The 116,970-nt window shown below is 49.7% G+C and overlaps 1 protein-coding gene across 7 annotated transcripts; it reads right to left on the bottom strand.

The window, feature by feature from the left end:
• Positions 1 to 642: 642 nt before the first annotated feature.
• IQSEC3 (IQ motif and Sec7 domain ArfGEF 3) lies at positions 643 to 101,595 on the bottom strand. 7 transcript variants are annotated; one of them, XR_013993964.1, is made up of 15 exons: positions 100,939 to 101,595; positions 70,155 to 70,238; positions 49,550 to 49,829; positions 37,689 to 38,764; positions 35,568 to 35,729; positions 21,527 to 21,649; positions 20,871 to 21,037; positions 16,416 to 16,555; positions 15,117 to 15,242; positions 12,792 to 12,891; positions 12,474 to 12,635; positions 9,676 to 9,768; positions 7,685 to 7,734; positions 6,566 to 7,598; positions 4,090 to 4,228 (listed from the first exon to the last, which is right to left on the bottom strand). XR_013993964.1 is itself a non-coding variant. In XM_081058795.1 (15 exons), the coding sequence occupies exons 1-14, from the start codon at positions 101,484 to 101,486 to the stop codon at positions 7,524 to 7,526; spliced, it is 3,186 nt and encodes a 1,061-aa protein (XP_080914921.1). In that variant the 5' UTR covers positions 101,487 to 101,595; the 3' UTR covers positions 4,109 to 4,228; positions 7,519 to 7,523. The 7 variants fall into 7 exon arrangements, 5 of the variants coding, with proteins under 5 accessions (XP_080914919.1, XP_080914923.1, XP_080914920.1 ...); XM_081058795.1 differs by having other exon boundaries at positions 4,109 to 4,228; positions 7,519 to 7,598; XM_081058793.1 differs by lacking the exon at positions 6,566 to 7,598 and having other exon boundaries at positions 643 to 4,228.
• Between the last annotated feature and the right edge of the window lie 15,375 nt (positions 101,596 to 116,970).

The following is a 116,970-nucleotide window of genomic DNA, read 5'->3' as shown; positions in this document are numbered from 1 at the left end:
TCCCCCAATCTTTTCCCCTGAGTCTGACTCCCCCTGCATGGCAGGACGAGTACACCCCAGGGATTGTCAAATCAGACCTTGTGATTACAAGGTAGGGCTTCAGGAGCTGATGTCTGGGGAAAATAACCTGAGGCAGATGATCAAACACGGTCAGTGGGACCCAGGCCCCGCAACACACCCTCGCTCTCCATTACAGAAAGTCAAGCAGGGCAGAGGGGACTCTAGCCCATCGCCTCTCACTGTGCTGGGTGCACACTGGCACGGTGCTTCCCCTCCAAAGCTGCCCCTGGTCTCCATTGTAACCTGCTCTCTCCATTGGCTCAGTGTGAGTGTGTGTGTGAATGTGCGTGTCTGGGAACTCCTTGGCCCTGCACCCCCAGCTGGGACCCACTGCCCACCCATCAGATGTACCCAAGCCTCCTTTCATATAAGACAGCACTTCCTAGTCCCATCACATGGTGGCTCAGAAGTACCTTACCCTGGGAGAAGGGATGACGTCACCACGGCCAGAGAAGAGCAGCCTGGCTGCCCAGCTGCCCCTTAACGACCCCAGTGCTGAAGGCATTGGAATGTCCTCTTGCTTCAGATTTAAGGTGGGCCCTCCCTCTTGGAGAACAAAAGACACACAACCGACAGTTTGCTCAAGTGACATATTTCAATATAATCTCTAAAACTATGAATTGAACAGATAAAATACCTCTGGGCTATTTTGTTACAAAATATTTGCCATTTGGCTTAGTTGCTGGGTGCAGCCACCCTGCTCTTCCCTAGAGAGGTTTCTCTCCAGCAGAGTGAAGGGCTGTATGCAGGGAGGAAGGGTGCAGCAAGAAGGTATGTACAGCAGAACAGCAGGGACAGACAAATAGATGGTTATCAGGGAAGCCTATCGGCTACAAAGAGACATTCTGGCAGGCTATGGGGAACAGGTGGGATGGGGTTAAGGATTTTAGGGTCCAGGGCCCAGGGCTAACAAATGTGTGTGCCTTTGGACACAGGCAGGCTTCTAGGTCAAGCTGCCCAGGCAGAGCCTCGCCCCAGATCTAGAGGTGGGACTTGCCCCGAAGTGGGTGGGAAAGCTCATTTCATCTCCACTCCTGATTCTGGAGCTGGAGCTAAATGGATAAAATTGAGAGAGAGGCACAGGTCCCCCAAAATAAGGCCTCGAGAGTAGACAGAGTGAGGCCATGTTGGGGTAATTGGAGGCTGTGTCCGGGGATGCAGTCAACACTGCACTGCCCCTCAGCCTTGGGAGAGCAGAAGGGCCTGTGAGCATCTCCAGCTGGACCCTCTGCAAGGACTGGAGGGCAGGAGGCTGGTCCTAGTTCTCTGAGGGTTAGGCTCTGGGGATGGTGACAGAGGGGGTCTCAAGCTTAGCTTGCTTGCTGATCAGGAGAGGGAGGGTGCAGACACCAGGAACGCTTGCTTCCCTGACAGTGATGGGGGCCAGCTGCGCCCCGCCCCAGGCCACGCACAGCTCAGGCTTGCCCTGTGTTCTACAAGCACAGGCTGGTCTGCACCCTAGGCCAGGGCTCCCAGAGCTGACAGTGGGGCCCAGGGCAGCCACCGCAGCAGCCGGGGGTAAACCCCACGACCCGAGCATCTGAGTCTTCAGGGAGAGGTTCCGCGTGCCAGCCCTAAGACCTCTGCTGGTCCCCATCTGGGAGGTCAGGGCTGCAGCAGAGGTGGGGGGAGGGGCCAGGATTGCTGTGCCCATTGACACGGGTGGGGGGCACTGTGTCAGCTAGAAGAATGATGTGAGCAGGTGACAAGGCCTGCTGGTTGGGACTGTGCCCCTTCCTCACCATCCCCTGGCATTCATGGTCCCCACCCCATAAACATGTTTAGCGACCTCACAACGTCTCTTCCTTCGTAACTCATACTCCCTGATGCCCATCTGTAACTTCCACTCTGTTTCCAGCCCCCCTCATTCACTCCCATTCCCACCACTCTGCTCCTGCTGCCCCGCTGTCACTCTTCGGGGGCAATCCATGCCCTGGCCAAGGGCATCAGAGGTGTCTGACTTTGTGCAACCATCTGTCATCCACTCAGGTCCAAAAAGCTTGGATTGGCATGTCCTTGTCACAGAAGACACACAGGAGAGGAAATAAGAAAAAGCAGGTCGGCTGGGGAGCCACAGGGGAGGAGACTGTAAATTGGTCACAAGTTATGGAAACCGGGCTGACAAAGACAGGGCCAGAAATAAACTCACTGGGTGACATCATAATGACGTCTGGTGACCACACACAAATGGACAAAACTAGGTCATCTGGAAGCTCTGAGAGCGGGAGAAGCATCGGGGCCTCCTGGCTAGTCCACGGGACTGCAGTGGGGTGTGGGTCGAGGAGAGGCAAATCACTTTAGATTCGGCCCACATCCACTCCCAGCTCTTGGGACGCTTTGATAACAGGCTCCCAGTAGGAGGGGGTGTCTCCCTGAAGGACAGCAATGGGCCGATGGCCCAGGACCGGTCCAGGCTGGCTTGTACATGACCGGGGGCCTGGTACCTCCGGAGGCCTTTGACGGGGCTGCATAGGCTCCGTGGCGTCACAGGAAGGCTGACTCCAATTCTGCTTGGCCCCGTAGGTCAGCGAGCCCCACTTTGCTCTCCTTTGCCATTTTAAGGGCGGAGGGACTCTTTGAGCAGCTCCTGGCAGGTCTGGTGCCTCCCTAAGGAGGCGGGTGGGGGCGATTTAAAGGCTGAGAGGGAGTTTGGGATGACAGGAAGGGAAATGCAAGTGCCTGTGGAGTACCCGCGTCTCCGCCCACTCCTGCATCCAAACCCCTCATGGAGGCCACGGAAGGCATGCAAAGAGCCCTGTCCCAGTCCCAAGTCTATGTCCACAGAGCGTACCAGGTGGCATTTACCCCTGGGCAGACCATGGCCCCTTCTCCCTATTTCCACTTCCACAGTGGGAGAAGTTAACCCGGTTCTCACATGTGTTTGTTCACGGCCGGTGCACTTTATGTTGGCTGGGTATTATTTGGGGCTAGGGAACTAAAATTCCAGGAAGGTGCATTTTATAGATATATGACCTCATGATTCCACAGCCTTGTTGAATTGAACTAAAGAAGCTGAGAGTGGTCTGCCTTTTCTCCTCTCTCTCTCACAACTTTCCTGGAGTCTGGGCAGCCCTGGGCTTCTCTGAGAAAGAGAAGGCCCTGGGAAGAGGGGGAGGACATGGTCAGGACAGCCAACATCCTTAGGGACAGACAAGCAGCCTCTCGAGACTGCCAACATTGGGGCGGGGGCAGGGGCAGCAGAGAAAGCCCCACTCCTCACACTCCCATCCACTAGTCCCTCCAGGGATCCAGGGTGCCCCTCCTCTACCTAGTGCAGCCCCTAAAGCTGAGCAGGGAGCCCAGCCACCTTCTGTCCAGTGCTCAGGCACTAGCTCCCAGCCCCTCGCGCCACCCTTCCGGCCTGAGGCCTGGGGCCCAACAGACTTGACCCAGAAGCTGGGTAGGCCCTCAGCTCCTGATCTCTCAGTCCACGGTCCATGTGGTGAGTGGTGGCAGGAAGACGAGGAGGTCTGGTTGTGCCTGGCTGTGTAGGGCCCAGGACAGTGCGGTGGTGTCTCCAGATTTGGGGGCAAGGTGCTCAACTAAATAAGGGAAGCATGGTCGGGTGAGGGAAACCCAGGTGCCAGGGACTGGGGTTCTCGTCCCAAAACGACAGTGAAGGTGACCAGGAACGCAGCGTGCCAGGGTGTGAGGAGCAGCGAAGGGGCGCTGGGTGCAGTCCAGGGACCCTGATGACAGCCCTCCTGGGACAGCAGCATGGGGGCAGAGTCTACACCAGGCTCCTGGAGCCGCTGGAGTAGCGGCGCCTGTGCAGCAGGGAGCCGGGTGGACAGTACTGGTGAGGGTGGTTGTAGGGGGGCGGGGGTGGGGGCAGCGGGGGCTGGTGGATGACCTTGACTGGGGAGCCTGGGCCACCCAGGGGTGTGGAGCCGCAGGAGTCGGAGGAGGAGGAGGCGTAGCACGAGAGAGCCTGGCTTAGCAGGGGCTCCATGCGTGCCAAGCAGGGCTTGTCCAGGACAATGACCTTGACAATTTGCTGGCACTGCACCAGGGTCCCCGGGGGTGTGGGTGGCGGTGGCGGCAACGGCGGCGGGGGCTGCTCTCTCAGAGGGCTAGGCTGCGGGTCTGGCAGTGGCGCCGGAGGTCCCCTCTCGGCCCCCAGCCCGGAGTTGTGCTGGGACGTTTGAAGCCTGTTGTGAATTGACACCTAGTTTAGAAACAGCCAAAGAAGCATGAAATGTTACAAGACTAATTCCCAGCTACTAGGACTGGCTACCCTGACCCTCCCTGTGCCCATTAGGGGCGCTCAGCCCTCTCCTTCACCCACTCCCCATCTCTCCACCCGGAGAAAAATGGTTGCTGACAGAGGTTCTGACTCCGGGTACAGTCAAGAGACTGGCGTGTTCCCCCAGCGGCCGCGAGCAGCCTCAGCTCATCTGTGAGAGGGGCCGTTGGACCAGATGACCGTCAGGGTCTGCATAGCTCTGCACTCTGACTTCATGGGCCTGCTGGGTGGTTTTGGGCCATGGGAAACTTCTCCCCACCTTCCTCTCTCCTGGCCTTGGAACTTGAAAATCAGGGTCTTTGCTCCCTCCCCGCCTCCCAGGGGTGACTCGAGGACAAAGGGAGGACACAGGACCTGTCCCAGCAGCCCCTCTCCTCCCCTGGCTTTGTTAGAGGGGAAGCCTCATTGTTACCATTGACCTCAGGAAGGCACCCAAACTCCAGGATGCCAGGGACACTGGAGGGGTGACGCAGACCTACCCCATCCTCTCAGATTCCCCAAGGCCACGACCACACATTCAGGAGCAGTCCAGAGAGCCAAGGCCAGAGTCAGGTCCCCAGCTGCCTTTCTGGCCCAACCTGGGTCCTGACTAAATTTGTTCTGCTGCAGGAACGGTACCCAGAAAGGACTCTAATCTTTATCCCTAGGTGGGGCATGAGGAGGGGCCCCCTCCCTCTGACTGTGGAGGTCACTGTGGACCAGTCTAGCCTCCTCTTGCTGGCAGAGGAGGCGTAAGAAATGGGTGGAAGGGAGGCTAAAGGATCCTGGAAGGAGAGGGGTTTAACTTCTCACCCCAGGCTCCCGGGCTGTAGATGTGTGGTGTGTCACTGCCACAAGCTCCTTTGGACGCCTGAGCCCTCTGGGGGGTGGCCCTTCTCTCTGAGGATGTTTCCTACTTTCCTTGGTACCACAACCCAGGCCCAGCTGCTCAGAGTGTGGGGGTGGGGACCCAGGCTACAGGGAGGGGACCTTATCCTCAGGCCTAGAGCAGGATGGCCCAGCCCAAAACCATCTCCGAGCTTTAAACCAGCAGATCCTAACCCTATCTGTTGGCAGAAGGTGCAATTGCAGGGACTCCCCCCCATTCCCAGGTCTGTGCACTCCCAGGGGGCTGCTTCCCTCTCCACAGCTCCCCAAGCCCCCTTCTTTCTCTTCTCTTCAATATTCACAAGGCCCCTGTGCCATGCTCAGCTTGCTACAAGCTTTGCTCTTCATTCTCAACCTCCAGCCTTGGCAGCACTGAGATTCCCCCAAACTAATGACGGAGCCCCTAGGCCCCTCACTGCCTTGCCAAGACACAGGGCAGGCTGAGAGCATGGTTGGGGCCCACCTTCCTCCTGGGGAGCCCTCTGTGGTCCTCATTCAGGCAGAAGGCCTCTGTCCATCGCTGCTGGAAGGGACCGGCTCCTTTCCCCACTTGCTTGTATTCTGAGTTATTCCCCAGGAGAAAAGTGGCTGAGAGCAGCCATGGGCTTGTGTCCCTGCTGCTCTCTCTCCCCAGACACTACAGCTGCCCCTCTGTAGGCAGACGCCCAGCTGCCCCAGGTCAGACTCACTGAGCCTCCTCCCTCCTCCTTCCAGCTGCCCTCCCACGTGGCCCACAGCTCCTGGTTTCATCCTGCTCCTCCTCTTCACCTCCTGCTTTCTGATTCCACCTCTACTGTCTCACCTCAGCCTGATCACTTATCCTTAATAGTATGTGAAAAGCAGGAAATGACAGCAAAACATTCTCTCATTCTGACCCCCTTCTCACCTCCCTGCTGATGAGAGAAAGGAGAGAGAGAGAGAGAGAGAGAGAGAGAGAGAGAGAGAGAGAGAGAGAGAGAGAGAGAGACTGACGATGGAACATGAGTAGCAGGTCAGAACAGCTCAGAGAAGATGGAGAAGCACCTACCACAGGGGCCCCGGCACAGCAACGACAGAATGACAGAGAGAGGGCAGAGGACAAGAGAGCTGGGGGTTCAGCTGAGAGGCCAGGGCAGGGAGGCTGCCCTCTGTGCAGGGGAGCGGAGGCTGGCGGGGCCCTGGGGCTAGCTGGGAGTGGCAGCCTTGCAGATAGCCACATGGCCCTCTGGGCAGGGTGGGAGGGGAGAACGGGCCATCAGATTGCTTGTCCTCCCTATGCAGGTCAGGCTAAGGCAAGGGCAGGGCTGGCAGAACCAATGGGAAGGCTGGTAATTGTGTGTTTATCTGCAAGGCTAGAGAATGGGCAGCTGCAGGAAGATGGGGAGAGGAGAGGGCAGGGGATGGAATACCCACCCTGGGGGCTTGTCAGCTGCTGGGGCAGGAAGCTCCTCCGTGTAAAGGTGCCTCCTCCAGACACAGGTGTGTGGGGGGTGGGGGACCACGTAGAGAGAGAAGGAACTGGGCTCCCCTGGGGTATCCTGGGGCTTCCCCCAGTTTAGGCTGGTGGGCAGGGCTCCTCCCTCAGACTTCTAAGTGGAGGCTCCTCCAGCTTGGAGAGGGGTTGGGAAAGGAGGTGTCTGTGTGAGCAGCTAGTGATTCCTGGAGGCCTGGCAGAAAAGGAGTGAGGGGCTCATTGGGGTTCAAGCGGAGCCAGTGCAGGAGGACTGGCGCCCAGCAAGGCTTGCAGGGGCAACTGCATGTCTCTCAGGTGAAACTTTTGGGGCCTGAGAAGGACTGGCTGCTGCTGTTACTCCCCCAGTCTCTTCCTACATGGCTTGAGGACGGCTGCCCTTCCTCCAACATGCACAGTCTTCAGATAGATAAGCTCATCCCCCAGAAAAACCCTAAGATAACGCAATCCTACTCTTTCTCATTTTCAGCTGCACACATCCCTACCCCATGGCCAGCTTTCCAGATGGACCAGCTCTTGCAGGGAGAAGCTCCACCTTCCCAGCTGCCCCCACTCTCAAGTCTCCACCTTCCCTAAGAGGCACCTGGGAGGGCAGCGTCCATCCTGGAAGGTGACTCTACGGAGGGGGTCCAGGCTCCCTCTGGAGGGTGGGAGGCCTTGAGGGAGAGGGAATACTGGGTTCTCTGATCTAGCAGGTTTTAGGGGATCTGTGAGCAGTGTGCGGAGGACGTGAGTTTGGGGGGGTGTGGGAGGGATCGCAGTGGAGGCACCTGGGCTCCATCTGCAGGCGGTAGTCTGGGTCCTGGGCCTTGGAGGGCAATCAGCTGGGGCCAGCCAGCCTGGGGGGCGGGAGAAAGTGCTGCAGTTTAATTAGGCGTTGGGACCATGGCATTACCCATGCTAGCAGTAACTTTTAATTGTATCTCTTGAAATTGGTAAAGTGGTGAGTCGGGCTGGGGAGGCATTGATTAATACCTGAGAAGAGAAACAACAGAGATGGTGAGAAGAAGGACAAGCGGGGGCACAGAATCACTCACCTGGGCAACCAGGCCTCCACTTACCTCCACCGTGCTCTCTGCAGGCCTCTCCCCCAGGGCAGCTTCCCTTTTGGCTTTGAATGCAAAGAGCACAGAACTCATTCTCCACCCGTCTCAATACAAACCCCTGCCCCCCCGCCACACCCCCAAACTGAGCATGCCTGCAATTATAGGGTGTGGGTAGTAAGACTCACTCCTGACTGAGATGCACCTCCCCGGGGAGAGTGGACTGGCATTTGGAGCCCAATTCCTCCACTTAATAGCTGTGTGACTTTGGGCAAGATGTTAGACCTCTCTGGGCCTCCACAGAGCAGATCTCTGACATTCCTCCTGATATGGGCTTTCTTGAGTCTAATTCACCCACAGTCAAAGCCTTCCCGACGTGGCCTGTGCAAGTTGGTTATGAGCTGGCATTGGTTCTCAGCTCCCAGAAACACAAGGAAGGCTCTCCTGGTCATAGCACTGCATTAATCAGTCTCCTTCAAATACAGGCTCCTTGAGGGAGGGGCCATGTTTCTTTTTTTGTTCCCATCCCTGCTGCTTAGCTGACTAGTGAGGATTCGGTGAGCTGAGACCCGTACGGCACTCACCACAGGGTCTGGCACTCACCAGAGCTGATAATGGCTCTGTAATTGCTACAAGGGTGTTCTGGCTGGACAGGCTCAGCACCGGGGACCCTTTGGACCCCCAGGGACAGGTTGATGACTTTTTCTGGCTCCATCACTCCCTGCCCAGCATGCTTCCCGGGGCTCCTCTGATTTCTCACATCCCCCGGGATGTGGGGGTGCCAATTCCCAAGCTGTGCTCATCCTTCTGCTTTCAGTAGCACAGGAGGGAGGTGTGCCACGTTTGGGACCGAGAAGCACCCCATATGGAGGCACCTGATAGACAGGCCTCAGAGACACACATCCTGGTCTGACCAAGGGCTGCGGCTGAAAAGGGGCAGGTTGGGGAGCAGGCTGTGTGGTGGGCTGTGAGGGAATCAGTCACAGCTGAGACTCGGCTCTGGAGTTTAAACAGCTGCGAAAACAAGCAGCGACCCACGTGCTGTGACCTGATAGAAATGAAGGGACCCGCTGAAAATCAGGCAGGAGGGAGAATTAGGAATGCCTGATGGTTTGTCAGACCCATTCACGGGAGATGACGTCACAGTGAGAATCTCCACCCAGCTAAAAGAGCCCTAAGTCGTGCTTGGAAAATGAATCCCATCTCCCAGTTGGTCTGACCCATCCTGTGATGCTGTCTGTTACAGCATCATGGCATCCTGGCCGCCACTGAGGCTTGTGGACCAGCATGAAACCCGCTGGAGTTTCTCAGCTCAAAGCTGTCTTTGTGGACCCTGGCTTTCCAGGGCTTAGCAGGGGGCACAGAGCAGGTACTCGGTCAATGTTCAATGTAAGAATAAAGGCCTGAGTGAATGAATGAGTGCACAGTGCTAGGCTTTTGTTGGGATGGGATTTAATTCTCATGCCACCTCTCCTTCAAATTCTTTTTCATTTGGGCCCGGTGGAGTGAAGGTGGAGGTGAGTCCTCCTGTGCTCCCTGCAGGGAGGGGTAAGGGGAGAACAAGGAGAAGGGAGGTAGCCGGCTGTCAGTAGGAGGAAGCAAGCGAGTCTAGAGAAAGTGGCTAAGGGGGTACAAAGCCTGAAGCTGGATTCATTCATGGGGAGTGAAGAGTTCAGTCACCCCCAGTGAGCCCGCAGTCTTCTGAGAGCCCAGGTGTGGGAGGATAGGAGACATCCGCCTTGGGCCAGGTGATTAGGACTCCGCCTGGCTGTTTCACGTGGACCCTGCCTGAGTGCAGTCTCTCCGATTCCTCCTCACTCCCACTCCTAAGGCCCTGTGAGATTAAGCCTGGAGCCCCTCAGCAGGAAGAGACGGCCATAGAAATGAGCACTTCCCTCACCAGAATCTCCTAGGAACCCCAGCCCAGGGGCGGCGAGTGACTTCCACGTGGCCCGGGCACTGGCCATTCAGGCCTGGGGTCTGGAACTCAAAGCAGAGCCCAGGCTCACCTGTAGGGGATCCCTGCTTCGACTGTGGGTCCACTGGGGCTCCTCCGGACTTGAAGGAGAGCGTCTTTGCTCCCTGCTGTTTCTCCAGCTCCCCTAGGGAATGGAGAGGCTTATGAACAGGGAGAAACCCTAACCACCACACAGAGGGGAAGAAGAAATGAGGGGACAAGGAGAGTAGGAAGAGGACAAATCCCTAACACATGCTACAAAACATGGGCCTCAGCGTCTGGCACCCCACTTCACGGCAAGTTAAATGCCCTCTAGCGTCTCCATTTCTTCATCTGTCCGTGGGGATGACAGTACCTGCTTGAATGTCAGAGAGGCAATAGAAGAGGTTAAGAAGAAGACGATAGGCTGTGTGGATTTGAATCCTGGTTCTGATATTTCCTAGCTGCATAGCTTTAGGCAAGTTAGTTAACTTCTCCCTGTCTCACTGGAGGGGCAGCAGCGACCACTTCAGTGTCATTAAAAGGATTACATGAGGAAATACATTAAGGCACGTAGAACAAAGCCTGGTTGTGGCAAGTGCTCAATAAATAGTAGCTTTTAGGACAATACGCGAGAAGCACTTGGCTCAGCAGACCTTAGCAGTGGCTGGAGACAGCTAGCCTGCCCACCATGCTTCCCCCACGACTGAGCCACCCTAGCCCGCTGCGCTTCCTGGGGTTTTTAGAGGTCTCCCCAGGAGGAGACCCCAAATGCCCGGGGGCCTGCTGGTGCCGCACAGCCTGCATGGCAGGGCAGCTGTCTTGGGACTCCACTTGAAATTCTCTCACTAGACTGCAAACCCGTTCCTTCTTGTTCTTCTCTCAGTGCTACTAGAGAACTGCCAGTTACCATCCTTGGAGATTTGACGGGCATTATTAAATCACTCCTTCAGCTTCTCTCTTCCAGGAGACATAATTCAAGTTCCTTTTATTGAAGCAACTCTCCTGGGTCCCATTTTCTGTCTCTCTGCTTGTCTACAATCCAGGGATACCAGCCTGCAAACCCCTAAACCAAAACAATTTGTCCTGATTTGCCTGGACCACACCATCGATCAATACGAAGTATTTTTTGCTGAACTGAGAGTCGTCTCTCTCCCTGCAGAGGGGCTCTCTTGGCTTTGGAGGAATCAGTATCGTAGTGATAGGCAGGGAGGCCAACGAGCCTGGGAGCAGAACTTGTTTTGTCACTGTGAACGTGGACAACTTCCTTAGGCTCTGTTAGACTGTTTCCTTATTTGTAAAATGAGGACACTACTATTCACCTCTGTGGCAAGAATTACCGTGTTTCCCCCAAAATAAGACCAGGTCTTATATGAAGGTTTACTCCAAAAGACTTATTAGAGCTGACGGTCCAGCTAGGTCTTATTTTCAGGGAAATACGGTACCTCTCCATCTGAAGAATAAGAGCCAGATGTGAGCCTCTCTCCCAGCTCTCCTGCCCTCTAAACAGAAGGAGAGGACATAAACCCTTGCACATACAGATTATGGCAAGATCGACCCCTTTGTACTTTGGGGAGAGATATGATGTGCTGTTCCCTGGCTGATGGGGGAAAAGGTGCCTCTTCCAGCAATGCTGGTGCCCATTGGCCCACTCTGGCTCCCCAGGGCTGTGTGGAGCCATCTGTGACATTTTGACAATGAGAGAAGTGAAGCCATTTCCGGGTGTCCCCTTGAGAATGTTCCAAGTCAACAGCTGAGGTGGCATCTCTAAGTATCCAGCCCAGCCCTTGCAAAGACTCTGTTTGTTATACTGCTGAACTCAGGTAGGCCAACAGAGTACAGAAAGGGAATTTACACACTCCTCCACCCAAACAGTTACCTGCTTTATACTCTGTTCTGGTGGGTATTTGTTTTAACCTGACTTAGTTGTTTTCTTAGGAAACTATCAACAAAACCTCTTCTCTCACTATCCACTATCCAGAGCAGAAAGGCCATGAACCTGGATATCAGACTTACATGCAAATTCCAGCTCCTCTCCTTCTGAGCTGCATGACTTTGGACACACCCCGTAACTTCTCTGAGTCTTATCTGTCAAATGGGGATGAATGGACCTACTTTGCAGCACCACTGTTAGGATCAGTGGAATATAAACAAACTGCCTGGTACATAGTAGGTGACCCAAGACGTTGATTAAAAAGCACCACTCAGTCACGCTGGACCCTTGCTCAGAAACTCCCACTGCCTTTCCTGTTGACTAATGGATTTATGTGAATTGGGAACTCCTTTTCCACTAAGTGGCCAGATGGGGAAGACCTGAAGTTGATTTTTATTTTTTGTTTTACTTTCTGAATCCATCCTTATTTGTTTGTCTTAAAGGCTATCTGAAGCCATTGCACTGCTTAAACAGTAGGAGCTTGCAAATGGGCCTAGGCTGCAGGTCACCACTGCTCTTTTCTTAAACCAAAAAGCAACCAGTAACCACTAGACGTATCAAAATGCCTGAATTGGAACAATCCAGCATGAAGGCATTGCTCAGAGGAACAGAAAGCCAACTCTAAGATAAGGGATAGTCAGAAAATCAGTCCGGGCTCTTCAAAAAGACATTATGAAAAATAAAGTGTGTGTGGCGGGGAGGGGACGATTCAAGATTAAAGAGATGAAAGATATGAAATAAATTGTGAAGAAACATGAAGAGCAGGGCACCCCCATGGGGCCGTGATGGTTTGGATGGCAGGAGGGTCCTTGGCTCACCTCACACTCACCCCAAAGTGGGGGAAGGAGTCACAGTCATGTCTGTCTGCCAGCCACTGGCGGGCAGCTGGCCCATCCCTGCCCACCACCTCACGACCCTGGGAAGCCCCGTGTCCTTACACTCTATCCGGATCTGCTCCAGCTCGGTCACTTCGGCAATGGACTCCTTCAGGTCTTCCACAAACTTCTGCATCTCGTCCGAGCCCAGGGCACAGAAATGCAACACCTGCTTCTTCTCGGAGCCCGACAGCGGGGTCACCAGGGTGATGCCATGAGAGTAATCTGGAAACCAGGCCCCAGGCCCACGGGCCATGAGAAGCAGCGGGTGAGGCATGAGGCTGGAGCCCGCCCAGCGTGCTTGCCCCCTCTACCTTCCTACAATCCTCGGCTTCCTTCTGACCACCCCCTGCCATGTCTCTGGGGCCCACTGAGGCTTACATTCATTCTCAAAGAGGTGGAACTGCATGCCCAGCAGGCCAACCGACTTGCAGAAGGTGTATGTGGAGGAGCTCTTCTTCTTCGGGCAAAGTTTGAGAATCTGTCCAAGAGGGAGATAGAGACGCACTGATGGGTATTCACGTGCATGTGCACACCTGGATGTGTGAACTCCCAGAGATAATCACGCACACAGCAAACACACACGCAGATACATGCACACTTACACACTTATGACACATGCCACACACACATATAAACACCCACTGTATCATTTTTTTCCCCACTGCATAAAACCCTCCAATGGCAACTCCCACAGCACTTAGAAGAAGCCAATCCACACTTCCTGACTCCCCTGATCTGGTCCCTGCCTTACTATGGCTTATGCTCAAGCCACGCGTCCCTCCTTTCTGTAGATTGAACAAGGTAGGCTCAGTCCACCGCAGGCCCTTTGCACATGCTTTTCCCTTTCTGCAACTCTCCCTGCAGCTTTTTTCATGGCGGGATTACTCTCATTACTTAGATCGTAACTCAGATGCTACCTTCTGAGAGATTCCTTCCTTGACCATTCTATTTAAAAACAAACAAAAACAAAGTAAACAAAAACGTCCACCGTAACTCCAGTCACTCTCTATCCTATCACCCTGTTTTATTGTCTTCATAGCGTCTTCCTCTCAGTATATTATCTTGTTTATCTTGTTAATTCTTTTTTTTTTAAATCTCCCTCCCCTACTACAATGAAAGCTCCATCAGCCAGTTGCTCAATACACAAATATTTCTTCAGCACCTTCTATGAGCTGGACTCTGAGGGTACAGGAGAATGGGAGACAGAGAGAGCCCTGCCCTCAGGGTGCTTGTGCTACAGTGGAGGAAGACCACCAGAGTCAATGAAACAAAATGAGGGAAAAAAAGTGAAGAAATTGATAAATAAACAAATAAGGTAATTTCAGAAACTGAGAAGTGTTTTGAAGAAAATGAAATAGGGTAAGGATTAGACAGCGACTGGGCAGCCTTCCTTCCTAGGTGGACAGGGAGGGTGTTTGAATTGAGGCCTGGATGAAGAGGGGGAGGCAGTGGGGCAAAAGTGGGGGTGGGGGGAGGAGTGTTTAAGCAGAAGGAGCAGCAAGAGCAAAGGCCTGAGCTGGAAGGAGCAGCTCTGGGGCAAGGTGCCAGAGCAACACGGAGAGGAGCCAGGGGCTGAGGTCGGAGGTCCTGCAGGCCCCTAGGAGGGGGCGGGCCTTCCTTCTCCTGCACGGGAAGCCAGGGTAGGGTCTGAAGCCTGGCAGGCAGGCCTGATTCGCACTCTAGAAGGATCACTCCCGGCTCTGCGGAAGATGGCCCTCAGTGCGGGCTCGATAGATTTGGGATAATTTTAGAGATAGTGCCAATATGACTCATGGATAGAGAAGGTGTGGGGTACAAAGGAAGGACAGAAACCAGATCCTGTTCACCACTGTTTCCCAGGACTTAGAACATTGCCTGGCACACAGTGGATACTCATTAAACATGTGTGGAATGGATACCTGTTTTCAAGAGCAAAGAGTGAGTACCACACAGGTGTGCTACATGCATGCACGCACACGCACCCCTCCCCCCCGACCCCCAGTATCCTCCCAGGCCAGGGGACAGCGCCTGCTCTGCTCAGGCCCACGGAGCCCCATCCCCAGCTGCGGGATGTTGAGTGCATCCCTGTGCCCTCCCTGCCCCGTGTTCCCATGACATGGGAGGACGATCTGGGGTTTCCCTGTTTCCCCGAAAGTAAGACCTCGCCGGACCATCAGCTCTAATGCATCTTTTGGAGCAAAAATTAATATAAGACCCGGTATTATATATGTGTGTGTATATATATATATATATATATATATATATATATATATATATATATATAAATAAAATATTATTATATTATATTATTATGTTATATTATGTTATGATATGACATGATATTATATTGACCCGGTCTTATAGTAAAATAAGACCAGGTCTTATATTAATTTTTGCTCTAAGAAATACTTTAGAGCTGATTGTCCGGCTAGGTCTTGTTTTCGGGGAAGCACGGTAGTTCATTTCCACCACGACTGTGGAGCCATGGACCGATCACTTACCCTCTCTGTGCCTCAGTTTCATGACTTACTAAGTAAGAATGACCCTCCCCGCCTGAGCTGCCTCACGCCCCATGATGTGAAAGTCCCATGAAAACGGTAAATCACCCACTAAGTACACAGCATTTGGTGTGAAATCTGGGAGGGCCCTCCCGTCCCTTGTCGGGGTCTCTGCTAAGGCTGAGCAGGGCAGCAGGTGCCCCCCCCCCCCGGCCAGCCCGCTCACCACCAGCAGGTCGTTGAAGAGGAACACCTCCCTCTGGTGTGCGGCCTGCTTCTGCAGCTTGTTCACGTCCGTCACCTCAAAGAGCCGGCTGCAGCAGACCAGGCGACGATGGGGCACTGACAGCACCTGGATAGAGGCATGTGTCAGCAGGAAGTGCCCCGCGCTCACGCCGGCCGCCTCGCCCCACAGCACCCATTTCCCGGAAGAGCAGGCAGCTGCCCGGGGCTCTGGCTCAGGGCCTGAACTTGACCCTAAACCTCCTCTCTCTTCATTGGCGCTCTGGCCGCTTCATCATGCTTCTCAGGGAGCAAGGCTCGGGGAGGAGGGCTCATTATGCTGGAGTAAATGAGGAGATAAAGGGATGGGAGATGGTTGATAAGCACTTTCAGACAGTTCACGTCCAGTCACTGTCAATCTGTTTCCCTCCAAGACCTTCTTGAGGGCAACCCACATCCCAGGCACGGTCTGCAGGATGTCACCCTGACCTTTCTCCATGACACACCTAAACACAAGTATGCAAGAGGGAGGGGACCACAGGAACACCTCAACTCTGCTCCAGGGTGTAAAACAATCTACTCCGCTGGTATCTGCAAACCAGACAGAGGCTGGAACCTCAGCAATTCAAGCTCTGGGCAGAAAAAGGTTTTCCCTGCGCAGGCTGGGCCGACCAGCCAGTGCACAGCCTCAGGAGGTCCCCAAGCTGTCCCTGTGTCAGCAACCCAGGGAGGAGGAAATGGAGACAGCTTCATAAAGAGCCTCTGCCGGCCTACCGGTAGAGCAGTACACTATAGAGAACGATCCCTTGAAAAATCACTGCAGTCTTGAACACACTGCCTGCGACACAGGCAACACTAAGTGTGCCCTAATGTTTGAGACACCACCGTCTAGAGCCCACTTTAACCCACTTCCTGTCTTCTATTCAGGGGGACTCTCCAGGAATGGCAGCATGCGTCCCACGTGAAATAAGCCTCCCCATCTGGCCAGATGCTTCAACCCTGGAGCACTGGGCCGTCTTTCCTGACGTCTCACCTCAGTCTCTCCTGCTGCTGGAGCTGGGAGCAAGAGGCAATGAGGCAAGTAGGCAAGGGAGAAAAAGAGGGTGCAGTGTCCGACACAAAGTAGGAACTCAGTAACTATTAAGTGCACAGGTACTGAAAAAATGTTTTTGAAAGACAAGGAGGACAATGGGAGATAGCAGGAAAAGAGAAATGAAAGGAGATGGGATATGGGGGTGCTTAGCAGCCACAGGAGAGGAAGTGACACCCACAGAGTGAGTACTGTTCTGCAGTGGGCACTTACTGTCTTCATGCCGACGATGGACTTCTCCACCTTGGTGACGTACGTGACGTGGTCCTCATTGGACTTGAGCTCCTTCTGCTGTATCCTTTCATAGATACCTACCACCAGCTCCCTAGGGATGTCAGCGCCATCATCCACACCTAGAGTGTGGGAAGGGAGGTGAGGAAGGTGGAGGAAGAAGGTGTTAGAGGCCTGGAGCCAGAAAGGGGAAGCCCCCTCTCAGACTGATGGTCCTCAGTGGCCTCAATTTTGCCTCAAAAAGAGTGGCCTCAATTTTGCCCTATCCCTGTTCCAAAGCCTTCAATGGCTGGCTCTCCATATCCATTAAATTACGGGCAAACTCCTTAGCCAGACACAAGACCCACTATCATATGGCCCCATCACACATTTCAGCCTCATCTCCTGCTGTCCCATGACCAGAACCTCCACTCCCACCTCCCAGGCCTTTTTCCTCATCTCCAAATACAGCCTCCACGTTCCTGCTGCATGCCTGTACTTCTTCAGTTCTCTAGCCCTCCATTTAGTGGTCTGACCTGCCATCCCCCACCCCACCATGAGAGCATCTTGAAGTCCAATATTCTATCTTGTTCTCTTTCGGGTCTGCCCCTTCTTAGCCCTTCCAGTAGGGAGCATGGTGCTCAGTGATTGGTTGTTGAATGGCTGACAAGAGTCTCCCCTCACTGGGAGCATGGGGGTGTTAGATGTGGAGTGAAGAGGAGCCGGGCTGTCCTCTGTGGCAATGCAGGTAAGGAGACCCTCTACCCATCTCCTACTTCATAGTAAGGAAAAAACTCTGGTAACAAAAATTACTATCAGGAAATATACCAACACGAAAACAAATTTCTTTGGAAGCAGTAACAGAGGTCATTAAAATTTTCTACTTTTTCTAAATCTTTTTTTAATGACTACAAGCTTTGATAAGAGGGGAAAAATGGAAAATAAAACAACTTTGGCAAATGTCCTCAAAGGAGTTTTCCTAACGACTGAGAGGACATTCACCTTTTATAAGCAACCCTGTTTCTTCCACATCTATACTTGGTTCTTAAAGGTGGGGAAATGAGTGATGCAGCAGCCCTGGGGGCCTTAAAGAAATCAGGCTGGGGGCAAAATAAAGCAGGGATCAAGACTGAATATTCAGAGGCTCCCAGGTAAAGATGGCAGGTTGCATGCCTGCTCTTTCTGAATATCCTGGTAAAAAGGAGTTTTTCAAAGAAGCTACACCCACAAAGACAAAGAGAACAGGGGAAGAGGCAATGGCACCATTGGGCCTGGAAAGTGGATGAATGAGTGTATGATTAACAAAGCTGAGAAAGTATACAGTGAAACCAACAGAGAGGTTGAAGCCACTCAATCCACCACAGAAACACCAAAGGGCTCTGGAATGGGAATCACGTAAAGTGGAGGTGAGGGTGGGCTAGAAACAAGAAAATAGGTTGAAAAACAGTCTAGAAAGCATTTAAATCTCTCTATCTCTTCTTCCATTCTAGTAGAACATTGAGGGTTAATCCTCTGGAAGGGATGAACCAGGAATTCTGGGCTGGGACCCCCCAAGCCCAGCCAAAGGTGGGAGTCTGGGCTGAAAATTGAGAGATGGAGCTATGTCTACATATTAAGAGACCCCTCTTAATCCTGCTTACCCACAAAGATCTCAGAATGTTGGCAGCCAGACTTATATCCTCTGGGCAACAGATTGGACATTTCTCTTCTGGGGAAAATATCTAAAGATATTGTAGTAGGGGTTCCTCAATGAAACAGCTCAACTAAACTCTTTGAGAAAGCTTACCTGTCAAGAAGTCCTATCCATACTCAGAGTTTTTAATCAACTGTTTAGTGGCTCACTCTGAAATGTGAATGAACAACCAAGTTTGAGCAACTACATATGAAAAGTCTATAACATAAAAGAGAAAGAACTATGGAAAAACAGAAAAAAGAAACCAGAAGAAATAGAGGCAAGCAGAAGAAACTAAAACAAACAAATGAAAACACATTAATATCTTCAGAGATGTATAAGAAGATATTGCATCTACAAAACGAGACTAAAATGCTATAAAAGAAGAACTTTTAGAGAACAAAAAAAGGATTACTGAAAATGAAAAGTATGACAACAGAAACGAAAAACTTAGTAGGAGACTTGAATGATAAAGCTGAGGGATATCTTCAAGAAAGTCAACAAGAAGACAAAGATGGCAGATATTAAACAATAAAAATTAGAGGATCAAACTAGGAGATCTAACATCTGAATAATAGGAGTTTCAGAAAGAGAGTACAGAGAAAATGGAGAGGAAAAATGAACAAATACAATATTTAGAAAACTTCCCTTGTGTTTTTAGACTGAAGGACCTACCTAGGGCCAAGCACAATAGATGAGAAAAGAACCACAGCAAGACACATCATCACAAAAATTCAGAACACAAAGGACAAGAGAAGAATCTATAAATTTTCAGAGAGAGCAAGAAAAAAATAATAGCAAAAGGTCGGGAACTGGAATGACAGAGCATTCTTGAGCATTGTCAGCTAAAAGACAATGCCTTCACAGTTCTGAGTTGAATGTCTCCAATCTAGAATTCTGTTTCCAGCCAAACTCCCAATCAAGAGTGATGATAGAAAAAGACACATTTAGACACACAAGGTGTACCTTTTCTCTGGGAAAAGGAAGTCTACAGTTTCTCTCTTAAAGAGGAAGCTATGAAATCTAAGAAACAGGAATGTAACAGGAGCAAGGTGGAGGAGCGCCCCGGATGCTGGTGGAGGGAGATACCAGGATGACAGCTGTGTGTCTGTCCATATCAGAGCAGAACTAGAAACAGCTCCAAGAAGAGGAACTCACAGAATACCTCCTGGGGCTCGATGTGTTGGGAGGAACTTGACACAGAGTGGAGAGTTTGCAGATGAATTAATGGCGGGTACATAGAGCTAAGCAGATGGACAAAGAACACAAGTATTCATTCCAAGGAAAATAGAAATAGAAAAGATCTGTCATCATTCTATACTTTAAGACTCAGCTTTGGATTGTGTTTACCTAGTCTTATAACATAAACACTGAGGTCACAGAAACGGTGCTAGACTGAGAGAATGGGGCTGCAACACAGTTTTAGTGGGGATGGGTTGGGGAAGATGGATGAGCGTTAAACCCTTATATTCCATACGGGGAATTGCTATGGTGTGAATGTCTGTGTCCCTGCCAAATTCATATGTTGAAATCCTAATGCTCAAAGGTATTAGGAAGTAGGACTTGTAGAAGATGCTTAAGTCATAAAGGTGGAGTTCTCATGAACGGGATTAGTGCATTTATGAAAGAGACCCCACCGAGTTCCCTCACCCTTTCCACCATGTGAGGGCACAGCAAGAAGGTGTTAGCTAGAACCAAGAAGTGGGCTCTCACCAGACTCCAAATCCGCCTTGATCTTGGACTTGCAGCCTCCAAAATTGTGAGAAACATGTGTCTATTATTTTAGAAGCTACCCAGGCTGTGGTATTTTGTTATAGCAGCCCGAACACACTAAGACAGAAATTAATAGAGATAATACTTAAAATTTTTTAAAGGAACAAGTAGCCGTGTATGAAAGAAACTCAAGATGGGCACGACTAAGCAATGTGATGGAAGCCCGGAAGAGTTGTAACTGCTGGGCAGGGGTATTGAATGGCACAGAACACGAGTGAATGTCCTGAGGTGATGGACATGGTCTATATGTCCATCTATATGGGTGTGATTACACAGGCGCATACGAATATAAACATTCATCAAGCTCTCAGATTTATACACCGTATGTATAGATACAGTATGGATTTTTGTACCAGTAAAAAAAAGGAATAGGAAAAAGAAGAAGCATGTTATTTAGTGATATAGAGGAAACTCAAGAAAGAGAAAAAAAGTTGAAGTGGTTGCCTCTAAGGGAGGAAAGTGGTGAGAAGAGCAGGGACTAATATTTTTGTAGTAAGCCTTGTAGAATTATTTGACTGTATTAAATTATGTTCATGCCTAACTTTCATTTTTAAAGTGCTAAAAAAGAAAAAAAATTGAGCGCACATCACAGCCTGATAGTTTTCTTTGATCCCTGCCAGGTGGTGCCCTGTATTAGTTAGACAAGGATGCCACAAGTTAAATGCAAGGCTGACTTACATGGACACAAGACCTACAAGCTCTCATGAGTTGTGGAGCGGGAAGGGCTGGTACCACGCAGGCAGCAGCTTTGGTGCCAGGGGCCTAGTGGTCAACCAGTGGAGGACGTTCCACGGAGAGTGAGGGCATTGCCGAAGGGCCCTTGCCGCTTGGTGCAGGGCCGTGGCGGTGGCTCCTGGAAACTCCCCAGATGCCTGGCGTGCAAGCACCTTTCCCAGGCTGCTATGCATGACCAGTGCCCTTGGCTGCTGGGCTGACAATCTACGATCGGGCTCAGACTCACAGAAGTCACACTGAACAGACCGGGCCGTGCCCACCTGCCCCCGCCTCCTCACCTCGCAGGTTTCGGATGAAGTCCTCCAGCATCATCTTCCGGTCAGGCTTAATATTGGGGCTGTACATGTCAGTGTTGAGGAGGATGATGGCGAAGGCCAGGATGAAGATGGTGTCGGGGTTGTGGAACTGCTGCACCACCTCGGGGTTGCACATGCAGTAGCGCTGGCTGTGGGCACACAGAGCCGAGGCTGAGGCCCCTCCCACCCTGCCAGTTCCCGCAATGGGGGAGTGGGGGGAGGTGTCCCTGCTCTCTGCAGGCTGTGGGTCCAGGGAGGTTCCCCTCGCACCCTGATCTGCCCGCGCCTGGTCCTCTTCCTCACTGAGGGGACAGGGCAGGTGTCACATACCCATGCTCCAGCCTTGCACACATGCTCCATAAAACTCTACTCGTTGGTGGGGTGAGATGCATGCAGACCACCTGAGGGCCCAGTGCTGCTCCAGCCTGGAGAGCTCCAGGGGTCCTGTCCCTTTTCTTTCCTTTCCTCCTTTCTATGCAGCCCAGCCCACCCTCCCGCCTCCCCAGGAGGGCTTATCCCAGCCCGACAAAGCCTCCAGCATCTCTGTTCCCCAGGCCCAACAGCAGCTCTGCCTCCCCCATGCCCTACATATGTGTTTGGAGGGGTGTTTGAAGGAAGGGGTCAGAAGGGCGTCCTACCTGAAGGCCTCTATGAGTCGCTCCACCTTCTGGGCTTCCCCCTGTACGCGGATGTGTGCCTGGAACTTGCGCAGGGCCTCATCGAGCTCCATGCTGGAGAAATCCATCTCGTCCACCACGCAGCTGAGGGTGGCGGAGGAGGGTCAGGAGAGGCCGGCCCCTAAGCTTCTCCCAATTCACTGGGGCTGAGAGCAAGGGGCAGCCCACGCTGGGTGAAGGCCCACCCTGCTGGGCTGGGGTCGGAACTTTTAGTCCTTGGGACCAACTAGGAGGGGACTACCTCCCCCCACCCCAGGCTTTACTCACCCCCCAGGGGTCTCCCTTTAACAACCTAGGAGACCATTTCTCACACCTCTCCTCTAACACAAAGGCTGTGAGGCAGACGGCTGATGTCTCCGTAAGAACCCAGGTCCAGAGATGCTGGCTGGTTTCCCAAGGCCACAGAGCTGGGAGGAGGCTGAACTTCCAAAGCCCAATTCTTTCTTCCAGCCTCAAAGCCTCTCAGAGTCAAACAAAGGTTTAAGATGTGCATAAATACAACTTACTCTTCTGTCCTTTCAGAGACCTGTTAGGAGCCTGCATGTTTCCCTAGCTTCCCTTTCCTGGTCAAATTTTGGTGTCTAGGATGGCCTCCCGCACAACCCTCCCAGTTCTGCTGTAGATTCCCAGGTCCTTCATTCGCAGCCAAGGATTCCCAGCTCTCAGGGGAAGCTGTGGCCATGGAGAGGAAATGACAAATCGGCTTAACATGGGAGGGGACAGTGTGAAAAACACGGCCAGATTCTAGGCCTGGGCCAACCACTGAATCACTTGTGACTGGCTCACTTGTGCTTGGAGCCTCATTTTCCTTTTCTGAGAAGGAAGGTCAGAGTCCTGCTCTCCGAGGGCTCTTCTGCCCCTGAAATGCCACCTCTAACCCTCGAGAGTTTGCCTCTGAACGTCCCCTTTCAGTGTGTGAGGGGAGAAAGTGGGGGGCACATACCAATCACCCGCACTGGGCAGCCCCACTCATCTGGCTTGGTCTGCTCCTGGGGGCCCACCCTTCCACCGGGTCTGGGGCCAGGACCCTTCCAGCCCCCACCTCATCCTGTCTTACCCTACGTTGGGATGACTGTTCCCCAGGATTGTGAGCAGTAAAGCAGAAATGTAGGCCCAGCAAAGCCGCAGACCTAATTCTCCCTGAGAACTGCAGAAGCTCACATGTGCCAACAAGGCTGTCAGGGCTGATTCCTTCCTTTCTGCACCCATGCTCTATTCCAGTCACCTCTCTCCTGGTCATTTCAGACCCAGCCCCTCACTGCCACATGGGGTGGAGCAGCCCCCTCTCCACTCCTACAGCTCCTGGAGACTGCCACAGCATGATGGCCCCTAGGCAGCACTGGCCTGTTCACTGCCAGCGCACGGAAGGCACAGCCCAACCTGTGGCTCAGGGCCCAGCACACCAAGGGACTTAGGAAACATTTGCTGAGTGGCTGCCTGAGCAGAGGGATGAGCCCTGAGCAGGCCCCACTTCTGCCATCCTGCCAGCTCCTGTGCAGAGATCTCAACTCAACCCTGGCTCTGTTGGCAATTTTTAGGAGAAAGCAAGGGGAGACGCCCACATGGTGGTGGTCTTGGGCCTGGTCTTCTGCCTCCCCCACTCCTTTTAGGGAGACCAAGGGGCAGAGAGCATCACTGAGAACTCCTGGAGAGGGAAGGAGTCCCTTTCCTGGAAGGGGCTCTGCTTCCCCTACTCTCCAAGGCAGGGAGGGTGAGCATCATCAGGCTGGGAGCCTGTCCTGGGCTCGGTCACACCCAGCCTTCTCTCAGGATAAGACAGTGAGTGGGTGAGTGGCCTGGCCTGAAGGGGGCAGCAAGAATGTAGCCCAAGCATGAGAACTGGCAATGTCAGGGTCTGAGCATTTGAGACGGACAGCTGGGTTGTAGGGCTCTCAGGTCCAGCCTGATGTTTTGGCAGTTCCTGTCACCTTCTCCCTGATCCCCTCCCCAGTGGATCCTGAGCTCTGAGAGCAGCATCTCGGGGCCCACACCTGCATGTCCCTGTCCCCGGAGTTATGTATCCAGCACGACTGAGCCACACAGGGACACTGTCCGTCTGGAGGAGTAAACCAGTACCGTCATTCTGGAGCCGGGGAGATTGGAGTGGGGGAGGGCACAGAGACACACAGACAGTGAGAGACAGAGGACACAGAGAGTCACATGAGACAGAGAAGACAAGGAGAGACAAAAAGAGGGAAAGAGAGGTAAGAAGGCAAAGACAAGAAGAGAGAGAGAGATCGACAAAAGTGGGGCGGGGCGAGGGTGAGGAGAGAAACAAGGAGGAGGAGGAGAATATGAAGACGAAGGTGAGAGGCAATGAGGGAGGACACCCGCAAAGACTAGAAAGCGTGGGCCTGGGCATGGAGACACATTGCAGCCTCTCACCCCAGGGTCTCCCACCCTAACTCCTGCAAGGCCAACGGGGAGGGCAATGGACCCCAGTCTGGCCAACCCTGACCAAGAGGCCTGCCTCCCTGGTGGACCCCAGAGTGGCTCCTGGGTCCTCTGGTCTGGCGTCCAGCTGCCCCCCAGGGAGTTGCCCCTATGGTCTAACTACTCCCTCCTGGCCCCCACCCTCTTCCTGCAGGGCCCGGAGGTCCTGGCACCCTGCGCCCCTCACCGGTGTCCCTCCCAGAGCCTCTGTGCATGTACCCTCTGCCCCAGTGCTCTAGACTAGGCCTCGGTCCACAATGAGGGGGGTGGGAGCCCGGAGGCCCGGGCACTGTGGGGAGACGACAGGAGGAGGCGGGGCAGCAGCTGGGCGAGGGGGGAGCTGCTCGGCCAAGCACAATGGCCTAGTTTCCAGCCTTTCACTCAGGTGACATGCAGCCCGCTCACTCGCTCACTCGGGCTGCGGATAAAAGCTCCAGTAATGAGCCCAGAGCCTGAGAGTCGAGGACTGGGACGAGAGATGCAGCCAGGTGGAAATGCCGGCCCACAGGCTGGGGAGAGCTGGATAAGTCAGTCCCGACCACGGGATTGGGGAGGGCTTCAGGGGAGGACACCTGGGTCGTGGGGCAGGAAAGTCTACGTCTCACATCTGTGTGGACCCCGCAGAAGAGGTGCAAGAAAGCTTGTTAAAATGTGGACCCCCAAGCCCACCCCAGATCTCCCGACTAGAATACCCGGAGGCGAGGCCCGGAAATCGGCATTCTTCACAAGCTCTCGAGGTGATGCTAGAAACTTGAAAACCAATGGCGGAGCTGAGCACAAGGGTAGGAGGGTATCAGCCCACGTGCAGGCTTTTTAAATGTGACTCCAGCAACTCATGAGCCACCCGGGCAGCAGCTTATGGGGACACATGTGTCTCCGTCAGCTCCCAAGGGCTGCTTTTGTGGTGGAGGTGGTGAGGCAGGGACGGATGGAGGTACAGACAAGTGCAGTCTCTCACCCCCTCACCCACAATTTCATGGCTTCCTCCCTGCAACTGCCACCTTGGGGCAACAGTGTGTGATGGGGCAGCTGACATCCTGGGGTTCTCAGATCCTACAGGAATAAAATCTCACTGTTTTCTGCAGAACCCCCAGATGGAACGGAAGAAACGGTGCTGAATGGTGGCAAGGCACTAGTACCCCTAGGAGACAAATCTCTTCCTCTCTGTAGAGTTGGGGTGGGCCAGGTGACCCCTCAGGACTTCCCTGACCTCGACAGTCTTTGACAAGGGCCCTGAAGCAGAGAAGGCCCGCAGCCAGTCTCTAAAGGCTCTTAGATGGCTTCTCAGATGGCAAGAGACCAAGCATGATTCCTGGCTGGCTTCAAAGCACAGCTCACGATGACTGCCTTCCCCCACGCCTCCCAGAGAACCATCATGTGCCTTCCTGGTGGGGCCTGTGCCTGCTGGGGCAGGTGGCGGGGCCGAGGCTGTGTTCTCTAAGAAGCCTGCTCTGGTGGGACCTCACCTCAGGGGTCTCTGTCATCCTGGAATCACCTACAATCATTGCTGCCTCCCCACAGCACAATTTTTTCCTACCCTTTAAGTATAAACTTAGGTCTACACCTTGACCTCTTCTATCTCTCCTCTCCTCTCACCCTTGCCCGTTGCTTCTCTTACTTTGTAGTATCTAGCAGCACTTAAAATTTAAAGCACTTAAAAGCAAATCCTTCTTTGCTACCCTGGAATCTTTGTGGGGAGCAGATTGCCGACAGTTTTCCAAATCCATCCAGAGGCCTCCACTCAGGACAACCAACAATCATCTCTCCTTTTTGATTATCTTGAAGGTGGAAAAAACATCACGTTTTTGGGTGGTATTTTCTGGTGTATAATCTCCCCATTTTACAGAAGGCAAAACTGAGACCACAAAGGGCTCCCTCCATGTTCCCACAACTAGGAAGAGCAGGTTTTCGGCTTCCTACTCATGAGGCCTCTTCCCCACTCTGGGCCCTCTCCACTTCACTGTGTGTGGGGGGCTCTAACACCGGTGGGGAAGCTCCTTCTGTACTCTCATTTCCTGATATTGTTCTTACTGCCTTAGTAAGTGTGCAGTGACTTGATCTTCTCAATCCTGGGTGATATTAACCATTATCATGTTATTTTTAAATTACAGATGAGGAAACTGAAGCTCACAAGAGAGCTCCCCCTGCAGGGGGGCTGCATACATCACATCCCTTGGGGGAATCATATCTCCCCCTCCCTGTGGCTGGTGCTAACTTGTGTCTCCCTGGGATGGGAGAGACATGTTAGCATCTTACCCGATGCCTGATGGGAGTTTGTAAGGGTCCAAGGGGGGGGCAAGTGAACACAATCATAGAGTCATGTGTGAGGGGCCGTTTCGCTGTCAGCAGTCCGCAAGAGGCTGTGTGCCTACCCGCAGTTTCAAAGCTGGCCTGGGCACACTGAGCCCACAGCAGGGGACCAAACCCGACCTCCTGCCTCCCCCTTTCTGGCCTGCCTGCCTGTCCTTCCTTCCTTCCTCCCGCCACCCTCCCTTCTTTCTTTCCAACAAACATGAATCGAATGCGTCCTGTGTGCAAGACGTACGCTAAGGACCTGGTACAAGTGTAAACAACAAAACACAGACCTTGTCCTGATGAGAGAGATAAACATTAAACACAGGGTTAAAAATAATTATTTCATTTTCATTGTGAAGAGTCCTATGTAGGCAAAGGACAGGGTTCCATGAGAGGACAAAGGAGATTTTACATTGATGTGTTTAGAAAGGCCTCTTTGGGGATGTGACATTTGAGCTGAGGCTTGAAAGATGAGTAGGGGCTGACCAAGGGAAGAGTTGGGGTGGGGGAGAGCTTTCAGGCCCGGTGGAGGAGGGGGGAGCACATGCCAAGGTCCTGTGGTAGGAAAGAACTTTCAAGGACCCAGAAAGGGTCGATGAGGCTGCAATGCAGAGAGTAAAGGGGGAGAATGGAGAATGGCGGGCTGTGGGGCTAAGCAGGTGGGCAGGGCCTAGACCAGTCAGAGCTCTGTGACTTTGTCCTGAACACGGTGGGAGACAACAGAAAGGTTCCATCGGAGGACTGATATGATCCAGTTTGTTTTAAGAAAGCGCCTCTGGCTGTTGGGGAGAGAGCGAGTGGAAAAAGGAGGGCAGGGCACAAGAATGAAGAAGGGCCCAGTTAGAATGCTCCTGCAGAGGTCCAAGTTAGAGCGGATGGGCCCGGGCTAAGGCGGCAGCCGTGGACACACGCCGAACAGACAATCTGGATACAACTCGGGGGGAGGAACGATGAGACTAGGTGATGGAGGGGACGTGGGAAGCGAGTCTCCGAGCTCTGACCTGGGCACCTGGGGGCCTGGTGCTCGTTTATTAAGATGGGACGATATGGAGTGGACACGGATGCTGGAGGAGAGGAAAGATTTCAGTTTTGGACACACTGAGTGTGAGATGTCCTTTCATATGATATCGATTTTTCCCTCTCTACTCAATTATTCTCATTAGCACCTAAATTCTTGTCATTTCTATTTTTCAAACTAAAACCCTGCTTTGACCCTTCTTTGCTTTCTAGTAACTACCTCTTTTCTCTGTTCGTCTTTATAGCCAAACTTCTAGAAGGCATTCCTAGCAGGCTGTCTCTGCTTTCTCAATCCCATTCACTTTTCCACCCGCTCCAGCCAAGTATCTACTCCCAGCGTGCCATTAACACTTGTCTTGTCAAGGTCACCACTGGCCACCACGTTGCCAAGTCCAAGGGCACCAGCTCCTGTCCTCATCCCACCGGCCTCCTGGCAGCATCGACACGGTTAATCACTCGCTTCTTAAAACACTCCTCTTGCTTCCACCGCACCATCTTCCCCTAGGTTACTCTTTCTTCTCTGCAGGTGCCCCTCCGCCATCATGGGCCTCCTTCTCTTCTTCCTCCTCTACTTGACCTCTAACGTAGGGCTGGCCACGAGGCCCCCTTCTCCCTCTTTTCTCTAGGTGGCCTCAGCCATTCCAATGGCTCTAAAGTCTGACTGCATGCTGACAACTCTTGCGAGTATCTCTTACGATGAGTTCACCCTTATTAATTTAGTATACGTCACTAACTAGTTAATTTTCTTTTTGGTTGAGCTGATGGTGTGGCTGAGTGTGGAGCGCTCATGTAAACTATTGTTCGATTGGAACTCAGCCAGCCCTTCTGGGTTCTGCCTGCTGAATTCATCTGGGCGCTCCAGTCTGAATGTGGGTCCTGGGCAACATTCACATGAACACAGGTTGTGCTCGCATCTCTGGCAGAGAAGCCAGGTTGCATATAGTTTATGTTTTACCTGGTATTTAATATTTTAACTTGTCCTCAGTAAATACCTGACACTGTCTGGTTTGAGGAATTCTTCAGATTAAATGTCCCCAAGCCCAGCATCTCTTCCCCCACAAAACTGAAAATATATGCATGTTTATTTAGTATAATTTGCACAAATTACTGTACTGGGCCTGAAACACAAACATATTCCCATGCAAAGACTGAGTGTTCTGAATTCTCAGCAGCTCAGGAGGCTGTGCACTGTGATCTGGCCCCGTTCTCCTCCCCGCAGGGCCACCAGGCGCTGAGGCTTCTCCTCGCCTCTGGGCTCCATGGACTCTACCCTCCCTGGGGCCACTGCTGAGATTTAGCGCCTCATTTCTCTACGATGTGACTGCAGTAGCCTCCTATCCAGCCTCCCTGCCTCCAAATCATCCTCTAGGACAATCCTTCTAGGACACCCACCCATTTGGTCCTGTCCCTCACTCCTCTGCTTATATTCTTTCCAGAGCTTCCCACATCCCTTGTAGGAACTCGAATGCCTTGGCAAAGCGAGCCAGGCCCTATGAGCCTCCCAGGTCTCCTGCGCCTTCGGCACACTGCTTCCCCGCCTGCAGGCTCCCTAACACACCTCCACACCTTTGTATATGCTGTCCTTTCTTCTTGCCCCCCAACCCCAACCTTGTAGGTCTCTGCTGAGTTACCAGTGTCTCCAGGAGTCTTCCTCGCCCTCCACTGAACCCTGGGCATGCGTTCTATGTACCACAGCGGTTGTCTCCCATGTCCTAACGTTTACGGGTCTGTCTTCCCGTGAGGCTATGTGCTCCCTCAGAAGAGGCAGTTCTTCTAATCTCTGCATCCCTGGTGTATATATGAATTCAATAAACATCTGTAGGATGCATGAATGAGTGAGAGACCAGCTGAGTGAATGAATGAAACCTTAAGCAATGTGGTCAGCGGGGGAAGGAGCCCAGGGGCCCGCGCCTTTGGAAGCTCTCTGCCCGGCAGCCCCGGACGCTGGGCCTGCCTGCCTGTGCTGCAGGATCATCTGGCACTGACCCCGAGACCTGGACAAGCTGCTGGGGAAACAGCCCTGGGGATTCCAGACCACGAGCAGGCAGGATGGAGTGCACATGCCTCCTCTTCCTTCATCGGCATATGCAAGTGAGCAGTGAGGAGATCTGGGCAAACTGGGGCTGATTAGACAGCCGCCAGCCCAGCATGTCTGGACCTGCCTCAGCGGGTGCCGCTGATGGGCGAGTGAGTCCTCAGCGGTGTGGTGTGGCTTCTGCTCAGGCTTCCCGCTTTTCTGTGGGTGTCTGCAGGGGCTGCAGCAAGTACCGCACTAGGGCACTAGGGCGGGGAACACATCTCACAGGCGTCCCCTGCATCTGTATAAACAGCTACAATGTTGCATAAAATAGCTTAGCACCGATCTGTACTTGGAATCAGTTTGTGCCACAGGGAGATCAAAATGATCTGTGATCAAAATGAATTTCGTCATCTCAACTTTTCTTTCTTTCTTTCTTTCTTTTTTTTTTTTTTTGATAGCAAGACAGTGTCTAGCAGAGCTGAAACTAGGTAATGATAGCTGCAGGGATTTCTAATTGGCCAGAAGGGACAGTGGAGATCGAGAAGCTGCAGGCCAAGGTCGGAAGAGGTGGGACACAGCAGACGTGGGGCTTGTACTCCGCGCAGAGTCTGAGCCCAGGTTTCAGGATGCGGGGGGGGGGGGGGGGGGGAATGAAACTGCCCACTGCTGCGGAGTGTAGAAACCCTGGTTTTATTTCTGCAGTTCTTGGCTCATACAATTCAATTAAAAATATCCCCATCCGCCAGAGTTATTTTTGTTAGTTGGAACTCATAACGTGCCCAACAAAGGTCAAGGCTTTCTGGAAAAGTGCAATATGGCTAAGAGACTAGAGCAGAAGGAAGCTGACGCAGTAGGGGCTGGCAGTTCCTGGCGATGACGAGGAGAAAGAAAATCTCGTTAGAGAGGGCCTCAGAAGGGATGCCTGCCAGTCATATTGTGAGGGTGAAAAAACCGAGAGAACTAAGTGTAAACTCCCCACACACATTAGAAGTCACGTGGGTGCCTGAGACGGCTTGCCTTTTGCTGGACCTCGCAGCACCCCTACTTGCCAATGGGTCTCAAACGTGAGCAGGTATCAGGCTCTCCTGGCAGGTTTATGAACACACAAAGTGCTGCCCCCGGAGTTTCTGATTTAGTGGGTCTGGGTTGGAGTCTGAGAATTGATATTGCCAGCAAGTTTCCAGGTGCTGCTGCTGTTCTGTGGACCACATTTAGAGAACCACTGCTTTATGCCAGCAGTGGGTGGAATGAGGAGGAGTCAGGCCTTTGGTGTCAGACGCCCTTGGGTTTGACTCTTGTTTCTAGCATTTAGCTGTGTGTGTGTGTGCGCGTGTGTGTGTGTGTGTTGGTGGGGCGGGTGGTTGGGGATGGGGGAAGAGCACTGGAGAGGTAAGAGGTCTAGGCCATAAAACCCCAAGACATCATTTCAGAAGAGACCCTCTCCTTCCATTCCGCTGGGTAGAGGCAGTGTCAAGTTTTCAGGTCAGTGGAAACAACCACAAGTCCCTATTCCTTCTGCCCTGGGCCTCTTCCCACCTCCCTCCAGACCCCAAAGCCAGCTCTCTTCTTCCTGTGGAATTCCCCAAGAGTAAGGTAACTGTTCTGGGGTTACACATGGCCCAACGGGCAGGATATTCGCAAATAATTTCCACCTAGTGATGAAAGGCCAGAGCCTTCCAGCCTGTTGAGCTTGAAAATCTGCCTGCATTTCTGAATGTCCTCTAAGAACAAATCTGCTACACTCTGGCCAACACATTTCTACGGAAATGAAGTAACAAAAGCTGACTAAAATGCCAAACTCTCATACCTACCAAAGAACGGAGTAGACACAGAGAGAAGGAACACCTAGGAAACTTTCTCCTGGCAGCTCAAACCAAAAGCTGCCCTTCGTGCATTTCTGTGGAAATGACAAATACCAATGCACTCCATGTAGAAATCCATACTGGAAAAGATCACTCAGGCCAGGAAAGAGACCGCTCACAGCCAGCATGGAACAGTTCCCCATCCACTGGCTTTCACACCTGCTGAAGCGAACATTTCAGAAAGGAAATAGAGCAGAGCCAAATTTCCCAGCCATGCGAAAATCGAGAGGGAGAAGCTTCCAGCGCCCAAGGACCCTAATCCTAGCTGTGTCCAGCTCCTGGGCCAGGCTGGCCACTGCCCTTCTCTCCTCAGCACCGAGAAGACTTCCTGAGAGCACAGCCAGCCCCCGAACAGCTCCCTTCTTTCCCCAGAAGCCCAGAAGTTCTTGTTTTCTGGGGAGGAGACTCAATCTCAAACCTGACCTGAAGAGTCTGAGGTTTCCCTGTGTTGTGGGCAGGGAGGGGTGGTGGTGTATCTAATGCCTTGTGCTTTCAAGGAGGGAAGATAATAATAGAAATAGCTAACAGTTTTAAAGAACTTCCGGTTCATCAGGTGCTGAGTTAAGCACTTTATATATATTTCAAAATTTTAATTCATATGAGGTAGGTACTATTATCCCCATTTGACAAATGAGGAAACTGAGGCTGGTTTCTCTTTAAACAAACAAACACTCTTTCCAGGTAAACACAAATGGACATGGCCCTTTGAGCTCAGAATGCCTTCTATTATTATTTGAATAAATCCTGGTTGAACACATTCCTTCTTGGGATGCGTCTTCTACGGAAGTAGGACACAAATGGATGGAGAGGTCAGCTTCTAAGGGACCGAGGAGCTGATGCTGGAGGCAAATGTCACCGCATCTGTGATGCTCGTAGCTCAGCCCTGAGGCGGATTCTGCTGGGCCCCTCTTCCTGTCCCCCATGGCACAAGAGCTGGGGGTGCAGGGGTCCCACCCTTTCCCCTTCCAGAGGCTTTCAGCCTCCCCCCTTCCTGTCTGGCTTCTTCTTGGAGAGCACTGCGGCTTGCGTTGTCTCAGTCTCCGAGGGGATGGGTGAATTATGTCCTTTTATTCAGCACACAGCTTTGTACAGAATGGATGCGACTTGCTGAATGTGACAGGCGGGGGCGGGGGAGCCATGTAGCACCCCAGTGAAGCCTTCCAGGGCAAAATGGCCCCGGGGGACTTAGCTATTGTGTACTTTCTCTGGTGGGAGTAAGGAAGAGGCAGAGGATCCTGAAAGGTTCCAGGACGGTTGGCTTGAGTGACAGGGCCACGTCAAGCTCCCAGCATCTGGCTCCCCTGCTAGTGCCTGCCTCTTCCCGCTTCTCCATCTTTGTTCTCCGGGCACTTTGCAGAGACAAACCAGGAGGTCAGCAAACTGAGGGCTTGGGGAAGGAAGGCTCCTTTCTGTGGACCTGTCATGTGCAGAGGCCGAATGTGCCAGGACCTCGGAGCCCAGGACCTGTGCGGCGACAGAATAAAGCACGAGGGACCAAGGCTTTCACTGCGGCGGCATCAGGGCTCAGCTCTGTACTCGGCCCCAAAGCCACAATGCCCGCGGGGGCTTCCTCGGCTCCTTGCCTCCCTTTCCATGCTTCCCCATCGTTTTCCCCCAGTTGACAGCTGGGTCTGTAAGTTCCCTGAGACCACAAGCCATGCCTATTCGTCCCCCACATTCCACAGACACACACAGGATGGCCAGTGCAGCCCATTCCAAACACATGGTAGGCAGTCAGTGTTTACTGAATGAATGATAAATGGTCACCTTGTTCCCGCATGAGCTCAGGAGCCTCAGCACTGCCCTGGAGCCTGAGGGGATGATCTGGCAGGATGACGAAGCATGGCCTCCACATTTAGGGCAAATGATTCTGCACGATGCCAGTGAGCTACAAATCCCTCAGGAATGGGAAAGGTGACAGATTCACAGGAGCTGGAAGGACGTCGGAGATCACACAGCCCAACCCTCTTGCTTTACAGATGAGGAAACCAAGGCCTAGAGAAGTGACTCGCAAAAGCTACACAGCATGTTAGGAGCAGAGCCAGGCTCAGAGGTGGGCCCTTTCTCTCAGGTCCAGCCATTTCTCCTCTCCCACCTGGCTGCCTCATGCCAGGCCTGCCCCTGCCTCAGGCGCTAGCCATTTCCCCAACCTCGCTCCCTTTTCAGCACAGGCTGTGGCTGGTCTGAGCCTCCAGCCCACACATCAGTCTCCCAGGGAGGATGGCAATTAGTTTTCATTGTGTAGCTCAGCACGACCTGGGCTGGAGAAAGACCGTGTGTTCCCAGCACTTCCAGCCACTGTGGGCCTGGCAGGTTAGGATTCCAGGGCCAGGTGGCACAGGGACTGGGGAGGCAGAAGAGAACAGAGCAGACAGTCACCCCTGTCCCCAGAGCACAGAAACAAAGCAGGGTCACCCAGGGGGTGTGGAGCAGTCTGAAAGAATGAAGCCACAGGGCACAGCATTTCCACTCACCCTCCTAAGAACAGAAGGGGGACAAAGCCAATGAAAAAGCCAGAGAAGGGAACCAGACGAAGGAAAAACGGAAAGGAAGGAGCCTGGAAAACTTGATCTTTCTCCTCTTTCTACCCATTCCTCAGGGCACCCTGCACAGCAGGGGTGGTGGGAAAGGGAAAGGGGAGCCAGAGGCAGAGGGAGAAGAAAGGAGGGTGAAAGGGAAATACTGCACATTTATCTGTTTAGAGCGTCCCAACCACCAGTTCTGGGAGGGACAGCACATTGTCCAAAGCCACCAAGAGGCAGAGGCAGGAACTGGGTTCTGCCAACCAAGGGCCATCTGGGGGTTTCAAGTTCCCTCAGATGCTCCAAACCCCTACTCTTTTTTTTTTTTTGGAAAAGGGGAAATGAATTTAGTGATTTCTTACAATGTATCAAACATTGTGAAAGGTCTAATTTAATTCCTAAAACAACTCTGTTTAAATAGCACTAATCCTTCATTACAGAGAACAAAACAAGCTGAGAGGGAATTTAAGCAATTTGCCCAGGCATTGTATAGCTGGCAAGGAGAGAAACCAGGCTTATAACTTGCTCCCTGGAATATTAAGATAAACTTGGGTTCCGAACCAGGTAGGACCCTACTCTTTCGATTGTACTTGGTTAGGAATGTAACAGGGATTCCGGAGGGCAACTGGTCCAGCCCTCATAATCTAATATCTCCACTCTATAGTCATGGAAATGCAGGCAAAGACACCAAGACCGCTCCTTCAATGAAGCCAGGTCTCTGAGCTCCCACTCCAGGGACATCGACAACCTTGCCAGTCAGGCAGGGTGACTCCCACGCGTCCATACTCTTGATCAGGAGCCCTCTGCCCCTCCGTAGCAGGTCCTTGCTGCTCCAAAAGCAAGGACAAAAAGGAGAGGTTCTCCCAGGACCTCTGGGGAAACACTTCTGCTGACCAGATCCAAAGAGACAGAGGGGAGAGAAGTGGGGGTGGTTCCCTGCAGAGTGGAGACCTTCAAGAAGGACTGAGCCTGGGGGGGGGGGCCAAGACGAGGAGAGAAGGCACATCAGGGGAGTGGCGGGGCCTGGGGCAGACCTCCTGGGGCCTAACTCCCTCTTTGCCAGGGAGGGGTAGCTCCAAGGCCCTGTTCCTCACCCCGAGTGAGTGAGTGACGAGTGAGTGACTTGAGTGACGAGTGACGCCACCCCTGCCCTGCGGCTCCAGATGGGGAGTGAGTGTGAAGATTCTCGCCTGTCCACACTGTCAAAGCTGAGCCGCAGCAAAGGCAGCCCTCTCACCCCACCCCCCATCTATTAGACTTTAAAACAATTGTCTTCGACTGTTGTGATGTTGGTGGTCATCCTATCTTGGTGGAATCATAGTATTTTCTTGCTTTAAAATCCCTCAGTCTAACACCTTTTTTCTGCCTCATGTTTGCCACCACCAATATGAAAAAGAGCCCGGGGGCCGGGCAAAGAGGCAGACTGACGCTTGTGGGCGTTTTGGGGGCCGGGAAGGTGGCAGGGAGAGGGTGGGCTGAGGGACCTGTTCACCAAGAGGAGATGGCCCCAGCACTGACACGCTCCGCTGAGAGCCGAAGAGAGGGAGGCCTTTTTGTCTCCCTTGACTATTCCTGTACCAGGGAACTCAATAAATAAATGACCTTCCCTGGGAAACAGAGGCTGGTCAGGATGAGGTGATTAGCTAAAGGCCATGGGGTTTCTGGTTCCTGGGGCCAATTAGGAAGCGGCTAGGGCTGGAGTGAGGCTTTCTGGGAAATGGCCAAGACTTCCCAGGTCCCGCTCCTATCCCAGCTCCTAGGACTCCTAGGAGATCCTGGGCAGGTGAGTTGTGATGGAGGGAGAAGGAGGGGGGCTTAGAGGAGGAGGGGAGCCTGGAGGGTGGAGTACTCACTCCAGCACGTCGCGGTTGAACTGCTTCTTGCTGTTGCCCAGGAACTCGCCAATCATCTGCCGGCTGAGGCCCTTACGCTGGAGCAGGAAATGGGCCACTCCAATGGGGGTGTCGGGGATGAAGCCACGTGAGATTAGGAACTGGATGCCCTTGTCCGGGTTTCTGGGGATGGGGCGGGGGTGGGAAAAAGGAGTAGAGAGTGAGCCAAGGCCATCCACGACTTCTTTCCTCCCCTTCTTCCAGACCGTGGAATCCATAAAAGTGTGTGGAGGTCTTTGAAATGAATTCCCAGGAAATGCCAGGATTCCTTCTGTTGCAGAGGGGTTCCCCACCAGAAGCACCTCTCATCAGAGCCTCACTCTCCTGAACCTCCCCACACAGGAGTGAAGATAGTGTGGAGTCAGAAGAGGGAAAGGGAGGTCCGTCCAAGCAAAGTGAATTCCAGAGCAAGTGAAGAGGTGTCCCTTCTCTCTTCCTGCCTCATTCCCTCTGGATCTTACCCTGAGGTTCCCAAGGCCTGCCAAGAGTTACCCCAGGTCCTTTCTGCCTGCATCCTATTCTCTATATGCAGTACCGCCCCCCGAATCTGGAGAGGAGGAGATTAGAAAACAGAGGTGAGATCTCGCCCACACCCCTTCTTTCCTGTCGACGGTGGACACACGAGAATCCTGCTCTCCAGCATTTACTTTCTCAGGCTTGACTCTCTGTGTGTGGGTGCTGTGTCTTAAGGCAAATGCACTCACAGTGTGGTTAGCAAATTCAGGCTGCTCCCTGAACTGTTTCTTACTGGTCCATGAGAAGATAAGTACAGAAATAGAGGGTAAGCATTTGGGACCTTTTATAGCAGTTTGACATTTTCAGGACAGCTAAGCATGTGATTGTTTTGCTAGCAGTTCATTTTTATTGTGTTTCCCAAAAGCATTGGCCCACAATGTATTGGGTAAAAACCCAAACTTGTCCTTCACTAAAGACAGTTTGAGAACCACTGTCTTGAGGGATCGCAGTGTCTGTGGGAACATCTGTGTGCATAGCAGAGTGAGGCCATGCATGTGTGGGGTGGGGCTGTGCTCACCAGGATGGTGGCCTGATGTAGGAGAAAGGGCAACGGATTGGGAGTCAGACAAATCTGGCTTCATCCACGGCTGCTGTTTACTAGCTGTCCCACAGTTGGCAACTCCCCTTTCTTGTGTGAGCCTGTTTCCTTTTCTGTAAAACAGCGTAATGATGCTATCTCTAATATCGTCGGGAAGATTGTGGATGCTTGATGAACAGTGGCTTTTCTTTCTAGGATATAAGCTTCTTGAGACCAGAGGACGTGTCTTAGGCATCTCTGTCGCCGCAGTGCCTGGCACTCATGCATGTGGGTGGGAGGGATGCTGTGCTTCCTGGCTGAGAGCTATGAAGAAAGGGGTGAGTGAGGGTGCAGATCAGCACCTGGTATACTTGAAATTTCTGTGGGAGGGGCACGTGTGTGCCCTGTACTTGCCCCTGGCTGTATACATTCGGATTGCAAGGGGAGGTCCGGTTGGGGACTCTGTGAGCTCTGGGCTCTGGCAGCCTTTCCTTTCTCTCCTTCACTTCCCCTATTCTCTTTGTGCTCCGCCTCTGCTTGCTCCACACTCTCTCCCTGTCTCCTTCTTCCCTCTTTGTCCCACCTGTACTTTCCACCTGTACTCCTTACACAGGTCTCTTCTCTTCTCCCCCACCCCGTCCCTCATCCACTTTCCCTCATTTCTCCTTGGCTCACGGTCTGTTTCTCGTCTTCATCAACCCCACGAGATTGCTGTGTTGCCCTGACTTCATATCCTTTTGCTCGCTCTTCATACTACCTGTACTATTATGCACTTGATGGTGTATTTTCTCTCACTTTTCAAACCCTAGCTTCATGTTAAGCAGTCACAGGGGTGCAAGCATGGGTTTGGCATGTTATTTTGTCACTCATCCCTCTTAAAATAAATTAACAGTTAAAACTAAAATGTGTACTGGTACGCAGTGTGTCCAGGAGCTGGCACAGCACGGCGGCCGCCGGGGGGACGCCGGGTTGATGGTGCCGCCTCTCCTTCCCCCTCCGAGCCCTCCCGGGGGCAGCACCGCTCCAGCTCGGGGCCCGCGCCCACTTACATGTTGAAGAGGTTGAGCCCAATGCGGTAGAGGCGTTTGCGCAGGGTGTCGGTGGAGAGCGTGGGCGACCTGCAGCCGGCGGGGTTCTCGCAGTGGTAGCGCGGCAGGCTCAGGATCATGGCCTGCAGCGCCTCCTTGGAGGCCGAGGCCGGCCCGTCGGAGCCCGACTTGGCGGACCTGGTGGACGTGCTGCTGCCGCTCAGCGGCTCCGCGGTGTCGCCGGCCTCGGCCCCGGCCTCCTCCTCGGCCTGTGCGGCCCCGGCCGCCTGCACCGCCGCCTCCGCGGCCCCCGGCGGGCTGGCGCGCGGGGCCCCGCCGGCCTCGGCCTCCGCGCACGTGGTCTCCGCGGGCGCGCGCCCCTGGCGGGCGGCGGGGGCCCCCGCAGCGTCCGGGCCCCGGGCGGCATCCTGCTCGGCGTGGCCCGCCGCCGACGGAGCGGGGGGCTGGCATGTCTGTGCCCCCAGGCGGTTGGCCACCGACAGCGCCGTGGCGGAGGAGACGGAGATGTTCTGGTTGGCGATCTGCACGGTGACGTCCCGGAAAGCCATCATGAGGGTGCTGCTGGCGGCGGCCTGCGCGGCGTCCTCCCCCGGCCGCGGGCGGGCCCCGTCCGGCGCGCGCACGCCGGCCTCCAGGCCCCGCGGCCCCGCGCCCGCCTGCAGCGCCTGCTGGATCTGGTAGGCGCCGCTCTCCTGCAGGGAGCACATGGTCTGGAGGCTCCAGGAGCTGAGCGCGTCGTCGATGGACTTGGCGAGGGACTGCACCTGCTCGGTGAAGGAGTCCTCCAGCTCGGTGAGCGTGCCCGCCACGGCGGGCGGCAGGGCGGGCGAGCGCGCCGGCGGGAGGCCCAGGAGGCCGCAGCCCTCCGCCAGCGCCTTCTCGGCCGCCAGGCCCTCGGCCGCGGGCGCGCGCGCCTTGCGCAGCGAGATCCGCCGCGGCAGGCGGCTCTCCAGCAGGGAGTTGCGGATCTTCTCGAAGTTCTTGCTGAGCTGGTACTGGCGGAAGGCGGTTTGGATGGTGCAGGCGGCGCGCCGGGACACCAAGTGGCCCCCGTACTTGTGTTCTAGCATTTCAATCTGCAACAAGGACACAGAGGAGGAAGAGGGAAGTTAGGGAAGGGGTTGTACTGCCCTTACAAAAAAAAAAACCCACAAAAACAAAAACAGTGCTGGTGGCTGTCCCATCAGTGCAGGGAGCCACCTGGCTAAACTTTGCAGGAATGCACAGTGTGTGGGGGGGTGGGGGGGCACGAGGCGCTCAGGTCTGAAAACTAGCCAGGACATAGCAGGTCCTTGGCAAGACCCCTAGAAGTGTGGGATGTAGGATTGGAGGTGAGGCCCCAGGCCGGGGAGCGAGGGGTTGCTGATGGTGGGCAGATATTGCTGGTTTCGTGGTGATTTGAAAATGTTCCTATCAGAGATGCATACGGAAGTACTAATGGGTGAAATGCATGATATCTTGAATTTGTATTAAAATACTCCATCAAAAAACGTGGAAGGTTTCAATGAAAATGTTAATAAAAATTGTTGGAGCTGGGTGATGCTTTTAAGACAGTTTATTACACTCGTCTTTCTACTTTTGTGTATATTTAAAAATAAAAAAAATTAAACCGAAATGCTTTAAAAAAGAAAAGTTGCTACTACTCCTGTTCACCTGCTTTCCCTCTCGGCGTTCATGTCAGTGCATCGGGGAGATCCCTGCCACCAGGGGCATCATGAGAATTGGGGTTGAGGTTTGATGGGCTCTGTGTTCCCAGTATCCAGCCCAAGGGCTGCTAAATGGTAGGCGCTCAATAAATGTGAATTTAACAAAAAACGTGGATGGATGGGTGGATGGATGGATGATGGATGGCTGTTTCAAGAGTGGGAATCCCTTCCGGTTACCGTGCTGGACAATTCAAGTCACCTTTGTTGTCAACAATGGGAGCTGTACAGCCAGGGCACAGCTTGGCGGGGCTGAATGGTGCTGGCGTGCTGCCTCATCAGGGAGATCTGAAGCCAGGAAAATGTCTGGCATGGCACCAGGTTGTCTTCAAGGCCTCTACTCACCTCCTCTCAGCTCTGTCCGGTGTCTACGGTCCTTTCTCCCCCTCAGGTTACTACGCTTTTACTTTTTTCTCTCTTATCTGAACCTCTCGGGAAAGGACTAGAAAGATATTCCTCCTGAAATGTGAATGGCCAATAACATTTAACCATGCCCCTTTCTGGAGATTTTTTTCATTTAAATAAGGGACAAATCTTGTGCTAAGGGGATAGACAAACAATAGCATTGTGGGCTCTGCTCAGTCCTTGGGGAAGTTTGGAATGTGAGAAAGCATTCCTGAAATTATGTCCTATTCACAGCCATGCACTCCATTTACACATGGTGTCATTTCTGAACTAAGAATCAGGATAAGTGGGCTGAGATAAACAACTAAAGGCAAGAACATCATCCCTCCCCTGTTCCCCTAGGGTCATGGGTGGGAATGGGGTACAGACAGGAAGGCCAAATTTCATTCTTAAATAGAACGAACCCATCTGCCCACTTCCTGTTCCACTTGTCCCACCAGGGACTGCAGCTGGAGTGACTGCCTCCTCACAACCCCAGCAATTCCCTCCCTGTGGGTGCCCCACAGCTGGACCAGCAGAGGCACACTCCTAGCCCAGGAGACCTCAGAGCAACAATCCCTGGTAAATCAAACGTCATCTTCAATCCTGACTTCAGTTCTCCTAGTCTCACCATTCAGTACCCTTCCCCATCTTCACACCTTGTGGCATTATGCTGTCTCTCTCCCCACATCCAACCCTCCTCTCTGAAGGTAGCTGGAAAATTTATTCATATTAAGGTTTGGATGGCCCAAATGGCTTCCTACATGACTCCTCCCAAAAGCATTTGCATTTCACAAGGTACAAGGTCTTAAGCAGAAGGCAGGAAGCTCTCCCAGTCTGCACGGTCATCGTGTTGCAGGGGCCTGCAAGCTGCTCTGAGAAAACCATACCAAGTGTGTCACGTATCTCTTGCTGCCTAGCAAGTTACCACAAACTTAGCCGCTTACAGCAACACCCATTCATGCCCTCACAGTTCTGTAGGTCAGTAGTCTGCACACAGTTCTCTCCTTGGGGTCTCACCAGGCTAAAATCAAGGTGGCAATCTCACAAAAGGCTTGGGGTCCTCTTCCAAGCACACTGCTGTTGGCAGAATTCAGTTCCTTGAGATTGTAAGACTGAGGGCCTCAGTTTCTAGAAGCTGCCTGCTGTTCTCAGCCACATGGCCCTCTTCACAACGGGGTAGTTTGGCCCCTCAAGGCCACCAGGAGAATGTCTCTCAGATGCTTGACCTTCTTCTAAAGGGTTCACCTGATCAGGTCAGGCCATCCAGGATGACCTCCTTTTTGATGAACTCAGAGTCAACTGATTGGTAACCTAATCATAGGAGTGACCTCTCTTCATATTCTCTAGTCCTGCCTGAGTGGGAGGGGGTGTTAAGCAGGATGTATACACAAAGGCGCAGGAATCTCGGGAGCCCTCTTAGAATTCCGCCACCGTACCAACTGGACAGTCGCCTACCGGGTCTTTGTCTAGGTATGGGCTCATGTACCCAGGAGCTCCAGAGAAACACCTGCCTTCCAGGCATTCTGCTTCTGCTTTTGTGGAAATCATGCCAGAAGGCAGAGAGCACTGTAGCTCAGGCGTTCTCCCTGCGGAACTCTGGAGGGGTCCCCAGGCCTGACATGGAGATGGGCCATGGCTTAGGCGGGAAAATCCTCCAAGGGGAAGTGTAGAGTGAGGGGAACTAAACAGTTAACGTCCTCCTTCTCTCTCAATTTCTGTTTCCCTCTTACCCCTCCCCAAACACCATGAGAAACTGACATCAGGCAGGAATTCATACCTTGTTTCTACCTGGCCTAGTCATACTTCTAGGGAAGCCCCAGGCCCGAGAACATTCTTTTCAGGTTGTGAGATGCTATTGGCTACAGAGGAAAACTATGAAATCCCATTGTCTGAAATGTTTCCAAAACAGTACAGGGGTCCATCCCCCTGTCACGGTACCATCCTGCTACGAGGCAGAAGGCTGGCTGAGATCAGCCTAGGAGATGTCTTCTACCAGCCACTGTCCATGCTTCCTCCAAGCAGAGAAGAAAACCAGATTTTAAATTCTCGAATCTGTTCCATCAAGTGCTCCACTAGACTATAAGCCCCATGAAGGCAGAGACTTTGCCTGCCATGTTCACTGCTTTAGCTCCAGTGCTCAGCACATAGGAAGTAGTCCTTCAATGAATATTTTTTGAATACATTAAAGAATTAATTCCAAAGGTATTTTTGTGACTCTCAAAAACCTTCCTAATCTGACGTGTAACTTTCCTCTCCCGGAGCTGGTGATCTCACCCTCTTTTGCCTCTTTTGTAAGTTCACTTGATTCTCTACTTTTCCTTTGACTTGCATTTCCAACACTCGCCCTTCCATTAGCCCATTTTCACCTGCCTGTAGATTCTCCCAGATCTCCCCAGGCTAAAACACAACTCTGCTCGTCTCCCCTGCTCTGCAGCACTTTCTAATTCCACTGAACTCTTTGGAGGGGCAGTCTACACCCTCTGCCTCACTCCATGGACAAATGCCAAAATGCTGACCCAAGCCCATATGCCCAGACGCCTTTCAGCCTGCCGCCTGCTCTTACCAATCTTCTAAAATGACTCCCAGGAAGATCACCAATGACGTTTAATCACTAAATCCAGTGGCCCATCCTCAACCTTCTTCCTCCCTCTTTTCTGCACCTCTTGATATTTTTATCATCTTGAAACTCTGTCCTCGGCTCTGCCACCTCCGTACAGCTCCTTAATCCTATATTTTGACCTCCAAATTCCTAAGCATGCTAGTTACAAGTCACATGTGTGCCGTCTTCCATTCTCCAGACACGTTTTAATTATTTTTCTATGCATTTCTGGACATCTTCCATGACTTCTTGTTGGAAGTCATTAGAGCAGTCTCTGGTAGCTGACAATTAGCAAGTAATTAAGAGGGAAACCGTCTCAGGCAGAGTCTTTGTGGCAATTCCGAAGGTGTTCTTACCTCTTGTCTGAGAACCTCGACCACGTTGTTCTAACTTCACTCCACTTTAATGGGTTGATGAACAAGCCTTAAGGCACATATCCAGTCCCAGGTCTGCCTCTTCCCTGCAGGTTGACCCTGGACAGTTTCTTAACTTCTCTCACTCTCAGTTTTCTTATCTGTTAAATGAGGCTAATCCTGCTGACTCTGTGGCTGGTTGTGAGGCTTACAGTACTTCACATAGCATGTGGCACATTGTAGGTGTTCAATAAGTGGTACCTATTTGGTAATGACAATGATGATTATCAATAGCTCTCAGATCTCCATTCGGAGCCTTGATCCTGCATTTCCAACAGACCTTAAATCGGGTTCCTCATCCACCTATGCAGAGCTATTGTCTTTCCCCACCTCACCCAAACCAGCTCTCACTGACTTCCTTATTTGCCCAACTGTGTTTTGCCATCCAATCTGGGAACCTTTCATTTGTCCTTGGGTCCCCCTTTGCCCCATCCTCCACACATTCAACCTCAAAGTCCTATAGTCACCCCCCCATGCCTTTTGCCGTCATCCTGACCTTTCCACCAGATTGTTGCCACATGGGGCTCTTTGACTCCCACCTGCACCATTCCAGCGGCCTCATGGCCTCTTGCTTCCATCTCACCTTTCCCGCTCCCACCTTACACGCTATGACCCTGATCAATGCTCTCCAGGAGCAGATGAGAGCAGAGGCCCTCTGCTGCTTGAGACCAGTGCCCTAAAGAACAAATGCTTCCTCCTGACATTCTGATGCTGAGCAGTCTGGCGAGCCCTGCCTCCAGCCTCTACTACACAAAGTCCGTGAACACACCAGCCCTACTCTGCTCTTCCCCCCACCCCCACCCGGGCCTCTCTCACTCCGAGGACTTGCTCAGCCTGCAGTGCTCTCCCCACCCTCAACTCCCGCTCTTATCCCCTTCCCTCCAGGTAAAACTTGTCTCCTTTCTTCAAGACCTGTCTTGGGGGCGACGGGATGGCTCAGTTGGTTAGAGCATGAGCTCTGAGCAGCAGTATTGCTGGTTCGATCCCCACATAAGCCAGCAAGCTGCGCCCCCTGCAACTAGATTGAAGACAACGACTTGAGCTGAGCTGTCACTGAGCTCCCAGTGGGCGGCCGGACAGGACGGCTCAGTTGGAACATGTACTCTTAACGATAAAGTTGCCGCATGGGATGGTGGGCTGCGCCCCCTGCAACTAGATTGAAAATGGCAACTGGATTTGGCGCTGAGCTACACCCTCCTCAACTAGATTGAAGGACAACCACTTGGAGCTGATGGGCCCTGGGAAAAACACACTGTTCCCCGATAAAGTCCTGGAAATACACACTTTTCCCCTTCCACAATTAAAAAAAAAATCTTAAAAAAAAGACTCTTCTCAACTGTGCTTCATCCATGAAGCCTTCCCAGTCCCCCAATCAGACCAGGTCTCCCTGTCTTGGGTCCTCGTGTACAATGTTGTTTCATATATCTCTTTGACATTCCGTTTTCTCCACTACTCTTTGTGATATTTACCTAGCCCCCCCTCCCTCCCCAGACTCCCACAGAGCATACGTTATTCAAGGCCTCAGTATGTCGTAGACATCCATGTACAGCACCCAGCACAGAGCCTGACACAGAGCCACTGCTCACTGTGGGATGTGAATTCAGTTGCTGGATCTTCTCCATTTGTTGCAGTGCATTGAATACAACCATCCCCCATTTATTCCAGCCTTGCCTGCTGCACCCTGAGCCTGCGTGTGCCCATTGCTTCCTTCCCACCCTCAATGCTTTCACACACACAGACTATACCTACAGTATTACCTGTCTCTGTATCCCTAGTGCCCAGCACTGAGCCAGAGTCATGGTGGGGGCTTAATAATGTTTGCAGACATGAACTAAACTGAACTCTCTCCTATGTCCCAGGAGAAATAAATATGCAGGCTCTCTTCTGGATCCGGGCTTAGAGTCAAATGCTGCACACCCACTGCCCACCCCCACCCCCACCCCACTTCCCGTAGGGCTTGGGGACTTGGCAATGCCCCAGGTCAGCTCCCTCTCCAGCCAGGCCCTCCCATCCCCTGTAACCCTGTTCTTAACCAGGGCCAGGTCAGAGAACTGAGAGAGATGGATGTGGAAGGCAGGGACGGCCCCAGGGAGGGAGAAGCTTCTGGGCCCACTGGCCAAGGAGCAGCTCTGCTCACTTCCCTCTCAACCCCATGAATCATGGGTAATTGTGGCCTCACCTCCTCCCAAGAGAGCAATCGCTCAGCTTCTGCCAGAAGAAGCAGTGGAGGGAGGCTCGGGGGCTCTGTCTCTCTAATGAGCCTCTCAGTGTTAATTACAACATGCTCCCTCTTTTCAGGTTGCCACTGAGAGATGGCTGCCATGGCAGGATCGGGGAGGGAGAGAATCTAGCTGGGGGGCACAGTGCTGAAGAACGTGGGGGAGCGAGGCCTGGGTAAGCGTGTGGGGCTTTCACATGTGAGCGAGGATTTCCTCTGATCCAAGGATTCTCAATTGAGAACGTTAAAGCATGACATGGTAGGAGCCTGCAGGATGAGGCAAAGCAAACCTGACACGAGGCTGAGGAGCAGAGTGTGGGAAGGCAGAGGAGCTTAGGAGATGCTCGGGGCAGCCCGCGGGAGAGCCCGGCCCAACTGGGAAGTGTGTCCCTCCTGCATCTTCTCTGTGTGTCCACCTCCCTGCCCATTGTCCGAGATACAGAAAAGCTCAAGACGGCGGGGCACTGAGGTCTGGCTGGGAGCAGGAACGCCCCGGCAAGCTTTCCTGCCTACAGCCAGGTAGGGGTGGGGTGCTACAGCTCAGCTGCTCCGAGGTCACAGAGGCTCCCTCAGGGGAGCTGCTCCAAGAAGCCTACTTTGAACAGCAGGTTGGGCTGCTGCCCTCTTTGGGGTTTCCCCTGTGTCCTGGGTACCACTTCATGGAACTACCCTTCACTGTAATGGAGGAGATGGTGGCAGGTGCTGGGTTAAAGTCTTAGACTGTGGAGTCCAAGTCTTGGCGACATGGGGGATTGCACACCTGGGTCACGCCCTTGGGCAGGTTACTTCATATTACTGAACCTCGGTCTTCTCACTCTTCCCTGGGGACAGTAGCAGGACCCAGCTCGCTGGGATATGGGGCAGATCTGAGGAGCTAATGCCTGGAAGACGTCCAGGACTGTGCCGACACAGAGTGCTGTTTGTGTCCCCTAGTACTGGTCACACGTCGGCCCCTGCCGCTGGAATGTGGGCTCCCTGACTGAGGCTGTGTCTTTATGTCATGGTGGCCCCAGGTCTCACACAGGGCCCAACAGAGCAGCTGTGCCTCCACCACCGTCCCGGCGGCTGGTCCCTGGGGCCCTCTGTGCCACGTGGAGCTCTCACCTTCAGAGTGGGCAGGTCCACAGACACCTCTGCTACAACCCCTCGTTTCGCAAACTAGGATACGGGGGCCCAGAGAGTTGGAAACACAGCCACCACTTCTCCCCTTGAGAGGTACCCCGTGGTGGGGCTGGGCCCTGAGTCGTGGGTATGGGAGGTCGGTCGGAGAAGGGGCGGCTCTCCAGAAGGAGAACATGGCTTCCACCCAGGATCCTGCCTCGAGGAGAAGGATGTGCATGCCGCTGACCGCAGCTCCATAGCCCATGGGCTCGCATGGGCTGCTCCTCCAGGGTGACAGAGAACAGGACACATCTCCCGAGAGAGCCTGAATGAATTGGGAAATCCCTCCTGTGCTCTCTGTATCCTTGCCACAGCCACTTTCCTGAAGGGGCTCCCAAAGGGACCTGCATGTTCCCTCCCTGTTTCCCAAAGTTTTAGCCCCAAGGATTACTGAGGTGAAGTGAGAGTTGAGGACAAAGGGAGCAGAGGGCGAGAGAGGCTGTGCAGGAGGACCTGCTCGCTGTGAAGCTGTGGGGAGGAGATTGGGGGCAGAGAGAATAGGCAGGCTGCATTCATTCATTCACTTATTCATTCATTCATTCATTCATTCATTCATTCATGTGTGGCCATGGGAGGGCATGGGAAGCTGCCAAGGGGGAGGAAAGAGCACCAAAAGTGAGTCCCAAAGCAAGGGAGGGAGTAGGAACATCAGTAATGGAGACAAAGGGAATAGTATGTACAAAGACCCAAAAAGATATGCCACAATGAGGCAATGAGGCCCAGAGAAATTAAGCAACTTACCCAAGGTCACACAGTTCACTTGCAGAAGAGAGGAGCAGAGATAAGTCTCCTATGTGTGTGTGCCATTTTAATCACTTTTCTCTAGCCCCTGAACCCTCTTTTCCCCTTCCTCCTTCCTCCCACCCCCAACCTACATTTGGCGCAGAGAGGTACATGAGGCAGGGGAGGTGAGCTCCTCTGCAGGGCTGGAGCCACTCAGCATGAGGGCCCCACCACCCTCCACTAACTCTCACCTTTCCCGCCCCACTCCTGCTGACCTGACATATAAACCCATCTATTAGAATTATGTCCACTATAAAAAAAGAGGTCCATGTGTTAATCAGAACCCTATACAACTCTCCATATCCCACCTAGTGAGTCAGAATTAAAATAATTCTCCTGCCCAAGCCAAAGCATGAGTTGTTTTTGCTGTTATTAACAGGATCCTCCTTACATTGAATGTAATCTCTTTGAGGGGCACGTAGGGACCATGTCTTGCTGCTTTGCACATCATAGTTATTCAAAAAGTGTTCACTTGATGAGCTCTTACCATGTCCAAGACACTCTGCTAGATGCTGGGGGAAGGATACAAAGATGAATAAGAGAGTGTCTCTGTCTCAAGGAGCAGAGTCATGGGGAATTGAGGGACCGCTTTCATCTGGGCCAAGTGTCCAGACAGGCTGTGGTCTAGCCCCTGCACGGCCATTCCCAGCAATGCAGAACTCACTACCTCACAAGCAGGACAGTCTATATTTTTAACAGCTCTAATTGTTAATTGAGCTAAAGTCTTCCTATCCTATAGCTTTCATACATTAGAACCACTACTGTTGCCTGGAATGATAGAAAATACATCTAATCCCTTTTTCACATGCCAGCTCTTCTGTATATAGAGCTTGCTTTCACGTGTACAGTTTCTCTATATGACACCAGCCAATCCTGTTTTCCCTCTTAGGAGAACCTCAGAACCTCAGGATTCTCATCTCCACCCTTAAACTGAGCTCCCAGAACAAAGCACAGGCTCCAGCCAGGCCTGGCCAGTAGCTAGTGTGGGGCTCTGGCTGGCTGTTCCCTTATTCTGGGGCCTTGTCGAGCCTTCTGTGGAGCCTGTGGTGGTGGCTTCTCTGGCAGCTGCTTCACTGGCTGTTGATTCATCTTAAGCTTATAATGAACTGAAGCCCTAAGGCGTTTCTCCCAGGACCAAGCCTGTCCGTCTTATGCTAGTGCCATGGGCTTTTCAAAGTTAAGAGCAGAACTTTAGATTTTTCCCTATTTCATTTGACTCTTTTCATTTAAACCATCTTTCTATCCTGATGAGATATTTTTAAAATCTTGGATTCTATCATCAAGGTATTAGCTGTCCGCTATTAGCTGTGTCATCAGACAGCAGTTAAAATGATTGAACTGGACAGCACCAAGGACAGCGACCCACTCAATGACCCTGGAATTAGCACTGGTAGAAAAACAACCCTTTTTGAGAATTCTGTTTGAGAACAACCCACCCGACTACATTGTGATCTAATCCTGTCTACAAGTTACCACGAGAGGAGTATCTATGTCAAGTACTTTTCTAGAGCCAGACGCAACGAACTGCAGCGGCCCCCTGATCCAGTATGGCATCGATGTCTGAAGAAAGAGAGAAGGTTGGCTGAGCTTGGATCAGTCTTAGTGACCCTTCTACCACCTTCCCTTCCCAAGACTAACCTTGTTTACTGGGTTAAAGATTGGTTCTTTGGAACCTACACATTTCAGAGCAAAAGGGACCTAAGAGATACTTCAAGGTCTGATTCCCAATTTTGTTGATGAGAAACCAGACCCAGAGTGCTTAAATGGCACTCCCAACGTCCAGAGTAACTGGAGGAAGAACAAAGATTGGATGCCCTGTCTCTGGCTCAGCATTCAATGTTCTTGCTTAACAGCATCAAGTCAAAATGTCCTTCTCTAAGCACATTGACAGTGACACACACACACACACACACACACACACACACACACACACACACACTCACAGACTTCCTTCAAGTCTCTTAATTGTCCACCACGACAAACTGGCATTATCATTGGGGCGGAGGGGTTTCAATGGGAAACCCATGACTGACCACTTTCTCCTAACGCACCACAGAATAGAAGATGGAAGCCTAGAACCTCTCAATGGTACTTGTTTTCCAATAGGGGAGCTTTGAAGTTCCCCAATTCCAGTCATTCTTGGGGCTCCTCAGTCTACTGGGAGGAGACCACTATCTTCGAAGCTCGTTTGAGCTTGTGTGTGCCTAGACATGGGGTTTGTCCCTTGAGTGGGCATGTAAGCTGGGCTATCTTTTCTAAGTAATGAGTGGTGGTGGGACTTCCCCAGAGAACAATGGACCATTTGCCTAGAGCTTTGTGGGGCAGTCTAGGTTTCTTGCACATGGTGAGAGGAGCAGAGAGAGCCCTGAACACATTGTCTAAGGACCTGGTATTGAAAGAGTGTGACCCTTCCATGTAGGGGCTGGTTGCCTGAGGGACTAGGCTGCAGCAAAGGGCAGATTACTTAGCTAATTTGGGGAGAATTAGTGCTACAGCAGAGATGGGCCCAGATGGGGAGATCCCTGGTACCCTGGACAGCTCCCAAAGGCAGGGTCCCTTCACCACCCTTCCCACCCACCATTAGAGGCCCAGGGTACCTGTTTATTCTTTAGGTCAAGGGAGAGTTCGTAATCGGAGGCGGCAGGGGCGTGGGAGCAGAGCGCCGTCGCCAGGGCAGGCTGCTGCTGGCCTGGGGAGGCCTCGCGGTGGGGGCCAGCCCGCGGGGAGGCACCCCCTGCCCCCAGCCGCACCTCCTCCTCCTGCAGCTCCTGGGCTTGAGCCTTCAGGGCATGGGCACTGGGTCTGCAGGCTGCCACCACCGCCGCTGCTACCATGGAGTCCTCCATGCCCCCACCGGCCTGGGCGCAGGAGCCGTCACTGTAAACAAAAGGTAACGGTGCTCGGTTGGGGGAAAGGGGGACAGGGTGCGTGTGGGTGTGGGGTGGGGGAGAAACTAGGCACTCTGGCAGCACTGGGTCTTCCTAGTGGTGGGAGCTGGTGGGGCTGTCTCCTACAGTCCCCTCTAGGGAGGGGCTATCTTGGCAGGGAATAGCCCCAGGTAAGGAGAACCTGAACTTGGGGAGGGTATCCTGTGCAGAGGGAAGAGGCAACTATGGCTAGAGCTTATGAAACTCTGGTTAGAAGCACTAGAGCAGAGTGCTTAAGAGTAGACTGGGTTAAAATCTAGGCTCTGCTTCTTATTAGCTCTGGACTCTGAGCAGGTTGCTTAACCTAACTGTACCTCTGTTTCCCCATCTATAAAATGGGCATAATAATAGTATCTATAATACCTCATAGACGTTGGCATGCTTAAGTTAAAGTTCTTCAACCAGTGTCTGGTTCATGGTCACGGCTATGTATAAGCGTTAACTATCATAGTTATCAGTGGGCTAGCTGTGAGGAAGCTGACACACACTGAACCAGCTCCATCTTTAGACTGCCTAAATGAATCTGGGGGAAGGAGTGATGCGTATAGGTCTGGCTTAAGCATAAAGCCTGTCCAGGGTGGGTGAACTCAGTTTTTTTGGGCTGGTCTGTGAAGAGGAAGTTTCTTGCCCTGATAGGTTTAGGGAAACACCTGTTTTTCCCCGGCCCCTTCTCTTCTCCCATGGAGCCACCAGGAGACTGTGTTGTAGCTGCTGCCCACCAGCCTAGTATACAATCCAGCCTGCCCTGGGGCACTAGTGCATTCAGGTTACTCCCCCTGTCAGCTCCAAGTTCTACCCTTCTCTCAAGGCCCAGTGATAAGCCACCTCCTCCATGAAGCCTTCCCAGATGACTCCAGCTTTCACTGCTCCATTCGCTGGAATACTAGGAGCTGTGCTTAGAGAGTCAGTGGCTATTCCACATAGGAGGAGAAGCATCAAGTCTCACATGGTCTCAAGTCCAAGCTCTGCCACTGTGTGGCTTTGGTCAAGTTGCTATTTCTCTGAGTCCTGGTTTCCTCATCTGTGTAGTGGAGGTACTAGTACCCACCCTCCAGGGTTATTGGATGGGGGCGCGGGTAAAGGAGTCAGTATATGTAAGGCGTTTAGCACAGTGTCTGACACAAAGTGCTCAATTAACCTTAATTCTTGTTTCCCCTATCTGTCCCCTCCTAGAGGCCAGGACGTATATTCCATTTGATTCCCTTCTCCTCACTGAATGCTGGGCAAAGATGAGTGCTCAATAAATACTTGCTGATGACAGAATCAAAAAATCAAAGAGGACCCAAGGGCCAGAGGATAACCTCTTCAGTGGACAGTGACAGAAGGTCAAGACTGGAAGGGACCCTGGGGTCATCTGGTTCAGCTTCCAATCTCCCTTTCTTACAGATGAGAAGCAGGAGCCCAGGGAGGTGGGGTGGACCTAATCAGAGAGCTGGGCAACCTCAGGACTGAACTTATTTCTTCCAAGGCTTTGCCTCCACATAAGATGCCCCAAATTGCACCACAGAGGAGGCCTCTTCCTATTGCTTCCACCCAACTTTGGAGCCTTCTGCTGCTAGAATAACCAAGCGCAGGGTGAAGGATTCTCTCTTCACGAAGCCTCCGCCTGTCCTCCCAGCATCCCCCGGCTCCCTCATCCCCTGCCCCCTCCGCACCAGATAAAGGAGCGCTCCCTGGCCAGCCTTAGAACCAGGGGCCTCCAATCCCCTCAGGCAACCTCCTTGCTGCCGCATATTCCTTTGCTCCATCAGTTCTTGTGCAGCCACCAAAGAAGCTGCATAGTTGGATGAGCTCTGGATATCTGATATGCTTTTAACCAGTATCACCAGGAGGTTCTTTCTAAACTCTAACTTCAACTCCTCTTGCTAAAGCGCTTTCTTCCGGCAGGGCACTTGGAAATAGCCCGTACCCTCTGTGAGCACAGCTTGCCTCCCAGCCCTGGCATTCAGGCCGATATTCAGCCTCATCCATCTCCTCTCCGACTGTCCTTGGTGCAGATGCCCAAGGCCGCTCCACCCCAAAAGCTTTCAAGACTCGTTAGAGAACTGGTGGCTACTCAGGGCTACAAACACCTTTTAAACTGGCCCCTTGTTTTCTTTGATGGCTGGAGTGTGTTTGGCAAGAGGCTCTGGGGAGTTGGTGCCACTCCACAGCACAACCAGAGACAGTGGGGGCTGGAGGATGGGGACCAGCTTCCTGGTCCCTTGGGCAGAACCACTCTGAAGTGCCTTCCACACCCTCTCCCACGAGCGCCCAGTGGAATGGAGCCCCAGGCGGCCATAGCAATGACCTGATTACTAATGAAGCTGTACCGACTTCCTTCCCTTCGGCATCTCATTCCTAACTCCTTACCAACACTTCTTAGGGTCACCATCCCAAATAAACTACTTGTGTTAAAACAAAACAAAATTTCAAAAGAGCATTCTTTGTCTGGATGTAGACAAAAGCTCCACGGCCTTCTCACCTGAACTCATTCAGAAGGCTCGGGAGTCAGGAGGCCCCACGGCCATCTCCAGCACGTGCACATACATGCATGTGTGTGTGTACATGGGCGATCACTCTCTCTCTTCCCCACCCCCACCCCCCCACACGTATATACAATGCTTCTAAATAACTGTGTGGCGTTGGGTAATTCATGTCCTCTACCTGGTCAGTTTCATCACTGGTCACATGGCAGGAGCTTACTCATCTTTAAGGACCCTTGCAGCTCAAATATTCTGGGAGCTTGGATTGCAGTGCCAATGCTAGTCCACCAAAGCTCACCAACCCCAAGGTTCCAGGCTCTCTGACTGTTGGAGTCAACTCTACCTTTGCCCACCTGTGTGTACGGGGACCCGAGAGACTGCAGCCCTTCCAGGTATATGATTAAAAGTGGAAGTGTTGGAAAGGGGATCCCTGTCCCTGCCCTCCTTCTTTAGAGTTCGTCGCAGACTTGTGTGGTAGAAGGTGGTTGTGGAAACCGAGGACTGCTGTCATCACTATGGCGAAGTTTAAGGTTATATAGTATAGGGCAAAGAACATGGGGCTTGATTTTGGGAAGACCTGGGGTAGAAGCCCGGTTCTGCTACATACTATGTGACCTTGAGGAAGTTACCCAGCCTCCTTGTAGCTCTATTTCCTCATTTACAAAACGGGCATTTCAGTAACTCCTTTGCAAGGTGCCTATAGCTTGCAAAACACCTAGTACATTGCCTGGCACACAATGGTCCTTGATAAATGGTGATGGCACTGGTGACTATATTCTGAGCTGGAACCGCATAGCATGGAGTCATAAAGGAATCTCCAGAAAATAGCACGGAGACTTCCTAAGTGGAAACGGTTCTAACATTTAGCCTTCCTGTCAACCTTCACAAAACAGAAACAATAGGGTTTTTTCCATCATACCTCCTGGCCTTTCCCAGCCCTCCAGACTAACTGCCAAGGTCTTTAGGGAGAAGACTAAAGATGGACTGGTTTCCTTGAGGCTTCCTCCCACCCCAGATCTCCATCTGGAGGAGAAAGAACACAGCGAAGGGCCTTGGTCTATGGTCTCACCAGGTCATGGAATCCATGGCTTCTGAGGAATCTGTGTATTCACTACGTACAGGAAATCCTGTTAACTGTAGCCACTGCAATGTGGGCATCCCCAGGTGGGCATCTGTCCAGTGCCCATTGTGCAGATGTGTGCTTTGGGCACTCTGTCAGGGAGCGACGGAGGCCTGAGAGCTCAGCACCTCTATCTGGTGGCTGAGCACCGACAGAATGTTCCCAATCTGTGTTTCCCTCTCTGCACTCCGTCTGTGAAAATGGTCTGAGGAAAGAGGTTCAACTCTTCCGCCTAAGCTGCCATACCTGGAAGGACCATCTCCTTCAATCCACAGTCTCTTATATAACTAGAGGCTCATTGTCCCAGCACTTGGAACATGACTCCTTCCAAGACACAGTCTGTGTTGCTTAAGCTTCCAGAGTTTGCTGGGCTGACCTCACATCATGAAGCCTCCATCCTTAGTGGGATTTCAGGCAGCCTGGTACTTGGACAGGAATCATGTGGATGGGTTCCCCTGTGTGACCTGCTTAGCTTCTTGTAAGCCCCTCCCTTGAGCTCCTGGAGAGGGATTCTGGTGATCTTAGCTGTCCTGAGCCTGATATCCAGCTGCAAAAACGATTCCTTAAATGGCAGCCCACTAGCCTGGAAAAACTCGGGGCCACTGCTAACATATGGGAGATGCTAGTCACAAGAATCTTCCCTGGGTTGAGAAGGTAAAAATAAGAGTGTGGGGGCATCAGAGGGAAAGGCTCTTAGAAGGCTTGGTTGTGCCCACAAGACGTTAGGCTGATACACATACGTGGCCTAGCCCATCCACGGAAGTCACTCCATACACAAGAACACAGGATGTGAGTATGGGAAATGAAAGTCTTTCAGAAGGTGAGGGAACAAGAGTTGCTCAGAGGAACATTACATGTGCCCAGGATCAGGATGACCGGTGTGCTGGAACTGCACATCACACCAGTGGAGGGCCACTCAGGGGGAAAGCAGCTTGTGCTCAGAAGGAGGCTAGGTACCTGCTGAGCATGCCTGGGCCTGGCACACACATGACCCTTGGGGGTTCCAGTGACCACTCCAGACTATCATGTGTGCTGTTAGACTTGACTTCCTAAAATGTAGCTGCTTTAATGCCAGTTCTCTGTTCAAAACCCATCATGACTGTCCAGCACTGCTGGGATAAAGTCCACCAGTGTGGCACTCAAGACCCTTCATGATCGTACCCCAATCTCCCTTTCCAGCCTCATCTCCTCTGATTGATCTAACCACTCTGTCCACACCCAAACTCCCCAAATCTGCCATGCCCTCTCAGAGCACAATGCCTGTCACATGACTTCCTTCTGGCTGACCTGCCTTCTCCTTTCCATGCCCCTACTCTTCCATCCACTCCTTTCTGTCTTATCAACACTTCTGAGACTCATTCATTGCCCCCAGGAAGTCAGTCCCAGCCTCCTATGTGCTCTAATAATTCTTGGCACTTGCCTCTATTTCAGCAATGACCACTTTGTGCTCGAATTATTCACGGATGTGTTTCTCTCCTCCACCAGACTGCTCCATGTACACCTTCTTCTCACAGGTGCCTATGACAGTGGGCTGGCTCATGAAACATGTTTAATAACTGTTAAATGGACAGATGGATGGATGGATGGATGGATGGATGGATGGATGGATGGATGGACATGTGGGCAGAGGGGAGGGTGGTGGATATCATTTAATCTGTAGTGCTTCCTCAAGGGCAGAGATACTGGGCTGGGTTTGGTGGTGTACACCCAGACCCTCCCCCAGGACTGACTCGCCTAGCTCTGGGAACGCTGTTGGAGGCTGTCGTTAGTGGTCAGCCCATCAGCCACTTCAGGGACTGTCTCAGCTGCAGACAGCTACTTGGCCCAAACTCACAGCCTTCCCAGGGCTGTCCGCATCCAGTGACTAATTGAGGTAGTGATATAAAGGCTCAGTCGTTCTGACCCAACATGGGGTAAGCTGATAGGTCATTCTCACGTCAGAGCTCGCCTGGGATTGGCCAAGGCGTTTGTTTACCTCCATTGCATTTGACTTCTCCCTCTGCCTCATACTGTGCTCCTGCCTTCCCTTCCACGGGTGTTGACCCCAAGTGCATCCCCTAATAAACATTCAGCGCCCTGAACTCAGAGTCTGCTCCCCGGAGAACGCAATCAGCGATGGATACCGAGATTTTCTTTTTCCTTCCTTTTTCTTGCCAGCCAGCATTACCCTGGTCTCCCTACCCCCCAGACCTGTAGAACCTTTCTGGGTGCTAGCACCTTTGGTAAGAGCTCCAGGCTCTCTTCCCAGAAAAATGCATGTCATATCATACATGCCAAATTCTACCTCCGCGTTCAGAGGCTTTATAGACTCCATGGACCCAGGCTAAAAACACTATTCTGGAGAAATGATCACGGGTTATTTTCCATATGCTGAGGACAGCGCCAAGGGCTGCAGACAGCTCTGGTCATAGAAAACGTTTGGGTACCACACACGACAGGGCTTTCTGACACTGGCCACTGCTGTCCTCGACCCTGATGGAATCCTCATTCAGCAGCAGCAAAGCTTGAATGGAGCGAGGCCCCTGGCTCTGCAACTTACCAGTCAGGTGATCGTGAGCACAATACCAAACTTTCCTGCAGCTCAGTCTCCTCGTTAGCAAAATGGGGGTGTGCATGTATCCTCCCCAGGGAATGGAGAAGATGAAATGAACTCGTAGACTGGTATGCTGGCCACCATAGGAAATTCAGCCTTTCTACGGGAGGAATGAGTGAGCAGAGAGGGCACAAGACGGGACCATGGCATCTGTGTCATGCAGGCCCTGCCAAGAAGCTGAGTCCTTGGGAGGACCCGAGGGGGACAGGAGCAACAGAAGAGCTGTGTGAGGATGGGGGGAGGCTGTGGGCTCCGCTTGGAGAGGAGAAGACTACAAGGGAGGGGGCACCCAGCCTCACACTCCCATACCATAGGCTGGCGTGGGAGCTGGCCCTTGGCACAAAAGTGGAGAAAGGTGGAGGCCCAGTCCCTGAGCTTGTTGGTGCTGATGGTGGTGGGTGGCTTGGGGGGTCGGGTGGAGGTGAAGAGGGGCTGTTTCCCCATGTGTGCGGTGGCGAGAACAGTAATTACTAGAAAGCTTGCTGGAGTGTTTTGAAGGCTGCAGGACTCCTCAGGCTGGAAGATTCCCCCCCAGGGCCTGGCCAATTGCACTAGATTATCCCAGACTCTGCCGGCCTTTCTGAAAGCTCTTCTGGGACAAAGACAACGAGGCATTTTCCAGACAAAAGCTAACAATACACCTTACATCTGAAGATTTTTCAGCCTTTACTAAAACACTTCTTTCCCTCCCTCGTCTGAATCCATAAAGGGATCTTAGATGGTCAAAGTAAAGTCACCGAACAAGGAAAGCCAAGCATCCTTTGGGGTCCCGAGTAGTACTGGGGAGGGTTGAGGTGAACAGAGGGCCAGTGTTAGAAAAATTCACTCAGTGCTGATTCAAAGAACAGGCTGGAAAGGGCTGCTCCAGGTGGTGGGAAGAGCATTGGGAGTCAGGGCCCCATTTAATCTCTGTTCGTAGCGTTTGCTGTAACCTCAGGCAGGTTGCTGCTTTCTGGACCTCTGTTTGCTCATCATGAAATGGATAATCCACGCAACATGCTGTGACATCTGGAAGGAAGGAGAGGCCCAGGCTCCTCCCTCTCCCCTTCCTTCTGCACGGGCCCAAGGCGCACACGGCACCATCACTGCTTACACCCACCAGTCAGCTCTCAACACCCAAGGACACAGCATAAGCCGCCCCTGGCCTCCCTTACATCATTTAATCCACGGCAAGCACCTCCCCCAGCCGTGGCTCCTTGACCTCCATTATCCAAGCTGGAAGCCAAGTCTCAGAATAGAAACCCCTGGAGGAGGGCAGCTGTGGCTTTCCAGGCTCATCCACTTGCAGAGGCCGCCCTGACTTCATTGGTTGTGACAGATGCTTCTCCCTCCCAGCTCCCCAGGGCCCTGAGAGAGTAAGTTATTCTCTCTCCTGCCGGCTCCTTGGAGGCTCCAGACTTCGGTCTCACAGCTGTTCCAAAATGTGCTGGCCAGTTTGGTTTGTCTGCAAGGGTTTCCTGTCACAGGGATACAGCACTTCTCTGGGTTGCGCCCTCCCCACACCCAGGCCCACACTCCCCAGGACACTCACTCAAGACAGGGGCATAGGAGAAACTCAGCATGCCTGCCCCGAGATGTCCCATGTGTAAAACTCCCCTGCTTAGCCCAGCCCACAGGGAACGTTAGCACCTGGGCATGTCAGAACCTGTTGCGCTCCAGAGAGGCCTTATCTAGAAGCTTCCTCCCTCATAGGTTCCCAAGCGGGCCACACTGACTAATGCCATCTATCCGAATATTTCTGAGCATTTTATTTTCTCACAGATAGGCGTGGAGCTCATAGCAACATCAAGCTCTACGAGTTTCCTGTTCCCTGCATCCTCCCCAACACACAATACACAATTTCACAAGTGCATGCTTCCCTTACGCCGGGCAGTAGAACTTACTGTGCGCCTGAATACACCTTGGATTTTCTCACCTTTTATGTCTGCTTGCATTATTACCCCTAAGAGAAAGCATTTCCTCCTTTTAGTGTTCTCATCTCACCAACCTAAAGAATAAGCTCCAAAACCGCCCCCTGCAAACCACCCCCAACACACAACCTAAAGTCATCCCCCGATACAGATAGCAATTACTGTTCACGGTCTAGTGAACTCTGGTTTTTATTTAATTGTTTCCTTTTATCACGAACTGTTTTATCTATGCAGATATGAATAACATGTGGGGTATAAAGAAAAACATACACTTGTACCCAGCTCAAGAAATAGCACATTAGAAGCTTTTAATACTTTGTGTTCCTCCGTCCCTCCTCAGAGGGAATCCCCGTCCTGAATTTGTCTTTATTATTCCCCACCTCCTCCTTTGGGGCCAATTTCCTCCTGTCTTTACATAAGCAATGGTGTCTGCCTGGCTGGAGCACCAAGTCTGCAGAGCATGCTTGATGGACAGGCTCAGGAACACTGGAGGTCTCGCAGAGCCCAGAGGGGTCAGGAAGCCCCTCCAAGGGCGATGGCCCCACAACTGCACGCTGGCAGGGCTGCACAGACGGCAAGGGGTCTGACCGCAGCTGAGTGTGCCCACTATTTCAGCAAGGAGACTTTTAGGAGAGAGAATGGACGTGTCCCTTGAGGACCACCCCCTATGGCCCTTTGTGGCCTGCATGGTGATGATCTCCAGATGGAACATGGTGACTGTCAGAAGCCACACCGGTGATGCTGGGAGAGGTGTACTCAAGACAGCGTGTGTGCCAGCTGGGAGCCAGGCCCAGGGTGTGAGTGCCTTCGGGGTCCCTGAGAGGAGGGGGCACACGAGGCTGCAGGCCGGGTTGGGCAGCATGTGGCAGCTACAAGTGTGGGCTCAGGGCCTGAGTGCCTGGGTCTGAACGCGGGTCTGCCTGGCCCCTGCCGTGTGGCCTTGGGCAAGTTGCTTAATGCCCTGTGCCTCACTTCCCACTCCACGAAAGAATTAGGTAGTGGTATATGTCAAATGCTCAGTAAGCCCTAGAGATGCAGCAACTGTCTTGTTTCGTTTTTCCTTTTTAGGATTTCCAACATGCTATTTTGCCTGATAAGAAAAACATTCCAGGGCGGCCGGATGGCTCAGTTGGTTAGAGCGCAAGCTCTCAACAACAAGATACCGGTTCAATTCCTGCATGGGATGGGGGGCTGTGCCCCCTGCAACTAAGATTGCAAACAGCGACTTGGAGCTGAGCTGCGCCCTCCACAACTAGATTGAAGGACAACTACCTGGAGAAATACACTGTCCCCCAATATTCCCCAGTAAAATTTGAATTCCAGAGCACCCTTCAGTTTCCCTATAACATTATAAAAGAATATGAAATGTAGGAAAGATGTGATGTCAGGATAAAGAACAGTTCTTTAACTATCATTTTTTAATGTTTTTGGTTTCTTGTGCTAGAATTCTTTAAACAGAGAAGTATTGGGCTTTTCTGTATGGTGTAATTTCTGAAGATCTGTGTTAGAGATGATACCAAGAAAAGCTTACCAGGAGGAAGTAAGGGCTGGGAGGCAGCAGCCTGTAACAAGTATGAGATGGAGAACCAGACACCGACCATGGTGAAAATCCAGCTACTCACTAGCTATGTGGTGTTGGGCTAGTTTCTTAACTTCTCTGAGCCTATTTCCTCATATGTAAAGTGAGCATAACTACTCCATGAGTTTTTGGGGGGAGAGTTAAGGAAATAATGCCCAATAAGCCTCTGGCACCTACTTGATGCTCAGTAAGTGTAGGTTTCTACATTTACCCTAATCCCCCAATTTGTACCTCAGTTCTCAGAGTCTCTCTCTCTCTCCATTTACCCTAATCTGGGCCTTTTGTGCTTCCCCAGGTCCTGGCTCACGAGCAATTGCTCACTGGAGAACAAAGATCTCCTTTTTCTCGACAGCCCTACGATGATGACCTACACAAACCATGTGTGCACACAGCCCATCCCAGGGGCAGGGCATGAGACCATGCCTGCCTGGGTTTTGTGTTCTTGTGACTCTAAAGTCCCTTCATTTCCTCCTCCTGGTCCAACCCAGACCAGCCCTACCTCACCCCAGCAGAGCAGATGTTTCTTTGGTCCTGAGCCATTTCCAGGGAAGGATATCCTTCCAGCTCCTCACAGGCTCAACTTTACCACCTGCCAGGAAAAAGGTCTCTGATGGACCTCAGGTGCTTATGGCGGTCAGATGTGTGCTTGCCAAAACAGGAGTCTTGTGACACAAGAGATGGAAATGGCAGATTTACAATAGCGTAGGACATTACTCTGGATATCCATCAAATCACTATGGAGGAAGAGTCCCTACCTATTTCCCTATAGTCACGTTCCTTATCTTCACCTTTCCTATTGGAAGTCCTTCTTAATGTCTACCTTTAGTCTTTCTTGCTGCAGTAGAAACCACTCAAAAGCTTATAGTATCAGAATGGCCATGCCATTTCCCACATGTCTGTGGGTTTCATGAGTCATCTCCCAATGTATTTAGGAGGAAGGGAAAATGCAGCACACACCGGCTTTGGGAAGAAACCTCAGAAAGCCCAGGTTGGGAAGCCCCCCACAGGCAGGCCAGGAGTCAGTGCCAGGCCATAAAACTTTCCCTGAGGGGCTTAAACTGTTCCTCCTCTTAGGAGAGAACAAACTGGCAAGATGTTCCTGATGAAATGCCTCTGCTCTTAATCTCAACCTAGCCTGTGCTGTCACAGCCTCGTGCTGGGTTAAATCACTTCCTCTCCTGACCTGAACATCTCCGCTTCCTGCCTATGGTCCTGCTTGATTGGCATTCATCTGGGCCTTTAGCTTCTTTAATATTTCCCCCCAAATTTGTACCTCAGTTCTCACAGTCTCTCTCTCTCTCTCTCTCTCTCTCTCTCTCTCTCTCTCTCTCTCTCTCTCTCTTTCTCCCCCTCCTCCCCCCCAGTTCCCCCCCGCCCATATCAGGCCCTTTCCAGCCAACACTCTGCATGTCAGGGGCTAGGATTGAATAGAAACATCTGAAAGACTGCCTCCTGCTCCATGCCCATCACCTGAAGGAGGTGATGGACCCTCTCCCTGAAGGGCACGGCTCAATGACCTGGAACAAATGCAAGGTGACGTATCCCCTGCTGCTTGCCATACTAGAGGCTCTGCCACTAGGACCCCATTCCCTGAAGGGGTCAGTCCGTTCTTTCTAAACAATTCCCAGACGTACCTGCGTTTCTAGACCCCTTCTCCTGGGACTCCTGGATCTTGATTGATTCCTCTCTTTCTGCTCTTGAAAAATCCAGCTTTCAAATCACTAGCATTTATTGAGTGCTTACTCTATACCAGACACCTTGCCTTTGCTTCATCTCATTTAATCCTCCCAACCACCCTAAGAGGTAAGTGCTATTGTGACCCCCATTTTACAGATAAGTAAATTGAGGATTAGAACACTTAAGTAACTTAACCAAGGTCACAGAATTTGTAAGTGGCCAAGTCAGGACGTGAACCTGGATTTGAACTGCTCTGTCTATGCTCTCAACTGCTTCACTTCCCAATGCTTCCTTGAAGTCTTCGTAAATGGGTCTGCTAGCCCAGGGCTCTCCTTTCCCACCTCCTCACCTCTCTCTTCCTTTCCATCCTGGAAGGAAATCCAGAAAAATCATCTGGGGCTCAGTCCTCTCTCTGCCCTTGGAGAAAAAAGAGGACTTTCATACTTTTAAGTTCTTTATTGATCAGTAATTAAGAGTATCCTGTTCACCAGGCTCACTTCTAATTATAAATTAGTAAATTCATACTAATATATCATTCTCTTATGAATTTGTTTCTGGTGACTCAGTTCCCCTGGAATCAGAGGACCTCGGGCTAGCCCAGTGGATCTCCAAAGCTGCAAAACTGCGGCCTAGACTTAGAACATGGTGACGAACCAAGGTCCCTCTAGTGTGTGGGCGGTGGCACGTGGGGCATGACACATTCCAGCCGTGACAAGGAGGAAGCAAGCCTCAGCATCACGGCCCAGGCGGCCTGTTCTTGGTGCAGGCGCTCGTCTTAGGCTCTGCCAGCTTCCACCTTTGGACCCTGAGCTAGCTGCTCCTCTTCTCTGAGTATTTCCTCGGCTGTAAATGGACACAATCATTCTTGCCCTGTGACCTTTACAGGTGTATGTGATGAGGATCAAATGAGTAAAAGGTTGGGAAGGAGTTCTGTAACCTGGAAAAGGCTGTACACACGTGAGTTAAGGTGATGGCTGACTTTCCACCTAAGTCTCCTTCATTTCCCATCATTGCTGTCCTTGGAGTGTCAGAACTGCATCCAAGGCTAGGAGCAATGCTGGAGGCTGCCAGCGTGGAGGAAGGGAAGTGGGGCTCCGGCTCTTCCCTGTAGCATTCAGGGGGCGTGTCGCAGCCCGCACAGCACGGCCCAAGTGCATGGGGAACAGGAAAATGAGACGGTGTGGCTGGGCAAAGACTAGGATGATGCGTGAGATTAACACAGAGGGTTTTCTCTGTGTTAGAACTTCCTGTTGTGTTTTAACAATAAGAGAAATGGAGAAAGAAAAAACACGTGCACTGGCCTGTCCAAAGCTTCTTTGTCTTACATATGCTCATACCAGTTCAGACGTTGCTTTTCCCCTCCTCCTCTTGGGTCCACTGTCCATTTGTTTTGCTTTGTGAGTGCTCCCAGTCTCTCCAGGTGCACGTCCATCCCTGGCCAAGGCCAAGTGCCTTCTTCTAGGCTCACTGCTAGAGGCCCTTAGGGTTAGACAGCTCTCCCTCCCCACCCCCTTACAGCTGAGGACACTGATGCCTGGAGCAGGACAGTGCCTGGTCTGAGTCAGGGGGTGCGAGCACCAGCTTCTTCAGGAAGCCTGACCTCTCCTTGTTCTGCATTTCACCAGCTGGGAAACCCTGGGCAAGGCACCTTCATCCCATGCTCAGTCTCCTGTCTGTTCCATCAAGGCCGATGTATGCATGCCTTGGCTTGCTTCCAGCCATGACATCCTGTGGTTCTAAATCAACAGACCCTTTCTCTTAGCTCCCGCTGACACTTCTCCCTGCTGGAGACTGCAGCATGTGCCAGTCTTTCCTCACAGACGGCTGTCTTTCCCGTTTTGTTTTTTAATCGTCACAAAAGAAATCTCTAAAAATCTCGTTTCTTGAGTCATCCCAAGGCCTCTCAAAGTTTTTAATGACCTGCTTAACTCACTCTTGCTATAGATTAAGATTATTTCCTTTTTTGATTTTATAAAACAAATTTAAAACCCTTTTTGTCATACATCAGAAACACATTGGAATTATAAATTATTTTCACGGTCATACTATTGGTCAAAAGATAAATGAATAGGTAAAGATGTCCTTTCAGAGGAGAAACAAAACAAAACAAAAAGAGCAGGAGATAGTAAGGTTAGAAAAATCTCTAGGCCTGCTAAGAGAGGTGACTCTTTCTGGGAATGGAAAAAACAACAGCCAAAAGACTCAATCGAGAAGTTTTCAGTAAATGAAACAACAATGTATTTCCCAGAAAATTGGACAAAACTCTGCATTAATGAATGCCAACTGAACAGAGATGGCCAGACATTCCTTGTGGTATATTTCATTTTGTTGTTCTGGAAGTGTTATCTTTAGTTATGTTTACCTCTTTAAATAATAAAGCCTAGTGCTTTTTCCACCCCTAAAAATATTCTCTGGGTCATCTCTCTCTTCAGCTTGGTTGCCCCGATGTGTTTACCGAATCTGCCTGGAGTCTGCAAAGAGCCTCACGCATAAGGTGGAGGAGCAGAAAGAGAGGCGCTGCCTTCTCAGTCCTTGAACTACAGGCCAGGTCCTCTGAGAGGAGCTGACCCGAAGCAGACGGCTTCCTGTGGCTGGGGAAGTGGGAGCTGGCTGTTCCCTCCCCCAGCCACATTTTCACTTCCTGTACTTGAAAACACATCCTTTTTGTTATCTGACTTCAGTGGTATAAGCTGCAACAGAGGCTTCGTTCAAATCCTTGCTCTGCCATTTACCAGGTATGCGGACATTGAACAAGTCATTCATCATCTCTGATCCTTACTGTCTTTGTTGGAACATGGGATTAACAACACTCTATAAGTTTTTAGTAAGAATTAAATAAGTAATACTTGTGTAGCACATAGCAAGTGCTCAGTACATGACAGCTAGTATTCTTTCCCTCTCTCATGGGCGGAGGACATAAAACAGAAATACTGAGTGAGGAGGAATTCTCTGATCATCTCTAAATGCTGCTGACAGGAAGCTGTCGGTCTTAATGAGCAGCTCTGGGGAGGTGGGCCCCCGCCTGGCCTCACTCACGGTGCAGCCCCCAGCACAGCTCCATGGACAGGTAAGTTTCCTAGGTACCCTCTGGTGACAGGGAGGGCTCATGAAGAGACCAGTCCTAAAGGATGGCTCAAGGCCTGGGGGGGAAAAATACACAAGGGAATTGACCTGGACAAATACTTGACTCCAAACATGAGTTTCACATCCCAGCTGAGGAAAGTCCTCTGAGCAGAAAGTCAAACGTCATGACAAGACAAAGCTTTCCTAACACTTTCTGGAATTAGTGGGGGATACCCACTGCCTAGGTAGCACAGTAATTTGACATCTATTTTGTTTTTGTGCCTACTGAGTCTGGCAGGGAAGACACAGGCGGAGCAACGATCACAGAGAGAAAAGGTGACGGACCACACGTTCATCAGGCGCCAGGACCAAATTCTCCTGCTATCTTGTTGTGGTCACCCCCAGGTGTGGAGCCCAGTCGAGGCGGATTCTGCTGTAACTACACAAGACCCTCAGAAGACCAGTGAGCAAACCTGCTCAAAAAGCTCAGACAGGAAGGAGCAGCCCTGCCCCTCCGCCTGCCGCTCTGCACTTCCGTGCAAGTTTGCTGTGCCCACACCAAACGGTTCTCAGTGCCAGGACTCTCACCTGGGCCAAGACGGCTGGCAGGGTGCTCCACTCCAGGGCAGGGCACTATGGGAACTTTTACAGCCCTGGGCCAGGTCACGTGATCCCAACTCCTGCAAAGGCCTCCAGGAACTAACCACTGGACCCTGAAGGCGACCAGACAACTTCCCCCTTGCCTTGCTGGGGTGAAGATGCAGAGACCCCAGAGCCTGGGGGCAGGGCAGCCTGGATGGACCTGTTCCCCCCAACACACACACCCCCGGGCCTGTGAGGAAGCTGAGGCTTTTCCATTCTTGGATGCAGTTCTGCAACCCCAGAATGCCCCTACCCGGTCCACTGGTGGGTAAAGCAGGTTTCCCAGCAGCCTCTGAGCCTCGGACGTGACAAATGGAGTAAGCACTGACGCCAAAGCTCCCAAGCCCAGCAGTTTGAATACTAAACTGTATTGATTGAGAATTTAATTGCTCCATAATTGCTGAGCAAACACTGGCTGCTCCATTGATCATGCCTCATGCTGGTGGGGAGAGAGGAAAGGAGAGCCGGGTGAGGGGCAGTGCTAAGGCAGGGCTCTCCCAGAAAGCCATTCTTGGGAGGGTGTCCCTTCCTCTAGGGCATCCAGGAGTGCAGTGTCCAGCAGAGCCCACAGCCACTGCCATACACACCTGCGGGCTGGTTAGCGGGTGACAGAGAGCTGTGTGTCCCACAAGAGAGGTGGAGGCACTGGGAGGGTCTGGTTAAGGCAGGAGGCGCTCTCAATGCACGCGGTGGGAAATACTGGCCACAGCATCCTTTTCTTAAAGTGGGGGGACATGTAAAACCCAGTTCACAGAAAAATAAAACTCCAGACGTTTGCACACTAGCGTAATAATAATGATTAATTCTACATGGCTGGATTCAATTTTTATTTTCTTCTTTATATTCCTGTATTTTCCACATTTCCAACAACTAGCAAGCATAACTTATAATCAGAGGAAATCATGTTACTTAAGATTAAATGAAATGTCTCAAAGGATTTCTCCTGTGCTACTAAAAAAAAAAAAATCATAGCAGCAGCTCCATGGAAAGAGGTTGTGTTTGAGAGTTAGACCTGGGCCTACCTGCCAGCTCCAAACTGATAAGCAGGGGTCCCTCTATCAAGACGCTGAACTTCTCTCCACCCAGATGCCTTCTCTGTAAACGGGAGTACGCAGCAGCTGTCTCACAGAATTAAGTGAGATAAATTATTAAGAGTGCTTAGTGCAACATCCCTGGAGTGTTCAGTAAGCGTTGTGTTCAATAAATATTAGTGTCTCTTCCATCCTGGAGTAGGGCAGGGCAGTTGAGGAGGAAGGACCAAATATTGGGGGTGACCCCACCGTCACCCCCATCCCTTCTTCCTCCCCAGAGCTGGAGATTATCCTGTTTCCTCCCTAGTGCCTCCCCTTCCTGGATACCCCTCCACCCCAACCTCCTGTCATTACCCTAACAGAAGCCAATCTTCCTCATCTTACCCCAGTGCCACCCATGGAGACAAATGGGCTGCCCTTCTACTAGATGCTGGGAAGCAGCTGGCCAGCGCCAGGGTCCTTGTTCCAAATGTCACTGAGAGCCTGAGAGGGAGGGGAGCCCATGGGATTGAAAGTACGGCTGCAATTACTAGCCTATTCAATTCCCCAGAATAAAGCCCCGCCATTAGCTAGCAGCAGGGAGGAGGTGGGGAAGGGGGATGAGAGAACCTGGCACACACTTGCTGCCCCCCGGGCTGGCTTTGAGCCCCCCACCCCCAGCTCGCAGCTGAAGGCCTGTTAGCCTGGTAAGCGTAGGGATACGTGAACCCAGGCACAACGGAGGCTGTGCTAACCCTCCGCCAGCCCCCTGCGCCTCCCTACTGCCCACCGCGGGGCCTCTTCTCTCACGGGTACGCAGTGCCCACATTTGCTTCATTCTGGACTTCCCATTTCTGGGAGCGTCCTCCCTGGCAGGCTCCAGGTCCAAGAGAGACCTCTCCTGACCCCCTCTCCCTCTCAGTGGCCGGGGAAGGCTGTCCCAGCACACACTCACAGGGCTGGGGCTTCGCTGTCCCTTTGGGAGGGGGCGAGGCTCTCCCCTGGGCTGAGGGTCTGCCTCAGGCTGCAGCAGCAGCTCCTCTCACGCGTGTGATCAGCGGCGACCACTGGTGACCGGCTTATACAGATCAGCGGCCACTGCAGCCCCCAGGGACGAGCCCAGGGGCTCGAGGAAAGGGATTCTTGCTCGGACCCACAGCTTGGGATGGGAGTAGGCAGGGGACAGGCCCCTCAAACTTGTGCTGACCTTGGTCACCATTGGCTTCAGCCGTGGTGCAGAGAAAGAATGTGAGGGGCCTCTGCAGCCAGCTCTGAGATCACACACCAACTGCCCCAATAATCGATCCTGAGAGCAGATGGATTAATTTGGATTTCTTATTGGGGTCACCTATAGAGACCCATTGGCTTGTGCCTAGAAAGCTTCAGAGGAGGCTGATCTGGCTGGAGTCTGGCTGAGCTGGGGGGAAACTCGACTGAGCAGTGGGGAGGAGCCTGTGTCTCCCCACTTGTGCTGGTCTCACCCCTGCATCCTCGGAGAGAAACCCACAGGGGAGGTTTGGGCTACATTCTCTGGAGGCGGGAAACCTGGCTAAAGGGAAGGAATTAAAGGTTACGAAGGGGTCACACGTAGGGTTGGAAGCAGGGATGTTGGGAATCTGATGGGAGAAAACTTATCTCAGGATGGAATTCCCCCAGGAGGCCAAGGATAGACAGACCGACCGACACATATACACTGTCAGAAAACATCTATATAGTCTCCTCCCAGAGAAGCAGAGAAACTGTCATCAGAAAAACAGACAGACAGATAGACAGACAGAAACACACTCTAGAAAACTACAAACCAGACAGACAGGACAACTTGGAATAACTGGGAACAGACACAGACAACAGCTGGACAATAGCTTGCAAACGCAGGTGCAAGTCTCCCTGCCCCCCCAAAGGGGAGGGCTGCAGTTGGCAGGGCTTACAGGTCCCTCCGTGAACCAGTTAAAGAAAACCACCCACCCTACTCTCCTCCCTCCCCAGCGCACCTCTGCAACAACCTTGGCACCTGCCCTTCAAAGGGAAACTGAGATAATAGGTTTCCTACCATCCCACCCTGAATCTCGGAGAAGAACCCTATTCCCTTGGAGCCCGGCTCACATGAGAGAGCAGTACCCTTCCTACACCCACCTCTCTCCTACCCCATCCCACCAGGAGCCAGGCTGCAAGGTTGCCCAGCCAGGTAGTCAGAGGAGTGTTGGCAGGTGAAAGAGTGGGAGGGGTGGGTATGATAGAGAGAAAAGACCGAGGAAAACACAATAGAGGGTTTCTGTTGCTGGGCCCCCCAGGACTGAGCTCTGTGAGGGTGTGATGTTACCCATTCTCACCAGTGCCTGGTGCTTGGGTGGCAGCTATTAAATGTTTACTGAATTGAGTTGGATTGATGGGGTGGGAGGCAGCGTAGACAGTTTTCCTCGATTCTCATCCCCTGCCAGGGAGGACATTTTTAGGAGGAAGAAAGCCATGTGTCTGAACAGGGACAGCTCATGGGAGGAGCCAGACCTCCGTCTCTTTCCTCCCAGATCACCCTCATGTTACTCCACTCTCTGTCCTCTCTCCCTTCTCTCCCACTGTCTCATGCTCTCATGCCTTTCTTTCCTTCCAGTTTCCAGATGAGCCATTTTCAATTTGGAGGCATCGCTATGCCCCACTCGATGGGGAGCTCCTCAAGGAGCCAGTGTCCTAATTGTCCTTATGTCCTGACACAGAACTTGACCCAAACACCTCTCAGGGCATCGCACAGAGCTTGCGCCTTCCCTTTGCCTTCCATCCTCGAACCTGGTCAGCTGCAGGTAACAACCATGCCTCCCACAGCTCTGGACCGAATTCAGGGTCTGGAGGTGTTGTTGTGGCCCAACTCCCATTGCTCCCTCCTCAGCATCCTACCTTGTCCCAGACCCCCTCCAACTTCCCTTTAAGGGAGAACCAATAGTAGTGCATTTCAGGGGTGATTTTCTGTCCCCAAGCTCGATAGCCACCATCTCTGATTACTATCTAGTTATTTTCCAAGGACAAGAGGGAAAGATAACATTAAGGGAATCGTTAAATCTTAAACCTGGAAGTGGCGAGCAATGGGAGTCAAACGCCCCCGTGTGTGTCTGAGCGTGGACACTAACGGGCTGTGTGGCTGTGAGCAAGTCCCTTGAGGACTCCGAAACCCACTTGTCTCTCGGAAGACAGGGATTATAAAACCTGCCTGGTCTTATTTCCCTAAGCAGTCGAGAGGCTCAGTGAGGTTATATGTAAATGTTATTTTCTAGATAAACCAAACCCTTCACATACAGACAGGGAAACTGAGGCCTAGAGGCATGAAGTAACTTGACCAAATGCATTCTGACAACAGGGGAATGTAGATGGGGCAAATGTCAGTCCAGAATCGGAGTATCTTACTCCAAGTGAAGTAAAAAACAAGAGAAATGTGCAGACCTGTGAAAAAAAGTGGTGGAAAAGAGAAGAAAGCAAAGTATAGTAAGAGACAGAAACTGACAGCACACACAGATCTAGAGGAGAGGGAGAGGAAATTGATGTGGGCGAGGAAGAGGAGAAATGGAGGAACAGAAGGGCAGAGAGCCAGATGAATGTGGAAGGAGAAAGATGAAAACATGATGGAGAGAGACTACAGGGAAAGGAGACAGGAAGAAAAAGCGCATATGAATAACCCAAAACAAGAGAAATAAGGAAGCCTGGGACACTGACACCAAACGCTGCCTTTCCTTCCCAGGTTGTCAGCTAACTCAACGAAGGTTTAAAAATCCCTAAAATTAAAGTCCGTCATCTTGGCTCCTTTATCGAAGGAGAAAGATTAGAAAGAAAACTGTCAATATTTGATATAAGAGGAAGGAGGGGCACTGTCATTGGTTGTGCAACTACTGAGTGCCAGACAACCTACTATGTGCCATGTACATGTGTGTGAATATATGTATATGTGTTAATTTCCCTTAATGTTTAAAAAACGTATTTCATATAGGCCGTTTACAGGGGAGGAAGATCGGTTTGGCATTTGAACAAAACTGCATAATGACCTCAAATTTGGGAATGGCTCATCTGGGGTTCAGAGGAAGGAAAGAGAACTGGAAGTATGAGGAAGGAGATACAAACAAAAACACAAGACTAAGAGTAAGAGGCCAAATGGCACAGCGGAGTGTGCTTTCCTCGGGGGGAGGAAGGACAGTGGGGGTGGGGAAAGGAGGAGCATCCAGCGGTCACTTCCCACCTTTGGGAGGCCAGGTCGGAGCAGGCGGGCTTCTGCTCGGTGTCCGCGGCTGGGCAACAGAACTGGTGCAGCACGGTTTCATTCCTGAGGGCAGAGCAGAGGGAGAAGGTCAGGGCGTGAGGAGGCAGGCTGACACCAAGGCACTTCTGCCTTGAAACCTTGCCCCTGTGTCCCGAAGTGGCCAGCACTGAGGCACTGTAGCCCAAGGCAAACACCACCTCCCGTCAACGGAACTGGTCCTACTTCTGCACCCCACCTCTCAGTAGGCTCAGTAGGCTCCTCTACATATATGTGCCATTGATTCCCTCAGGTTTCATCATTATCATAGTTCTTTATAACCCTGTTCCTCCCGAAGTTCTGGCAAAACAGAACAAGGTCTATTCCTCTGTGAGAATTGCATGCAGGAACCATCATAAAGCTGATCAGATACAAAGCTACAAAGCGCTCATACAGAGACTTGAGTGTGGCCAGCTGAAAATCCAAGGCATGGTGCATGATGGATTTGTTTGATGCAGAGGAAAACGCCAATCCAGGAAGCAGAGATGCGGGTTCCAGTGCCAGCCAGCCAGCCAGCCAGCTCTGTGATACCCAGCTCACCTTTTCTGAGTCTCAACTTACTGACTGATGAAATGAGGGAGTTGAACTACAGAAGTGGTTGGTTCTTAACCGTACCGTGTTTCCCTGAATATAAGACCTAGCCGGACCATCAGCTGTAATGTATCTTTTGGAGCAAATATTAATATAAGACCCAGTCTTATATAATATAATAATATAATACCGGGTCTTATATTAATTTCTGCTCCAAAAGACGCATTAGAGCTGGCGGCCCGGCTAGGTCTTATTTTCAGGAAACACGGTAGGTGCTTATTAGAATCACCAGGAGATTTTCCAAACTAGCCCTGCCTGGGCCCTTACCCTCAGGGACTGATTCACTTGGTCTGACTTGGCTCGGGGACACCAGGACTTTTTATATGCTCCCAGGTGACTCTAAAGGCAGCCAGCATTGAGAGCAATTAGACTAGATAATTTCCAAGGTTCCTTCCACCTCTAAAATGCTGCAATTCTAATATCCACTTTGAGCCAACTTGGGATTTAATATTGAAATTACTTTTGCACAAAGCAATGCTGTCTGTTGCCTTCTCTCCCTTAGCAAGCAGTCACCATACTGGGCATTATGGAGTCAGAGAGTGTCAGACCTGGAAGGGCCCCCAAAGATCACCTGAAGGGGAGTTTTTAACTTCTTTAGCTTCAGAACACTTTGTTCTAACCCAATATTTACTGGAAGCTGCTGAGTTTGACTATCTTCATGGAAGAAAATAACATTGGAGCCTACCTTAATTTGACAATAATAAATTCCAGAGAGATTGCATGTTTAAATGAGAAAAATAAAACGAGGGAAACTATAGATGGAAACTTAGGAATGTAGCCACTGTGTCGTGGAGACAAAACAAAACAGGAAACTGAAAAGCCAGTAGGAAAAAAAATAAACATCTCTGAAGACATAAAAGAAAAACATCTAGTATGGAAAAAGATACCCTATTAAGTCAAAACACAAATGATAGAATGGGAAAACATATTTGCAACATATATGACAGAAGGCACGTTAATATCCTACATTGAACTCCCACAAAGACAAACTCAATAGAAAAAATGGGCGGAGCACATTCAGAATTCCAGCTGACAGAAGAGGAAAGCCAAAGAGCAGATAAATATGGGGAAAGTGCTGGTGAGGGTGTAGGAAAGAGTAAACTGCGATAGCTTTATTCATACCACAGAACTATGCACGGTATCTCTATATGGAATCATGTGCTATATCTCTATATAGGACCCATTCTCAGTCCTTGGTTCTTAAAATGAAATTATGTGCTGTTGCTCTTGGCCTGGTTGGATTTCCACAACATAAGGCTAAATGAGAAAAGCTAGTTGCAGAGAAATGCATATAGTTTTGTAAAATAAACAATGACCCCTCTCCCCCAATGCAAATTCTATACATTGTATTACACTATATTCACATATGAATGCATACATAACTAAGCAGTTAACATTAGTTACCTCAGCAAGATGAGAATGGGAAAAAAGAGAGATAGGTAAGAACAGGGAAAGGAAAAAATACGTTCGATGTAATGTTAACTGAAAATGTTAAATATAAATCCCTACTTATGATATTACTGTAAATACATTAAAATTAAATATGTACCTGGAAGGGCTAGAACATGTCAGGAACCTACACAAATATTGATGTCATTTCAGGATGGATCATGGGCAATTTTTGTCTTGGATTATTATTAATTTAATAGATTATTGATTAAGTATAATCTACAGATTATAGATTAATATTTGATGCAACTAATACAGCGCTTTTAAAGGTCAATGAAGCAAATAATTGAATCTGACCCCTCATTTTACAGATGAGAAAGCTGAGCCTAGAGTGGGGAAGTGCTTTGTCTAGATTGTTCTCTGACCAAAGTCCCAGGTCAGTCTTCCCATCATTCCCATCGTCCTCACCCCAGACCCAGGTTTCTAGGGGCAAATCAGAGCCTTTAGAGAATTGTCTCGATCTCAACGTCTTGTGATAGCCCCGAGGGCTGCCTGGCACAAGAAGAAGGGGCAGAAGGGAGGAGGAGGCCCAAACAATGGAGGAGCAGGCGGACCCAGGTGTGTCAATAAAGCAGAGAACTTACCCCCCAGTTCCTGCCACCAAGTGTGCCTGTGCCCTCGCCCTGGTTCAGAACTCTGACAAAAGCCCCGAGAGCCCAGGCAAAGAGCCACAGCTGGTTCACCACAGGCAGCACTCGCATTTCAGGAAGGAGAGTGTACCCAGACACCGTCACCGGCTGCCTGTGTTGCCCGGGGCCTCTGTTTCCCAGAGGCAGCCTCGCAGGGCTGGGAGCTGCTGCTCTGACCCGGCACCGAGGCAGGCTCCAGGGGGGTTTCCCAAGTCCCCAGTCTCAGCTGCATTGGCCCATGCAATGAGCAGCACAAGCCTGCATGTCCCCAAGTCCTTCTACACCTCAGGCTCGGGATGGTAGTGCTACTGGGGTTGCAGTCTCTTTCGGGGTTCCTGCTGATGGGGTCCCTCAGGACAGTCCAGCTGAGAGGGGAAGCTTGCCTTTAGCCTTTCTCCCTTTCCCCCTTTGTCCACCTCCAACCTCACGGGCCTCCTAAGCCTGGCCCGGGGGCTCCCCATTAGAACCTCCCTTCTTGTCTTCTCTGGGAATTTGGTTCATAATGAATCATAAGTCCTACTCTACCTGCCTCTGACCAGCCTGGCCACCTCCCCTGCCTATAGGCATGGTCCAAGGCCTCTGACCTGGGCAGGTCTTAGCTTACATTGGCTGAATGCTGCTTTCAGCCTCCCAGACTTCCCTTCCCTCTGCTTCAAAAGAGAATCCGAACAAAGGGGCCCAAAGAATTCATTCCCATTAAAAATAAAATTGGAGACGTGATGAGACGGGTACCTCATCTCTGTAGTAACCTTCGTAAAACGTTTAACCCCTGTCTAACTCAGAAAAACATCAGACCAACCCAAATTGAGCACATTCTACAAAATATCTGACCAGTACTCCTCAAAAGGGTCAGGTCATGAAAACCAAAAAGATAGAAACTGTCACGGATCAGAGAAAAACTAAGGAGACATGGCAACTGTTGTGTGGTAACCTGAATAGGATCCTGGAATAAGAAGAGGATAGTAGTGGGAAACTAATAAAATACAAATAAAGGCTAGAGTTTTGTAGATAGAGATGATAGATGATAGATAGCTAGATAGATGACAGATGATAAAATCGGGGCAGCAAAATACTAATAATTGTGTGTTAGTACTTTACAGTGTTTACTATGTGGTAATTCTGTTCTAAGCACGCCACGTATTAACTTGTTAATTCTCACAAAACATCAAACAAAACTTTCTCATCACTCTCCAGAGAGGAAACTGAGGCACAGTGAGTGTGTGAACCGCTGGTGAAACATGCATTCGACATATACCTCGTTCCTTATGACAACTCTTATGGTGCGTTTTATTATCCCCCCTTTTTTTAACAAATAAGAAAACCAAGACTCAGAGGAGGTACGTCACACAACTGGTTAGTAGGAGAGCCTAACGCCCAGTCAGGCTTTGGAATCAAACAGCCGCAAACTCACCCTGGAGTGTGAGCCTGGGAAGGGCTTTCTCAGAGCCACCATGTCAGCACATCCCGGAGGCATTATTCACATTGCAGTCCGTGGGGTTCACAGCCTAATGCTGTGGCCCTATGAGTTCTGGAGTTAGAGGGGATCCTAGGAAATTGGCAATGGGAAGGGCTCCTCTGAAAAGGGAACATGACCCGTTCTCAATCCTTGGCTCTTGAAATTCCAAGAGGGAGGTTTGTGGTATCCAGGCCAAATCTAATTTCTTGGATTCTTAATTCCAGGGCCCATGACTTCAGGCAGAACTCAGCCCTTCCTGGGTTTAGCAATTCCCAAGTGCCCCAAATTGATGAGTATTGAGGGATAGCCGGATTGTGGGTGGATGTGATAAAACCTAAATGTGAGGCAGTCTAGACCCAGAATGAGGGTTTTGATGTGTTGCTTATCCCTGGTCATGCTGGGAGACAGAGCTGAGAAGGAGCTTGGGGTTCTTGGGAATGAGAGGAGCAGCTAGCTCAGGGAATTTCAGGCATTACCCAAGCAAGATAGGGGTTAAGGGTCTTCAAAGAAGACAGTGCAGACCTGAAGGAAGAGGAGCCTAGGGCTTAGCCAGAAAAGGACCTTGTTTCTTAACTAGGAAGCCAAGAAGTGAGAGGTGGTGCTGCCAGAGAAAAAACAGAGACTCCAGGGGCCAGCTGGCTGGCTGGAAGGAGAAGAAAACATCAAGTGCTGCAAGGAACTAATTAAAGCTTCAGCCAGGGCCAGGCACTTGAAATTATGGGCGGTTGTGCACCTATAACTTCCCACATCTATATTTAGTTTCAGACTCAGGATTCCACTGCAAGGCCATAAAAATAGTTGAGTGGTTTAGAGTAACTGATGATATGTGCAGTCCTGCAGTGCGGGAAGCTGGCGGACGAATGAAGAAGGAGGACTCCCAGCGGAAGAATCAAGAAGGAAAAGCGAGGATCCCGAGCGGCAACTTTGAAGGGAGAAGTCCCCCTCCCCTTCACCAAGCTGAATACAGCAGATTTAACCCCCAGTATTCGGAAGGAAGCAGCCAGGGAACCCCTCTAAGGGAGCTGTTTTGAGCTGCAAGAAAAGGAAGAAATCATAAAATCATTTCCAGGAATCCCCCCAGCCCCACTCAACCTGGTACTACCATCACTAGTGCTCATAGAGCCTGAAGACTAGGTTCCTTTTTTTTTTTTCACTTTCTCTTAACTTTCTCACCTCTTACAGGAAGGCTTCTTTATCTAACTGTGATGAATAGTAGGAAAAGATACCCTTATTTCCTCAAAAGTCATTCCTATCCCTGGGAATGGGCAAGGATGTGGGAGAAGGTTAAATATCCAAAACAACTTGAAAAAACAAGAACAAGTTGTAGGACTTACAATGTATGTTTTCAGGACTTAAAGTACAACTACCAGAATTACGACAGTTTGGTGTTGGTGTATGGATAGACATACAGATTGATTGAATCAAACAGAGGGACCGGAAATAGAATCAAACTTGTATTGATTCTTGGTAAAAGTACCAAGAGAATTCAATAGAAAATGATAGCCTTTTTAACAGATGGTGCTTTAACAATTAGATACCCATAGGCAAAAAAGGACTTTAATCCACAGTTTACACCATATATAAAAATTAATACAAAATAGATCATAGGTCAAAAATAACAGATACAACTTCTCAAAGAAAACATAGGAGAAAATCTGTGACTTTAGAATATGCAGAGATTTCCTAGATAGGACACAAAAAGCACAAACCATAAAAGAAAATAAATCATAAATTAGACTTCATTATAAATTTTTTAAATGTTCTCTTTGAAAGACTATTAAGAAAAATAAATAATTCTGAAGACTCACTAAGAAAATGACAAAGCTTTATAGAAAGATGTACAAAAGATTTGAACAGGTACTTCACCAAAGAAAATATACTAATGACATTATTAGTCATTAGGGAAATGTAAATTAAAATCACCACTGATACCACTACACACCCACTAGAATGACTAAAATTAAAAAGTCTGACAACACCAAGTGTTGAAAAAGATGTGGAGCATTTGAAACTCTCATACCCTTTTGGTGGGAATGTAGAATGTTGCAATACTTTGGAAAGCAATATGACAGTTTCTTATAAAGTTAAACATATACTTACCATATGCCCCTGCAATTGCATTCCTAGGTATTTACCTAAGATAAATAAAAACATTGAAACAAAACTATTCATAGCAGCAAATGTTCATAGCAGTAAAAGAACAGCAACTCTACACACATACTGTCAATTGGTCTTTCACAGGGACGCCAACAATGCACAATGGGGAAAAGACAGTCTCTTCACAAATGGTGCTGGGGAAACTGCATATTCACATGAAGAAGAATTGGGGGCCCATGTCTTACTACACACAAAGGTCAACTAAAAATGGAATAAAGACTTAAACATCAGATCTGAAACTGTAAAACTCCTAAAAGAAAACCTAGAGGAAAAGTTTCATGACATTGGTCTTGGCAATGGTTTCATGGATTGACGCCAAAAACACAGGCAACATAAGGGAAAATAGACAAGTGAGGCTCCATGAAGCTAAACAGCTCTTACACGGCAAAGGGAACAATCAACAGGGTGAGGAGACAATCGATGGCCTGGGAGAAAATGTCCGCAAGACTATATATCAGATGAGAGGTTAATTTCCAAAATACATCAACTCCCTCAACTGAATAGCAAAAAAACTAATAACATAATTAAAACGGGGCTAAAAGATGTGAATACACATTTCTCCAAAGAAGACATACAAACGGTCAACAGTTATGTGAAAGATGCTCAAAGTCACTACTGATCAGGGAAATGCACATCAAAATCACAATGAGAGATCTCCTGTTAGGACGCTAGTATCAAAAAAAATAAAAAAGACAACAAGTATTGGCAAGGATGTGGAGAAATTGGAACCCTTACACACTGTTGAGGGGAATGCAAAATGGTGCTATGAAAAACAGTATGGAGATCCTCAAAAATTAAAAATAAAGCTGCCACATGATCCAGAAATCCCACTTCTGGGTATTTATCCAAAATAATTGAAATCGGGATCTCAAGATGTTAGCATGCCAGCATCGTTGCTGCACTGTTCACGATAACCAAGATTCACAAACCAACTAAATGTCCAGTGACGGATGAATGAATGAAGAAAACAGACATGCGTGCTATGGAATATTATTCAGCCTTAAAAAAAGAAGGAAATCCTGCAATGTGTCACCATATGGATGAAATGTGACGACATCCTGAGCAAAACAATCTAAACGGAATATTATTCAAGCAATACAGAGGCACAAGCTTATTCATACGTGCACCAACGTGGATGAATTTCAAGAGCATTATCTTCAGTGAAGGAAGCTAGACACAAAAGTCTACACACTGTATGATTCCATGTATATGACATTCAGAAAAAGGCAAAACTATAGTGATAGAAAGCAGATCAGGTTCAGCAATGTGGCAGGGGGGCTAAACTAGCAAACGGAGCCCGGGATCATTGAGGGTGATGGAAAGTTTCGATAGCTTGATTGAAATCGTGGTTATAAAACAGTAGACATCTGTCAAAACTTATCAAACTACACATTTAAAATTGGTTCCATTTGACTACGTGTAAGAATACCTTAATACAGCTGATATTTTATAAAAACCCAAATCTTTTTGTTTTCCTTCTCACTTTCTTGACATTTCATCAAGAGGCTTTAGAATCATTTCTTTTCTAACTTCCCTCCTATTACCCACAGATAACCTAATTATGAACACCCCCCCCCCCCCAAGCAGGAGGAAAATACCACTGTATTTTCCCCTCCTTTCAACTGCTAGATTGGATTTTCAGAGACCAGATGGTTCGTGACTGAGCCAAAGGAGTCCAGGGGGCCAAAAACTAGGACAATGAGAGAATCGGGGGTGGGGATGGTTGAATGGGGAAAATTGTGGACCTGGGCCCAGGGGCTGAGAATCCCTGGAAGTGCATAGTACTAGTGCTGAGAGGCAGCTGGGCCGGACTCCACTCCTTCAGAGGGGCAGGCATGGTAAATGAGGCTCTTATTCCTGCCTGGTTTATCTCACTGAGTTGTGGGGATTCAGTAAGACTTTGGATGTGAAACTGCCGTGGGAGAAACACAATAAACCATGCACAGATGCAAAATCTTATCATGACTATTATTGGTATTATTCGTCTTTGCCACCAAAGGAACTCAGTAACCACAGCTCTGTCGTAAGCAGAGACCGCCCAGGATGCCATCTTGACTTCCTTCTCCCTAGTCCCCTACCCCTCCTCCAGGCCTGGGGCTTATGGGGGTAGATTTCCTTTGCTCATTGGCAGAATGTGCCACTGCATAGTCTTCCACAGAAAGCTTTGGGAAGCTCTTGATAAGGCAAGTGATTACATATTTTCCAGCAGCGAGGGGCAAAGGGCTACAGAAAGTGCCACCTTGGTGGCATCCAAGCCCGGGGAAGTACAACCGGGTTAGGTGTTCACTGTTCAGCCCCGATGAAGTCTGAGCTCTCTGTGTGGACCTCCCACTCGCCAGGATTTGCTTCTCTTTCATTCTCTGCTCACTTTCCTTTGGTAGCGTTTTAAAGGTCATCTACTCCATCCCCCCGCCTCCAAGGAATAGAAGGTTCCAGAGTCCTAGAGAGAGCTGTCTGCCTCTTCTTTGCAGAGAGCTTTCCCCTGAAAACACGCTGCAGCCTCTTCAGATGTTCATATGCAGAAAATGAGCTTGGTCTTCGGCAGCCCTTTGTTTCTCTCCTGTGTTCTAAGGAGCTTCAGTGCCTGCGGCTGCCTCGGGGGTCCACACTGAGATCAGAGGAAAGTGGAGAAGGCAGAGAGCATAGGACCTTACACTGCAACTCGTGCAGCTCTGCTTTGGTCTCCTTTACATATCAGGGAGGCCCATTAAGTTTAAAGTTTCCTCATTTAAAAAAAACAACCAGGAAGGCATTCATCTAACCCAAAGCCCTCCTACTTTACTGCAGCTGGCTCGTCTTGTCCAGTGGCAGCTCCTCTGGGAGAGGGACGGCTTGCCACCCGCCCTGCAATGGCCCTTCTTGGCCCTCCCTTTCTTGCTGGAGGAAGAGGTCCTGAGTAATCCTCCCTAACTCCTCTGTGCAAACTTTGCCTTGGATTCCTCATCTGTCAAATGGGGTTAATAACAGAATATCTTTAAAGCATTGTTTAAATGCTTTAAAGGATGGAATGGGTTAAAACATATAATGCACTTACTAGAACTTAAGTAAATACGTAATAAGTGCCAGCTGTTATTCATGCGCCCTCCTTCTGCCTCCTCTGTCCCCGCACCCTGCCAGTTGTCATGCTGTCATGTTCATGGGCCTTTTCTCTTCGGCACATAAACATGCTCAAATCTCTCGTCCTAAAAACATTTCCCCCCCTGCAACTCCTCTTCCTCCTACCGCCAGCCTTCCAGGAAGAGCTGTCTGCTTGCAGGGCCTGCCTTTCATCTGGATCTCCTGCCAACTTGCTAGACTATGGTTCTCCCCCAGAGCCTCCGAGAGGAACTCTCACTAGGGAGACCCCCCCCCCCACCCCAAGGATCTGGTTGCCCAATCCACTGGGAATTTCTCAGTTCTTACTTGGCTTTTCTGCAGTATTTGTTGGCCAAACCCTCCTTCTAGAAATACCCTCCTCCCTCAACTTCCAGGGAAGGGATCTGCTGCTCTTCCTACTCCTACCACCTGTCTTCATGGTCATAAGAGGAAACCAGCCACCGTGCTGGACAGAGCCCAGACGAGTTCACGGAGACGCCCATGTGGGAAAGAACCGGCAACCACCACCAGCCCACCAGCCATGTGATGACCATCCTGAAAATGAATCTTCCAGCCTTACTTAGTCAAGCCTCTCCAACTGATGCCCTATGGGCAGAAAAGAGTTCTTCCCAACGAGCAGATTTCTGAGCAAAACAGATGTTGCATGTTTTGGGGTGGTTACAAAACAGCAAGTTTGGGGTGATTTATTATGTATCTCATAGCAGATTCTGATGGTTGGCTTCCCCATCTCCTCACAAGCTGCTTTCGGGAGAGACCACATCTCTGCATCAGGTATTGATTGGATTCATACAGAACTTCACATCTGCTAGTCCTGTGAGATGGGCACTACTGTTGCATTATTCCCATTTTACAGATAAGAAAGTTGGTGCTGAGAGGCAGGAAGTGGCTTGTACTTACTTACATGTAGATTTTTCAGTTCAAACTACAAACAGAGGACCCCACCCCGTTTTCACACTTCTTTAAGAAGTTATCAAGCCAACCTCTCCCCAACAGAAAGGATCCCCTCTCCTCAGCGTCTTCCCACAGAGCTCAGAAGACAATGAACACTCCATACCTGCTTGCTGGTCCATTTATTTATTCATGGAGTACGTATTGCCTGCCAGGAACTTAACACACAGTAACTATAAAACAATAGACTGAAGTGGTAGATATTATCATCCCCATTTCACAGATGAGTAGAGAAGTTTAGTAACAAGGTCGAAGCCATAGTTCTAGGAAGAGGCTGAAGGTGGTTTTGTACCCAGGCTTGGTCCCAGCCCCCTGCATTATTCTACTGCCACAGAGGAGGCTGCGGGGTACAGTGGGCCAAACAGGAAGCCTGGGTTCCAGTTCTAGAGCGGCATCTAGCTGAGTGGTTTGGGGCTAGTCACTCGAGTTCTCTGAGCTTGTTCCCTTATCTGTGAAATCCACTATCACACCAGGTTGCTTTGTGTCATAAGAGGTAACCAGCACGAAAACTCTTTGTAGATGCTTCAGAGTGGAGGCAGCATGGGATTGCTAGTGGTTACTGCGATGGCCTCCTGACTGCAAGTCCTGAGCCCAGACTCCCCTACTTCCCAGCCCAGCTCATGGATCACCACCATGCCCTTCTGAAAGTGTGATTTTATTTCATGGAGGCGGCAGGCACAGGAGAATGACCTTGGCTTGGGTCAGGCCAATCTGAATATACATAGCACCTTTGCCATTTACAGCTGTGTGACTTTGGGAAAGTTTCTTACCCACTCTGAGCCCTTCAATTATCTCTCAAATAGGCATAATGATTATAGTCCTTAATCGGACAGTTAAAAAATTAAATGAGGAAATGTGTCTTAGGTCTTCAGCCCACAGCCCACAGTAGTGTATAATAAATGATAGTCACTCCGTTCTTAAATTAGTTGCTATACTTCCCAATCAAATGGCAAACTCCAGGCCAGCACCAATTACCTGGTCAACATTTGCTGAACCAAGGGCAGAGTCTGCCTGGGTCAAGTGCATTCCTGTTTAAAATTTCACTTACACAGTATAGTGCTTTAGCTGTAGTCACCACATATTACATTAGATTCTCAGACCTTTTATCTCATGGCTGAAAGTCTGTACCCTTCTACCAACCTTTCCCTATTCCACCATCCCTCGGGCACTGGCAACCAATTTTCTACTCTCTATTTCTGAGTTTGACTTTTTTTTTCTTTTAGATTCTACATATAACTGATATCATGCAGTATTTGTCTTTTTCTGTCTGGCTATTTGACTTAGCATAATGACCTCTAGGTCCATCCATGTTGTCACAAATAGCAGAATTTATTTCCTTCTTTTGGCTGCATAATAGTCCATTGCATATATATATATATATATATATATATATGTATATATATATATATACATATACATATATATGTGTATATATACATATATATGTGTGTATATATACGTATATATACATATGTACATATATGTATATATACGTATATATACACACATACATATATGACATTTTTTTCTATCCGTTCATAATGGAATATTGCATAATATATATATGTATATATATATGACATTTTCTTCTATCCGTTCATCCACTGATGAATGCTTAGGTTGTTTCCATGTCTTGGCTATTGTGAATAACGTCACACTAAACATGGGGGTGCAGATATCCCTTCAGGATCCTGTGTTCATTGCCTTTGATGTATATCCAGAAGTGGGGTTGCTTGGTAGTTCTATTTTTTAAGTTTTTGAGGAACTTCGTACTGTTCTCCATTGTGCCTGCACCAATTTACATTCCCACCAACAGTGCCCAAGCGTTCCCTTTTCTCCACACTGTTGCCAACACGTGTTATTTCTTGTCTTCGATAATAGCCATTCTAACAGGTGTGAGGTGGTACTTCACTGTGGTTTTGACTTGCATTTTCCTATGTGATGCTGAGCACCTTTTCATGTACCTGTTGGCCATCTGTATGTCTTTGGAAAAACGTCTATTCAGATCCCTTGCCCATTTTATTAATTGGACTGTTTCTTGCTAAAGTTATCTAAGTTCTTTATATATTTTGGATATGAAGCCCTTATCACATCCAAAATTAATGATTTGCAAATATTTTCTCCCATTCCTTCAGTTGCCTTCTTATTTTGCTGATGGTTTCCTTCACTGCGCAGAAGCTTTTCAGTTTAATGTAGTCCCACTGGTTGATTTTTGCTTTTGTTGCCTGGTGCTTTCTTTACCACATTTACCACAGTGGTGGGCACACAATGCTGCTGCGTCTTCCTTTCGTTACAGCACTGCCCACTTTATACAGCATTTTCTCGCATATTTTCTTTTCATCTTTGCACCACCTTGTGAGTTACACCCAGTTATTCTCCTTTGCAGATGAGAAACAGAGATATGACCTACTTTTCCTGAGGTCACACAGTTGGTAAGGGACAGAACCAGTATTGCGCTGAGGTCCTCTGTTCCTAGCAGTGCTCCCGCATGGAACAGTGAGGAAGGCACAAATACTCGAAGGAGGAATTTCATCGAGGCCTTTTCTAAAGCCATAGAAGGTAGCATGGTTCCATAGAAAGCCAGCAGGCTATAGGTTGGGTCACCGGGATGGCTCTGGTATCTCAGGCAGATTATCTGACCTCAGTTTCCCCAGCTATGAAGGGAAGGTCATAAAAGAACCAACTTCACAGGGTTGTGTGAAGGTCAAACAAGATAACACATGCCATGCTTAGTGTGCAATGCTTAGCATGTAGCAGAGGCAGCCTAGAACATGTGTACATGAACCGTACAGGAGGACGGTGTTCAGAGTCCCATTCTGCCACTTTCCAGTTAACAGTTTGGCCTGCCCAAGCCTCACTTTCCTTACCTGCAAGATAGGCTACCACCTCAGTGTGTTGTGAGACTAAATGAGCAAATATCTCTAACGTACTGAAAACTGTGCCTGGCCCAGTTAGGACACTCGTGCTGCTCCTAGACCCGGAGTTCCTCACCCTCAGCCCTGGAGCCGAACCCTGAAAGCCTCACAACATGCCATGGGGGTGGCATAGCTTCTACCTATATCCCAGTTTTGTGATTAGGAAACAGACGGAAGTGGATGGAAGCCTCAGCCGGATACCCCAGGCGGTGCCAAGCTCCAGATTCTACTCGGCCTGCAGGGCCCAGCGCCTAAGACATTTCCCCGCAGTCTTCCCTAGCTCATCCCTGTGCCCGCCCCCACCCCTGCTTGGGCGGTGGCACTCACTTCTGGCTCCCACAGCAGCCTCCTTGTGACACTAGCACGCAGCAACATGGACATTTTCCACGTTGTATTGCCAGTGTGTACATACATGTTGCATCTCCCTATTCTAGAGTGAGCTTTCCAGGACAGAGCACACGACTGTGACCGATTCGTGTCTACATCCAATATAGGAGGTAGCCTGGCTCGTGGCATGTAGTACATACCTTTTGTGGACTAAACACGCGATAAGGCTCTGTTACTGAGGATACTAGAGTGAATGAGGAATTAAACATGAAATGTGCACGTGCGTGGAGGCAAGAGTCCCACGTACGTACCACAGAGACACCACCACCATCATATGTGTGAGGCCATGTGCAAGCCCTTTCCACATATTCCCTCATATTAATCCTCATTTGACAGGTGAGGAGGCTCAGAGAGACTAAGATACTTGCTTAACATCACACAGCCTTGGCTTCCCCTTAGCCGTCTGGGGATGCCTGACTCAGAGCAGGAAACAGCCTGTAACCTGAGTGTGCCCAGAGGCCCCCAGCTCCCCTCCTCCACTCTCACGCCCAGTCCCAGAACTGTCAGGTTTCTTCTCCGTCCCCAAGCTGCACGCTGCCCTCTCTGCTTCCTGCCCAGTAGGGTGGTTCTGCCAGCAACCCCAGACCCATTCAGTTGCCTAGCTCAGAGCCTATTTCTGTGAAGCCCAGCCTCCTTTGTAGGGAGCCAGGAGGGCGCTCAGAGCTAGGCAGGGAGTCTGTGTGAATGACAGAGCCGGGAGCTGGGCTGCACCGAGCCAGCCTCCCTCACAGGCGATTTTATGACCTGGCAGACGGGTGCCTGGCTGCTGGGCAGAGCCAGCTAGAGAGGACGGATCAAGACCATCTGGCCCATGCCCGCCTCAGAGCTGCTTCGCACTGCACCCTACCTCACAATGGTGGAGCAGCGTGCCTTAGTGGCCTACTCTCCCACGCTAATCAATCGTGGGCATGCATTGCTTTTCCGGGGATAGTGAAGATAAATCCCAATCAATAATAGTAACTGCATCTGTACAGTGGTTCTGATTTATGAAACACTTTGAATGCCCTAAGAATAATCCCAGTGGATGATGGTAGTAGGAACAATAATATTATATATTATAATTGTAATTAATGTTAATATTAACGCCATTTGACTGACGAGGAAACGAAGGCTAAGAGAGGGTGGAGTACCTCCTATAACCCACAGCCGAGACTCCAGCCCCAGGCCCTTCCACTGCTGCACACAGCCCCTGGACCCTCTCACTGAGACTCAGCCTCACGCAGGCCTCTGCAGGGCGCTGCCACTGGGCCGCGAGAGAAAGAGCCTTGAGCTTGCCCTTTTAGCACAGGCAGACTCTTGGAGTTAGACAGGATCATAAAATCTCATCCAGCCAATCCTTCATTTGACTCCTAGCCATCTGCTCATGTGTGCCCACCAACCTCACATACCTACAGAAACACCTGTTGCTTCTGGTAAACCAACTACACTCAACATATTTGTATACACCTGCTTGGGTGTGTGCAAAGATTCATACACAAGAACATACACATGCCCCTTGGTGCACACACACTAACATGCACACCTCACTTCGTGAACATATCCAGAGCTCTCATAAAAATGCACATAGGGGGCCGGCCCAGTGGCTCAGGCGGTTGGAGCGCCGTGCTCCTAACACCGAGGTTGCCGGTTCAATTCCGGTTCAATTCCCAGGTCGTCGGTTCAATTCCCACATGGGCCAGTGAGCTGCACCCTCTACAGCTAAGATTGTGAACAACGGCTCTCCCTGGAGCTGGGCTGCTGTGAGCAGCTGGAGGTCGGTGTGGGCTGCTGTGGGCTGCTGTGGGCTGCTGTGGGCTGCTGTGGGCTGCCATGTGCCACTGGCAGGCACTGTGAGTGGCCAGCAGCCTGTAAGAGCTGTCATGAGTGACTGTGAGTGGCCAAACAACGACCGGCGAATGACTACCTCAGCGGGGCAAGGGGGAGAAGGGGGGTCCGCAAGGCTCCTAATACCAGCATGGGCCCGGGAGCTGTGTCCTACACAACTAGACTGAGAGACAATGGCTTGAACTGGAGTTGGGGGGGGGGGAGGTGGAAGAAGCAGGGGGGAGGGAGGCAATGCACATAGGTCCTAAATATACGGCTGTCCCTCAGGATCCCCTGTGGATACCCAACTCCTTGGATGCTCAAGTCTGTTATATAAATGATATAGTATTTACATATAAATGGTATAGTATTTGCATGTAACTTACACATGCTCCTGTTTATTTCAAATCGTCTCTAAATTACTTATAATATCTAATACAATGTAAACGCTATGGAAGTAGTTGTTATACTGTGTTGCTTAGGGAATAATGGTAAGAAACAAAAGCCTATACACACTCAGTGTAGACACAACCATGTAGGCCTGAGGACACAGTACACAGCAGCAACCATGTAAACGTTTCCTGCAGGTATTTCTCATCCACAGCTCGTTGAATCCACAGGTGCAGAACCCACAGATACAGCGCGCTGACTGTATTCCCAGTCTCACACTTAATATAAACTCCCCAAACCTATGCACACACAATCCTGCATACACGTGTACGTGAATGCACACACACTCACTCGTGGATGTTTACTCAGAGCTACACATATAAATATTTTCACGTACGACACTACACACACCACACACACGCACAGGACTGCAACCATGTGGACCATGGAAGGACGCGATGACCTGCAAATCATCCCTCTCGTGGCTGCATACGGATGGCATTCTTCCAGTCCTCTAGCCCAGTCCTGCATGGCATGACAGGGATGAGCGGGCCAAGGGCCAAGTTCAGAGCTGCAGCAACATGAACAACTGCCATATGGGCATGAAGCCTCCAGCCTTTTTGTCCCTGAACATTGAGCCACGTTCCGGATCAGGCCTTGCCTAAGGGAGCACTTCCCACACGACAAGGGAACCCGTTCCCCACCCCCGACCCCAAAATGGGGATAGCTATGTCAGGATAGAAGAGGCTAAAGCCTTCATGTGACTCTTGAAGGTGCCACTTTAACTATGTGACCTTGGGTGGATCACCTTAATATCTCTGAGCCTCAGTTACCACATCTGTGAAATAGGGATAATAATACCTTCCTATTAGGGTAGTGTGGATGAAATGAGATAATAAATGTACACAAATGCCTAGCAAACAGCGGAAATTATTACATGGATGTTGGAAGAAAGATTGAATACGTGAACATCAAATGGTTGTGAGCTGCACTCCAAGGCTCTTTGTGCAGCACTGCGCTCCCTCTTGTGCCCGTTGAACCCAGTTTTCTGTAGTGGATCCCATCAGTCCGCTGCTCAAAGTTCCCACCCCCACGGCCTCCCATTATTATGCTATTGCTTCTCCCATCTTAACCAACAATCTTCAGTCTTGAACCCACTGCCCTCTGTAGCCATCATCCAATTTCTTTACTCCTTTTTGTAGTAAAACTCACCAAAGACTTTCCTATCCTCACTTTATACTGCCTCTCTTTCTCTCATTTTTTAAACTTTTCATTAGAGAAATTTCAAACATATTTTGCCAGTCTTCTACCCCCAACTTTTTTGCTGGAATATTTTAAAGCATATCCCAGAAATAACATAATTTCACCCAGAATGTATCTCTAACAAGTAAGAACTTTAAAAGGATATAACAGTATCATTATTACACCTAACTAAATGAACAATAATTCTCCAACATCAGCTAATACATTACCTGTGTTCAATTTTCCCTGATTGCCTTGTAAATGCCTTTTACAGTTGCTTCATCTGAATCAGGACCTAATCATTGTGTTTGGTTGATTTGTCTCCTAAGTCTCTTTTCCCTTCTCCCTTAAACCCACACTAACCAAGCTTTCACCCCCATCGCTCTACCAAAACTACGCTTTTCAAGGTCACCAATTACTTCCGTGCTGCTAAAGCGAGCGGACAGTTCTCATTGCTCACCTTGCTCCAGTGTCTGACTCCATGTTCCTGCCCTCCTTGCTGAAACACTCTTTGCTAGAACACCAGACTGGTCCTCCAGCTTCGCCTCTCCTTTGGCGGTTCCTTCTCAGCTTCCATCCCCACGTCTGACACTGGTGTGCTCCAAAGCTCCACCCCTGTTCCTCTTCCGTCTTCTTTACTCACTTCTAGGTGATGTCATTCTGTCTCAAGGCTTTAAAAGTCATCCCAAATTTATACCTCCCTTCCAAATCTACTGGTCGTCTCCAGTTGAACGTCTAAGAGGCATCTCAAAGTTAACATGTCTAAAACTCTACCCGTTATCTTACCTCCCACCCCCAGATTTCTCCATCTCAGCCTTCCAGTAACTGGCCCAAACTCCAAGACTCACCCTCAGCTCGCCTTTCTCTCACACCCCACATGAATCCCTCAAGAAGTACTGTTGCTTTGATTGCTTATCGCCACTTTTGCTGCTTTATCTCTTTCCCGGACATTGCAACAACCCCCTACCTGATTCTGGCTTTCTTCCATCTTCAGTCTATTCTCAACTTAAATTCAATCGAGCCACTGAAGTTCCCTTTAAGCATTCTGTGCTCAAAACCATCCAATTTGTTCTCTGTTTTTCTTAAGTAAAGGCCGAACTCTTTACAACAGACTCAAGGGCCCTTCAGTGGCTCTCAACAAGAAACACTGGTATTTAGGCACAGGACTGCCCCGTGCATTATAGGATGTCTGACACAGCCCTTGCCCCCCCACCCCAATGCCAGTGGAGCAACACTTTCCCTCCTGTGTCCGTGTGGTTTCGCTACCACAAAAGTACCTAGAACCTCCCCTCAACCCTGCCAGCCATTGTGACAAGTAAATAGTCCCCACACATTTCCACACACGACCTGGTGGGTTTGGAAATCTCAGCTGAGAATCTCTTACAAGATTTGCTGCACCCCTGCACTCTCCTGCCCTGCCTACCCCCATGTTGGCTTTGATCAGACCTCACACAACTCTCCCTGCACACACCTCTCTGGGCCCCTGTGCTGGCTCTTGCCTCTGCCAGGAATGCCCCTCCACCTTGCGGAGCACTGCCTCCTCCCGTCTGCTCAGGTGTTATCTTCTCGGTGAGGCCTTCCCAGGGCATCCTGTTTGAAACTGTTTAAACCCCTTTACTGCCAGGCCCCGTTTTCTGTTTTATTTTTCTCCAGAGCACTTATCCCATCAGGTGTTCTATATGTATTAATTATTAACCTTGTTTACTTTTTGTCTGTATGCTTCATGAAGAGTTTTGGGGGTTTTGATTCATTGCTGTACCCCAGTACCCTGAAATAGTACCCTGAAATAGTAACTGGTACACAGTAGATAATCAACATTTGCTAAGTGAAAGAAAAGATACAGATGCCATGAACATAAATTTGAACAAAGAAAACAAGCACTTTTGAATCATGGCAATAAAGAATTAATTTCATTCTTAGCGAGGACTGGCGTATGCTCCGCCTGGGGTGGTTAAGTAAGGGGAGAAGCTACGAGAATCTCAATTTATTTCTCAGATCAGGAAGACTTCCTGAAGGAGATGGGATTTTAGGACTCACCTTCAGCTCATTTTGCACCAGATTATAACACCTTGCCAGCTCCCCTAAGTAAGGGAACAAAAGTAAGCCACGCTAGAAGGTTGGTGAAAGGTTTTCAGGCTGGGAAGCACAGTGGATGAATCTTATTTCTACTGTAATTTACACGTCTGTAGGGTACTACAGCAGCAAGTCAGCACCTGCAGGGCCAAGTTCAAATAGAGCCTCTCGATAATGTCTGCCCACTCCTACCCCTGGTCATACAGAGACAGGCTGTCCAGATCTTGCCTTCCAAACTCTCAGCAGACAAGAAGAAAGGCCCTAGATTCACAGCCATACAATGGAATACTTTGCAGCTATTATAAAGAATGAGATATTTTTTTTCTACTAAAGATGGAAAGATCACCAAGATAATTAGGGGAAAAAAGCAAGGCGCAGAACAGCACATAGTATGCTACCATTTGTATAAAACGAAAAAAGAAAAAATATATATAATATGTATTATATATACACACATATATGCTCCCCTACCCCCCCACCCACATACACACTTGAATGTACATAGAATTCCCTGGAAGGATAAATGAGAAATTGCTAACAGTTGTTGCTGGTGGGGTGGCAGTGGGGGTGAGTAGCTTAGAAATGGGTGGGAAGACACTTTTCACTGTAAACTCTTGTATCTTTTAAATGTTGTACTATGTCAATGTACTACCTATTTGAAGAGTACATGGAGTTAAAAAAAAAAAAAAAGAACACAACCAGGCTGACAAAAAGAAAACCAATAGGGTCAGGGGAACAGTTCGGCATTTTTGGTGTTAAAACAAAAGACACCTGCCCAAGTACATGTGACCTGAAGTCAGAGGACAGAATCTTTCAAGTAGAAAGAGCCCAGCGGCATTAGCTGTCTGTCCTGTCTGTGGCCCGGGGCTGAGAAAACCATTGGGTTCCCAGTTGCTATCCAGAGCCAGGCAGGGTCAGAATTTGCATGGTTGGGGCAGGGAGTTTGGTGGTAGGGATCTGGCCATACCTCCTGGACCCCATAGCTCACTCCTGGATCCTAAGAGAGCTGTGATGAGATGAGATCAGAGACCCACAAAACCATGTGGAGCAGGAAAGCATAGGTGTGTTCCCGTGAAAGGAAAGAAAACTGGGAGAGTGGGAAATAGTGGACAGAAAGGCCAGGGAAGGAGGTATGACTGTCTTCAGATACTTGAGAGGCTGCCAAAGAGGGAAGAAGTCCTGTTCTGAGTCCTCTGGAAGACAAAGGAAGGTAAGGATGCGCTCTGCCTTCAAAAAGTACTGTCGGGCCTAGTTTTTGCCAGAGGGTTCCCAAAATAACAGCAACTACTCCAGACCTCACTGTGCACCAGGCACTTGGCTGGCTTGGTAATTTTTTTGGCATTACCTCTTAGTTTACACAGCAATCCTATGAAGTTAGTACTAATTGTATCCCCATTTTACAGATGGGAAAACCAAGGTTGGCACTGTCACTGCTCAAGATCACACAGCGAATGCATGACGGAGTCAGGAGTCAAACCCAGTGCCACACTCTGAACTCTTGTGCTTCATCGCAGGTTGGCCCAGAATTCTAAGATTCTGTGATCCTATAAAACACGAATACAAACATGGCAAGGCACCTCTTGCTGAGGTGTCCTGCGACAAGGAAGTCTAGGGGAGGTGGATGCCGAGTAAAAACTGGACCTCGGTGACACCGTCCTGATCCCTGCTCCTTAGTCACGACCCCCCCCCAGACCCCTTCTTCTCCCTTTCTTCCTCAAAGGGAATCCACGCAAAAGCAGCCAGGGCTGGGACACGCAAGGCCTGGGAAAGGAGCGCACGTCGGCGCCGAGGGCCCGCGCCCTGGAAGGAGGCTGAGAGGGGTCTCGGCGGGTGCCAAGCGGCCGCAGGAGCGTCGGAACCGGGGGTGCCACGGCCCCGAAGCCCCTCCCCCCACCCCCAGACGCGTGGGCGAGGCGGGGCGCGCCAGGCCGAACCTGCGGGGCGCGGGGGCGGGGCGCGGGGGCGGGGCGCGGGGGCGCCAGGCCGCACCTGCGGGGCGTGGGGGCGGGGCGCGGGGCGGGGCGCGGGGGCGGGGCGCGGGGGCGGGGCGCGGGGCGGGGCGCGGGGGCGGGGCGCGGGGGCGCCAGGCCGAACCTGCGGGGCGCGGGGGCGGGGCGCGGGGGCGGGGCGCGGGGCGGGGCGCGGGGCGGGGCGCGGGGGCGGGGCGGGGCGCGCCAGGCCGAACCTGCGGGGCGCGGGGGCGGGGCGCGGGGGCGGGGCGCGGGGGCGCCAGGCCGAACCTGCGGGGCGCGGGGGCGGGGCGCGGGGGCGGGGCGCGGGGGCGGGGCGCGGGGGCGGGGCAGACCGAGGGAGCAGCCGCACTCGGGCCGGCCGGGGGCGGAGAGCGGGCGGCGGACGCCGGGGACGGCGGAGGAGGGCGCGCCGGGACCGCGCCTCGACAGCGTGTGACTCAGCACCGCCTCGCGGGCGGGCGGCCGCGGCGTGAGGCTTCCCCGCGCGGAGGGGCGCGTGGGCCGGGCGATTCCGCCCTGCTCGTGGCAGCCCGCCCGCCCACACACCGCAGGCCTGACGCGGCGGTGCCTCCCACCGAGCAGCCCCCGGGACGCGGCCGGGGGAGGAAGGGCTTCCCCGGGCTTCTGAGCGAGGCTGGGGGCAGAGGGGGGGAAGGAGACTCGAGGCGGGAGGGGCTGCATCCCGAGCCCCGCCTGCTGCTGCTCCGGGTTTCACTCGTTAACGCCCGAGGGGGCCCACTGGAAATCTCTAGAGTGTTTAGAGTTGGAAGACCCTTCAGCATTCACCTCATCCTTCCTGGACCTGCAGGGCAGCGCCACCCAGCACCGGACCCACAGGGATCTGTCCTTTTCCTTTTTTCTTGAAAGAAACAGTAAATTAAATCTCCCTCGGTCCCCTATCCTGAGCTTCCTTTCTAAGACTGTTATCACTTGGAAGCCACTTTCCACATCTAAGCTTGGTCCTTCGTGCTGCAGCAAATCCTTAACAGCTCTGCTTTGCCACAGACTTGGTGAGCTGAGGGAGGACAGAGGCAAAAAGTGCTAATTCCCATTGGGCCAGAGAAGGGAAGGGCTTTGCTCCAAGCTTACACTTTGGGGTCTGTGAGGGTGGCACGGGACTCCGGAGAACTGGCTTCTTGGTGGCATTACTGGGAATATAGTATCCCCAACGAGTGCCTTCCCTGCCTGTGGAATTCCCTCTGGCCTTCCTTGGTGGGCTTTTATGAGTTAAGTAGCTCCAAGACTGTCAAAGATGCAGAGGAGCCCCTTTGGAAGCTTCCAGGGCATCGGTTTGTAAAGACCAGGCTGTACACAGGAATCACTGAAACTAGACATAGGCAAGAGAGTCCCAACTGCTTTGTAGCCTTTTTGTTGCTGTTGCTGTTTTTACATAATGAAAATTGTGGTCGATGGTCTCATTTATCAAGGAAGAACTTATGGAATTCCCTTGCCTCTGGCTGGGGTAGGGGTACATTTCTGATTGGAGGCAGGGAAACAGCTGGTTTAACCTGACTCATCCAGAGTCCTGAGAAGTCATGTGGTACCAGGCTCTGGCCACAGTTAGGCCAGGTCAGGTGCAGGGACACCCTGCTGTCAGGTAGCCGAGCTTCCTAAGGCCATCGATCAATAGAGAATCCCAGAGGCCCAACCCCTGCACCCACCCAGCCTCCAGGCAGCCTTCTTCCCAGGAGCTCACAGCCTCCAGAGACCCATCTCCTTCTTTCTTGAGACAGAGTAAGGGATAGAAAGCCTGAAGTCCAGACATGGTAGACTCACCCCATTTTACAGAGGGGAAGACTCAGGAGAAACTGGCCAGCCAAGAAAGATGAAACAAGCCATGCAGAAAAAGGGAATCCCGAGTCCTGACGGTGACAGACCGGGGTGTCATGGGGAGGCCTATGCTGAGCTTTGCTCTGAGGCCCACGCATCTTTTGTGTGGTGTGGGTTGTCACCCATCTCCCCCAACCTGTCAGTAACACACTCACCCATACGCAGCCGTACCCACTCGGCCCCCCACCACATCCAAACCATACACACCCCCACTCACCCTCCTGTCAGTGTCCTAACATTTTCTTGAACAGAGCTGACACTGCCTAGGAGAGAAATAGGAAGAAAAGACCTGAAGCCTGGGTGTTGGTTCCTACTGTCCAGATAATTGGTTGGTTCTACTGTCCAGATAATTACTTTTCCAAAAGAAGACAATATGAGAGTGCCCTGGGTCCCCCCGCTTTTCTTGCCAGATCCAGGCAAGGCAGTTCCAATCCCCTGTAAATATAGCAGAGATAATGATCATTTAGGCTCTTGACAGTCTTCCTGGGGGGCTCTGCCCTTAGTCAACCAGTGTATCCAGGGCACCCTTCCCCCGCTGAGCCAACCCGCTCTTAGACATGGCTCAGATAAACTCTTTCATGCTGAAATATAAGAGGATGATATAGCTAAATGTGTTGTTTTCCTCCTGTCCTGGGATAATTTGCGTTTAACAAGGGGATAACCTTGAAGTACCCAAAGGAATCCCTAATTGTGGAATATCTGGCATAGGCAAGATATTCTAGAAGGAAGGCAGAGAGACTGGGCCCCCTGAACCCCCATAGCTAGCTGTGCGTTTGGCCCTGCACGTCCATGGAGCCATACTGACTGGTTCTCTTGGTTCGTCACTGTAGATTGTTAAGAGCCCTGGGTGAAGAATTCTAGTTCTAGTTCTGCCATTAACTAGTTTGGAAGTACCAGTCACTTCTGTCTCAGGCCATAGTTTTCATATTTGCTAAAGGAGAAGTTTGGACCAAATGACCTTCTACAGGACCTTTCCAGTCTTGACATTTGCCTGACTCCCCAGAGGGGCTGTGGGACCACAGTCCACCTCCTAAAACCCTGCAGCCCCTGCAGCTGTGGCCTAGAGGAAATGGCCTGATGGCAGCACAGAAAGTGACAGGACCTGGGACAGGCCGCCGTCCACCTGCCAGGGACAAGAGGCCCTGCTCAGCGCATGCACCGGCCGTGCAGTTACATAACCCTCCGGATGGGATATTCCAAAGAGCAACAGCAAAACAGCCCGCCTCCCCCCACACTCCCAGTGCCCCAACGTGTGCACACACAGCAGTCTTCCTATGGTGGCCTCACAGCCAGACACCAGAGAGAGAAGTTTGGAAGCCCCCCATCTTTTCTTTTCCATTTGTTATGTTTTTCCTACAAGGTATTTCATCTGAGAAAGTCCTTATGTGTTCTAGGCTTGACCACAGAAAGCAGAGTCTTCCCCTAACCCGCCCCCCCCCCCAGCTACACCAAAACCCCCACAACAACGCATCAGGCCTCTCCTTTTCTTGGTCCCTCTCTGCTGTCCTTTCTAGCTTTCTGACCTCAGAGTCCTGCAAACAGCAGGCCTACCCTTCCATCCTCGGGATGGAAGAATTTGGGGAAATGGATTTAGCTTTCATTCTTTTCAAGTGGGAGGCATTCTCCTGGTTCAGGCTCCATTCCTCCCATCCTCCCCTTTTGTCCTTGACAAGTCCATTTACTAGATGAGACTGTAGTTTCACCATTTAGAAAATGGGGAAGATCATGCTTATCACTATGGGGCACTGGAGTCCTGGGAACTCAGATCCTTTCGATGGCCTTAAGAAGAGTACAAGTAATCTTAAAGTGCAACAGATGAGATTTAAGCTGGGCTTAGGGGATAGGTGGAAATCCCCCAGCTATCAACTTGTGAGCCCTCATCACAGATCTCTAGTGGACAGAGGATTCGTCCTGCCTGGCTGCGTTTCAGTGTGAGCTCCACATTCACGTATGTGGAATAGCCTAGATGCGCATTGTCCTGAGGAAGGGGGCAGATGTGGAAAGATCACGGGAAGCAGGGAAGGCATCCTGACCTGGATCCCAGTCTATTGCTGTGGTCTGACTGTTGGAGCCCTGGGCCCTGGGTTTGCTACCTGTAGAAATACTGCAGTCTACCGAGCACGTACTTGAAGCCTGGAACAGTGCTAAGCAAATGATACTGTCTAACTTTTACACTTGACAACAGACCCTTCAAAGTATATATTACCTCTCATTTTATAAATGAATAAACAGAGGCTCAAAGGAGATAAATAATGACTGTGAGATCTCATGCCGGTCGCTGGTAGAACAGGACTCATACCCAGCCCATGTTCTTAACCACGCAGATCAGGAAAGTTCTGTGATTCTATCGTTTCCTGAAGTTCCTCTCAGCCTGAAAAATCTAATTTCTCCCTCACTGTGCTCCTGATCCTTTTTTGTTTATGTTTGTGTGTTAATTCCCTCATTGCTTGAAATGGAGACGACTACCCTTTTCCTCCGTGGAAACTAGAAACGCTTTGCAGCCTGTGTGGGAACCTGTGCTTTGTGCTTTTCCGGAAGTAGAGGAAGGAGCTGCAGTGGCCCAAGCCTCAAAAATCCTGCCAGATGGCTTTGCATTTGGGGAACTGCCAGTTGCGATGAGAGTGTCCCCAGGACCTCTTACTAAGAAACCTCTTACTAAGCTGCTGCTGCCCTATGTCCAGGGTCACTGAGAGTATGTTTGAGCCCCCGTGGAGAAATGTTTAGGCTCCCCAACAAAACCAATCTGTCTAAAAATCTTTACACGGGATTTAAATTCAGGATCCAAGTGTCTTTCCAGACCATGGGTGGAGCTGTGTAGCCCAGCTCTCCCCTCTGTTTTCATGTCGCTCTGTCTTTCATCGGCTCTCCACCCAGACCTGACCCCATCTGCCTTTTTTTCATGAGTGACCTTTGAAACTCAAGCTGTACAGAGATTTGCTGAATCAGCAGGACCAACTGCTGTTCCTCTTACTTGGTTTCAGGCCAAGGGGAAAATGTTCCAGGATGCCTTTTTGAGGCCCCGTGGGTCTAGGAAGGGCTCCAGAGTAAGGAAGGAGAGCAGGGGTGGAGCATGGCCAAGGGGCTGGTGGAGGAAGACCAGAGTTTCCCCAAAGACAGGAGTGACTTATTTCTCTTGAATTGTGTTCTTTTCGGGTGAAAGGGAGGGGAGAGCAGCAGTCTGGGCCCTTGGAAAGGCAGGGGACAGCAAATCTTTACAAGTGCCTACTCCATGTGAGCTTCCAGGTGAGCAAATAGACACAAACCCCCTTCTCTCAGTGAGCCTTCATTCTGGCCCCATTTTCCAGCTTCCCAGCTAAAAGTCATCTCTTTGCTGGGGTTAGGGGAAGGCAAGGATAGGCAGGTTGGTGAGCATTGGCCATAATGCTGGTTCTTCAGCATCCAGGCTTTCCAGGAACGAGGTAGAAAAGGATCCTGAGGACTGAGGCTCTCCTTACCCTGTTGATAGAGTTTTGCCTGGTGGGATGGGGTTAGGGTTAGTGGGGGGCTATACAGTCAGAAGATGGGATGAAATGCACACGCATCTCTGTGCATTGAACCTACCGGGCTCTGTCCCCTGTCCAGCCCTCCTGGGCTCTTACTGTTCCTGACAGAAACCCTTGACTCCAACCAAGAAAACCTTCTGCGTGTGCTCTGAATGTGATTTGTATGCTCACCCTTGTCACCCTGTTCTTTTCTGATAGAGGGTAGCTCTAGGCAACTGCAATCTGCTTATACCTATTTAGATGTTTCCAGATATGTGTTTCCCATATGTTAAGCCGGGACTGTTTGATTCTTTCCTGTCCTCCCACAGCACAGAGTGCAGGGATTTGAAAGGGCTGGACACTTGATACAATGGACGTAACTGACTGACTGACCCTTCATACTCTTTCCGCGGCTCCCGGGAAGGCCTAGTCATGAGCTGCACTTCCAAGCAAAGACACCTACTCCAATTAGCATCTTAGATAACAGGGTAAAAAGCACATCCAATGATCTTCTAGCCATCCTCTAGCCCCCAGTCACTATGAGACCAGGAAGCTCAAAAGATGACCCAAGATTTATTTTATGCTGAAAGGATGGGAGCAAAGAGGAGGAGAGTTCCTTATGCAGCTTATGTAGAAGCAAAGGACAGAAAGAAGAAAATATGGGAGCGAGACATTGTGTGGGGGGAGGGAAAAGGAGAGGGAAAGGAAAAGGAAGGAAAAAGAGAAAGGGGGCAAAGTGAGGAAGACGAAGTGTATAGAAGGAAACACGAGAGGAAGGAAGAGACAAGAGCACAGGAGCTACTGAGCCGTTCAGACTTCATGGCCACTTGGAGGTGAGGAGTCTGAGGTAGGAACTAACTTTGAATTATGATGCAAGAATGTTGCCCAGCCTCCAGTAATGCTCTGCCCATGGGCTTGGGGACACGGGCAAGCCCTGGGATCCACGGGCTCTAAATGCATGGCTGGGTGGGTGGGCTCAAACAGAGAAGCTGTGCTCATGCCAAAGCCAGTAGCTTCAGGTAGGGTCACGTGCTTCCGTGGTAAGGAGGAGACTTTGCCAGGTCGAGCTGAGGCTCTGGCTCCAGCCAGGAAAGGGATCATCAATTCTGTAGATGCTGTGAGCCTTGATTGAAAAAATAAAGAGGAGGAAGCTAAGATTGCTGCTTTCATTAAGAGGGAAAAGCAGTGGGGGCTGGAGCATAGCGAGAGCCACGAAGCATGCAGAAAGAGAATTTTAACCCCTCGAGCGTCTGTTTTCTGTGGTATCTCTGCACTCACCCATCCCCACATCGTTGCTTCTTTGGCCTGACCTCCAAGGCCTTTCTGTCTCCCTCAGCTGAAGGAGGGAGAGAGGCCAGCCTGCATATTAATGCAGATCTGATGGCAATTAAATAATGCTTTATTTCCCAGTCCCATGTTCCCCAGGGTTCCTGCCCCTCCTGGATTTGGGCAGGAAGAAGAGTTCTGGGGATAAGAGACAAACTCTGTGATGAGATGACACATTTAACACCGTGCCTGGCCCCTGGTAACTCTCACCCACCCCTCAGCAACCTCACCAGGGTAGCGTTCTCACTATAATGAGGCCGGAGAAGGGAAAATAAGGAATGAGAAAAGATTTCAGTGAGATGATAATCCGAAGACCCCCTCTGCCATCTCTTCCTTCGACTTCGCCCCCCCCCCCCCAGTAGAGAACTGATTCAGCACGGAGCTTCCCAGGAGAAACACCAGGCAGAGGGCTGCTGGCTCTGCTCTTCTCCTCACCTCACCCTGTCGATGGAGATCTCTCCCTGCCTGCTGGCTGCATCTAGCCCTGCACCATTGAAAGGCATGGGCAGAGAAGGACAGACATACAAAGTGCGGGTCATCAGTAGAGAGCAGGGTGGGGCCAAACGTAGTCAGCAAAGATGATTCCATCCTGAGGTCCTGTGGGGAAAACTTGGGTTGAAGTTAGGCAAAACAGTGGGGAGAAATGGGAGGTCCAAAAGGCACAAAAGGCATTGGGCAAGCCAAGATGCCCATGATTTCACATCCAAGAGGAGAGAGAGCTGCAGGGAGGAGATGAGGCATGCATGTCCAGACCCAAGCTCTAACTCTCTGGGTGTCCAGACTTGGGAAGCAGGAGAAAAAGCTGGAGAATCTAGAGAAATGAAGGAGCTACTGGTGGTATTAACTGCTTAGTTCCTGGTACAACTTCCTAAGTGAGAGATTTCCAACAACTTCCACTCTCCTCCACCATTCTAATTATTTCTTATTTTTATTCTCTCTTGGGAAGGAGAAGCAGGACAAGGGAGAAGGAAAGATGATGGTTCTTTTCTGGTTTTGCCATGTGAGGCTGGACAGGAATCCAGGTGATTCCTAAATCCCTGAATTCCTAGCAAGAGCACTTGGGCAAGAGAGTTGGGGCTCTCTAAGCCACTTGGGGGGGGGGGTCACAGCAAAGTCCTTATCCAAGAAAAAAATCTTTCTTCAACCCTTCTTGCCTGCACAGTCCTCTGAAGGAATGCAAACAAAGTGGGATGCAGTGGAAGAAAAGGAGACACCAAAGGCCATGAAGAGAGGAATCGAGTGAAGAACCATCATTACCAGGAAGCCGTGGCTGCCCCCAGGGAAAGGGAATAGCATAGTTCTTTCCCCTTTTCTGGGGGGAAAGCCACGTGGTATCTTGGACCTTTTGATGAGCTACGGGCATGAGGGAAAACTGTCTTTCTGCTTTTTATGCTAGATAAGGAAAGAAAATGGTGAAATTCAAGGAAGAGTAAATGAGCCATTGAGGGAGCTGGGGGAGAAAACTGCAACTTTTGGGGGCTTGAATTAAATGCTTTAGGTCTGCTAAGTAAGATCATCTTAGATCTTTCCCCCTAGGATCCCATGGTAACATGGAAGCTAACATGTCCTGACTCAACTTCTCTAATTCTACAGTAGATGTGAGGAGAAAATGAATTTTTAAGAAGTACATCAAATCTTCACAAGTATCCCCAGACCTAAAGCACGCCAAGACTGGGTGAAATTGAGATTCTTGACTCTCCTCGCTCCCTCCTCCCCTCTAACCCAACTCCTTCAGCAGCAGCAGCACCATCAGGGTCAGATGCTGACCAGGTACTGATTTCCCTTGAACTGTTCTTCCATGCAGTTCTCCCATCACCTGTCCAACCAAAGAAAGGAAGCCGACATGTCACCGCCTTCCCAATACAGAGGAGAGAATATTCTAGTCCCCTTTCATCTCTTCTTTCCTTATTCTTAGTTCAGGGATGTTGGGAATGAGGAAAGAGCTTCCAGTCCTAGAGTCCCTCATGGGAGGTTAATTAGCATATTTCTCTCAGGACTCAACATGAGACTCCAGTTATCACCAAAAAACCAAAAGGAATCAAGGTTTGCAATTACCAGCCATAACAGAGAGATTTAAACAGGAATTACATTCAAATACCAACTCCATTTGCCAACTATCTCCGTCATCATTGTTCCCTTTTCACGACTGCCAAACACTCTGCACAGAAACCCTCCTTGAGTCAGAGGGAAAAGCTCTGACCAGACTGAGACCTCACATGATAACTGAGTCTCCCATTGTCTGGTGGGTTGTTACCTTGCACCCTTTGGTTCTATGTGGATTCATGAGAAAGGCGCCACTCAGGTCCGAGCAGAGTAAGCCTCCCAAAATGTGCCCCCCCACTTTGACTCCCACTGCATCAACTAAAGGGCCAGCCTGTTCCTCTGGGAAATGCTTTCTCCCACCCTTCATCTTCCTCTACATCCAGGCCCCCCTGACATCTCACATCATTCCTGCTTTTCAGACTCTTCCTCTGCCTCCTCAATTCCCTCAGAACCCAATTCTACTCTTCCTGGGCCATAGCCCTTTTAGAGCTCTTAACATACCTCTTTGCCAAGCATTCATCTTTTTCATATCTCACTTTTCATTCAAATAATTTTACTACCCAAACTCCCTTCCAAAATTTTCCTAACTTAAAAGCATTCTTCAACAGTTCTCTTTTCTTCTGTTTAATCTTCACCCCAACTTCCTCCCCATCTCGTCTCCTTTAAAAACTGCCCGTTTCCAATACCCCCAATCACTTAAACCCTATGTATTTCCTCCTTTGTCCCCAAAGATGGTCCGGATACTTTGCCCCAGCACCCCCTAAACCCTGAAACACGGATATCATTTCCTTCGTGCCCCCAAATCTCCTTGACACACTTCTACCCCAGACATCTCCTTCAGACCCGTAGGTTCACCTGATTTCCCCCTTGCCTCGTCATACCCATCTGCTTCCCTTTCCCCGACCACAACAGCCCCCAGCCCTTCTTCCCCACTCACTCGGGTCTCCTGCTCAGGACGCCCTTGCTGAGGGCAGCGGGGGATTTGTGCTGAAGGAGGGCTCCAGCGGCAGCGCAACAACTCGGGGGACCCTCCTTCTCCTTGTCGGCGACCGCCCCAGGCGCCACCGGGTGCTGGTGGGGCGACTGGGGTGCGTGAGCCCTGCCGCTGGGGCCCGGCGGGGGCTGCACCAGGGTCTGTCCGTGGTGCTGAAGCGGTGGCTGCTCGGGCGCAGGCTGTGGCGAGGCGGGCAGGAGCTGTCCGTGGTCCTGGGGCGGTTCCTGGGCCCCGGCCCCGGCGGCGGCGACTGGGCGAGCCGGCAGCGGGGCGCGCGGCGGGGGCACGAGCCCGGGCGGAGGCTGCGCTTGCAGCAGCTGCTGGTGCTCCCACAGGCTTCGGTTCTCGGCGCTCAGCTCGTCCAGCCGCCGCTCCAGCTCGTCGATGCGCTGGCGCTGGGTGTGGATGAGGCTCTGCTGGTTCTGCACGATGGCCGTGAGCTCCTTGAGGTAGAGCACGGCGCGCACCGGATTCTCCAGCAGGCTCTCCATGCCGCCCGCCGCCTCCCGCGCCCGGCCTGCGCCTCGGCGGGCGGCGGGGAGCGCGGGGGCGCGCAGGAGCCCGCAGCCCCGGTCCGCTCGCCTCCCTCCCCTGCGGGCGCAGCGCCCTCCCCGCCGCCGGCGCCGCGTCACCGCCACACACTCACACACGCAGTGGGGGCGGGACCCGACTCCCGGCTTCGTGAGGAGTCTCGGCTTCCTGCAGGGCTGGCAGGAGAGGAGGGGGGCGAGTGGGAGAGTGGGCAGGGGAGCGGGATAAACGAAGAGGAGCTGGGGTGGAGAAGATAAATCCGGAGAGAAAAGGCAAGCGGGCGAGGCGGCAGTGGGGGTACCGGGGAAGTGCTGCGGGACGGGTGGGAGGAGAGAGGCAGATAAGGAAAGAGGGAAAGAAGAGGGAGAGGCTGGGAGAACGAGGAGGCAGAAAAAAGGAAGGTGGCAAAGGACAGAGAGAGATAGTCAAAAGGAGGAAGGCACGGGCTCTGAAAGGGTCACCAATTATTTTCCCTGTACCAGCCATCGCAGAGGCTGGGGGGCTCATCTTAAAGACCTTCTGAGGAGAGGCCGCCCTTGCCTCTTTGGTACTCAACCATCTATTCTGCTGCGGAATTCTCTGGAACGCAAGGATCATAAGACTATAAGGGACCTTAGAGAACACCTAGTCCTACTCCTTCGTTCAGCGAAGAGGAAACTTAGAATTGGAACGTCGTTTATGCCGGGTGTTCTCTGCAAATTAGAGCTCAAACAGTTGGGGCCACTCAGGAACACGAAGAAAATAAGCCAGGCTTTCTGTGTCAGAGGCTAATGCTTCCAGAAACTTCTGAAGGGATCATTCTGTTTGAAAAAAAAAAAAACATTTATAAAATTCATACTACTGCCAAACACCAAACTAGGTAGTGGCAAGATAAGGATGACTAGGATGGAATCTTTGGCTTCTTGAAGCTTATGATTAAGTATGTGAAACAGATAATATTTAATTTCAATATACAGTGGTGGTTGTAAGTGGTAAGAAAGGGATATGCCCAGGGTGCTGTAAGAGCCCAACAGCGTGGGGTTCTGGAGAGGCTTATTGGAGGAAATAACACTTGAAGTGGGAAGGATTTTCCAGAAAAGGGGAGCAGTATAAGCAAAAGCTCAGAGATATGAATTAGCATTGACTGAAGCACTCAATAATTTCTACAATAAATGTATGTAAAACACCCACTAAGTGCTATCTATGTACTAGGAACTATGCAGGCTACATCTAGTATAGATAATAAATTATAGTTTCTATAATCAACAAGATTACAATTTAGTAGAGTAGATATTGTGTGCACAAAAATAACTAAAATACAAATCAAAATTTCTGTAAGAGCTCTTTAAGCCAAGTGCTATAGAAGTTCCAGGGTGGGGGGTAGAAGTTGTGTTTGACTATGGGGATCTGATAAGGAGGAGGTGTTATTCAAGCTGGGCCATGAAGGATAGGAAGGATTTCAACAAGTAGAAAGGGGCCAGAAGATTGCGAAGATATGTCAGACACCAGGAAAAGATTAAGGAATGGAAATAGAGTATCTTAGTTTAATCTAATTTGACAGGGAAATGACCCTTTCCTCTGAGCTATGACTGCTTTTAGCATATTCGTTGTACTGTTCCATTCTCCACACAGGTGGTCCTTTAGGCTCCCTGACTACCTGCTGTTCCCCCATGGCAGGCATATCTGTGGATATCATGTGTCCAGTGAGCGAGGCCAGCCAAACCCACTTGGTGCTGGACTTGAATGACCTCATGGGAAAGAGATCTGTGCTCTGAAAATATATTGGTTTCTCTGCACTTGTTATGTGTTTTTATTTTACTTTTCTCCCATTTATTTTCCTAGCAGACTTCCTTTTGTAAAGAATGAGTGAAGAAAGCTTATCCACAGCTGAGCCACCAGTTAGGAGAACAGAGCACCCAGGAGGATACTTTGTAACAATCAGTATTCCAGCTGAAGAGCGGAGGTTGGGGGGATGGAATAAGGGCACACAAAAAAATCAAACTTTTCTTCTGAATGTTCTTTGCTTGCTTGGTTGAGTTGTTGTCCAAGAGTTGGATGATCATAGAGGCCAGTAATATTCCTGTAAGTGAAAAAACCTGCAGCATAATTATTCATGGGGCTTCTTTAGATTGCAGATATTTGGGCCCCATATTAGTCCTACTGTGATAGAATCACTAGGAATGGGGCCCAAATGTTTTTGTTTTTAACTGTTTTTTCTTTTATTTAAAAAACATCAACTTTATTGAATTACAATGTACATGTCATAAAATGCACCCACTTTGTGTGCACAGTTCAGTGAATTTTTGACAAATATATACACCCATGTAGTCAAAATTATCATTACTACAAAAACTAACTTCATGGGACAGCCGGTTATCTCAGTTGGTATCTCAGTTGGTTAGTGTTGCCGGTTCAATCTCTGCATGGGCCACTGTGAGCTGTGCCTTCCACAACTAGATTGAAACAATTACTTGGAGCTGATGGGTCCTGGAAAAATACATTTAAATAAATAAAAAAGTTTTGAAAAAAGGTAACCTCATGCCCTTTTGCAGTCCATTACTCTCATCCTCAGCCCCAGTCAACTGCTGATCTACTTTTTGTCAAGATAAATTAGTTCTGCCCATTTTGGAATTTTATATAAACAGCAACCATACAGTATATACTCTTTTGTATTGTCTTTTTCGCTCAGCATAATGCTTTTGAGGTTCATCTATTCTGATATAGGCATCAATAGTGTTTTCCTTTTTATTTCTGAGTAGTATTCTATGGTATGGATGGATATACCATAATTTATCTCTTCACCAGTTGATGGACATTTTGATTGCTTCCACATTTTGGTTATTTTGAATAAAGCTTCTATGATCATTAATGGACAAGATTTTTGTGTGAACATATGTTCTAATATGTTGTTTCATATGTTTTATATGGGCATATATTTCCATATGTTTTACCTGGAGGAAAAATCTAGAATTGGAATTGTTGAGTCATATATGAAGTAAATATTTAACTTAATAACAAACTGCCAGACTGTTTTCTAAAGTGGTTGTACTATTTTTTATTCTCATCATCAATGTATGAGAGGTTCACGTGTTTCATATCCGTGCTAACACTTGGTACTTTTAAACTTTTATTAACTCAAATGAATAAGTAGTATATTAATGTGGTTTAATAAGTGATTCCCTGATGCTGAAGATGCTGTTGAGCATTTTCTCATGTGTTATTGGCCATTTGTATATCTTTGCTCACTGTTTCTATTGAACTGCTTGTCTTCTTATTGAGTTGTGAGAGTTCTTTATGTATTCTAGAAAGCAGTTTTGGTCAGGCGTGTATATTGCAAATATTTTCTCCAGTCAGTGGCTTGCTTTTTCATTTTCTTAACATTGTCTTTTGAAAAGTAAAGGTTTTTATTCTGATAAAGAAAAACTTACCAATTTTTTCTTTTTATATTTTATGCTTTTTGTGTCCTCTCTAAAAATTATTTGCCTTTTCCAAAACTAAAAACATATTCTCCTATGTTTTCTTCCAAAAGTTTTATAGTTTTTGTTTTCATGTTTAGGTCTATGATTCATTTGGGGTTAATTTTTGTGTTTGGTATAAAAAGTTCATTTCTTTCCTAAATCTTTGACAAAATTCATCGTTGAAGCCACATTAGCCTGGAGTTTTCTTTGTGGGAAGATTTTTAACTACAAATTCTTTAACAAATGCAGGGCTAGTGCCAGCCGGTTGGCTCAGTGGGTTAGAGTGCAGGGCTCATAACTCCAAGGTTGCCAGTTCGATTCCCCCATGGGCCAGTGAACTACGCCCTTCACAACTAGATTGAAAATAATGACTTGACTCGGAGCTGATAGGTTCTGGAAAGACACACTGTTCCCCAATATTCCTCAATAAAAATTTTAAAAAACCCATAAATATGAGGCTATTTACATATTGTATTTCTTTGTGTATCCATTTTGGTAATTTGTGTCTCTGATAGGCAGAATGACTTCCCAAAGATGTCTATGTCCTAATCTCCAAAACTTGTGAATATATTACCTTACATGGCAAAAGCAACTTTAAATGTGTAATTAAATTAAGGGTCTTAAAATGGGAAGATTATCCTGAACTATCTGGATGGTTCTAATGTAATCACAAGAGTCTATGAGTGAAGCGAGAGTGTCAGAGAGGAGATGTGACAACAGAACAGAGGTCAGAGTGAAGTAATTGCCATCTGGGAAACAGAAGTCAGGAATGTAGGTAGCCTACAGAAGCTAGAAAACGGAGGGAAACGGATCCTCCGACAGAGCCTCCAGAAATGCAGAGAAACCAATATAATCCTATCAATACTAGCATAACAAGTGCAGAGAAACCAAGATAGTCTCGCCAATACCTTGATTTTTTGCCAGGTGAAATCCATTTTGGATTTATGATTTCTGGAACTGTAAGATAATACATTTGTGTTGTTTTTAAGTCACTAGGTTTGTGGTAATTTAATAGCAGCAATAGGAAATTGATACAAGTCTTTCATAAATGTATCTGTTTCATCTGAGTCGTTAAACTTGTTGGCATGAAGCTGTTCATAATATTTTTCTATTAGCCTTTTAATATCTGTAGGCTGTGTAGTGGTGTCTCCTCTTTCATTCCTGATATTGGTAATTTGTTTATTTTTAAAAATCAGTCTGGCTAGAGATTTATCTATCTTTATGATATTTTCAAACAACCAGTTTTTGGTGTCATTGATTTTTTTCTATTGTTTAATAATTTTCTGTTTCATTGATTTCCTCTTTCTTTATTGTTTTCCTTTTCTACCTACTTTTGTTTCCATTTGTTCTTCTTTTACTAGCGTCTTAAGATGGAAACTTACATTATTGACTTTAGACCTTTGTTCTTGTTTAATATAAGCACTCAAGGTACCAAAGTTCCCACTAAGCACTGTTTTAGATACATCCTGCAAATTTTGTTTTTACTCTCATTCAGTGCAAAATATTTTATAATTTCCTTGTTACCTTCAAATCTTTCTATTATTAATTTCTAATTTAATTTCTTTGTGGTCAGAGAACATACTCCATATGAGTTCAATCTTTTTAAATGTATTCAAACTTTTGGAACTTTTATATGGTTCTATTTATAATCTATTTTGATGAATGCTCCATGTGCAATTGTCCGATAGCCACTCCAGCTTGCTCATTATTAATGTTTGAATGTGTGCTAGGCAGAATAATGGCTCCCCCAAATGTCCCTGTCCTATTTTGGGAACATGACAGAAGAGACTTTGCAAGTGCCATTAAAATTAAAGACTTTGAGATGGGGAGATTGTCCTGGACTATCCAGGTGTGCCCAATCTAACTGCATGATTTCTTAAAAATGAAGAACCTTTTCTGGTTGTGGTCACATTAAGACTGACTACAAAAGAATTGTCAGAGAAGTGTGATATAAGAAGGACTAGACCCTTTTTATTTCCTTTGAAGATGGAGGAAAAAGCCATTAGGAATGTGGGTGGCCTCTAGAAGATGTAAAAGCGAGGTAACTCATTCTCCCTTAGAACTTTCAGGAAGGAATGCAGCATTGCCAGCGCCTTGATTTTAGCTTAGTCAGACCCATGTTGGATTTCTAACTTACAGAACTGTGAGATAATTAATTTGAATGGCTTAAGTCACTACATTTGTGACAATTTGTTATGGCAGCCATAGTAAACCAATACAGCACTTTACATTTCCCCCCATCTTTTTTTTTTTAACCTGTGTCTTTAAAGTGTTTTTTCTTACAGATAACATTTTGTGGGATCTGACTTGTTTTTTTTGTTGTTGTTATTGTTTTGTTTTTTAAGTCCAGCCTGACAATCTGTCTTTTTTTTTTTTTTTTTTTTTTTAAGATTTTATTGGGGAAGAACAGGACCTTGTTGGGGAACAGTGTGTACTTCCAGGACTTTTTTTTTTTCCAAGTCAAGTTGTTGTCCTTTCAGTCTTAGTTGTGGAGGGCGCAGCTCAGCTCCAGGTCCAGTTGCTGTTGCTAGTTGCAGGGGGCGCAGCCCACCATCCCTTGCGGGGCAACCTTGTGGTTGAGAGGACGTTGTCGTGCGGGGAGGCCTGTGGGGCCTCCTGTCCCGCTCCCCACATAAGAACGCAGGACATGGTGAGGCCAAACAGGAACACCCACGGAGCCATAGATAGGGGAGTCAAACCAATATATTCTCACTGGCGGCTGGGCTGGAGACACAGGAAGCAGGATCTACATAATCTGCAACCCGCAGTCCTAATAGCAGTCCGCGCTTGCCAGCCACCATCTTCTTGCTAGCCCCCACTTTTTCTGCTAGCGTAGCCACAGCAGTTATATTAGTGGCCAATGTTACGGGTTACAGCTGACAGCCAACTAGCCACAGCTGATGGCCATCTGATCACAGTTGATGGCCATTTACTACCCGAGCCAGCACCTTTCTATGTGAGGCCGAGAGCCTGGAAACTGCTTTCTGGGGCTCTGTCCCCACACACGTGCTCCAACCAACTGAGCCATCCGGGAGCTCAGCGGCAGCTCAGCTCAAGGTGCCATGTTCAATCTTAGTTGCAGGGGGCACAGCCCACCATCCCTTGTGGAACTCGAGGAATTGAACTGGCAACCTTGTGGTTGAGAGCCCACTGGCCCATGTGGGAATCGAACCGGCAGCCTTCGGAGTTAGGAGCATGGAGCTCTAACCGCCTGAACCACCGGGCCGGCCCCCTGATAATCTGTCGTTTAATGGGAATACTTATAATTTACATTTAATTAATTTAGTTTATCAATATGGTTAGATCTAAATCGACCATCTTGCTAATGTTATTATTTCTCATTTGTTCTTTTTTCCCGCCACTTTTTCCTGCCTTCTTTTAAATTGAGTATTTTCTGGTACTCCATTTCATCTCCACTATTGGCTATTGACACTACCTGTTCATTTATTTATTTAGCAGTTGCTCCAGGGTTTACAATATTTGTTGTTAAGTTTTCATTGTCTAGTTTCAAATATAATATTTCCTATACATATAACAATCTTACAACAGTTTCTTTTCATACCCCCATTCTCTATGCTATTATTGTTATAGATTTACATCTATGTACAAGGTATGATCAAAAAATACAGTGAATGTTTAAATTTTAAAAATTTATTACAGTAAAAGACACATTGCCATTAATTCCCCTTAAAATACTCCCCCTCACTTCAAACACACTTATCTGCTTGTTCTTGCCACTTTCGGAAGCAGCTCTGGAAGTCCTCTTTCATGAGTGTCTTTAGTTGCGCTGTAGTGGCTGCCTCGATGTCCTGAATCATTTTGACTTTGGGGAAGAGCCAGAAGTCACATGGTACCAGATCCAGTGAATAAGGTGGATGAGGATACACCATAATGATTTTATTTGACAGAAATTGCTGTATCAGAAGTGATGTGTGACATGGAGCCTTTCCGTTGTGATCACAAAATACGGTGACCGCTGCTGCTGAGTGCCATCCAACGGAAAGGCAGGGGTCTTCAATATGGGAAGCGGCACGTCCAACCTTAGTACCAGTGTGTGACAAGTTTCAGCTTGCTCAGTGCAGTCAGTCTGGTGTGAGCTACAGTTGAGAGAAGGTGTGTTATAAAGTGTGCCGTAAATCATCCTCCATCATGACAATGCTCTGTGTCACACATCGCTTCTGATATAAGGCAGTTTCTGTCAAATAAAAACATTACAGTGTGTCCTCATCCACCTTATTCACTGGATATGGCATCGTGTGACTTCTGGCTCTTCCCCAAAGTCAAATTGATTCAGAACATCGAGGCAGCCACGACAGCGCAACTAAAGATATTCACAAAAGAGGACTTCCAGAACTGCTTCCAAAAGTGGCAAGACTGATGGGATAAGTGTGTTCAAATCGAGAGGGAGTATTCTGAGGGGGATTAATGGCAATGTGTCTTTTACTGTAGGAAATTTTTTATTTAAACATTCACCATATTGTTTGATCACACCTTGTATATTGAGTCCCACAATGCATTGCTATCATTTTTTGCCATAAAGGATCAATTATCTTTTCAAGAAATTGAAAAAAATATTTTATATTTACTCATATATATACCATTTTTACCACTTTCATGTCTTTATAGATCCAAGTTTCCATTTAGTATAATTATCCGTCCACTTGAAGAATTTTCTTTAACATTTCTTATAGTCAGGGCTGTTGGTGACAAATTCTGTTTTCTATGCTAAAAAAAAAAAAGCATTTATTCTTAATTGTTGAAATTTCTTTTCTGGGGTATAGAATTCTAGGTTGACTTTTTCTTTCAGCACTTAAATATATTGTTCCAATGTCTTATGACTTGCATTTTCTGGCGAGAAGTCTGTGATCATTCTTATCATTGTTGTGATCCAAAATGAGGAATAAAATAGAAACAAAACGTGAAATGACAGAGAGGTGGAATTTGCAGAAAAAGATTTTAAAATAGCTATTATATAAATATGTTTAATTATTTTAAGGAATACATGAACACAAGGAGGAAAGAAATGGAAGATATAAAAAAGAACTAAATGGAACTTCTAGAAGTGAAAATACAATATCTGAAATGAAAACTTTACTGGATGAGGTTAATAGCAAATACTACTGCAGAATTTAAAAAATCAGTAAACTTCAAGATATAGCTGCAGAAACTGTCTAAACTGATTAATATTGCTCTACAGATCACTGAGTTTCTATTCATTTTCTATCCCTCTTTTGTCTCTCTGTGCTTCAGTTTGGATAATTTCACCTGTAGAATTACCATTTAGTTCTTTTTTATATCTTCCATTTCTTACCTCATTATGTTTATGTTTCTCCCAGCTTGGGGTCTCATTTTCCTGCTTTTTCACATCTAGTAATTTTTTTATTCTCTGCTGAACATTTTGAATATGACTGTGTTGAGAGCTGAATTCTGTTATTTTTCCTGAAAGAATGTTGGACTTGGACTTTGTTTTTGCAAGTAGTTGAGTTAGTTGTGGATCCACTTGATCCTTTCAAGACTTTTTTTTAAAAGCTTTTTTAGGGCAAGTCTAGAGTAATCAGTATTCCGGGACTAATTTATCCCTGCTATTATAGTGTGATCATTCTGTCATCTGACTAAGTGCCACCGAGGTCTCTTTAGTCTGACTGGTCAGGACTCTGATCTCTTCCAGCCTTGGGTGAGCCCCAAGAGTTTTTCAGTTTAAAACCTCTCAGTCATTATTTTCTCAGTCTTGCGGAAATTCATGCAATACATGTGCAGCTTAGTGTTCAGTAACAGATTCAAGGAGGGCTCTCTGCAGATTCCTAGGGCTCTTTCTTTAATGTACCTCTTCTCTGGTACTCTATCCTATAAATTCCAGCCACCTCAGCCTCCCCAATTCCAGTTTCTGTGCCCTCAACTAGGAAAGACTATTATGCTCTGTTTTAGTTCCCCCACTCCTTGCACTGCAATCTTGAAATTTCCTCAGTCAGTAAGCCAAAGTGATTGCAAAGCTCTCCTAATTTTCTTTTTCTCAGCAATCGGAGTCCTGTGATCCTAGTTTTCCAATGTTGGAAAATTAGTTTTTAAATATATGAATATATTGGAATATAACAGTTTTCTTGTTGATAGTAAAACAACAAGTAGAGTCCCAATTTTTGTTTTTTGGCCAATTTTGTACAGACAGAAGCCAACAGCTATATTTTTTAACAAGCATCCCAGGTGATTCTGATACATCCTGAATGTGGTGAATTCCTGGGCTAGATAGAGGGCAATAAAAGTAATGCCTTACATCTGTGTGGCACTTTGCAGTTTGCAACTCATCTTTATACTTATTATCATTGAATCCTCATATCCACCCTCTGAGGAAGGAAGAGATTATTACTCCCCTGTTAGGATACAAAACTTGAAGCCCAACTGTCACGCCGGGTGTCTGGCGGGGTCTCAGCTCCCGCTCCCCACATAAGAACGCAGGACATGGGGAGGCCAAAAATGAACACCCACGGAGCCATAGGTAGGGGAGTCATACCACTATAGTCTCACTGGAGGCTGGACTCACACGACATGCGACCTGCTGTCCGCTTTTCTGCCAACCGACCAACTCTCTTTGACTCCCCCACCAGCGCAGCCGCAGCAGTTATATCAGTGGCCAATTGGCTAACCGGCTACAGCTGACGGCCAACTAGCCACAGCTGACGGCCATCTACTACCTGAGCCAGCACCTTTCCATGTGAGTCCGAGAGCCTGGAAACTGCTTTCTGGGGCTCTGTCCCCACATATGGTGATGGAAGGAGAACTGACTCTTGGTGGTGAACACACAATGGGATTTATAGATGATGTAATACAGAATTGCACACCTGAAATCTATGTAACTTTACTAACAATTGTCACCCCAATTGTCACGCAGGGGACCCTGCTCGCTGCGCCATTTGTCGTGCAGGGCGTCCGGGGGGGTCTCAGCTCCCGCTCCCCACATAAGAACGCAGGACACGGTGAGGCCAAACAGGAACACCCACGGAGCCATAGATAGGGGAATCAAACTAATATATTCTCGCTGGCGGCTGGGCTGGAGACACAGGAAGCAGGATCTATATAATCTGCCTAACAGCAGTCCACGCTTGCCAGCCACCATCTTCTTTCTAGCCCCCATTTCTTCTGCTAGCGTAGCCACAGCAGTTATATTAGTGACCAATGGCTCACTGGTACACCTGACGGCCAACTAGCCACAGCTGCTGGCCATCTGATCACAGTTGATGGCCATTTACTACCCGAGCCAGCACCTTTCTATGTGAGGCCGAGAGCCTGGAAACTGTTTTTTGGGGGCTTTGTCCCCACACCAATAAACTTTAATTTAAAAAAAAATAATTAGTGCCTTGTACACCTTGGCACCACCCCACACCCCAACCTGCACCAATCGCAGGGCTTTGGACATAGTAAGTGTTCAAATAATATGTGTTCAATGAAAGAATAAAGTAATGGTTAGATGTGGGAAGAAAAAGGACAATGAGCAATCGTGCTTAGTTGTAGGGAAGAATTCAGCCATAGACAACAGTACTTTGTACCTTTGGGTCTCAGATGTGTTTTTTGAAAAATGACATAGTAAAAAAAATGAATCAAACTTAAACCTGATCAAGCTTCTAGATTCAACTATTAATTTACAGAAATTCTAGAAGAGACAGAAACATGTCAAAAACACAGAATGTAATCAGCAAAATCCACGCTAAGCGAAGATGTATAGGAAAATAAAATATAATGACACGGTGGAACACTTGGTTAAATTGTGTGTGTGTGTGTGTGTGTGTGTGCGCGCGCGCGCTTTTCTACAAGTGTGTATATAATCAACAAAATGTTTCAAAATTGAGATTGTAGAACAAGGTCATTTCTAAATTTCTCTTAGCTATGACACATACAATTGAAAAATCATAATTTTAGGGTAATTTGATGGATGCAGAAAGGGTACTATGCGGGCTCTGATGCCCAGCAACCATCTGCAGAAACAGCAAGGCATTCGATTTTTCTGGTGGGGTATTAATTCAGGGCCTCGTTTCTCCCCCAACTACCTGGCAAGAACAGAAGGTGTTGCCACTTCTGCTCACAAGCTGCATCGCCCTGAGGGGAAATCCTCTCACTTCAGCACAGAAAGCTCACAGATTTCACACTTGGCTCTGATTGGACAGTTTTCCAGAAGGGCCGGTGGGCCTGGGGAAGAAACAGTGGCTGCTTCTGCTCCTGCCCAGAAGATTCCACGGATCCTAGACAACTAGAGAGGGCATTCAGGATCTTTTCATCCAGCCCTCGGCCTCTGGGCAGAACAGCAAAACCCTTACACACAGCCAGAACTTGTCCTGGCTCACACGTGTTTTTTATGCATTCTGTTGCCAGGACTGGAAATGAATCAGGCTATCAGCTGATAGGGAAGTAAAGCAAATATGACCTCTCAGATCTGTTTTCATGGACATTTGTCTTATTATTATATAATAATAGTGATGATAATCCTAGCCAGCATTTGTATTCCACTTTATAGTTTCAAATATCTTTGGGCCTTGGTTTCCTCAAGTGTAAAATAAGAATACGAACTGAATCCACATCACAGGCTATTATAAGGATAAAAAAATACTATGTTGTCCCGAAAATAAGACCTAGCTGGACCATCAACTCTAATGTGTCTTTTGGAGCAAAAATTAATATAAGACCCGGTCTTATTTTACTATAAGACCGGGTCTATAATATAATATAATTAATATAATATAATACTGGGTCTTATATTAATTTTTGCTCCAAAAGATGCATTAGAGCTGATGGTCCGGCTAGGTCTTATTTTTGGGGAAACACAGTAGCAGAGCAGAAAGCCCACTCAGACTTTCTGCTGTTCCAGGCTTTCTCAGCCAGGGTTTCTCTTAAATGCAGCCCTGGAGGTGCACTTAGCAAAGGTCAGTTGAAGGGATGCCGTTCATTGCATGGGCCTCAGAATGAGGCTCTGAGGCTGTCCTGCAGTTGGGTTTTGGGCTGGGAAAGCCTTATTCCCCCCTGATGGATCGAGTCAGTCTTGCCAGGCGCTGAGACATTCTGAAGGCACCCCAAGCTTTCTGGCTTGGAAAGAGCCCTCACATCCCGTCTCCCAAGATACTATTTCCTTGGGTCTTCTCTCAATTCAGGAATGGAATAGAATCATGGAAAAAGAACACGGGTTCTGGAAAAGGCAGACATGGGTTTGAAACCTCACTCTACCCCTCCCTACCTATGTGATCTTGGGGAAGTTATTTAACGTGTCTGAATCTTAGTTTCCTCACCTACGCAGTGGGTATCATGACGTTGCTGTGCTAGCAGCACCTGGTATAGATAAATACTTATTTGTTTTTAGTATTTAGTGGGAGCAGTGGAATTTCCCTGCAGTCAGAGACTAGTTTCATCCCACTTGTCATGATACGTGGGTGAGTCACTTACTCGTTCTGAGTTTCCCCATCCTCACCTGTGAATGTTGTATATAAACAGGAAAGTGTTTGGGGCATGTTTGGGGCGTAAGCCCAGACCCAAAAAGAACCTGTGAGCCCAGGTGAAGGTGGGAACACACCTTCCTCATTATTCCCCCATCTGCAGTCCCCATCAGTGGCCCGCCTCAAATTTGGAGAAGGTCATAGGCCTCCGTGACAGGCACATTGAGACAATCCAGAAAGCCCTGTAGTGAGGAGGGCATGAAGAGAAACTTCCTCCTCCTCTGAGGCGGGCTGCTGTGAGTGTCATTGAGAATATTTGAGAAAGTTCCAAGCTAAGCACCCTGGTTACTGGTTCTAATCTGTCCTCTAGCCCCTAACAAGCTGCGTGAGCTGGGGCCCAGGTCTACCGTCCTCTGGACTCAGGAGTCAGTCCCATAGTGCAGTTGGCAGTAGGATCTCTGGGTCTAGGAGAAGGGAAGACCTGGGAGCTCACCTACTCTAGGACACCCTTCTACCCAAGCGCAAGCATCCCCACCACACCTCTCGTCACCAGACTCTGCCCCAAATTTCCCAGGACAAACAGGTCCCCTGCATCACAAGGTTGTTATCTAATTTTAGGAAGACAAATGGCTAGGAAGATTTTTCTTATATTGAGCTATGATCTGCCTTCCTTTACCTTTCTCCCATGGTCTGAGGTCAGCCCTCTGAAGTCTCATTGTGTATGTCAATGCCTACATCCCTTCCAGCTCTGCCTTCCAGGAAGAGATGGAGAGATTAAAAAGCGGGAAGGAGGGAGGAAGCCAGACCCTAGCTGCCTAAGCTTTCCATACAGCATCTGTTTACACAAAAACTGTGGGTGTCATGTTTGACAAATTGTTTTAAAACATTTTCTTTTTCTGATTGCTGCCAACTTTTCCTCACCCCCACCCCCAGAAACTGCTCTAAGAATGACCCAAGAAATGGGAAGCAGTCAGCACCACACCCCCTGGGGCATCTCCAGTTTGAATGGCAATATGCAGTAGTTTCCAAATGTTTGTTATTTTTTCTAATATTTTCAGGAAAAAAAATTTTAATCAAATAAGCTCTTACATGGAACTTGGATGGATGGATAAATGGATGGATGGATGGATGGATGGATGGATGGATAAAATGGGTAGATAAAATGGGAATCATGTAGTTAAGCAGATGTACTCTAGAGTCAAACTACAAAGTTCAAATTCCTGCTCTGTTATTCACTAGCTGTGTTACCCTGAGCAAGTTACTTAACTATTTAGCTCTTCAGTTTCCTCATCTGAAAATGGACCCATCTTATAGGAACATTGTGACTACTGAATGCCTTGGTGCATCTAAAGCACTTATGCTAACACCTGGAGCAGTGAGTGCTCCGTTAGTGTCTGCTATTTTTGTTGTTGTTGTTACCACCGCTGACTGGATTTGGGGAGACTCCTCCTTCTTCCAACTAGTGTAATTCCTGAGACACTGGAAGCTCTGGAAACACTGTTTATGAAGCACTTACGTAGTTCATTTTCTTATCTGACAAAGGAGAAAATGAGCCCCAATGAGGGAATATCATTTGCCTAAGGTCACACAATGGACTGTGTATGGTAAAGCCAGATCTCTGAACTCTTGGCCGTTGCAATTCTCAGAGATCTTCCTGCGCATGCCAAACTGTGGACTGGAAGTCAAGGCCAGAGACAAGGAATTTGATCATCCCCAGCAGCCAGTGGGTTTGACCTTGGCCGTGCTACGCTGCTCGTCATCCCCTCCAGAATGGGTCCCAGAGGTCCTCTGCTAATGAAGTAGCAACTTCAGCTCTCTCATGGAGCAGGGGTGGAGGCTGAAGGGAACAGGATGGGGGTGGGGCATGGGCAAGGTGGATGAAACCAGTGAGCTGTGAAGCTTAAGTCACACTTTCACAGTTAGGGCCACATCTTAGGACCTCAGGCTACAAGGTGTCACAGGCTGTAAATGCAGACTGCAGTGATTAATTGACAGGCAAGACTGGGCAGGCTTTCCCCGCCCCCTCATATCTTTCTCTTTCACTCTTGCTCTGAAATATTGGAGGAAGTGTGTCTCCCCAAGACAGACAATCCCAAGTAATGGTGCCCCTCTAAAGTTTATGCCGAGTCTCCAAGGTGATAAAAGAGGGAGGTCTTCAGTTTTTATCAAAATGAAATAAACTATTTCTCTTCTATCAAGTGACAACCCTTCATTCATTTATTTCACACATATTTATTAAGCATCTATTGTGTATGTTAGGAAGGACCACCTTCATTAATGTATGACATGTGCAGTCACGAGGGGTCCTGTGCTCAAAAAGTCCTTGCACTTGGTTTAAATTCTCTGCCCTCACCATCTTGAGGTTATTAATAATTATATCTTTACATTTGTGTTTTGTAAGTGAAGTCCAGTGAGACAGCAGAGCTGCATGTGCACAGAGGAGCGTCACGTCATGTGAGTGTCATGTCACCCATGCACATAAGCCTTCTCAGTGTCCCACAAGCAGAGTTCTGATGGACCCGCACCCCAGCGGGCACGCAGGGACAGTCAAATCGAGCACAAGGGAAGGGTGTTGGCTCTGTGAGTGAGTCAGCAGA

This window comes from Rhinolophus hipposideros (assembly GCF_964194185.1).
Source record: "Rhinolophus hipposideros genome assembly, chromosome: 9".
In the NCBI taxonomy this organism is placed as follows: Eukaryota; Metazoa; Chordata; class Mammalia; order Chiroptera; family Rhinolophidae; genus Rhinolophus; species Rhinolophus hipposideros.
This window is presented reverse-complemented; position numbering and strand designations above follow the sequence as displayed.

Bases quoted from the DNA above. Each gene is read 5' to 3' on its own strand.
- IQSEC3 (XM_081058793.1), bottom strand. From the start codon at position 101,486: ATGGAGAGCCTGCTGGAGAATCCGGTGCGCGCCGTGCTCTACCTCAAG. The intron at 70,239-100,938 runs GTGAGTGGGGAA...CTCTGCCCTCAG, and splicing joins GTCCTGAGCAGGAGACCCGA to GAATGAAACCGTGCTGCACC. The intron at 12,636-12,791 runs GTAAGCCTCAGT...CCTGGTTTCCAG, and splicing joins CCACCTCTTTGAGAATGAAT to ATTACTCTCATGGCATCACC.